Source organism: Moschus berezovskii, chromosome 1 (genome assembly GCF_049115385.1).
Source record: "Moschus berezovskii isolate FMDL1 chromosome 1, NW_MosBer_1.0, whole genome shotgun sequence".
Lineage (NCBI taxonomy): Eukaryota > Metazoa > Chordata > Mammalia > Artiodactyla > Moschidae > Moschus > Moschus berezovskii.
Window position 1 is genome coordinate 40,884,829 of NC_142460.1, and position 144,179 is coordinate 41,029,007.

The window sequence follows — 144,179 nt, forward strand, 5'->3', positions numbered from 1 at the left end:
CCAGTCTCCTTTAACTCTCATCCCTGGTTGCAAATATATATATATATAACTGCAAAGTTATATCTATTTTTGTGGTTCTCTCTACAATAAAATGGATGCATGGGTCATGCTTACAATTTGAGTCTGTCTTGAAAATATGGCGTGTTGTAGCGTAATCTTGCCTGTTGATATCCAGCCAACCATTCCCATAATCATATCCTCTCATCTTTCCATGTTTTATGATTTGAGTGTATATGTGAATGAGGGAAACCTGCTCTAGTTTCATCCTGGGGTGGCCCAAGGTAACCCAAATGTTGGCACATACTCTGTATCCTTAAGAAGAAAGCAAAAGTGTGCTAGGACCTTAAAAGATGGTTCAAATGGGTAAAGAATTTTATTAGCGGGATGAAGAATATAGAGCATATTTGGAGGAAACTGATATATTGCATTAATGGTCTAGTCCCAGATGAGCCTTAAAAAGGCATTCAGTTCAGTTCAGTTGCTCAGTCGTGTCCAACTCTTTGCGACCCCATGAACGACAGCACAGCAGGCCTCCCCGTCCATCAACAACTCCCGGAGTCCACCCAAACCCATGTCCATCGAGTCGGTGATGCCATCCAACCATCTCATCCCCTGTCGTCCACTTCTCCTCCTGCCCTCAATCTTTCCCAGCATCAGGGTCTTTTCAAATGAGTCAGCTCTTCACACCAGGTGGCCAAAGTACTGGAGTTTCAGCTTTAGCATCAGTCCTTCCAATGAACACCCAGGATTGATCTCCATTAAGATGGACTGGTTGATTCTCTTTGCAGTCCAAGGGACTCTCAAGAGTCTTCTCCAACACCACAGTTCAAAAGCATCAATTCTTCGGCGCTCAGCTTTCTTTATGGTCCAACTCTCACATCCATACATGACCACTGGAAAAACCATAGCCTTGACTAGATGGACCTTTGTTGGCAAACTAATGTCTCTGTGTTTTAATATGCTCTCTAGGTTGGTCATAACTTTCCTTCTAAGAAGCAAGCATCTTTTAATTTCATGGCTGCAATCAGCATCTGCAGTGATTTTGGAGCCCAGAAAAATAAAGTCAGCCACTGTTTCCCCATCTATTTGCCATGGAGTGATGGGACCGGATGCCATGATCTTAGTTTTCTGAATGTTGAGCTTTAAGCCAAACTTTTCACTCTTCTCTTTCACTTTCAAGAGGCTTTTTAGTTCTTCTTCACTTTCTGCCATAAGGGTGATATCATCTGCCTATCTGAGGTTATTGATATTTCTCCTGGCAATCTTGATTCCAGCTTATGCTTCATCCAGCCCAGCGTTTCTCATGATGTACTCTGCATATAAGTTAAATAAGTAGGGTGACAATATATAGCCTTGACATATTCCTTTTCCTACTTGGAACCAGTCTGTTGTTCCATGTCCAGTTTTAACTGTTGCTTCCTGACCTGCATACAGATTTCTTAAGAGGAAGGTCAGGTGGTCTGGTATTCCCATCTCTTTCAGAATTTTCCACAGAAAATTAAAAAGGGATAATGGAGCCCTTTCATGAAAGGGCTTTGCCTCTAAGACTGAGAACTTTAGAATTGATTCAAGAGACAGCAAGGAGCCACTGAAGGTTTTAGGGGAAGGTGGTTAACATAATAGTTGGTTTTAGGAAGTTATCCCTTTAACAACACAGAGGGTGGGCTGGTGAGGGTGAATCTGCATTTGCAGAGACCATCCCTGAAGCCATTACAAAAGTGGGAGGAAGCGCGGTGCCAGTCTACACAGGAGACAGATGGAAAGTATCAATAATAGGAGACAGTGCAGACCCACTGGCATGAAAATGTGATTTCTAGTCCGAGCGAATGGAGGAACGATGTGACCCCATGGATGTGTGAGAAGGGTTGCGTTCTATTTCAGACGTGTTGAGTTTGAGGTGACTTCAGGACAATCCAGGGAAGATGTTGCCTGGGAAGCATGAGGTCACTATCTCTGCTCTGGCATGTTTATAGAGAAGGCTCCCAAGGGCAGGGCCTGCAGCCCTGTGTCCTTTGCTGAATTCAGACGTCCTGAGCTGTGTTGACTGAACACACAGTGGTTACTCAGTCAATCCAAGTTAAGATCTTGACACAGCACCTTTCATCAAACACTCAGCAAAGTCATTAACAGCCCTACCTATCTATTCAGCCATAAGGCAAAAGACTTGTAGTTCTAGCATTTTTAATGGAGCAACTCCTAACCAAGATTTTCTTCTAAAATCAACTTTTTACCGAGGGAAAAGTGATGCAGGAATAGCCTCTAGTCACATGCTCCATATATTTAAGAAATGGGAGTAGATTTTGGGAGCCTGAACTCCCAGATGACTACTTTCATCGGGGCTACTTTTTTTTTTCTTTGCTATTTGATGTATTAACATTATACATTACAGAAGTTTCAAGGAACCAGTTTGAGAAGAATGACCAGAAAAAGTCTTTTTTTACCCATAAAATCGGGGAAAAAAGAGAAGGGTTGGTTAGATGCCAAAAGCGATCATGTGTTTTCGCGATGCCCTTGGTTGGTATGCTCATAAAAATAATTTACAGGGGGAAAGTTGACATGGAGCCACTTTCTGAACTTACAAGCTGTGCTTTTTGATTTCAGTTGAGAGAGACAAAAATATGAATAGGGCAGAGGTAAAGAAATAACATGACCCCTTGACATGCGGATGTGCAATGCCTAAACCAGTGATATTAACTGATTGGGGGGAGGAAAACAAAAAAAACAAAAAACTCATTTGCTTTTCCACCAACTCAGGCAGGAAGGAATTGGAGAAGGCATTCTGCAGTGGAAGCCAGGACCCCTGGGTTCTAGTTTGGACTGTGCCCCTAAAGACAAGTTCTGCTACTAACCTTGGGTAAATCACTTCACCCTCTGCAGGGTGGCAGTTTCAGCTATAATTTTCTCTCCTTCACACATCACCTTCTCTATTGATTCTGTACCCTGAAGCCTTCTTTAAGTCATCACACATGAGATGTATAAAATACCTATATATTTTTGGATGCTGTATTTCCTACTGAGAGAAGCTCCTCTTCTTGTGGCTAATAATGAAAATTACAAGGGTAGAGCCTGGCTCACTTGTGTCAAGATGATATGAGTAAACTGAAGGTCACTTTCAGCATACTTCACCGTGCCTCCCAGGCACTGCTGATAAGAAAAAGAGAAAAGGACAAAGACAAAATTAACTTCTTTTAATTTCCCATCCAAGCTACAAACTGACAGAAACAGGGAGATGGGTAGGATCTCTTCTAACATAAAATGGAGAATTATATATTAAATATCTTTTCTGATTTAACTTATCAGAGATAACCAAGCATGCAACTATTTAAATCTGTATTTATAGGTAAAGTCCCTTGCTCTGAGCACTAATAAATTTTAGAGACATATTTTCATATATAGTATCATTCCAAAAATCTTTCAGCTCTAAATTAGATGAATAACTAAACAAATTAGATACATGAACTTTCTCTTTGGAGTAGTTTTCTTTCCAAGTAATCACTAAAGTTATTTACATGTTGATATAAGACATTACTTAACATAATGAGTAATAATTTTCTCACCCTCTGAGGAATTAACCACCAACCCTTCTTCAGTAACTTATTTTTGCAATTCTGTAGGAATATTAGTAAAGAACCTGACATTTTTTTGGGTATCTGATTTATTTTATAAAACTAGATCAATTATTATGGTTGGTTAAGCATTAGACAGCCCCCTCCGGTGTTCTTGCATGGAGAATCCCAGGGACGGGGGAGCCTGGTGGGCTTCCGTCTATGGGGTCACACAGAGTCAGACACGACTGAAGTGACTTAGCAGCAGCAAGCATTAGACATATAAGCCACCTAACTAATATATGGAGAAGGCAACGGCAACCCACTCCAGTACTTTTGCCTGGAAAATCCCATGGACGGAGGAGCCTGGTAGGCTGCAATCCATGGGGTCACGAAGAGTTGGACACGACTGAGCGACTTCACTTTCACTTTTCACTTTCATGCATTGGAGAAGGAAATGGCGACCCACTCCAGTGTTCTTGCATGGAGAATCCCAGGGACGGGGGAACCTGGTGGGCTGCTGTCTATGGGGTCGCACAGAGTCAGACACGACTGAAGCGACTTAGCAGCAGCAGTAGCAACTAATATATAGATAATTTATATTAACTATCGGCAATGAATTCATGTCATAGAACACCCCACCCATAAATGAACAGTGAAGCTTACAGTCAAATGACTAGCATTTACAAACAATAGATTTCAAAACTATTTTTAAGTGTGAACTCTTCCCATTTAAACGTGGTATCTTTGTTTTGTTGTCGCTCAGTCTGTCATAACCAGCTCTTTGTGACCCCATGAACTGCAGCACACCACGATTCTCTGTCCTTCACTATCTCCCGCAGTTTACTCAAACTCATGTCTGTTGACTCAGTGATGCTATCCAACCACCTCCTCCTCTTCTCCAGTCCTCAGTCTTTCCCAGGATCAGGAGCTTTTCCAATGTGTCAACTCTTCCCATCAGCTGCCCAAAGTATTGGAGCTTCAGCTTCAGCATCAGTCCTTCCAATGAATATTCAGGGTAGATTTCCTTTAGGATTGACTGGTTTGATCTCCTTACTGTCCAAGGGACTCTCAAAAGTCTTCTCCAGCACCACTGTTTGAAAGCTACACATCTTTGTGTAGCATATTCTAAGTCCAGCGATTTTATGCTTATAAGCAAGACATACCCTTGATTTCAAAGAAGTCCAATTCAGTACACTCAGGTCTATGCACAAATTAATTATGACTTTGCTGTTTTACAAATTTGTTCTTTATTTTACAAAAAGACAAGTTATCCTATTGTATTTAAGTATAATCTGGTTTCTATAGCAGTTATGATTACTCAGAGCCTGCATGCTAAGTAGCCTCAGTCGCGTCCGACTCTTTGTGACCCTATCGACTGTAGCCTTCCAGCCTCCTCTATCCATGGGATTCTCCAGGAAAGAACACTGGAGTGGGTTACCATGTCCTCTTCCAGAGGATCTTCCCAACCCAGGGATTGAACCCAAGTCTCCCATGGTCATGCATTGCAGGCAGATTCTTTACCACTGAGCCAACTGGGGAAGCCTTGATTACTCAGAAGTGTATCTATTGTATAAAACATGTTTTAACCTCTGCTATAACTTTTTAACACAGGATTACTACTTAATAGTGATGCACACCATTCAAGAAAAATGTGCAATACTGACTTTATATTTGATAAATTCTTAAACTTTCAAGTGAGTAAGCATCCCTCCAAAATGATGCTTTACTTTGATGCTAGATAATAATTCTATTTTACCCTAAATCAACACAGTTTAGGAATTTACAGTGAAATAGAAATTCCAAAGGAAAATAATAACCTTGAACTAGGTGTCACTAGTGGTAAAGAATCCGCCTGCCAATGCAGAAGACACAAGAGATTCGAGTTTGATCCCTGGGTCGGAAGATCCCCTGGTGGAGGGCATGGCAACCCACTCCGGTATTCCTGCCTGAAAAATTCCATGGACAAAGGAGCCTGGCAGACTACGGTCCATAGAATCGCAAAGAGTCAGACATGACTGAAGTGACTTAGCACCATAGCACATACAGTATATACAGCATACATAGTTTGAATATCCAGAGTTTCAATCTCCAATCTGCATAAGAAACATTAAACATTCTTTAGAAGCTCTAGGCTTAGTCTTATGCAGTAGAAATGGAGGTGATATTAAAAATGAATAGGGAAGTGCAGAGAATTAAAAGTATTTTCATTTAAAATTTTAAATAGGGTATCTGGCTTTCTGAGGCATGGTATTTTTTTTTTTTTAAATAGCATTTTAAAATTTAATTAAGGCCAATGGTCCATCATAGAAAATAACAGGTAAGCAAAAAGAGCAAGCTAAAATGTCATATATAATTCTAGAATTACTGATACACAGGCATTCTGGGTTGACTTGTGTTCCCTCTCAAATTCAAATATTGAAGTCCTAATCCCACTTGTTCAGACTGTGCCCTTACTTGGAAATGTTTTACAGAGGTAATCAGCTTAAAGTGAGGTCATTAGTGTGGCCCTAATCCAACATGACTGACGTCCTTATAAAAAGGGAAAACATGGACACCATTATGCACAGAGGGAAGACTATATGAGGAGACACAGGGAGAAGACAGCCATCTGCAAGCAAAGGGGAGAGGCCTGGAGCTGACTCTTCCTTCAGAGCCCTCAGCAAGGACCAATCATGCTGACACTTTGATTTCAGACCTCTAGCCTCCAGAACTGTCAGACAATAAACGTCTTTTGCTTAAACCATCTGGTCTGTAGTACTTTGTCATGGCAGCTTAGTAAACTAATACACTCTCCATCTTTTTGACAAATGTGTAAATATATATATATATATATATATATATATATACACATACATACATGCATGCATGGTAGCTTAGTGATAAAGAGTCCATCAGCTAATGCAGAAGATGCAGGAGACCTGGCTTCAAATATGCAATCACAAAGAGTTGGACATGAATGAGTGACTCAGCATACATACACGTATATGTGAGTACATAAACATACATGTGTATGTATGCATGTGTGCTAAGTGATTCAGTCATGTCCAACTCTGTGTGATCCCACAGACTGTAGCCTGCCAGGTTCCTCTGTTCATGGGATTCTCTAGGCAGAATACTGCGGTGGGTTGCCATTCCCTCCTCCAGAGGATCTTCCCAACCCAATGATTGAACCCGCATCTCTTATGTCTCCATCATTGGCAGGAGGATTCTTTACCACTAGCGCCACCTGGGAAGCCTTATACATGCATATACATATATTTAATTGGTATCATAATTTACATACTGCTTTGTATTTATTTTTCATTTTACATATAGGAACATCTCACTACATCTTAAGGTATGATCATAATGATGATGATGATAAGTAAACATGGAATGAGCATTTATTAGGTTCTGGGCACTACTAAGTACTTTATGTCTATTATCTTAATCCTTATGATTTCTAGAAGAACATCATGTTTAATGGCCATATTACATTCCGTTAACTGGGTATATTATAAGATATTTAAAGTATATCCTATTATCAAACATTTACGTTTATTCCATTTGGAAGGTGGAGTATTAAAAATCATTTCTGCCATGAACATCTTTGAATCATGGTCTAGGTGCATACATGGTATCTTCTTGGGATGAGGGGTCTGTGGGCTTATAAATCTTAAAGGCAATTTGGCAAAATATTAATTATATACTGATAAAATAAGTACATATTTTTATTTTAAAATATATAAGATTTGTGTATATATATGTGTGTGTGTGTGTGTTGTGAGTTTGTACACACACACAGAAATTATCCGCATGGATATCAATTTGTAGACAAATAATGATACGGTGCATGTGTATTCAGTCACTAAATCATGTCTGACTCTGTGACCCCATGGACTGTAGCCCACCTGGCTCCACTGTCCATGGGATTGTCCAGGCAAGAATACTGCAGTGGGTAACCATTTCCTTCTCCAGGGAATCTTCCCAACCCAGGGATTGAACCCGTGCCTCCTGCATCTCCTGCACTGCAAGCAGATTCTTTACTGCTGAGCCACCAGGGAAACCCAATAATGACAGCATATTGTCTTAATTTAAATGTCCTTGACTCCAAAAAACTTGAACTTTGAAAATGTGCCCTTTAGTCCTTACTATTTTTTGTGAATATCTTGTTTGTTTACTTTTAATCTGAGATCATAATGAAAGTCCTTCTGCTCTGGATGACTTTCATGATTTCCCAAACTCTCAATGCTCCCCTTCATTTGAGAATTAACACCAGCTGATGTTTAGTGACCTCCAACACATAATGCCTCTTGTCCATCCTAGGGTCATATTTCTGACAATCTCAACCAAATAGAACACAAACACGAACCAAGAAATAAGATATAAGAGTCTCTAAGAATGAAGGAAAATGAAGGAGGTCATGAGTGTTGCTTCAAAGGAGGCTCTTAAAACATTTCGTTTGCACAAATTTTAGCTGTGTTAGACAGTAAACTAGAAGACTGAGAGAGAAAATGGTGACTGGTAGACACTGGCTTGATTAAATAAAATGTTCTTCCTTCTTGCCTAAAATACTCACTACATCCTTTTCACTCCCTTCTGCAGAATTCAAACGTTACTATAGAGATTTAATTTAAATATGAGTTTTCCTGGACTCCTTGAGAAGATTTTCTACCCACCTACTACTCAACTCCTTTGCTGCATGCTGATACTTCATGTAAATCTCCTATGTGACTTGTAACATCTCTTAATTATTTGCTCATATATCTGTTGCTGACCCTAGATTGTGAACACCCTTAGATCACCATGACTTTCGTCTTAGCAATTTCAGTGTCTGGTCCCAGACAGGCTGTCACGAAGGAACCACATAATGGGTGACATCACTCATTCTGAGGGTATTTGGATTGAGGGTGGATCCAAATATTTACTTTGATATTCAAGACTAAATCTGAGAATTTTTTTTTTTTTTTGGTCTGCAGAGTTAGCTCTTTAGAAGAAAACAAATATACTAACTTAAGAGCAACCAAATGATACACGAATCTACGTGGATCCCTAGAGGGCTTAATCACACATCCATGCAGGGATATGTGACAGTTATGGATATCACACATCTCCTTGTCTTCCTGGTTGTGAGTTTTTGCTTTTGTTGTCATTTATATATATTTATATATTAATATATATATTTATATATTTAATAAATAAATATATATATTTACTAGTTTGTCTGCACTGGCTGTTAGTTGTATCTCACAGGATCTTTAGTTACGGCATGTGGGATCTAGCTCCCTGACCAGGAATCAAACCCAGGTCCCCTGGATTGAGAGTGCAGTCTTAGCCATGGGACCACCAGGGAAGTCCCAGTTGTTGTTTTTAATCTGCAAAACAAGAGAACTGTGACACAAGCTCCAAGGGGTTTTTCAGAACTAAAAGCCTGTGATTCTCATTCTACTGGGGCAAGACTGCATATGAAGTGGTTTCACTGCTATTTTGAGGGCAGGTTGAGCCTGGGGCCACCTGTGTCACTGCCTCAGAGTCTCAGAGAGAGCATGCTGTTTACACGCGGTGGTGCCGCCTTGCCTCTGATAGCTGATCCTATCAGCCCGGGTTATTTCCAGCTGTCTTCTGGACCAGCTGCTGTGTCCAAATTTGCCCGCTTCACCACTGGAGAGTGTAGGCAGCAGACACACGTCTTGTGGGGCTCTTGAATTGCTACACAGATGCTTGGGCAAATTCGACCTCACAGAAAGCCACCCATAAAAGCTGACTTGGAACCAGGTCTGTTTCATGTTTTGACTAGGTCTGCAAATTCCTCTAGTAACCAGGTGGGCCAGAATTGAGGAAGAGCAAAGGAGCCTAAAGAAACTGAAGAAATGAGACAAATTTACCACCTGCTAATAATGATAATGATAACATTTGTTTGTAAGCATGTAAGTTTATAGATATAATAGATTTTTTTGGTAAGTATGTAGATATTGGATGTAGCGATGATTCAAAATGATGTCATAAGGAGCTGAAAAAGAAAACTGGGAAGACCCAATATTTGGTGAGTATATTTCTGTGTACGTGCTCAGTCACTTAGTTTTGTCTGACTCTTTGCAAACCCATGGACTATAGCCCACCAGCCTCTTCTGTCCATGGGATTCTCCAAGCAAGAATGCTGGAGCGGGTTGCTATTTCCTTTTCCAGGGTATCTTCCCGATCCTGGGGATTGAACCCACGTCTCCTGTGTCTCCTGCATTGGCAGGCAGATTCTTTATCACTGAGCCACCTGGGAAGCCCAACCCTGTGTACACAACTCTCTATATAGTGTTGAATAGATACTTTTATGGAGAAGGCAATGGCACCCCACTCCAGCACTCTTGCCTGGAAAATCCCATGGATGGAGGAGCCTGGTAGTTTGCAGTCCATGGGGTCGCTAAGAGTCGGACACGACTGAGTGACTTCACTTTCACTTTTCACTTCCATGCATCAGAGAAGGAAATGGCAACCAACTCCAGCATTCTTGCCTAGAGAATCCCAGGGACAGGGGAGCCTGGTGGGCTTCCATCTATGGGGTAGCACAGAGTCGGACAGGACTGAAGCGACTTAGCAGCAGCAGCAGATACTTTTAAGATTTAGGTACTTTTCTCAAGTACTAAAACTGGGGCAGAAAAATGAAAACTTAAAAGCTGTTAGAAGAGAGAGATAGCAATAGTTGGAAATGGTAAATAAGACTTCATCATATTATCAACATGACTTTTACTTACTAGAGAACTGGAGTGTGCATGTTCACTTAATCTGATACCTCTTATCTAAAAAAAAAAAAAAAAAAATCCAAACTTCTATTTTGCTCTTAGCAAGTTGTGTGACATATAGTTACAGAGCCATTGCTTCCTTTCTAACCAGATACTGAGTTTCTGGGACCAAAAGAAGCCGAGTCCATTTCTTCCTGTCTAGACAGCTCCTTACTGTGCTACACTGCAGTTGGACTTGTTTGCAAAGAGAGTGATGTGATTTGAACTGAAATGACCTTGCTTCCAAAGGAATATCAACAGCTCTCTCAGAGGAACAAATTTCCCTGATTTAAGTTGAAATCAAATGGATAAGGGATTCAAGTCTAAGTCATTTAGTCTCTTTTACCTGGTTTCTCCTTAACATAAGAATTTGAAGGACTTAGCTTCTTGCAGTTGCTCTAAGACACTAAAGAATTTCTTTATGTAAATTCTAGTTGTACAACAATTTCAGCTCTACAAATTATATTTTATTAAGGTTTGTGCTCAGTAGCTCAGCCGTGGCTGACTCTTTGTGACCCCATGGACTGTAGCCCACCAGGCTCCTCTGTCCATGGAATTTTCCAGGCAAGAATATTGGAGTGGGTTGCCATTTCCTTCTCCATTATTGAGGTATAATTGAACTATAAGATTATATTAGTTTCAGGTGTACAACGTAATGGCTTGATGTTTATATATATTGTGAATGATCTCCACCAGAAATCTAGTTAACTTCCATACACATTATTTTAAACAGCTTTTTGTGATATGCAAAGAATCAGGTTGGCATGGTAGAGGACTCAAAGGCTATGGAAGATTCTTCAATAGAGAAGTCATCTACTACTTATCTTGCTAAGGAAAAAAGACTGACTTTGGTTAAAATGCAAGCATCATTATTAAATAAAAACCTGACCACAAATATGAAACCCAAGTCTTTGGCAGTTTCTCTAAAGTTTTATTAGATAAATCTGAATAGCCTTGACTTTTCATAATAAGGTCCAGAAAGCAAAAGGATAATGATGTAGCTCTGCTGGAAAAAAAAATTTTTTTTCTTGTTTCATATTCTTGGGTAATATTTAATTTTACAAGGTCAGAAATAATGGGAAACTAATGTATTACAAAGAGATCAAGTCCTTGGTTTTCAATAAGCAGTTATGATACACACATAAGCTAATGAAGGAGTCTTACTTTGTTATAAATGACTGCAGGATATGTTGTAATAATAACCACACTATCATTTTAATATGTCTGCCAAATACCATGAAACGTCTACCAAATATATTTCCAGCCTGAATTTGTTGGAAAAATGTAGTTATTTCTGGAGATTCTTGAGACACACTTTTTAATCTGATACTAGTTTTCTAGGGTTTTGAGAAAACGTTAAGCCATTTGTTATTGGAACTTGCTAAGATGGAAGAGATGCCACAATGCCACACAGCCTGTTCTGTTTTTAAAAATCTCTCTATCTCAGTGCTGTTCACACTAGGACAAGCAAGTTTCATCACTTGAAATGTAAAGGTATTTTTTTCTCCTTGAGCATTGACCTTGACCACTCCTGGCTTTCCTATTGAAAATAAAAATGATTAATTCTTGTTAAGCACCAAGAACTGTGTTAAGTTCAATATACTCCTAATGCTCTCCTAATGCTCAAAAGGATCCCATCACATGGGTGAGATAACATTTACTCCCATTTTACAGCTGGGGAAACTGAGGCACAGGGTGTTCAGTATCTTTTTCAAGGTCACACAGGTAATAAGTGGCAGGACAAGGAAGATCCCAACCCAGGCCTTTGGCTTTAGGGTCTGAATGCATAGCCACTACATAATTCACCCTCATCTGTACAATAAGCAAAAACTACAAGGATTCACATATCTATGTGTATGTTGGGGTGTGTGGGGGTGTTTAATAGTAAAGATTCTAAGGCCATTATTTCCCAAGAAATAGACTGCTACTTTGCTACCCTTATAACTCTTTGCTAAAGCTGAAAATCCAGGAGCCATATTTCAGCTGACTTAAAGGCATTAAAGTGCTATTTCACCTGGGAAAACTGAAAAGTTGAACTATGTTTAAACTAAAGATGTAAGGTGAGCACAGCTTGAAATTTTAAAAGATAATCATCTCCAGTTGATTGTGTTTTGGGGTGCTGCTTTGTTTTGAATTTTTAAGATTACAGAAAAACTGAAAAAATATTACAGAAATAACCATAGAAACTTCAAGATTTCTCATTGCTAATACTGTATCTCATTTGATTATATGTGTTTGTAAGTGAGTCACAGCTGTCATAACATATAACCCTAAGTATTTAGCTGCTGCTGCTGCTGCTAAATCACTTCAGTTGTGTCCGACTCTGTGAGACCCCATAGACCAGGCTCCCCCGTCCCTGGGATTCTCCAGGCAAGAACACTGGAGTGGGTTGCCATTTCCTTCTCCAATGCATGAAAGCAAAAAGTGAAAGTGAAGTCGCTCAGTCGCGTCCAACTCTTAGCAACCCCGTGGACTGCAGCCCCCAAGGCTCCTCCGTCCATGGGATTTTCCAGGCAAGAGTACTGGAGTGTGGTGCCATTGCCTTCTCCAAGTATTTAGCTACACATCACTAAAAAATAAGAACAACTTCTCATTTCCCCCCATAATTTGCAATATAACTATATTATTATCACATTTAGGAAATTATAATATTGTAATTTCTTAATAACCTCTAATAGCTATCGTATTCATATCTCCTACAATTGTGAAAAATATATATTTTACAGCTGTTTTGTTCAAGCCACAGTCAAAACAAGGTCCAATCATTGCATTTACTTGTTAGGGTTTAAGTATTTTTTCTAACTTATTTTTAAAGTTGTTCCACTGGACTTCTGTAATTGTCCTTTTAAAATGTTCCTTAAAATAAGCATGTGATTTTTTTTTAATTCAAAATCAAATAATGGCATTGGAGTTGATATCTTTTTAGAAAACTAAAACAAATAAAAGATAACCGTATGTCTTTTAATGATCTTTTAGATATCCTTTCCAATTGTCTAGTACCATGACTTGCCCATCTCTTACTATGGTCTCATCTTTTCCAGCCCAGGTGTCAGAAGAAAGCCAATGAAAAAAGTTAAACTTAAAAATTCAGAGTTGAAGGATCAAAAATGCTGGAGATCAACCAGCATAACCACTTCCTTTAACACGTTAGAAAAGCAAGTTCCAACCAAGTTTGTTTCACCAAGAAGGTGAAATAAACTGCCCTTGGCTACAACTACACATTAACAGAAAATGAAACTAGAACAAAAGTCCAATCCTTTTCCAGTAATACCACAGTAGAAGAAGATCATATTACCTGGCCCTTGTCCTTCTAAAGGACTGCAGAACAAATGACTTTTCAGGTCTCATGCTCTGGCACCAAAGTCAATAAGACTATTACTGACATTCCAATTTGCATCAGTGACAGCACATTTTATCAGACAAGTCTGTAGTTTAGCCCCAAAGACCCAGCTCAAATCTGTGGACATGAGGTCAAAGGTTTGTACTGAGTCTTCCGTGCTTACCTGAATGCCTGATTGAAGCCACATACAGGATTGGATGGACTATGACTCTCAGAATAACCTTGCAGACTCAGCCAGTCACAGGCTTAAGGGGACCCAATGCAACTTCCTTTTCCCAGTGTGACTTAAACTTGGCTTTTCTTTTGTCATTGAGGTAACACTTCTTCTCTTGCCGTGTGTTTTTGTGGCTGATCCACACTAGCAATCTTGACTGACCTCACCCTAAAGGGAATTATCATCGGGCTTGGCTAGTCATGGAACCCCAAGCCCCTATTCACAAAGATTTCCAGGGCCCATGTGTGATGTAGACAGTCAAGCAAAACTCATGCAATTCAATAAATGGGAGTAAAACTGCATATATATGCACACACAATATATATATATTTAAGAGTGTTCTCTCTTTCTTTTGGCTCATACCCTGTGAGGGTATGGGCTTGACAACCTTTCCTGACATAGAGAACCTTAGGTCAGCACTGAAAGACACAGTGACTCATGCAGATCTGAGACACACAATAAGAGAGCCCTGACACCACCACATGGGCCTACTCGGCATTCTGTGAGGTGAGCTAATAAATGTTTTTTTTTTGGCTTTTGACAGATGCTGTTATGTTACTGTCATTTACATCCAAAAAGTCTTCATGATACAAAGTTCTATTCTGAAGAGGATCATGAAGCCTTGAGGTTTTCAAGACACCTAAAATAGTGATTTGTACCTTGCCGCACTATTTCTAGTTCTGAAAGCAGAAGTTACACATGCATAGGGGTCCTCTACACAGTCGTGACAATCAGAAATTACATTTGTGTTTGTCTTTTTCTTGAGAGAGAGAAGTGCCAGAGACTACATAGGCCAGGATTAAAAAAAGAAAAAATCACCAGACATCACCTTAGAGTCACAGATGGTAGCCTGATTTAGAAAGGTAGGTAGAAATATGAGGCTGTCTCTCAGTTGTGTCCAACTCTTTGTGACCTCATGGACTATAGCCCTCCAGGCTCCTCTGTCCATGGGCTTTTCCAAGCAAGCATACTGGAGTGGGCAGTCATTTCCTTCTCCTGAAGATCTTCCCACCCAACACAGGGATCAAACGCACGTCTCCTGCATCTTCTGCATTGGCAGGCAGATTCTTTACCACTGAGACACCTTGGATTTACTTCAGAACCTCCCTTGAAAGGTTATATCACCTTTCCACTTCGGTGAAAGCTGCCTCTTGTGAAAGGGAGGTGTATGACCAATTTGGATGTTGTGAGGAAAGAAGTCAAGATCAGCTACTCCTCCTTTGGGTAGGTCACTGAGGAGGAGGAGGGATGGAAGACCAAGGCCCAAGAACATCAGGACGGGATCTGTCCCAGCCCCTGGGAATGAGCTTGCACTTAGAAACTGTCTGTATTTGTATAACAGCAATTGCTGGAGCTTCAAACATGAACTGCCTTTGGCAAACCTCACAACTGAAGAAGCAGGATGGCTGCAGGATTCTGGACCAGTAAGCACTGTTCCAAATGTGTGGGGTGGTCTTCAACAGTGAGAAGCAGGTCTTTAAGAGTGTATGGCTGCAACTGAAGCCACCACTGGCTTCTCTTTGCTCGATTCTGGGCAGAACTGCTGTAATATATTTAATATATTTTTATATATAAAAAATATATATATATATATAAGTTTTTGTGTACATACGGTTATAATCCCAAGAGAGCCAATCATAGTTTATAAACCAGCAGATGGAAATAACAAATCATTTGCTCTTACCCATAGGCAGTAGATACCTCTAGTGATCTATATATGGGGAAGACACCATACCGCTTCTATAAGACATTCCTATCAACATGGGTTAATTGTATTTAGAAGCTAAGTTGTGAACCTCTCTTGACAATTGCTTCACATATATCTCTTCTCTTACCTAAGTCTCTGTCCCTTAGCCTGTGTCCTTTTCAATTTATTAGGTGTCTTTCACAATCTGTAACAAATTCCTATTGTCTAGTCTTACCCTATTGTTATTCTATCTACCAAAAATGTTTATTAGGTTGCCGCAGTGAGTGCAATCTTTCTTCAGCCATCCCTGTCAGGTTCCCTAACAGAGACTTCTGCTGTCACCCGCTGGGCTCTTGCTTCACTCTGTAATCTGAATGTTCTGGAAACATTATTTTTGGTTTCAACATAGGCAATTAATCATACACATTTATGACCTGCAATCTCCAAGAAGGCTTCAGGATGTACCCAGTGAGAAAGTTCATGGACGAGTAGGCAAAATGCCAGCTCAGACGTGGGGATACTTGATACTCCAGTATTTCTAGTTCTAAAACATATTGCCTGGATCTGTATACAGAGAGACATTTAAGTGCTCTGCTTTGGGGAGAATGTAGGAAGCAGAATAAATCACTTTAGAGCTCTTCTCGCTTTCCCCCAGCCTTTCCCCTGCCATCTTCTCGCGTTTCCCTGACACCTTCAATCTTTTTTAGTCCTGTCTCTTAAGATTGTCCATTTTCCCCTTTTGCTATCAAGTACAACCTGAAAGTTGGCTCAGCCCAGGAATATTATTGGGCAGAAAAATTTTAACGGGGTGATGGTCAGGGGTAGAAAGGTGGTTGGAAAATATATTATTGGGGTGAGTTGGGGATAGGAACTGAAACCTGGGAAAGATTTCATTATTCTAGTAACAGAAACAGGGAAGGAGAGAGAAAACCAAAATCATAATTTGTTATGAATTCAGATTCTAATTTGTTCCAATAGCTGTCTCCAAAGCCATTATAGTATAGAATTTGACCTCATGATTTTATTTTTTTCTTTCATAAATTATTAAAGTACTGCCTATTCCTTGTAACAAAATCAAATGAAACAGAAGTCTAAAAGATGTAAAGCCTCCCAAATCTGAATCTCTGGAAGAAAAAATGGATTACAATTTGGTAATTAAAAAAAATGTTGTAGACTTGAAAATTTTTATGTACATGCATTACCTTTAACAAGTAATACACATACAAATGGTTCCTTTTGGGGAAAAAAAAACATGTTTTATTATTTTGCATAAATAGGATAGCAATAAACATACTCTTCAACATATTCTTTACTCTTATTCAATCATGGACACTGTGATTGTTGGTTCTGAGGTCTGTAGATTTGGAGTTTAATGGGTAACTCTCTACAGATTATTATTTATGAGTCAATATTTATTTAATTTGTTCAACAAGCCTTGAATAAAAAGGCTGATATCTATTCTTACAGGGCTTAAACTGTATTAGAGAAATAAAGCCAAACAAATAAATATGTAAATAAGAAAAATATCCAATAGCAATAATTGCTATTCAAATAATGAAAATAATACAGCTATGATAGAGTGACTAGGTAGCTATTTTAGATTTTTATGGCATCTCTTTAAAGTTTTATCCACTAGGAAAAATAAAAGGATGAGTTATTTTTATCATAATTTCTGTACAATTAATTTCTCAGGATTCAGATATATCTTCTAAATGTTAATAATTGGAAGTATAAATTTTAGCAGGCTTGGAGCAATGGTATCCTGTAAGGCCAGTTCTTTCTGAGTCAATAACTATGAGTTTGATTGACCTTGGCAGTATTACAGGGTCATATTTTTACATGGCTGAACTGTTCTTGAACAATTTCTACAATGTACTAGGTACAAATCGTCTTTTATTCAGCACCAGGCATGCGTGTCTTATCTTCCCACCAGTTCTTCCCCTCCTCCCTACCTATTCTTTCATTACTTTTACAAAAGAAAAACTATTATAAAATAGGTAAAGAAAATCCATCCCCATCAGCTTTTTTACTTTCACGCTGCCCACTCTTTAAGCTATGCAACAGTTGAAGTATTTCATTCAGGGATATCTGTTTTATTCTTAAGATGGATTTTATTTGTGAGTTTGTCTCATTATTTTGTGGTTCCAATATCTCATAGAATAACCTCTTTTTTATTTTCATCAGAGGAAGGACAAGAACTAAGAAAGAGATGGTTCTATCAGCAATTCACCTAGGAAAAATTCCAATCTTTTTTCTGAACTGCTCTACAAAGAAATTGCAATGTCATCACAAAAGAGACTGAAATTGCAGTCAGTTCTTAACTATCAAGATATTTCCAAGAGAAGATAATTTTTGAATAAAGGAGTAAAACCCAGTCCTGTGAAAGCAATCCTTCTTTCATCTTTCTGTGGAAGCATAGTGTGGGGGGAAAGTTCTGAACTAGAAATCAAGGAAGTCAGTCAGGATACCAACAATGTCCCAGGTGGCACATTCAAGAAGAGTAATTGAGGATTTGAAAGATGGAGTAGTCCTGGTGGTCCAGTGGTTAAGACTCTGTGCTCCTAATGCAGGGAGTCTGGGTTTGATCCCTGGTCATGGGACTAGATCTTGCATGCTGTGACTATAGATTCCACATGCCACAATGAAGATCCTGTACACTGGCAACAAAGATCCTGTATGCCTCAATTAAAACCCAATGCAGCCAAATAAATAACTAACAACCACAAGAAAAAATTAAGATATAGCAACTTACAAAAATGTAAACAAGGTATAATTAAATCAGCAAGAAATACTGAAGGGGCTATCTTTGCCACCTCTATCACTAAAGGGCAAAAGAAAATGCCTAAGTCCTCAGTCTCTCACTCATGATTGACACCTTGTCACCCCATGAACAAAGAAAGGAAGGCAGCTATAAAGGTAGATATAGAAAAGGGCACTGGGCTCTAATGGGATCTTTCATTGAGGTGCCCAGACACAACCTACAGTTTACCAGAGCAGGTACTACGGGCATAAATACCTCACTTTCCCTGAAACTGGCATCTCCTGATCAGTTCAGTTCAGTCGCTCAGTCATGTCCAACTCTGCAACCCCATGGGCTGCAGCACACCTGACTTCCCTGTCCGTCACCAACTCCCGAAGCTTACTCAAACTCGTGTCCATCAAGTCAGTGATGTCATCCAACCATCTAATCCTCTGTCATCCCCTTCTCCTCACGCCTTCAACCTTTCCCAGCATCAGGGTCTTTTCCAGTGAGTCAGTTCTTCACATCAGGTGGCCAAAATAGTGGAGCTTCAGCTTCAGCATCAGTCCTTCCAATGAATATTTAGGACTGATTTCCTTTAGGATTGACTGGTTGGATCTCCTTGTAATAGAAGGGACTCTCAAGTTCAGTTCAGTTCAGTCACTCAATCGTGTCTGACTCTTTGCAACCCCATGGACTGCAGCACGCCAGGCCTCCCTGTCCATCACCAACTCCTGGAATTTACCCACGCTCATGTCCATTGAGCTGGTGATGGCATCCAACCATCTCATCTTCTGTTGTCCCCTCTCCTCCTGCCTTCAATCTTTCCCAGCATCAGGGTCTTTTCAAATGAGTCATCTTCTCCAATACCACAGTTCAAAAGTATCAATTCTTTGGTGCTCAGCTTTCTTTATAGTCTAACTCTCACATCCAAATGTGGCTACTGAAAAAACCATAGCTTTGACTAGAAGAACTTTGGTGGCAAAAGAATGTCTCTGCTTTTTAATATGGTGTCTAGGTTGGTCATAGTTTTTCTTCTAAGCATCTTCTGATAGTGATTCTTTTTGGTAGAAAGAAACCAACCAAAAGCTTGAGGACAAGAGAGCTTGTGGTCACAATCTGTAGAGGTCAGCTTCCCAGGGCAGAAAGCAGCGTGGTAAAGGATGGAGAGGAATCGCAGAACAAAGAAAGTAAAGAAGCAGCTTGGATTCTGCAGGTGAAACCTCAGGGTCCTGAGCCTTTTCTTCCCTCTCTGGGATAGATGGCAGGTAGGGCTCTTCCCGAGCTCCAAGACTCTGTGGCTTCCCTCAGCTCTAAATGCCGTATTTAAAGAGAGGGAAGTTAATGGGTAAAAAGTACAGTTGTTTACTACAACAAAAAGCTTTTTAAAAGAAGTCTCAACATCTTCTTTCTCTTTCTTGATATATTCCCATAATGATTTTTTTCCCATCATTGAAAAAAAAAAGTTGTATGGGTAATTACAATTTTTGTGTTAAATATTAATGGATTGCATAGTGGTAATCTAAATGTGCTATATTAGGAAAATGATTTCATCATCATTTAGTATTTCCTGTAACATCCATTTGAAGGTGAAATGTTTGTAACATTTCTTTGCCATTTTCAAGTTTTCCTACACTCAGGATGAATATTTATCAAAACTAAACGGCATTGACGAGTTTTGGTCTCCACTAAATTGTGAGCTCCCTGAAAGGAGTCCACATGCATCTTTACATCTCCCTACTATCTGTGAAATGGGTTTAACAGTGAGTGAAATCACAAACATAATTTGTTTTCTGAGCTTTTGTTAAGTGTTAAAGTAAAAGTCACTCAGTCGTGTCTGACTTTGCGATCCCATGGACTATACAGTCCATGGAATTCTCCAGACCAGAATATTGGAGTGGGTAGTGTTTCCTTTCTCCAGGGAAATCTTCTCAACCCAGGGACCGAACCCAGGTCTCCTACATTGTAGGCAAATTCTTTACCAGCTGAGTTACAATGGAAGCCCATTAAATGTTAACCACTGCAGTAAACACTTTTTATTTTATTTTATCCTATAATTGTTACTATTATTTGGGCCCATCACCTGGCTTGTAGGGGCTTCCCTGGTGGCTCAGAGGTTAAAGTGTCAGCCTACAATGCGGGAGACCTGAGTTTGATCCCTAGGTTGGGAAGATCCCCTGGAGAAGGAAATGGCAACCCACTCCAGTATTCTTGCCTAGAGAATCCCATGGACAGAGGAGCCTGGTGGGCTATAGTCAATGGGGTCGCAAAGAGTCGGACACGACTGAGCAACTTAACTTTCACTTTTCACTTTTCCTGGCTTGTGGGAACTTAGTTCCCTGACCAAGGATTGAACGCAGGCCACCACAGTGAAAGTGCCGAGTCCTAATCATTGGATCATCAGGGAATTCCCCCAAATGCCTTTCATTCACCTTTTATTTTTTTAAATTTATATCATCGCCTTTTAAAAAACTTTATGTATTTATTTATTTTTAACTCTCTGAGTCTTCGTTGCTGCACACAGACTTTCTCTAGTTGCGACAAGCAAGCTTCTTGTAGTGGTTTCTCTTGTTGCGGGATTTGGGCTCTAGAGCACTGGCTCAGTAGTTGTGATGTGTGGACTCAGTTGCCCCACAGCATGTGGAATCTTAATTCCCAGGCCAGGGATTGCACTGTGTCTCCTGCATTGGCAGGCAGATTCTTGATCATTGGACCACCAGGGAGTTCCCCCCTAAATGGCTTTTAAACACTAGTCTACTTCAATTATCAAAACAACCTTAAAAGTTTACAGATGAGAAAATTGAACTTCAGAGAGGCTAAATAACTTGCCTCAAGTCACACAGCCAATAAGTGTCACAGTCAGGACCTAACTTGGGTCTGGGTGACTGATATATTTTTGCTTCCAACTAGTACATTTTACTGCTACTTGGAAATAAAGATGGCAAGCATCTTTCTATAGTGTCTGGAAGGCAGAAAACACTAAAGATGTTATTCGTGGTGCTAGTATAAGCTTCCTTATTATGATACCAAGTAACATGAAAATATTTTTGCCTTCAAACATGTTAAAAGGCAGTAGGGAGGTACAAGGTAGTGACTAAATGGCTGTAATGCAAGATAGAGGAAGGCAAGGATCATAAGGCAAGTACAAATATATGTTTGAGGAGGTGGCCCGCTGAACAATGGACACAGTTTCAATGCTTAGGAGATGAAAGGATGTCACTCCAGGTGGCAAGAACATGTGAACAAAGGCAATGAGGCTAGCGCATACAGGGTGTGTTCAGGCATCAACAAAGAATTTAATGGCCGGAGTATGGGAGGTGTAGAGGAGCAAGAAAAGAAAAGACTGGAAAGGTAGGTTGCAGTCTAGAGATTAATCTACTTAATTGTGCTATCATCCAGTACCTATTTCTAGAACTTGTTGACAAGAGACCTCATCAAATGCCATGATGAAATCTAAAAGCATGTCTACAAAGAGTTGCCTGATCTAGCAATTTTCAAACTTGCCAAAAGGAAGTCAATATGGCTCACCAGCCCCGTCCTGCCATCCTCGAATATATTTGAGTCAGTGTAAAACTGACTCACATTTACACTCATGTTAGAGTCAGTGTAAAACTTTTAAAATTAAAGCCCAATTACATCACATTTTTCTTAACTCACAGGATGAGTTTCTCATTTCCTAAATTCACATGCTCGCCTCTCCAGCCACCTGTCTTACCAGATTCCATCTTTAAGAGGTTCTGGCCACACCAAACTTCTCTCCGGTTCTGAGATGTGCTTTCTTCTGGACAGAAAGCTCTTCCTCCTCACCTCTGTCCCTGGCTGAGTTGTGTCTCAGGTCCCAACCTACTGACCTTCCTCTGTGATGTCGTTCACATGGCCTCCTTCAGAGACCCCACCCTGTAGAGCTCACTTGTTGCATGCCTCTATTTGTGACCTCGCCACTTAGGAGAAGGAAATGGCAACCCACTCCAGTGTTCTTGCCTGGAGAATCCCAGGGAAGGGGGAGCCTGGTAGGCTTCCGTCTATGGGGTCACACAGAGTTGGACACGACTGAAGTGACTTAGCAGCAGCACAGTAGTTCATCATGGTAGTTTAAATTTCAGAGTATTTTTCTTATTTATTCTTACATTCCCAGTTCCTTGAGCAAAATAGACAAGCAGTAGATATTCACTGAGGAAATGAATGGAAAGATGAAGTAGTGGCATTCTCCTTGTGGACACAAGAAGCTTGCAAGTCACAGAACTTTCCTGTCATTATTTTTAGATGGTGAGGTTTTCAGTATCTATATCAGTTCAGTTCAGTTCAGTCGCTCAGTCGTGTCCGACTCTCCGCGACCCCATGAATCGCAGTATGCCAGGCCTCCCTGTCCATCACCAACTCCTGGAGTTCACTCAAACTCATGTCCATCGAGTCGGTGATGCCATCCAGCCATCTCATTCTCTGTCATCCCCTTCTCCTCCTGCCCCCAATCCTTCCCAGAATCAGAGTCTTTTCCAGTGAGCCAACTCATCGCATGAGGTGGCCAAAGTATTGGAGTTTCAGCTTTAGCATCAGTCCTTCCAATGAACGCCCAGGATTGATCTCCTTTAGAATGGACTGGTTGGATCTCCTTGCAGTCCAAGGGACTCTCAAGAGTCTTCTCCAGCACCACAGTTCAAAACCATGAATTCTTTGGCGCTCAGCTTTCTTCACAGTCCAACTCTCACATCCATACATGACCATGGGAAAAACCATAGCCTTGACTAGACGGACCTTTCTTGGTAAAGTAATGTCTCTGCTTTTTAATATACTATCAAGGTTGGTCATAACTTTCCTTCCAAGGAGTAAGCGTCTTTCAATTGCATCTGTATAGGGAGTTCAAATCTCTCCTCTATTCAGTCTCTGAGGTGGTTGTCAATATAACTTCTCTATCTTTTTCCACCCAGGCAGCCATAATATGCTCCAACAATTACATCATTTGTTTTCTTCTTTTTACTTCAGATATTCTCAAACCTTCTTTCCCCTCAGTCTGTGGATTTATAAAGAATTCTTTTTTGTAAGATATACTTTTCTGTATCTTAACTGCAAGCTATGTCCCATCCCATTATGTTTTAATATTATATTCCCTGTTCTGTTTTTCTCCCAAGAATTACCGAAAAACACCCAAAGCACTTCTTTGAAATTATCGTTGTAGTCCTTTAATAGGAATGAGTTTCCATCTCTTTCCAGATTCCATCTAAGCCAACATCTAGTTATCTTCAGACTTCAGTGTAAAATCACAAGGGGAAAGGGGCTACACAGTTCGTTCTAACCAACCTGCATGCTGTACACTCTATCATTTTGTATATTATTTATCTGCTCTGATCAAAAAATTAGGTGACACAATTACTTTCATAATTCAACTTGATTCTCACTTAAGAGTGACAATTCAGTTCTTTAGGAACTGAAATTGGTATAGTCTCTTTACAAAGATCTTTTCCTCACTAGTTAAAATTTTATCCTCATTAGATTTTATTCTCTAATATGGTTTCTCCTTGCCATTCAAGAAGTTCAGGTGAGTTTTGTTTTGTTTTTATTGAAGTATAGTTGGTTCAGATGTACAACTCAATGATTCAAGATGTTGATAGATTATACTCCATTTAAAGTTATAAAATTTTGGATATATTACCTATGCTATACAATATATCCTTGTTCAGTTCAGTCTCTCAGTCATGTCTGACTCTTTGTGACCCCATGGACCGCAGCACACCAGGCCTCCCTGTCCATCCCCACCTCCTGGAGTCCACCCAAACCCATGTCCATCGAGTCAGTGATGCCATCCACCCATCTCATCCTCTGTCCATATATCATCTAATCCCATCTTATATCCTTGCAGCTAATTTATTTTATACAGAATAGCTCGTGCCTCTTTATCCCCTTTCTCTATTTTGCCCTTTCCTGCTTCTTTCTCCCCACTGATAACCCACTACTTCATTCTCTGTCTCTGTGAGTTTGTTTCCTTTTTGTTGTTATATTAAATAGTTTGCTTTATTTTTCAGACTCCACATATAAATGATAACATACAGTATTTCTCTTTCTCTATCTGACATGTTTCCCAAAGCATCATACCCTCCAGGTCCATCCACGTTGCTACAAATGGCAAAATTTCATTTCCTTTCTATGGGTGAGTAGTATTTAATTCATACTCTTTATCTATTCTGTTGATGGATACTTAGTTTGCTTCCACATCTTGGTTACTATAAATAACGCTGCTATGAATGGTTGGGATGCATGTATCTTTTCAAGTTAGTGGTTTTTGTTTCCTCTGGACATACACCCAGGAGGAGAATTGCCAAATTATATGGCAGTTCAATTTTTAGTTTTTTGAGGCCCTTTCATACTGCTTTCCACAGTGGCTAAACCAATGTATACTCCCACCAACAGTGTACAAAGGCTCCCCTTTCTTCATATACTTGCCAACCTTTGTTATTTGTGGTATTTTTGATGATAGTCATTCTGTCAGGTATGAGGTGATACCTCACTGTAATTTTGATTTGCATTTCCCTGGTGATTAGTGATGCTGAGTATCTTTTTATGTGCCAGTTGGCCACCTGTATGTCTTCTTCGGAAAAATATCTATTCAGGTCTTCTGCCCATTTTTAAATCAGGTTGCTTTTTGATACATTTTAAGAGATGTTTATGTATTTTGGATATTAACTCCTTGTAAGTCATATCATTTGTAAATATTTTCTCCCATTTCTATAGGTTATCTTTTCATTTTGTCAATGGTTTCCTTTGCTATGTGAAAGCTTTTAAGTTTAATTAGGTACCATTTGTTTGTTTTTGCTTTTGTTTTCTTTGCCTTAGGAGACAGATCTAAAAAAATGTTGCTGATTTATATCAAAGGGTATTCTGCTTATGTTTTCTTCTAGGATTTTTATGATTTCCAGGCTTACATTTAGGCCTTTAAGCCATTTTGGGTTTATTTTTGTATGTGGTATAAGAAAGTGTTCTAATTTCATTTTTTTAAACATGTAGCTCTCCAGTTTTCTCAACACCACTTATTATAGAGACATTGTATATTCTTGCCTTCTTTGTCATAGATTAATTGATCATAAACGTGTGGCTTTATTTCTGGGTTCCCTATTTGTTCTGCTGATTTATGTGTTTGTTTTGTGCCAGTATGATACTGATTTTATTACTGTAGCTTTGTAATAGAGTCTGAAATCATGGAACATGATTCTTCCAGCTCTGTTCTGCTTTCTCAAGATTGTTTTGGCTATTCAGGGTCTTTTGCATTTGTGTATAAATTTTTTTTAAAATGTTTTTTCTAGTTCTTTGAAAATACCAATTGGTATTTTGATAGGACTTGCATCTGGAGATTGCCTTGGGTAGTCATTTTAACAATATAATTCTTTCAATTCATGAACACAGTATGACTTTCTGTTTCTGTCATCTTCAGTTTCTTTCATCAGTGTGGTATAATCTTCTGAGTACTGGTCTTTTACCTGCTTAGGTAGGTTTATTCTTGGATATTTTATTCTTTTTGATGCAACTACAAATGAAATTGCTTTCTTAATTTCTCTTTCTGACAGTTTGTTGTTAACGTATAGAAATGCAACAGATTTCTGTATATTAATTTAGTATTCTTCAGCCTTAACAAATATGCTGCTAAGCTCTAGTAGAGTTTTTGTGACATCTTTAGGATTTTCTATTGAGAAGATTGTATTATCTGCAATCAATGATAGGTTTACTTCTTTCTTTATCATTTGGATCTCTTTTACTTCTTTTTCTTGTCTGATTCCTATGCTAGAACTTCCAACACTATGTTGAATAAAAGTGGCAAGAATGGGCATCCTTGTCTTCTTTCTGATGTTTTGTTTCTGCTTTGTTGTCAGATCCTGCCTTGTGTGGGGGCTGCCAGCCACTGTTGGTGGGGTTGGGTCATGAGGCATCTGGCTGCAGAACCCCAGGGGGCCCTGGAGCTCGTCCTAGCTCATTGGTAGGCAGAGGTGGAGTCCAGAAGATCCTAGATCTGGTACCCGACTATGAGTGAGAGAAGCCAGGTCCTGGGCCTAGTGCTAGAACATTCACTGGCAGAACTGGATCCTGGAATCTCCTAGGTGTCCCAGGGCTGGTGTTGGATTGCTGGCCGGTTGGGGCAGTTCCTGTCATAGTTGGCTGTGGGGTTCAGATTGTCCTGAAATTTGTTGGCCAAGGCTGTGGCCCAGCTGGCTGCTGGCCTGCTGGTAGGTGGGACGGGTGCAGCCATGGCAGTCTGTGGGGCTGTGCTTATCCTCAGGCTGGTGACAGGTAAGGCTGGTCCTGAGGCTAGATCAGGCTTGGTAGACAGGGCTGGGGCCCGGGGTATTCTGGGGCTGGTACTTGCCCACAGATGTGTGGAGCCAGGTCTGCACTCTGGTGGGCAGGGCCATGTCCAGGGGTGACTGCAGATTCACGAGATCTTAAGACTGCCTGTCAGCTCATTGGTAGGGCTACGTCCCTGCCAACTCAGTCGCTTGTTCCTGAGGCATCTCAGTCCTGATGCCTATAGGCTGGTAGACAGGGAGGGGGCTTTGTTCTGAAGCTAATAAGCTAGAAGGAGGATTGTAAACTGGTGTTTACCAGCACCAGTGCCCACATGGTAGACAAGTTCCCCCAAATGGGCACCGCCAGAGTCTATGTCCCCAGGGAGAGCTCCAGTTGCTCCCTACCTCTCTAGGAGACTCTCTAAGGTCAACAGGGAGGTCTGGCCCAGGCTCTGTTCAAATTGCTGCTTGTATTCTGGGGTCCCAGAGTGTGTGAGATTTTGTATGTGCCTTTTATGAGCAGTCTCTATTTCCTCCAGTCCTCTGGGTCTTCCACAAGTAAGTACCACTGGGCTTCAAAAACAAACATTATGGGGGTTCATCTTCCTGGCACAGGACTGCTAGGCTGGAGAGCCCAATACTGGGCTCAGACCAATTATTTCTTGGGAAGAACCTCTGCAACTGTAATTATTCTCCCATTTGTGGGTTGCCCACTTGGGAGGGCCGAGTTCAATCCCTGGGTTGGGAAGATCTCCTGGAGAAGGAAATGGCAACCCAATCCAGTATTCTTGCCTGGAAAATCCCATGGACAGAGGAGGCTGGTAGGTTACAGTCCATGGGTTCATAAAGAGTTGACCACGAGTGAGTGACTTCACTTTCACTTTCACTTGGAGGGTATTAATCTTGACTCTACAACAACTCAACCCCCAGTTACCTATCTCACTGTGATTTCTTCCTTATATCTTTAGTTGTAGATCTTTTCTGGTAAGTTCTGTTTCATCAATAGCTATTCTGTAAATAGTTGTAAATTTGGTGTGCCCATGAAAGGAGTTGTCTTTCCACTTCGAAATCTTGGGAACTCAACCAATTTCACTTGCTTTAAAACTCTTCTTAATGTATGCCTGTAACAGGGAAGTATGCTGCTGGCCTCAGGTCCTCTTGTCAGCCAGGAAATGGGTGAGTTGGGGAAGATGCCCAGATCTAAGTGCTTTAGTTTTATATGTGACTAAGTATTTATGTAAATTGAACAGACTGCTTAAATCATATAAATATATTCCATCATCCAGACTAAATTTTATATCATTTTAATAATCAAATCTGCTAACATCTGACTACCATCTGAGATTACGGTTCTGGAAAAATGAAAAAAGATTGAAGCATGTAGATGATAAGGTAATTATAGAGAATAGGCCATTTCAGAGGAGTGAAGGTAAGTAGACTTGTGAGTAACGTCTCATGACATGGGCAGTCAGGAGTCTCTCTAAGGCATCTATCATATTCTCCTATGAGGGTCATCTAAAGGTAAGGCAGGACAACAGAGGGAGATTCTCAAAGTCCAGCAGTCGAGTTTGGAACACGGGATCCTGTAGCTATAACAGCCTGTGAATTGTGCTGCAACATTCAGAGTGACTCATCAGTCATGCTTCTCTTAGGTCACTTGTTTATTCTTGAGGCCAATTTTACTTGTTCTGAAGAAAGAAAATATTTCTGAAGATTTCAGATGATGCTCCCACACACGTGCAATGACATGCCAAGCTCAAATTAAAGTCAGTCTGTAGAATGATGGCCTGCCAGGAGACAGGCAAACCTCCTGGTGCTTTTTAAAGCACCAGGGCAGAGAAGAATGTGAATCTAAGTGGAGTGGTTGAAAATAGTTGTATTCCTAGCCATTAGCAGCTGCGGCTGCAAATCAAGGACCAATCTCATCTAGGCAGTGTAGACAGCCGTCTCTGACACACATCATTCTTCTTGGGCTACAGGTACACAGGCCTGATTGGTGATAGAATGATAAGCATTGCTTTCAAATACAAAACCAAATTATGTATGGGAATTTGACAGTGGATATTCATAAAATGACTGGACAAAAACCATATACCAAGCTATTCATTCTTTAATGTCATTCATAGAATATATTTTACATATAAGAATGATTTAAATTTTCAGAACTGATGTTTCGGGCATTATACTGTCACTTTGATACAACACAATTACTGTGGTGCCTGCTTTATGATCACTTTTTTCCTAATTGATCTCTATTGAATAGAGTCTAAAAATAAACTCAACTTTTAAAAAGTATTGAACTATGCTTAGATTCCACTGTGTTTGAATTAAGGAATCCTTGAAAATGTAAAATTTCAAGAATGTATTTTAATCCTGAAGCAATTTTGAAATTTGATGGTTCCATACTGTGGAAAACCACTGTGTAAAGTGTTCTTGTCAACTGTTACTGAAACTATTTGCATTAATATCCTTTCAGAGGAAAAGTAGGATATGAAAGGCTAATATTAAGCTTTCAAATAATTTTACTGAGGATCTGATCACTATCAGAGCTTCCAGAGAGTTATTTGAAGTGGAGATCGCCAGACCTGAAAGTGTGAAGGAGACACTCTCAGGTTAAGAAAGAGTAGAGCGGGTCCCTGTGTCCACTGGCTCCCCGAGGGCAGAGGTCAAACCTCTTCTGTTCTTCAATACACACTCAACTCCCAGGGGGTTGGGATTTGGCACAAAGCAGAGACTTGGTGTATATTTGTTAAATGGGTATGCGAGCTAATTGGCCATTGAGGAGTCAACCAGTGGCCAGACAAATAGGATCAGGAAGTGTCTGGGTCAAGTATAGTGGAAATGCATAGACATTACAGTCAGGATGACCTCTCTGAGTTTCAGATCCTATATCTCTAAACCAAGGATGGTAACTTCCTCATTGGTTTGCTATGTGATCAAGCACAATAGACACATAAAAATGTCTAGAATAATGCTTGACTCGTCCTGTCTGACTCTTTGTGACCCCATGGACCATAGCCCACCAGGGTCCTCTGTCCATGGAATTCTCTAGGCAAGAATACTGGAGTGGATAGCCGTTCCTTTCTCCTGGGGTTCTTCCCGACCCAGGGATTGAACCCATGTCTCTCACACTGCAGACAGATTCTTTACCATCTGAGCCACCTGGGAAATCTCATAAATGTTTATTAAAAGCTAGTAATCTCCATGCTTTATATGTGCTTCTCCCTCCCCCAAACCTTAGCTTACATTTTGTATATTCTTCTTATGTCCTGTTTTGGAAAATACATTGAGTGGGACATCAGACTTAGATAATGGTGCCAACCTAATCACTCAACCTCTGGGCTTTGGCTTTCTCAGTAAAATGAGGGGATTGGATTCATTCTCTTAGTCCCTTCTATCTCTAGGCTTTAGTTTTTAAGTCTCCTAATTTTCATTAAGTTCTCATAAGTTAAGCACTTTATCTAAATTAATAAACACTGTGCACAGGCTTGTTGCTGTTGTTCAGTCACTAAGTCGTGTTCAACTCTTTGCAACAACACAGACTGCAGCACACCAGTCTCCCGTGTCCTCCACTGTCTCTTGGAGCTTGCTAAATTTCATGTCCACTGAGCCAGTGATGCTATCTAATCATCTCATCCTCTGCTGCCCGCTTTGAGAGACCATACTAATATATATACTGTTATCTCCCCACCTCATTTTAGGTATCTTTTCTTTAATTCTGTGAATTTTCCTTACAGTTTTTAGATATCACCTACATATAGGGTAAATTTTGTTAGAATATTTAAGATTTGGATTCTGTTTTCTCAAATGTTTTAGCCAACTGAGATTTGGCTAAAGTGAGGCAGATAATCTATAAGGTAATGAATCCTTTGATGTTTCAGAAATTAATTCTTCCAAGGTTTTATTTTCACCTTAAGGTTGTTATTAAATATTGTATTATAACATTGTGAATACGGTGGGAGGAGAGGAGTCAATAAGTTTTGATTAATAAAGTGTGTCTTCCAATAGAACTCTGAGTAGCTGAATGCTTACCATGGCAAGAGGACAGTTACAACTGCATGGTTGTTAATGTTGTTGGTTAGTGGTTAAGTTATGTCTGACTCTTTTGTGACCCCATGGACTGTAGCCCACCAGTTTCCTCTGTCCATGGGATTTCCCAGACAAGAATACTGGAGTGGGTTGCCATTTCCTTCTCCAGAGGATATTCTTGACCCAGGAAATGAACTCTCATCTTCTACTTGGTAGGCAGATTCTTTACCACTGAACCACTAGGAAAGCTCCATAACTGCATGGTAAAACAGCAAAGTAATTCAGATTATTTATTTTATGACTCAGATTTTTTTTTTCTTTTAAGACTACATATGCACATTATGATCATCTTGAATTTCTTCAATAGTGGCAGTCTTTTTGAAAGGGCAGTTCTTAAGTGTAGGAAATATTTAAAATTCTTCAGTCTCATCATGATTCTGTTACTGGAATTTGTGTTCAGAAAAGATTGCTAGTCCTCACTCATTAGAAATGCAATGAGAAAAATAATGCTTCTATTATTAATTCATGGTCAGTAAAAGAATAATTAAATTCTCTTTATGTATTCCTTCTACCTAGTAATGTTTTATTTCTAAGATTAACTGTGTGACATTGTATGAAGAAGATTGCTGCACACAATGATTTTTAAGAAACTAAATGACTAAAAAAGACTGAGGTTGGTGTTGGTAGAATCCATTTTCTCTCTCTCTCTCGGAGAGCCTGCAAAAAGAAATCCTAGCCAAGACAAATATCTCTGTTTTTTTGGCAATATAATATCTCCTTTTTAACCTAGGAACTGAGCTTATGGATGAAAAGAGTACAGTTGATATAAAACAGAGTGACAAATTATTTGTATATAGTCCATTGAGCACAATCCAAGTGGTTCTGGTTAGAAAACTCCTTTTCAAATATAGACTAAAAGTACGATTACTTGATTGAAATCTTTTCCCCATTTGACACCAGTTTCAAAGCTTATATGTTTTGTTTAATTCCTTCACTAGATATTACTTAGTGTCCAGAAGATGAACCTTTTAAGGATGATCCTCTAATCAGGACTTTTGAAGACAACACATTTTAGCAATTCCCATGTAGAAATCGGTGCTGGAAAAAGCCAACAGAGTCATCATGCAAGTTTTATTTCCTGGATTTTCTTTTGCATTTTGAAAATTTTAAAGTTAAAATAGTTCTTAATTGCTCCCTGGAATGAATCCTTAAACTATAATGAAACACAGAGATCCATGTTACATGGTACTGTGGGAGATCCAAAATGACAGGGCCTCGTATACTTTTCCAGTAGTCATGTATGGATGTAAGAGTTGGACCATAAAGAAGGCGTCACTGAAGAAATGACGCTTTTGAGCCAGTGTTGGGGAAGACTCTTAAGAGCCCCTTGGACTGCAAGATCAAACCAATCAATCTTAAAGGTAATCAATCCTGAATAGTCATTAAAAAGACTGATACTGAAGCTGAAGCTCCAATACTTTGGCTACCTGATGCAAAGAGTCGATTCATTAGAAAAGACCCTGATACTGGGAAAGATTGAAGGCAGAAAGAAAAGGGGATGGACAGAGGATGAGATGGTTGGATGGCATCACTGACTTAATGGACATGAGTTTGAGCAAGCTCCAGGAGTTGGTGAAGGACAGGTAAGCTTGGCATGCTGCAGTTCACGGGGTCGCAAAGGGTCAGACACAACTTAGCGACAGAATAACAACAACATACACTTATTTTTTTTAATAACTGTGCTCTAAAAGCATTAGTCTGAATCCATGAATTTGCTGGGAAGTTGGGAGGGGAAACGTTGCATGTGTGTAGGATTGTGGTTTTCCATTTGGGGAGTGTTATTTGAAAATAATCATCGAGCTAACGGTTTCAGGTATTTTTGTAGTTTACTTCAGTGTTTCATATCAATATTTCTTTTCTTCAGGATGCATTATTTTAAATAAACTTTCACAAAAATGCTTTATAGAGGTAGTTTGTAGATGTTTAACTTTCACTTTTGCATAGCGATGTGTTGTGCTCCTGTCTAGAATTTGAATGTTTCTAAAATGTTAATAGACTGTCACTTTAAAAAAAATTATGAAGTGAAAGGAATTCAAAGGCTGGAGAAAGATTATAGTGCTTCTGCTTTAATTTAGGTACTAACAACTTTTTCTTCTGTTACAGGCTTTGCAGAATTTATCCATGATTTTATTCATCCATTTATTTATTGAGCAGTTATTCAGGTCTTGGAGAAACCAGACCAACCTACATGCTCATGTATTGCTGTTCATCACTTCCAAGGAAATGGTGAATGTTATTTTAATTTCACATTTGTATCTCAGTGATTTAGAGTTTGGAAAGAAGACTTGAGTCATCATACTAAAAAATTTTCTTTCTCTTTATTGAGATGAACTTTGAGGTCAAGAGTGCTAAGGTGAGTCCCAAAAGTAGCATTCAACTTAAGAGTTAACTCTAAATAGAGACATAGTATAGCAAGTTTTAAAATACTATTATCAGGAATCAGATATGTCCCCTGGCTTCTAATAATCTCTGATGGACATATTTTCTTTTTAAACTTGGATCTTCCCTAATCTCATTTTCCCCCTTAAAAAAAAAAGAGAGAGAGAGAAAAGAAAAAGAAAACAGAAGTTCTAAAAGGTTAAGTAAAGTAGTTTGACCAATGTCAAACAGCTAGTAGATGACAGAGCAAGAAAACAACTCAATTCCTCTAAGCACAGTAAAATTTCATCCATGCATTAGATTAAGACTTAGAGTTTGGAGACTGGAGCCCAGAGAAGAGATTTTCTACAATTTATTTTTTGACAGAGAAGGAATCCAGAAATGACCATCAAAAAAGTTTCCTAAGTCAAGTTCTCTCTCGTTCCAATTGTAATACCTAGCCCAGGGGTCTGGAACATCTCAGCATTTCTTCCTTTAAGGATGATTCATTTTGCTTTGACTGGTAGGAAATAATGGTTTCTTTGTTCTATCCAAGTTGTTATACAGACGTCAAAAGGGGTACTGAAGTAAGTGGAAAGTCCTTCTTCTTCTTTTTCTTCTTCTTCAGTCGCTCAGTCGTGTCCGACTCTTTGTGACCCCATGAATCACAGCATGCCAGGCCTCCCTGTCCATCACCAACTCTCTGTCTTCTAAACCCCAAACTGAAGTAATCCAGATTGATATGATATTCTCTGATGAGAAATCTTTTATGTGAACAATCTCCCAAAAGTATAACAATTAAATCAATTTACTTAACTAATTGATGAAAATAGCGAAATGTCAATAACATTGAAGTTGTCCTGAAATGTACAGTCACCAAAGGGGTGAGAGACGGTACTCAGTGGAAGTAATGTGGGGGCTTGCTACTCGCGGTGCAGTCTCTGGACTGGCAGGGTTGCTTGGGGTCTTGTTAAAAATGGAAAATCTCAGGCTACAATCCAGGCTTACAGAATCAGCATGTGTATTCTAACATGATCCTCAGGTGGTTTATATGTACATTAAAGCTTGAGAAGCAGTCATTTAGAACACTATGAGAAAGGTTGTTTAAGGGAGTCTAGCCGAAGAATCGGAGAAGGCAATGGCAAGCCACTCCAGTACTCTTGCCTGGAAAATCCCATGATGGAGGAGCCTGGTGGGCTGCAGTCCGTGGGGTCGCTAAGGGTCGGACACGACTGAGCGACTTCACTTTCACTTTCCACTTTCACACATTGGAGAAGGAAATGGCAACCCACTCCAGTGTTCTTGCCTGGAGAATCCCAGGGACAGGGGAGCCTGGTGGGCTTCCGTCTATGGGGTCACACAGAGTCGGACATGACTGAAGTGACTTAGCAGCAGCAGCAGCAGCCAAAGAATCGATGCTTTTGAACTGTGGTGTTGGAGAAGACTCTTGAGAGTCCCTTATACTGCAAGGAGATCCAACCAGTCCATTCTAAAGGAGATCAATCCTGGATGTTCATTGGAGGGACTGATGCTAAAGCTGAAACTGCAATACTTTGGCCACCTCATGCAATGAGTTGACTCACTGGAAAAGACTCTGATGCTGGGAAAGGTTGGGGGCGGGAGGAGAGGGGACGACCGAGAATGAGATGGCTGGATGGCATCACCGACTCTGTGGACATGAGTTTGAGTGTACTCCGGGAGTTGGTGATGGACAGGGAGGCCTGGCGTGCTGTGATTCATGGGGTCGCGGAGAGTCGGTCACGACTGAGCGACTGAACTGAACTGAACTGAACTGAAAGGGTGACCATCAGAGGAGGAGAGTTAGTCCTACCCTTTTATTTTTCTAGTTTCTTTTGCCCATAGTGTTTCAATCTTCAAGATAAGGGCCCCAGGGGTAGCTATTCCTGTGACTCATAACATTCATGAAACATTGAAAGGACTGTGTTCTTCAGAGTAGGGCCTCTTGCTCCATTTCTTGATTTTAAATGGTTATTTTATCGCAATTCTCTCGACAAGTGAAGCAGAAAACCACACATACTTTTTACTTTTCTCAACATTTCTTACCATCAAAAATGTCACTGCAGTCATTTCTTGATTAAAAAGTACTAAAGGAGTGCAAAATGGCATTGAAAGAGGTTTGTTTTTTTGTTTTATTTTGTTTTTTTTTTTAAAAAACCTTTTAGTCATGATTTTAACCATTCAGGTCACCCAAATTCCTCTCTGCCTTTATAAGGGTTTATTAATAATTAATAAAATTCACAGATTTTATTTTTACTCTCGCCTTCTCTCTCTCTACTATTTACATATCAAATCCATTTGTTGAAAGATGATGGAATTAATAATGATTAAGGAGGATAAGCTAGAGTATCAAAGATCCCAGGGCCGGTTAACCGAGAAGACTTGTTAAATCATTGCCACTAATATTTATCGAGTTCACCCTGTGCAGGTGCTGTGCTGAGAGCTAAGTATTTATTATTGGACTTAACCTGCATCTTTCTGATACTGCTCAGGTCTCACCAAATACTGACATTAGTTCCAACAGGTGGGCTGTAGGATAGTGCCAAGTTTTCTTTCAGTTCAAAAACTTACTATCTAAAGATTTATTTCTTTAGCACCCGTGTATCCTTCTTCATTTTGAAAACCATATATATTTGAAGTACCTTTTTTTCTAACATAAAAAGGTACAGGTTAATAGCTAATCACATCACGTCATCTAGTTGCTCAGTTGTGTCCAACTCTTTGAGACCCCATGGTCTGCCAGGCTCCTCTCTGCATGGGATTTTCCAGGCAAGAATACTGGAGTGGGTTGCCAGTTCCTTCTCCAGGAGATCTTACTGACCCAGGAATTGAACCTAGGTCTCATCGCAGGCAGATTCTTTACCATCTGAGCCACCAGGGAAGTCCAATAACTAATCAAATCCTAGAATTTAAAATTTGACAGAAAAACTTACTGTGCTAGAAATACATTATTATTTAACTGTCTTACTGCTTTTTATGATATATTCTATAAAAAGATTTGGTTTTTGAAAAGTATAAAATCTTTAATTAACATTGAATATTTTGATTGTTAATAAATATGAAATAAAGTTCCTCTTCTGGCAAAGTTAATGTTTTGTTTCTTAAAAATACAATCAGAAATGTTTAATTGATCATGTCATTTTGAAAAAAAGGTAAAAATCTGTGAAACATGAGATCTTTTAACACACAAATTGAGAGTATTAGAAACATTTTAAGTAACAACATTAAGGGATTAGCTGTTGCTGCTGCTGCTGCTGCTAAGTCACTTCAGTCGTGTCCGACTCTGCGTGACCCCATAGACGGAAGCCCACTAGGCTCCCCCGTCCCTGGGGATTAGCTGTAAACTAGATTTATTGTTATTTAGCAATCTTTTGTTTGATTACTATTAACAGTATTTCCCTCTTCTTATGAGTTAGATTTACAAATAAATAAAAACAGCTAAAGCATGCTCTGCTGCTGCTAAGTTGCTTCAGTCGTGTCCGACTCTGTGCGACCCCATAGATGGCAGCCGACCAGGCTCCACCGTCCCTGGGACTCTCCAGGCAAGAACACTGGAGTGGGTTGCCATTTCCCTCTCCACTGTGTGAAAGTGAAAAGCGAATGTGAAGTCGCTCAGTCGTGTCCAACTAGTAGCGACCCCATGGACTGCAGCCCACCAGGCTCCCCCGTCCATGCGATTTCCCAGGCAAGAGTACTGGAGTGGCTTGCCATTGCCTTCTCTAGACAGAATATATTTTGAAGGGCTTCCCTGGTGGCTCAGACAGTAAAGATTCTGCTTCCATGCAGGACACCTGGGTTCAATCCCTGGGTCAAGAAAATCCCCTGGAAAAGGGAATGGCTAACCACTCTAAACAATTTTTAAATAATTTAGATAGTACCTAATCTTGGTATCCTGAAAATAAATTTCAGTTTGGTATATGTTACATGTAATCTAGCAGCTGTGAATCTTAAAATTTATTATAAGTTTCCACAGTCACTATCTCCTTGGCTTTTTACTACCAACGAGCCTGAACTAGATGCCGAAACTGAACCAGTTTGGGGACTGAAAATTCCACATCCTGAAAAATTCCACCATCTCAGGAAAACCTGAAAAAATAGTCATCCTGTCTCAACTCTTTGTAAAGTAGCTCATGGAAGCCTCCTCCTCTTACTCTTTTTCTGTCTTTTGAACAGCCACATTCCAGAATTCAGACCTTGCCTATGCTGGCCAGAGTGAGCTTTGAGGGCTGGCCTCTAAAGGATTCCAGCTCCTCATAACTTGTCCATACCTGTTCCGTCTCTGCTATCACATCCTGCTTCAACCCCGCCCATCAGTGTTCCCTGCTCCCACCACTTCAGTCTATGCGATGGGATCAATAAATAACCCAACCAAATAGCACATGCATGCATGCTAAGTTTCTTCAGTTCAGTTCAGTTCAGTCGCTCAATCGTGTCCGACTCTCTGCGACCCCATGAATCACAGCACACCAGGTCTCTCTGTCCATCACCAACTCCCAGAGTTCACTCAAACTCATGTCCACAGAGTCGGTGATGCCATCCAGCCATCTCATTCTCTGTCGTCCCCTTCTCCTCCCACCCCCAACCTTTCGCAGCATCAGAGTCTTTTCCAGTGAGTCAACTCATCGCATGAGGTGGCCAAAGTATTGGAGTTTCAGCTTTAGCATCAGTCCTTCCAATGAACACCCAGGATTGATCTCCTTTAGAATGGACTGGTTGGATCTCCTTGCAGTCCAAGGGACTCTCAAGAGTCTTCTCCAGCACCACATTTGTGTCTAAATCTTTGCGACCCCATGGACTAAGCCCACCAGCTTCCTCTGTCCATGGGATTCTCCAGGCAAGAATACTGGAGTGGGTTGCCATTTCCTTCTCCAGGGGATATTCCTGACTCAGGGGTAGAACCTGTGTCTCTTACGTCTCCTGCATTGGCAGGAGGGTTCTTTACCACTAGCGTCACCTGGGACAACTGTGAGCTATCAGATGAAATTTCCTGTCAGAGAGGTAATGAATGAAGGTTAGACGGATTCCCTCCCACAAAAAAAAAAAAAAAAACCTCTTATTTTTAATGTAATTAACTGCTAGAGACTGTTTATACTCCCCTCAAAATTCATATGTTGAAATTCTAACCCTTAATGTGATTATATTTGGTTGGCCAAAGAGTTTGTCAGAGTTTTCCACGAACTCTGACAAACTTTTTGGCAAACCTGATACCAGGAGGTGGGGTTTTACCATGAGAGTGAAGCCCTCATGATGGTCTTATGAAAAAGACCCCAGAGAGTGCCCTTTGCCTCCTGCCATGTGAGGACACGGTGAGAAGTTGGCCACCTATTGGATAGGAAGTGGGCTCTCACCAGGCACAGAATCTGATGGAATTTTGATCTTAGACTTCTCAGCCTCCAGAGCTGTGAGAACTAGATTTATATTGGTTATAAGCCATGGAGTCTATAGTATGCCATTATAGAATCTTGTGACTAAGATACTAAGATTTTTTTTACAGAGAGGAGATTGCCCCCTCACTTTTCAGGAATGCATGCATTCTCTATATAAAGACACACTACTACTTATTCTTTAGAAATAACAGACATGCAAGTCAGGGTTGGTCATTGCCTTGTCAAGCCACTCAGTGATGAGTCCTTTCATAGGCTAGAATCATCATGTTGTTGTTGTTTAGTCGCTAAGACATGTCTGACTCCTCTGCAACCCCATCGACTGTAGCCCACCAGGCTCCTCTATCTATGGGATTCTCCAGGCAAGAATACTGAAATGGGTTCCCATTTCCTTCTCCAATAGGAGAAGGATCATTGTATAGGATTACAACTGGATCATTGTAACCATCATATATTTGGTCCCCATGTGTTCTAGTCACAACATCAGGTTTGTTATACATATGAACACACTTTGTCCTCACGTTAAGTCAGCAAGTAGGTCTTATGACATTCATGTCATAGATGAGGAAAACGAAACTCAGAAATTTGAAGTAACTTTCCCAACTTTCCAAGAAAGAGGCAGAGCCAGAATGTGATGACAGGTCTGCATGAAACTCTTGAGTGTATCTGTGATTGGGCAAGCTAGGGCAGGGCCATTTATATAACATGTGCCATTTGACCAAATTATCCTGTTAAATAGTCTGGGAAAGCCGATTAAAGCTGCTGATTGATCTGTTGAAAAGCGTGATACTTGGGGAGAACAATCAGCCAAATAAACAAGATGTTCCGATGAACAATTGCCCTCACACGTAATGATTACTCTTATTTTGAAAGGCCCATGATGATAACTCTGTAAGAAACCTCTTGGTGGTTTATTTTAAATTAACCTCCTCCTGTTTCCTATTTGGAAAACGATATCCTTATTTATCATTCTGAAGCTGTTTGCAGGCCTCTCCTTCTAATGTTTATTACCAGGAATTGCTTTGTGATGGCTGATTGCCCCAAATCAAGGGTGGCAAGATAACCTTGCCTTCAGTTAAAACCACTTGGGGGATTGACAGAAGTCAGTAGGATAAACTAAAAAGTAAACACCTCGTGCATAAATAGAGGCACCTTAGAGAAGTTCAGTTTGTCTTATTTAAACATAACAAAAATACACTTATCTGTAAAAGCCCGAATTACATTAGTGGGAAGCAACCTAGCAAAAGCATTTTTAGAACATGGAACTCCTTTTGTTAACCTAAATTCACTTAAATCATGGGTAAAATTTTAAATAATTTACTAATTTTACCTATTTGCTGTTGTTGTTTAGCCGATAAGTTGTGTTCAACACTTTTGCAACCCCATGGACTATAGCACACCTGGCTCCTCTATCCGTAGGATTTCCCAGGCCAGAATACTGGAGTGGGTTGCCACTTCCTGCTCCAAGAGATTTTCCCAACCCAGGAATTGAACCTGTGCCTCCTGCACTGCCGGGGGATTCTTTACCCCTGAGCCACCAGGGAAGCCCAGCAAATGTTCTTGTAATATTATAAACTGACAAATGTCTGAATTTGAAATATGTAATCTAGTCCTACCTGCTTATAGGAAGTGAATACAGAGACATTAAATAGCCTATAGCTCTGAAATGGAAAAACCATCATTTTAGGTAAAACTTGGGATAATATTTCATGATATGACTCTTACATATCATTATCTATCTAACCAGTCCACCCTAAAAGAAATCAGTCCTGAATGTTCATGGGAAAGACTGATGTTGAAGCTGAAACTCCAATACTTTGGCCACCTGATGTGAAGAGCTGACCCTGATGCTGGGAAAGATTGAAGACAGGAGGAGAAGGGGACTACAGAGGATGAGATGGTTGAATGGCATCACCAACTCAATGAACATGAATTTGAATAAACCCCAAGAGTTGGTGATGGACAGGGAGGCCTGGCATGCTGCAGTTCATGGGGCTGCAAAGGGTCAGACACGACGGATCGACTGAACTGAACTGATCTATCCAATAAGTGAGGAAGGTCCTTCAAAGTGAGAACTGTGTCTTATACAGTTTTGATTTCCCACAGTGATTACTTCATTTCAGTGGTGCTTTGGATATTATTGTTTTGCGGATTTTACCCAACCCCTCCTATGCCCATTAACACAGCTAAGATTGAAAAGAATATTAGTCTATGAATGAATTTTTTCTTTTTTAAGTCCAGGGAAAATATACTCCTACATACACTGGAAATTTAATCAATTTTTTGTCCCATCTGATATCAAACTAGTATTTTGTGATTGATCCTTCACTGAAAAAAAGGTGTTCTCCACTACCCCTTAATATAGAGGGTTAAAAACATTTTAAGTTGACTTAGTTCTTTGGTTGCTTGAACATCAACATGATGCACACACTGGGATGTTTTTCCAAAGTATTTTGCATCTGTAACCATAAGATCACATAAATACGATGGTTTCAAATAAAAAACATTATTTTCCTGCTTCAGAGAACTATAGAAAGGAACAGAAACCTATACTGTCTACTAATTCTTGTTCTTAAATGGCTTATGGACTTTCAAGTTAGCACATTTTCACAGCAAATGGAATTGGGGAAGGGACGACTTGACACCTTAGCTCTTACCATTCTCCTGTCAGCTGTCACTGCAGCATGAAGCGTCCCAGCAAAAGAAAGCCACTCTTTGCTGGAGTCTAGTAGCTGCCAGCCTGGGTGAGGAGGGCAGGGAAAGATTGTGTTACTCGGTGACAGCTGAATCTTTCCAAGAGAATTAGCTACCTAATTCCTCTAATGAAAATGTACCTTTTACATAAAATTGGAAGAGGCATAAAAATGGAAATAGAATTGGTGCTTTTACCAAGAGTCAGCAAGCTTCTGGGTTCTGAGGCTAGAGACATTTTTTAAAAGACACAACTCTCTGTACATTCTTTGATCCAGTGGAAGCTTTAAAATATCTGTGCAGGAGGTTTTAAATGCTCAGCCCTCCTTGTTAACTCCGTGGTAAGCATTCCTAATCCAAACCATAGAAAATTTAACTGCTATCCAATGGTGCTGCCCGAAAGTCATTTCTTACTTTATTTCTTCCCCCTTTGTCACTGGTATCTCACACTGATCTTCACAGGAATTCCTACAAAATAGGGAACCAAAGTCACCTCTAAACTAGCTGATAGGCCATCATGAAATCTCTCACTGTCTTCTCTGCTTAAGGATTTGAGAGTCAAACTAGATGTTTAAAGTCTTTCTTGCAATGGCCTGTGAGATTCAAAGTTTGACAATTAGAGTTATCAATACATATATATTCACTCTGGCACTTAAAACCAATCTGCCTCCTGCTCGTCATCTTTCTCCTTTCAACTTGAGAGATATGCCAGTCTCCTCAATATGTCTCATGGTATGGATGGATCAAGTTATCTCCAACACTTCATTCTGGCACCTACAATTAGTGTAACCATCTTGATTCATGAATGCAAACATCATACTGCCCAGCAGAAAGATTGAGCTCTTTCGTTTAAGCACTACTCCTTACCAGCAATTAAAATACAAAATCCTAACTAATCTTCCAGATAGTATATCCTTATCTGTGACTCTGAGGGACATATTCCCTGTTCCATTTCGTGATCTTGCTCTTTCATATTACCCTATAGTCTAAATAGTTGTTCCCAGACTTTGGCATCATTGGAAATTTGTTTTAAATCATATATCTTTTCCAGATGAAACCATTACCTGAGCTGGGAGTTATGTTCCATCATTTTGTATCTTCACACTTCAATACATGAACATTGAAAGGATTATAGGATTGAGTCACTAATGAGGCCTTTTCTTCTTTCTTAAAGATACTCCAGGGGGTTATAGGTTCCAATAGTGGGAATCTCTTATGAAAATTACCTGCAGTTCCCATCCTCTGAGGGAACAATTACGGGAGTAAGACACCCCATCATCTTTTTGCCTTCCCCACAGATTTGAGGATATACTGTGCTATTTATTCTGTTAACGTCAAGCTGGGGAATTCTATCAGGTTGTAGGCTGGGAGTATTGACCCTGGAGTGGGGATCCACTCTAATTACTACCTTCTTAGAACAAGAATTGAAGATAATTACTTATCTCACTTTCAATTAAAAACCTCAGTTCTCTCTAGCCCTGTAATACCGTAAGGCCTCGTATGGGGCCGGTCGAATCTAATTGCTAACTGCTCCCCTCCTCTATCTATCTGCATTTATCCTAAATGATGTGCTTATCAAAATGGGTAAAAGTTTAATCTCATGTTCCTTTATTATTGTGTATGGAAGTGTTGTGATTTACCTTCACTAAATAGTGGAACAGCAGGTTCTTAAGGCTTTTCTTCATTTTGGAAGATTGATACTTGCGCAGTTTCCTCTTTTTTTATTTTAAATTACCTTTTCTTAATTGCATGGAAAGAGTTATGCTTTCCTCTAGAGCAGAGATATCACTTTTTTTCATTTTAATATCCTCAAGTTCTCGGGGGCTGGGAGAAATCTGTAGAACCTTGGAAGTCTCTTCTGGGAATTCATGTTGGCTGTACTATACTGGGAAATCTGAGAAAATCCATGAAAACCAGTTATTAGAGAGAAATGAGATGATACTGTTTCTCAGCATTTGCGATCAAGAACCTCAAATCAAAGCAGGCATTGTCCCTGATTTCCCATAGCTATCATAACTTTCCCATAACTGTCATAATTTGTATTAAAATATAAATTTTAATATCCTACAGTTCATACAAAACACTCAATAGTAAGAATGACAAAGGAAGTGACAAAGCTGGAATTTGTCAGAATGAAAAAAATAATAATAACATATGCTGAAGAAACTTGTTCCAAGCACAGTTGGTTGCCAGTTCGACATTAATTCATCTCCCCAACTCAGACTACATCAACTTCTTCCTTTCTCCAGTTACCTACTTTTCTCTGTAGTCATATACTTAAAGGAACTCACTCCAATTTCAGGCTTTAGGGGTAAGTGTTAATTGGTCTAAAATAAACATGTTAGTCTTAATACTTTTGCCGATGAAGCATAGCCATGTGACATATGTCTGGCTTACGAGCCAGACAGCTGTGAGGAAAATTATTTTCCTTCTAAAAGTTCCCTGTGAAAAAATGGCCCCCTTTTTTGTCTTGCGGTCATTGTTCTACCTGGATATGCCATCCAGACCTGGTGCAACCATTTTGAACCCTGACAGGAGCCAGTTATAAGAGAATCCAAGGCACAGAAGAATCCAAAGCTGGGCCCTGACTATTCTATGCTTCGGGGCTTTTTTGTGACAAAAAGTAATTAATAATCTTATTGTTTAAGAAAATCAGGATTTTCTGTTATTTGAAGATATAATCATTCTGATAAAAAATTTATTCTATATTTCTTTTTTTTTTTTTTTCTGGAGAGTCTAAAAACAAGACTTTAAACAGTATATTGAGCCCTCCCTTGGGATTTTAGGTCTTGTAGAAAGCTATGAGGAAAATTAATGAAGGAGGCAGAATTAGGTTATATTTGCATAAGTATAGCAAAACAGATAACCAAAATATTTAGTTTAAAATGTTCTCATAATTCCAAAATAGTGGCTTTAAAACACAGCAACAAAAATTCCACCTTTCCCCCCTGATGTTCATAACTTCTGGTCAAAGACCCTGAGGATGTGGAATGACCATGGGAATAGGGAGTGATGGAATCTTCCAGTCCCCACTGCCCACTGCCATATATGTGCGTATTGTGTTCCAGCATGGAGAATCAGGAAGCCTAGCTATGCACACTACAAGGGTAAGCAGAACTTAAATACTTCATTTTTCCCTTTTATTATGGTGTCATTCATACAGGGAGAATGTCACTGAGAAAAATCCCTTCAGACTTCATGTGAAGAAAGGAGATCTGCACCACTTTACGTTAAAGCACAGAGCACAGAGAACTTGGTGCAATTCCACGTCTAGTTTTGCAAATCTGCTGGCACGCAAAGTCTTAGTAATGGATTTGGATGTGTCCTAGAGTTTATTGTGCCAATATCAATTGAATTAAGACTTCAAACCTTTTCAGGGAACTTCCCATCCTTCATTTCAAATGAATGCACAGACTGCTTTCAGCTACTAAAGTGCTGGCCCTGAAATGAAAAATGAATACCTCTCAGCTAAGGTGGATTGCAAAAACCCACAACATCAGATTTTGATCAGGATCCAAACTAAAAAAAAAAAAAAAAAAAAAACTTTTTAGTGTAAACAATGATTTCCACTCTTTCAAGAATCTGACAGTGGGATGTAGTGAAAGAGCACTGAATTAGGACAAGGGTCTTGGATTCGAGAATTTTGCTTTTTCCCTGTCACTTTATTCCTGTGTAACTAGGCAAACAGCTTTACCTTCATGAATTTCAGTTTTTTAATTTAAAAAAAAAGTGCTATTTTTTAATGTTGTATCTTAGTTCCCCAACCAGGGATCAAATCCCCACCTTCTGCAGTGGCAGCAGTCTTAAACACTGGACTTCCAGGGAAGTCGTTCAGTTTCTTAATTTTTAAAATGATAATAATTTGTTTTGCAAATAGTTTCTAAAATGATTGCCATAAAATTCAATATGATAAACCCCAAAATACTATACAAATACGGAGTACCATTATTTTTATTTCCTCTCTTATTTGTGAGGAGATTTAAGGACATGTCCAAAATGATTGCATTCTGAAGGGCCGAGATGTCAAGCCTTGGAGTGAAGATAACCAGGCCTCTGCAGGAACCCCCAGGCATATATTTCCCAAGCATCATTATATTCATGACCCACATTTTTCTTTTTACAGCTAAAATGGTGTTAATTTATCAAAAATCTATTAGGTTCTTATTATATCCTGATCCACCTCTAGGATACAAAGACATATACGAAGCTTACAATCCAGTAGGGGAAAGAACTCAGTAAGAAAATATAAATAAGTTTGTAAATGAAAAATTATGACAGCTATGGGAAATCAGGGACAGTGCCTGCTTCAATATCAAGTTCTTGATCTCAAATGCTGAGAAACAGTATCATCTCATTTCTCTCTAATAACTGGTTTTCATGGATCTTCTCAGATTTCCCAGTATAGTACAGCCAACATGAATTCCCAGAACAGACTTTCAAGGTTCTACAGATTTCTCCCACCCCCTGAGAAGGTTTTTAAAACAGATGCAGGAAGAAGCTCACCAAGTGATTAATTTTCATTTCAACTTTCATTATGTTGATAGCATTTTTGAGGGCAAGGGACACATCAGAGCCCTCTGAATGCCAAAAGGAGAATGAGGTTGCTGGCTAAGGGTGTGCTGTACAGGCCAGGAGGTCGTGGATGAGCTCCATCTCTTCCCCCTGAGAATTCTGCAGATAGCCTGCTTTATGGGAGTCTTTAGTTGGAAGAGAAGCTGAGACAAGGAGAAGGTGCCTCATTTGCAAAAGTTCTAATCATAGGAATAGGTGAAAGAAAAGAAGTAACAGAATTAAGAATCCTGATTTATAGTTTGCTGAATAACCACTTATAGTTTAAAAGCAATTACTCTCAATATGTCATTTAATGATTAGTAGACCTAGAATCAAAGAAGAAGCAATAGAGGGTTTCTTTTTATCATCCATTCCTGGAGTCTCCACTAACATGTGGCTTTGGAGTTGAAAGTATATACACAGATACATATCCCATCTGAGTCACTGATAACATCATTAGGACAAACCTATGCTATGATCTTGGAGGTTTATCCACCTTCTGGACCTGAGATCAGGAAATGAATATTAGATTTTAAAAACTGAACTTGAGGAAAAATTAATCAACCATTCTGGAGATCTCATAAAATTTAATCATAGAATATATAATAAATGAACTTTTATAGATGATATGACTAGTGATGCTAAACTAACCTCCTGTGGGACTCAGGCTCTTCCTTCCCACACTGGTATCTCTCCCTCTGGGTCTCAGCCCTTATCCTTAGGGCTACAATAGGAGGAAAGGAACCATATGTCTTGGAAACTTAGTGATAGCTCTCCCCTCTATGGCTTTCAGGTTACTAATGCTGTATAATCAGTTATCCCAAATTTAACAGCTTCAAACGATTGCTTTGTTTGGCTCACAATTTTGTGAGACTGGAATTTGTCAGCTCTTGATAGAGCAGTTCTTGCTGGGGGTTTCTCATGGAATTGCAGTCAGATGTTGGTGATGACTGTAGTCACTTGAAGCCTCAACGGGATTTCCTGTCCAGGATGGTGCACTCATATGTCTGGCAGTGGAAACAGACTGCTGTTTGGAGCTCAGGTGGGCTGTTAGCAGAGAATGTCTACCTGGAACTCTCTAGCACCTCAGTCTCAGGATCATTGTATCCTTACATAGCATCTCAAGACTGTAAAAAGTGAGTGTTCCATCTAAAAAAATAAAACCCACATGGTCTTTTGTGACGTATCCCCCCAAATCACACATTGCTTCTGCCATAATCTATTGGTAACAGAGAAGGAGAAAGCTCACTCAGATTCAAGGGAGGGGACTTAGACCACACCTCTTGAGGAGAGAGTAACAAGACTCTAGAAGAATATATGGAGAAGGCAATAGCACCCCACTCCAGTACTCTTGCCTGGAAAATCCCATGGATGGAGGATCCTGGTGGGCTGCAGTCCGTGGGGTCGCTAAGGGTCAGACACGACTGAGAGACTTCACTTTCACTTTTCGCTTTCACACATTGGAGAAGGAAATGGCAACCCACTCTAGTGTTCCTGCCTGGAGAATCCCAGGGACGGGGGAGCCTGGTGGGCTGCTGTCTATGGGGTCTCACAGAGTCGGACACGACTGAAGTGACTTAGCAGCAGCAGAAGAAGAATATATGGGAAAGAAAAGACTGATGTGGCCACGCTGGGAAAATACAAAGTGGTGCAACACTGCTCTGTGTGAATTTCAAGACTGCTATTTCTGCTGTTGAATGTTCTATGATATTCCCAATGTTGCTTTAGCTCATTTTAAAGATTTTTCTAGTTCTTCTGATGTTTCTTTTTCCTCCTTTTTTGGTTATGTCTAAAAGAATCACTTAGCGGAATGCAATTTGCTAGTTTCAGATATGGGTTAGTCTCCATGTGGAGCTGTATTATTCACTTGTAGCAGATACACAAGTTGCTAGAAATATTTGCTCCCTTCACTTCCCCACTCTCCAACAGGTGGCCTGCTTGTTCTCACCTGTGACTTACCTCATTTACCTCAGATCAAGTCTGGGAAGGAATTCTGAAGGCTCCTTACATTGCAGATCTCCTGACTCACCAACATGCTCCTTATTCCTTTGGTTCTGCTTGTCTGTCACTCTTAGCCTCTGTCTAGATGCAGAAATGCTGTACCTCAGACTGACCCATGATTTAGTCTTCACTCATATTTTTGAACCTAAACTTCCAGGGTTGTGCAGCAGTGGGGCTCCTTGCACATCCAGGACCCACCAGCTTCTCCCTCCCTTAATAACATCCTTGAACTTGACCTCTGGTTTCTGTCCCTATCTTGTGAAACTCCAGTCCTAGATGGATTATCTTAGAAATGGAACTAGGAAGCCTGTCTGTCCATAGTTTTTTCAGCAGACATTTTGAGAATGAATGTTACCTTAATCTGATTGCTTTGTGATAGCAAAGTATTTTGGATTTTCATTGTTCTCGAGACAGTAGCCAGTGAAGAGCTTAGTATTACAAATTAGATAATCTAAGAATTGAAGAACGGGCATGTTACTCCATGGGTCTCAGTTTTATTGTCTTTAAAATGCATACAGCATTAGAATCTACAAATTAGAGTTGTTATAAATGAGATAGTCAAGCTCTATCAATTGGTCTAGTAACTGTACTTACTGATTATTCAAATATGTCTGCTGCTATGATCATCAGCATCAAGTAGGAGTTTTACTTTTTAGTTTTGAATATCCAACACCTGCAACAATACCTCTCATATCGTAAACCCTCAACATTAAATTAATAAGTCCATGTCTGTTGAATCTCTACAAAGGACAAATTGAAAGAAAAGTCATAAGTTTTCCTAAGAACTGAAGTTATTCTGATGACACATCTAGGTATAAAAAAAATGTTATTAAATGTTATTTCCCCAAGACTGGTGTCATTGAGGTGAATGGGAACAGGTGTTATGTGGTTGATGAGGTTGAAAGGAAGAAGGTAGATTCAACAATGGTGGAAGGAAGTCCAGGAGTCCCTGAAATCCATGTATGGTGGAAGGTACCTGGTCAACTATACAACATCACCGAAGTTCAATAATACTGCAGGGCATGGCAAGAGGGAGTAACAAACGGGAGTGAGCATCCAGGAAATCTGTCCAGGACCTAAACACAATCAAGGATCAGATTCTGGAAAATCCCTGAAAAGCCAGATAAGGTCTCAGTTCAACGGATTCCATCTTAGTCTAAGTATTTAGATATAAGATTAGATGGCATGGGCCCAGAACTGCAAGGGCAGCTTGGAATTTAGACTGAAGACTAAGGCTGATAAGCAAATACTAGATCAGAACCAGGCTAGTAGAAAGGTAGAGATGCTAAGGCCTCAGAATATTGGACTTGAGTTCAATAAATGTCCCCAGATCAAAATCAAGATTGATTTTAGATCCTGGGGCAGAACTGAGTCTGCAGAGAGAGCCACGTGACCCCAGATGCCAGGAAGGAAAAAGCTGTGTTTTTGGATGAGGTTTTTCTTTCACTTCACATCTTCTGAAAATCTCTGAAAGAATATCATTTCAAACATTCTCTAAATGGGAGAATGAATGAAGGTAAAAGTTAGGAATCATTTACGTTTGCATTGGTTTGTGGTGGTCCATTCTGTGCATTCTAACAGTAACCTTCAGGTGTTTCTCTCTCTGTGTATTCAACTCCTTTTCCCTCTCCTTCTCTTGCTTTTTAATATAGAATTGATCATTCATATGCCATCCTATTCATTTATTCAAAATATACAATTCGATGATTTTTAGTAAATTCACAGTGCTGTGCAGCCATCACCACAATAAATTCAAGAATATTTTCATCACTCCCCAAAGAAACCCCATACCCAATTAGTAATCACTCCCCATCCCCAACCCCAACCCCCCAGCCTCTGACAATCACTAATCTACATTGTGTTTCTATGGATTTGTACATGTTGGACAACTAATATAGATCAAATCATACAATGAATGATCTTTTTTGACTAGCTTCTTTCACTTAACATAATGTTTTCAAGTTTCATTTATGTTGTAATATGAAGATTTCTTTCTTTTTTTATGGCTAAATCATATTCTATTATATAAATATACTACATTATATTTATCCATTCAACAACTGATGGACATTTGGATTGTTTCTACTTTTGAATTTTTATGAATAATGCTACTGTGAATATTTGTATACAAGATTTTATGTGGATATATGTTTTCAATTTTCTTTGGTGTATATATATATATGGAGTATAGTAGAAATCACTGTTTTAATTATTATTATATAAACTAAGGTCATTTATTGATAAACATTTTTTAAATGAGTATTTGATAATTGCCTCTTCAACCCTAGGTATTCCCTTTTAGTCCTTGAGTACAAAAAGAAAATTGAGTACCTGCCATCATAGAACTTACAATTCTCCACAAAGCTTTAAGTCCTTGAGACTAAGAACTGTGATTATTTTATTCCCTTTCCAATTTGCAATGAATCCCCAATTTATGTATCCACAATTTATGGGAAAAACTTGAATCAAAATAATAATGTTTAAATAGAATCTGGTTCATCTCTTACCTACAGAATTGTAGAAACTCCAGTCTCTTTCAAATTCCTCTTATTTGTTAATGAAGCTCCTATTTTATGTATGTTCCTAAATGAAACTCTCCCACCTGCCATGAAGCATCTGCTATCCTCCCCTCCATCTTAGAATGAGAACTTGATGGAACCCAGGATCCCACACTGCTCTCCTGATGCTGAAAACAGACATGGCTTCCTGCCCAGGTCTCTGAGGACCTCGCCTGATTCCCCTCTGATATGTTTGCACTTCCCTTACCTCTTTTCTTCTGAAGGCCAACTTAGTCTCAGCTATCTCTTCTGGCAGGAAAAACATCTTCCACTCCATTTAGGTTACACTATAAACACCATATTTTATTTCTGAGTATCCATGACCAGCCTTTATTCTCAACAGCTCATAGAGATGTTTCTGGTCCTGGAATTTGAGTGCTGTTTTCTTCTTTTCCTGTGAACACAGAATTGCTAAGTCATGGAGGTCCAGTTTGTAGGGCAACTTGATCACCATTCACCAGGCTACTTAAAAGTTTTCTTTCTTGTCTGAGGACAGCCAATTATAAAATCAGTTTTGTGTACTTTGAATCTCTGTCTTCTTACAATGAATTCCTCTGCTTGTTGGTCTTTAGCTTCTCACGAAGGTAGCACCTGGAAGGTCCTTCTTGCAGAGTCTATACACATCAGCAAAAGATCTGAATTATGAAGATGAACAGCAAAAAGCCTTAAACTTTGTTCCTGCTGCAGCTACATTTACTGTAAAATGTGATTTGACAACATTTTGCTCAGTGTCTCTTCTGAGCACCTTCATGTGAGTCTGTTTCAATTATGGCTTGTATTTATGATTTTGGAAATAGATTTAAGAGTAGGCCAATAGTTCAGGTAATTTCAGTATGACCTGGCAGCACTCTCAATTCAGTGATTTAATTTGTATCTTGTGCAAGTCAGTAAAATGCTCTGAAATTCAAGCTCTTCTTTTGTAAGAAGGGGATTATTTACCGTCTAGAGTGATAATAATAATAGCTAATGTTTATTGTGTGCTTCTGGGAAGAAGGCAGAATTTAACATCCTTTGTATTGGGTTGGCCAAAAAGTTCATTCTGGTTTTCCTATACAACGTTACAGAAAAACCTGAATGAAATTTTTGGTCACACCAGTATCTATCAGCTCAATGACTCTTCACACCAAACTCACGAAATAGTTGCTATTATTATAGGATAAAATCATACTAAATAATATTATTGTTGTTTAGTCATTAAGTTGGAGAAGGAAATGGCAACCCACTCCAGTGTTCTTGCCTGGAGAATCCCAGGGAAGGGGGAGCCTGGTGGGCTTCTGTCTATGGGGTCACACAGAGTCGGACATGACTGAAGTGACCTAGCAGCAGCAGCAGTCACTAAGTTATGTCTGACTCTTTTGCAACCCCATGGACAGGAGCTTGTCAAGCTCTTCTGTCCATGGATTTTCCAGGCAAGAATGCTGGAATGGGTTGCCATTTCCTCCTCTAGGGCATCTTCCCAACTCAAGGATTGAATCCATGTCTCCTACATTGCAGACAGATTCTTTATTGCTGAGCCACCAGGAAAGCCTCTAGATAATATAGTTGATCGTAAAAGAATCATGCTTATTACTTTTAAAATAAGGCATAGACAGAATTCAGTCTTCATGAAATTTTCTATGTGACTTTGTAAATCATCAATTATATAGGCAAGGCATGCTTTCACTAGAAAAAAAAATATATATCTGTTTAGCAAACTGGCCCCTCTCATGAATTATCTCCTGCATGTATGATTCAGGCGCCATGGATTATTTTTACTTCTATTCAGATCCACACTTTTCATGTTTACCCCACGTTTGAATTCCAGTTCAGGAGACAGATGTCAGAGCGAAGAGCTCTGAGAGTAGCTGAGAACTCCACAGTCTGTTAAGGCAGACTGAACTCTTATTTATTTTGAAAAGAGCAAAAACAATAACTCACTAAATCTGGCCCAGAAGCACCCAACTTGTCTCACTTTCCCACCCAAAACTGGACCAATGTGCCTGCTGTGAAGGAAGGTAAAATAGTACATGGAAATAGTGTAAGCCTTACATGGAAATAGCGTAGCCTTTTCCAGGGGATGTCTTCCTTTCTTTCTTTGCCATGACACTTCTGCAACAAGCGCTAACCTTTTCTTTTCTTTTTGTACAGCTACGTGCATCATTTTCTTCTTGATAGTAAAGAGAGAACCACTTGGTTAGTCATCAACTTGTTCTTATCTGCTTGACTGCATGCCTTGCTAGCTGTTCTAAGATATTTGGCCAGGAATTCAGTTTTGATTAACAAATTCTGTTCTATGGTTGAAGGAAAGATTAACTAATTTGGTAAGAATTATCAGCACAACATGTTTGGGGTTTTTTAGAGGGAGAGGGGGGGTCAGAAGAATTGTTGATAATCATAAATTTTTTCATTAAAATTCTAGTTCATTAAGTAATCAGCATGGGGGTGTCTGATTGGCTGATTAGATGCAGAGGCAAATCATATGTTGCTTTTTTAGGGAAATTTCCATCAAAGTGGTTCCATCTAGAGAATTTAAATTAAAGTATTATTTTAAATCCATGTATATTTATTTCAGATTGAGTTTTCCTGTAGAACAAAGGAGTTGCTTTTTCACCCAGAATTGTCATAGCTTCCGAGGTAGTGATAGGATTGGAAAAACTTTCCCTGGGCCTCTCTGGCTCTCTCTTCCTTCCTCTCCCCATCTCCCTTCCCCGACTTCCCTTTCTCTCATTCTCTCTCTCACCTGCCAACTGAAATCCTGCATTATAAGTTCCAGTTTTACCTCCACAAGTTGATTTAGGAAAAACATAGTTTGGGAGAAAACCATGGAATTATGAATCTGAGAGGAAGTCGGAACAGTGTTCAGTTCAGTTCAGTTCTGTTCAGTCGCTCAGTCGTGGCCAACTCTCCACGACCCCATGAATCGCAACACGCCAGGCCTCCCTGTCCATCACCAGCTCCCGGAGTTCACTCAAACTCACATCCGCAGCGTTAGTATTACTTAAAATCCTCTCTCATTTTTCCTGTGACTGTATTTTTTGCATTCAGTTATACTGATTCAAGGAGCCACATTTTAGCTCAGGCTTCAAAATTAAGAAGGGTTCACCCATGTGGCTCAGGCACTCCTTGGAAGGGCCTTGGTTACAACCTTGAGCATTCATGACGCTAATTTAGAAAGGTGGGCTGAGAAACAAAACGCATCCCTTGACCCCTGGCTAAGATTTCTTCAGAAGGGTTGCTGAATGACTGAATAAAATAGATAACCAATAAGGACCTACTGTATAGCACAGGGAACTCTGTAATGACCTATATGGGGAAAAAATCTAAAAACAAGTGGATATATGTATAACTGATTCACTTTGTGTACAGCAGAAACTAACACGATGTTGTAAAGCAACTATACTCAAGGGGAAAAAAGCTATTAAGTCAGATCACACCTGGCTGCTGAGAAGGTTCAGAACCCCCAAGGATGCGCACTCTTTCTTATTTGCAGATGCCCGAACTAGGATCTCTTCAGAGGCACATAAGAGCTTCCCACCAAGATTTTGTTTGGAGAGCTGAAAAAAGATGACCATTTGCTAATATCCTGAAGCTCTTGGCATCACCCCCCAGGGCCTGAGCCAACACTGCCAGGAAACCACTTGGTACCTCTGCTCCGCTTGGAGCCTAGATGGCTGTTAATCCTCCCAGACCTTACACCCCTGTTTATTTTCAGTGCCTGCCCGATTTTCAAGTCCCTTTAACCATCTCCCCTCTCCCCTACTCTCAGTCCCTAACTTGACTTCTGACCGTCCATTTCTCCCTGTCTTCCCTGGTCATGGCCTCTGCATTCCCATTCTGTGACCTGAACCCGCACACTGTAAGTCTCTTTGCAAAATGCTTCTGACCCCATCTTGCCTCAGCTGAAATGCAACAGTCCCCAAGGCCAGCATTTCTCTCTTTCTTTTTTTAAGATTTACTTTTATTCATTTATTTGGCTGTGCCGGGTCTTATTTGCGCCACTCGCAAACTTCAGTCTTTGCTGTGGCATGCATAATTGTCAGTTGCAGCATGTGGGATCTAGTTCCCTGACCAGGGATTGAACCCAAGCCTCCTGCATTGAGAGTGCAGAGACTTAGCCACTGGACCTCTAGGGAAGTCCCCCAGTGTTTCTCAAGCAGACCTTTTCAATGAAGAGAAGACGTGCTGCTACCTCCTTCCCTCACTGAAGCTTTTACACTAAACCATTATTGCTCTACATGTCAAAAGCTGCCCTTTGGGGCTGATACAAACTAGCTGCTCATTCTCTTAGTGCCTTTTATTCCCCTCCAGTTTGAGCACCTGGACTACATGTTTCCTTTTAACTTGTCAACTTCTTAACTTCTGCTATTATGCTGAGAAAGTTAAATAGCCATTTAGGTGATCTTTCCAATATAGTTTCCTCACATTGTCCTTCATTTTTAATTCCCAATCTTCCATTTTCTCTCTGCTTGAACCACCTCTCACACATGGCCATGTCATAGTTCTTGAAATCATTTTGAAATATTTCATTTCTGAAATCTTTAATGCTGGCATCCTATTCATGGATCCAGAAACCTCTCACCATTTCAGCTCCCTCCATGCGTTGCTCCCACTGTGCCAAGTTTGACTTGATATAGGCTTGTACCACCTTGATCATTCCATTCTCTGCCAACCAGCCAGCATTTTCCTGGCAAGTCAGACTTGTTAGTGCCTAGAGCTTCTGAAATGGTGCCTCTCCCCAGTAGAACCCCAACCCTAGCTCAAATCAATTATCCATCTCTATGTTCTTGCCTGGAGAATCCCAGGGACGGGGGAGCCTGGTTGGCTGCCGTCTATGGGGTCACACAGAGTCGGACACGACTGAAGTGACGCAGCAGCAGCAGAACCAGTTTGCTGAGTACTGCTAGAGAAAAGCACAGAATCACATGAAATGGTGCCACCTTGGGCTTGTGGTCTCTCTTTTCATTGGGACCTCACACTGCTGGACAGTCATTCACCGGAATCTTACTAATACCATGCACCACAAAACCTAGTTCATGCCTTCTCAGTATCCCCCCAGGCCGGATGTTTGTGCCTTTCACATCACCATACTTTCCCTCCAAAATGAAAATGAAATGGTTGAAGTGTCCCCATCATTTTCAGGAAATGATTTTCATATCATGTGGTTGCTATGATCTCCCAGGTTTTTATATATTGGCTAACTAAACTCTTACTGCAAGAGAGGACTTTCATCATCCCTTCCCTTACCAAAATATATCCTTGCAAGAAGCACACAGAGGGGAAAAAAGTGCTTTCTACACAATATTTGAGCAGTTATGAAAGTTTTGTCATGCTCCTGATACCATAATTCAGAACTTATCCCTTTTCCTGAATATATTTGTTTAATGTGCTGTGTGTGTGCTCAGTCCCTCAGTCATGTCCAACTCTTTGCAACCCTTTGGACTGTAGCCCATGAGGCTCCTCTGTCCTTGGGATTTTTCAGGCAAGAATATGGAAGTGGATTGTTATTTCCTCCCCTAGGGGATATTCTCTAGCCATGGGTTGAAGCTGCGTCTCCTGTTTCTCCTGCATTGGCAGGTGGATCTTTTACCTGCTGAGCCATTAGGGAAGCCCATATGTGTTTAATAAATGTATACACATAAATATATATATTTATATATAAAAATACAACGCTCTAAACAGATCTATTATATGTCATTCCCACTAGAAGGTAAACTCAATAAGATCTGGAACCTGTGTTTCTTTTATTGCTTTTTTAATTCCCAGTTCTAAGGGCTTGTAACTGTACACAGATCCTAAAGTTATATGAATTTTCAGGATTTTTCATGAAATACTGTAGGAGTCAGTCACAAACCATTTTTTACAACCTCAGCTATCTCAAGGGGAATAAAAGAATCAAGTAATCATAATCATAGGTTACTTTCCCTTCCTTTGTGGTCTACATCACCAAGTCAAGAAGTCAGATCTATTGGATAAACAGATCTAATTTTGGCAACCACTTCAGATATTTCTCATGCCTTAGTACTATATAGCTGAGTACTCAGAACTGCTTGATGTTGATCCAACCCTGTTCATATAGGCGACAGATCTTCTTCTAGAAGGCATTGTTCTCTCTGCCTAAAGACTTTGGATCTTTCCTCTTATCACATCCCTTGGCTCCCAGTGAGTCTGAGATTAGCAAAGTTGTCCAAGACCTTGTAGTTAATAATCACTAGCAAAATGCTCTTCGAAGACAAACTTCACTTTCAGCCTTACTCTCTAAGGCCGTGTTGTGAATCTCAAAATATCCCAGTGTCCATCACGTAGCCTTTCTGAATGCTGTGATGCTAGTTTTTACTTATGACTCAAATGTAATTTGCTAGCTAGGTGTATACTCATGGTATTGCTCTCATACCATACCAAGGACTCGATTTCTCCAGTTTCCCCATGATGGCGCATATCAGAGCATTACTAGTTCATCTGCATTAATTCATCAGATGCACAGAAATGTAACAGTACTGCTCTTCCATAGCTGACCCCAGCTTACCTCTGAATCTCTCTTTGATCACTAGTGAAAAAAAATTTTTTCATGTTACCTTTAAGGTGGTTTATCCAGTCACATCCTGTTTAAAATATTCCTTTTGAGGTAAAAAATGATTTATATTCGGGATTTAAACTTATTCGATTCATAGCTTAATCTCCTTAGGATTGCTGTTCAGACCTCTCAAAAGATTTCTTTGTCCTTCCTTCAGCCTGCAGGGTACCAGAGGGGGTCATCTAATATATTGTGCTTTATAGGGGGGATGGGAAATGTAGGGAGGGTCTGATATAACTATTCTTTTTTGTGCCACACCTTGCGGCAGGCATGTGGGATCTTAATCCCCCAACCGGGGTTCAAACCCTTGCCCCCTTGGACTGCCAAGGAAGTCCAACTATCTCCTCTTGACCTTCACCCTTACAAACTTGGCCTTCAGTCACAAGTTAAAAGGATTGTGTTCATGATCTCAACAGTTGCAGTCCACTGGCTTTCTAAAATTGTAGCACCCCCCTCACCTCACTAACTTCTGGAATAATTGGGCTCAGGCCAAGTATATTAATGAAGGCCCACATGCCACAATTCTAAATATTATTGAACAAACACATTGTTAAATAAAATATGTTCTATACTTTTCCCTTGACAAATACACTTTTACGATGACTTTAGGTCATCTGAATTTTAAAATGTTAGAGTGCTTTTAGTTCTAGGCTGAAATGTGTTCACATGAGGCCATTAAGACCCACTTTATAGCCTTCTTTCTATTCTTTTTCTTTCCCCATGGCCTTCAACACACCTGTGTGGACATCCCAACCCGTGTACTTAATACCCTGTCTATACCCCATACCAACCCCTGCACACACAAACACAAATAATCACTTCTTGACCTCCAATCAGCCCTACAGGTGAGCACACTGCTGATATAAATTGCCCTCTGCAGACTAGATCCAGGAAGAAACACGCAAAGCCTGGAGAAGGCTGAGGAGAGCCTTGACAGAATTTCCAGGATCCTGAGGGTCTAGAGTATGATGCAGAGTGGTAGGCGTGGGATGAGCTCTGGGCGGGCAAACTCCCCTTTGGTCCCCTAGTCTTGTAGGATAGAACCTGGTTGGAAAGCCCAATGTGTCCTCCTTGAAACTGGGAGGCCCAGAGCAGGGGTCTAAGGCCAGTACTGTCTCTATGCTTCAAGAACCATGACACATGATGGGGTGAAGACTATTTCATGGCCCCCTGACTGCCTCACACACCATTTCTACACTCCTGGGGATGCTCAGTGAGGTTGATGAGAGGCACTCAGTCATCAGTGGGAAATGGGACGTATCTTCCTGAGTGCTAAGATTCCTAAGCTGTCTAATGGCCTTTATCTCTCCCATGGGTTCCAAACCTCTGGCATGAGCCAGAGAATCTGCACCAAAATGACATCTCAATTCATTTCTTCTCTCCTCCCTCCATCCACCCAACCCAGAAATGGTGTCATTACCTCTCACATAGCAGGAAGCTACCCCGTGTGAGGTTATATCCTGTGTCCTTCTCTATGTATATTGATGATACTGTTTTTATGTATGTATTTGGATTTCATTTCTATATGCAAGGTAAAGGGTTATTCAGTCCTAAACACTTATAGCTATTTAGCACAGCTTCATGCGAGCTTTTCATTTTCCTTTCCCCAGAGCTAATTTCGATCTTCTAGCTTATTCTTTCTGTATTTGCCTATACAATTCTAATAGAATATTATATTATTTTCCTACTTTTCAGTTTTAGACATCAATCTGGAATGATTTACCAATTTCTCTCCGATCTTCCACCCCCGCCCCGCCCCAAATACACATTTGTGTTTATAGAATAGATTCTTGCTGGCAAAATTTCCTTCTATCATGCCCTTCCCCCATCTTCTGCTTTCTTCAAAACTAGCAACAGTGTTTATAAGAAAGAGCCAGGTAGAATCATGAAATGACAGTCCTCTTGCCTGAGACAAGCAGGTCTCCAAGTTCCAAAGACTGAAGTGATTGAAGATGTTGTCCTACAATGAAAAGAAAGTCACAGAAAGAGGAGTTCCCCAGAAGAGAAAGGATGCCACCTCTGAGTTCAAAGGGAATCACTGAATCTATTTTTACAGCAGCATTGGAGTCTCTGAATGGAAGTGCTATGGAGGACTGGGTATGTTAGGAAGTCAAACGTTTGAAACCTTGAATTCATTTTCCTAAAGTATTTGGAGGTGACAGCAAGGAAAAGAAGCAAAAATGGTAACCGATAGAAAATCAGGAAACTAACTGCATGGGAGCTAAGCAAGCTTGAAAATCCAGCGAGTAATCATAGTGTCAAATTCTCAAAGGTCAAGATCCAAAAATCCTGTGATTTAATGATTGCATCACTACTAATAGGTAACAAATGTGGTTTCAGTGGATTTAGAAACAAGCCTTCAAGGAGTGGACGCTGTTGTTGTTGTTGTAAGCTGTAGAGTTAAAATAAAGGGTGTAAGTTATAATTTGGAGAAGTCTATTGGGAGAAGGGGAGCAGGCAGAGGGAAGACAGGAGAGCAGCAGAGATTTTGAGAGAAAAGCTTGAGATAATGCAAGGCAAAGGGTGGCATAGGCAGTGATATTTACAGACAGAGGGAAATGTGGTCATAGAAAGTAAGATACTGAAGATGCAAAGGAAGTAGATAATCAGAGGCTCAAGGTCATGGGCACAGATGAAAAGGTGGACTATCTCATCCAATGAAACCAAGGGCGATAATAAAAGAAGCTGAGGGAATACATTGAGATATAATTCAGTATAGCTGAGAGTGCTGGGGAGAAAGTGAAAGTGAAAGTTGTGGCCCAGCTGGTAAAGAATCCGCCTGCAATGCGGGAGACCTGGGTTCGATCCCTGGGTTGGGAACATTCCCTGGAGAAGGAAACAGCTACCCACTCCAGTATTCTGGCCTGGAAAATTCCATGAACTATATAGTCCATGGGGTCACTGAGAGTCGGACATAACTGAGCAACTTTCACTTTCAAGAAAGATTAAAAGAGAAAGCTCACGTCAGATGTCTTGGATCTTCTCATCAATGTGCACAGTTTAAAATCAGAAAGGTTGTTACTGGCTGAAAATGAGGAGGCCAACAAGGGTGAAACTTAGAGGGTTTAGAGAAATTTATAAAGTTATGGAAAATTCATGGCATGTAATTTTTCAAAGGAAATCAATAAGAAGTTTAAGTTTCCACAAGAAGAAAAGTTTTGTGGGATATAAACTCCAGTCTTTTATTCTTCAGGGTTCCCTGGTGGCTCAGCTGGTAAAGAATTCACCTGCAATGTGGGAGACCTGGGTTTTTTCCCAATTCCTGGGTTGGGAAGATTCCCTGGAGAAGGGAAAGGCTACCCACTCCAGTATTCTGGCCTGGAAAATTCCATGGACTGTATAGTCCAGGGGGTGTCAAAGTTTTGTGGGATATAAACTCGTCTTTTATTCTTCAAGGATGTTTCAAACTAACCCCATGATACCACATTCAGATTGTTCCAGACAGTAAACTCGAAGCCCCAGCAGTCAATGGAGTCTTGATTCCCCCATCAGCTCAGTTCAGTTCAGTTCAGTCGCTCAGTTGTGTCCGACTCTCCACGACCCCATGAATCACAGCACGCCAGGCCTCCCTGTCCATCACCAACTCCCGCAGTTCATTCAAACTCATGTCCATCGAGTCGGTGATGCCATCCAGCCATCTCATTCTCTGTCGTCCCCATCTCCTCCCACCCCCAATCCTTCCCAGCATCAGAGTCTTTTCCAGTGAGTCAACTCATCGCATGAGGTGGCCAGAGTATTGCAGTTTCAGCTTTAGCATCAGTCCTTCCAGTGAACACCCAGAACTGATCTCCTCTAGAATGGACTGGTTGGATCTCCTTGCAGTCCAAGGGACTCTCAAGAGTCTTCTCCAGCACCACAGTTCAAAAGCATCAATTCTTCGGCGATCAGCTTTCTTCCCAGTCCAACTCTCACATCCATACATGACCAAGGGAAAAACCATAGCCTTGACTAGATGGACCTTGGTTGGCAAAGTAATGTCTCTGCTCTTTAATATGCTATCTAGGTTGGTCATAACTTTCCTTCCAAGGAGTAAGCGTCTTTTAATTTCATGGCTGCAATCAGCATCTGCAGTGATTTTGGAGCCCAAAAAAATAAAGTCTGACACTGTTTTTCCATCTATTTCCCATGAAGTGATGGGACCAGATGCCATGATCTTTGTTTTCTGAATGTTGAGCTTCAAGCCAACCTTTTCACTCTCCTCTTTCACTTTCATCAAGAGGCTTTTTAGTTCTTCTTCACTTTCTGTCATAAGGGTGGTGTCATCTGCTTATTCCAGCCCAGCGTTCCTCATGATGTACTCTGCATATAAGTTAAATAAGCAGGGTGACAATATACGACCTTGACGTACTCCTTTTCCTATTTGGAACCAGTCTGTTGTTCCATGTCCAATTCTAACTGTTGCTTCCTGACCTGCATACAGGTTTCTCAAGAGGCAGGTCATGTGGTCTGGTATTCCCATCTCTTTCAGAATGTTCCAGTTTATTGTGATCCACACAGAGACCCAAAAAGATAGATTTGAATTTCTTACACTTTTTCTAGCTATCTTTTTTCTACATGGCTTCATGTTTTCCCACTGAATCCTTCATTGTATGTAATTTTTGAGGTTCAAGGGAATCTGTTATGGTTCACATGGATAGTTTCATGTAACTAGAACAGATCAGTTTCAGAGTTGAGGGGAGGAGAGAAGAAGGTCTGTGGCTGAGTGGAAGTAGGTGTATATTGTTAGTGGTAGAGATAGGATTGAACATGAAGGAAGAGGAGGAAAAGGAACCATGATGTGGCAGATCCATAACTTGTAGTCTGAGGACTGCGGTTCTCAACTGAGAATGATTTTGTCTCCCAAGAGGTACTTGGCAATGGTGATCACAACTGGGGATGATGCAACTAGCATCTAGTGGGCAGAGGACAGAAATGCTACTAAACACCTTGCAATCCACAAGACAACTCTCTACCACAAAAAATTATCTGGCCCCAGACGTGAATAGTGCCAAGGTTGAGAAATCCTACTGTAGGGACCCAGAAGAAAAGCAAAACTTTGGCAATCTTTATTTTTTAATTAATTTTTATTGGAGTATAGTTGCTTTACAATGTTGAGTTAGTTTCTGCTATACAGTAAAGTGAATCAGTTACACTTTTACATATATCCCCTCTTTTTTCAGATTTCCTTCCCATTTAGGTCCCCACAGAGTGCTGAGTAGAGTTCCCTGTACTCTACAACAGGTTCTTATTAGTTGTCTATTTTATACATAGTAGTATATGTATATCAATCCCAATCTCCCAGTTCATCCTACCTTCCCCCACCTTGGTATCCATCCCCTTGTTCTTCTACATCTGTGCCTCAATTTGGCAGACAGTATTATTTATCTGATGCAAAACAACTGACAGTGAAGGGTGAGGACATTGGTTTTAACAATAATATAACACAAAACATTTTCATTATTTTTCAAGAGATATGATTACGTAAAGTTTTAGCATTTACTGACCTAATCCAAGGAAATTATGTATTTTGGGGTATGGAAAAAGCCAAATTTTGCCCTCTCTCCTAGCTGTGATGTTTCTGGTTGTACACCACACAGCTAATAGCTGGATGGTAGGTTGGAGTTTGCTCCATTTCTATATTGACAGTAGATATAACATTATGATTATGATATAGTGGCATATCATGCCTACTGGTTATGTCCTGCCCTTGTATTAAAACCTAGGTGCTAACTTAAAAATTCTTTTAATTTTTTATTGGAGTATGGCTATTAACAATGTTGTGATAGTTTCATGTGGATGGCAAAGGGACTCATCAATTCATACACATGTATCTATTCTCTCTCAAACTCCCCTCCCATCCTGGCTGCCACATAACATTGAGCAGAGTTGCCTGTGCTATACCATAGGTCCTTGTTGGTTACCCATTTTAAATATAGCAGGGTGTACTGTCCATCCCAGATTCCGTAACTATCCCTTCCTCTCATCTTTATCTCCAACAACCATAAGTTCATTCTCTAAGTCTGTGCTACTTTTAAGAGGCTAAGTCTGGAATCTGATGAAGCTTTCTCCCTGTCTATTGCATATCGTATTCCTATGTTCTATTACTATATCACATTTGCCATAGGCCAATAAAAAAAGGAAGAAAGAAAAAGTAAAAGCAACTTCAAAGGTATTACAAGTCAAAACAGTAAGAAAGGAATTATGTTTGTTGTGGACCAAAGATTCTGAGCTCAAGGGAAAAGAGCTATGAGAATAAAAAGACAAAAGAAGAATGGGAGGGAAAAAGAGGAGACTTTCCATATGGCATGAGAGAAGAGGAGGGGAATTAAGGATTGAGAAGAAAGAAGAGCCTGGGAGCTTAATAACCTTTTTCCAGCAACAGATTTTTAGAAGTTAGTGGTGCTTCAAGAAAATAAAGTAGTGTGCCTCATGCCTTTTGAAACAGGAGTCTGTTCTCAGCTTTTCATCTTCTGTTCCGCTGTTATATGTAAATTGGGTTTCATGGCATATTAGAACTGTGAAGATGATTTAATATGCCAAAATGTGCTATGGATCATTTGTGCATCGGCTCTGCAGTTTAACCAGCAGTCACTGAACTGAAACTCAAAACTTCCCTTGCCAAATCACAGAAAATGTTAGGATTAACTTGAAAGCAGCACCCCCATCTGAAGAGACAGGCTTTTCCTTACCTGTTCCAGGTACATATCACAAATATGCAGTGTGTTTGTTTGTTTTTATTGCAAAATGTGAATGAGACTAGAATATAAGAATTTTATTCATGCAGTATTGTCAGTGTAGTCCCAAGGTCTCTATACTATGTCACTTTTGCCTGATCTTCAGAAACAGAAGTTGAGATGAAATACAGCACCTAAGTACATTAACCTTTTCAGAAGCAAGCTGCCAGAAAATAATTATTCCTGGAGAGCAGACCCATCAGAATAAGAAAAGTGCCTCTGATTTCTCTGTGTTACCAGCCACACCTATTTATTGAGCACTCACACTGAGGAATAAGCAACTTGTCATTATCATCACCATCATTATCACCATCACACCATCATCATCATTGTGATTATTTTAAAGTTAATTCTTTCTTTTTAGAAATAATTGGTTTTAGTTACAAAGAAATAACCACACTTTGCCCACTCTTTTTTGCAGATGTTTTCACAAAGAGAAGGTACAGCCCCCTTCTGTGGCACTGACTCAAGTTCTCTCTCAAAGACTGGGTCAGTTATAGGAGGGGGAGCTCAAGACAGGGAGTGGTAGACTGTTTCTTTTTTGTTTTTGTTTTTTTTTAACATTAATTATCTAGAATCAAAGATGATCTAAAAAAATCCTGTGCAAATGATTGAAAAAAAAAGATTTTGGACTGAACATGGTTCTGACAACTAAGCTCATTTCATAAACATGTGATGTTTGTACATGCTCACTTATAAGGTATTGTCCCAGGAATTCTAGGCTATCTTATTATACCTTATGGTTTGCCTCTTGACACTGAACCCTGCCTTTGAGTTATCATTTTCATATGAACAATGGGACCACAGTGATGGGACGGATTTGGGTAATGCATGGACCACAAAGAACTGTTTCTCCTACACCTTCATCCACTGTACTTACTGGCTACACAGTTAGAGGAGTAGCCAATGGCTAATGTTAGATGTAGACCACATGACCACAGCTGGGAGGAAGAAGATGAATTGGATAACTGTACCCATCCAGAAGATGCCTGGATAATTGTAGGATCAGTTCAGACTTTCTCAGGCGCAGAAACTCAAGCTCCAAAATTGTACCCATCCTTATGAACTGTGGTGTTGGAGAAGACTCTTGAGAGTCCCTTGTACTGCAAGGAGATCCAACCAGTCCATTCTAAAGGAGATCAATCCTGGGTGTTCATTGGAAGGACTGATGCTAAAGCTGAAACTGCAATACTTTGGCCACCTCATGAGACGAGTTGACTCACTGGAAAAGACTCTGATGCTGGGAAAGGTTGGGGGCGGGAGGAGAAGGGGATGACAGAGAATGAGATGGCTGGATGGCATCACTGACTCTGTGGACATGAGTTTGAGTGAACTGTGGGAGATGGTGATGGACAGGGAGGCCTGGCGTGCTGTGATTCATGGGGTCGCGGAGAGTCGGACATGACTGAGCGACTGAACTGAACTGAACTGAACTATGGACTTTGGATGGGATGAGCTTTGGATGGGATTTTAAAGTTACCAAGATGATGGAGTAGAAGTATGAGCACTCATCTTCTCATGTGAGAACTCCAAAATTACAACTCACTGCTGAACAATCATCAACAGGAGACTGTAGGGTCTCACCAAAAAAAGACACACCACGTCCAAGGACAAAAGAGAAGCCCCAGCAAGTTGGTAGAAGGGGAAAATCACGTTTATAATCAAACCCCATACTGACCAGAGATGCCTGGAGGGCTCAAACAAAACCTTGCATGCACCAGGAGACCCCACAGAGATTGAGTTAGACATACCTTGGAGTGTTTGAGTGTCTCCTGTGGAGGCATGGGTCAGCAGTGGCCTGCTGCAGGGGCAGGAGTTCTGGGTGCAGCAGACCTGGGTGTGGCATAAGCCCTCTTGGAGGAGGTCATCATTAACTCCACCATAGAGCTGCCAGAATTTACACAGGACTGGGGAAACAGACTCTTGGAGGGCACAAACAAAACCTTGTGCACATCAGGACCCAGGAGAAAGGAGCAGTGACCCCACAAGAGACTGACTGACCCAAACTTGCCTGTGAGTGTTCAGGAGTCTCTGGTGGAGCTGTGGGTAAGCAGTGGCCTGCTGCAGGGTCAAGGGCACTGATTGCAGCTGTGCATGCCTGGGACTTTTTGAAGTACTTTGCATTGTCTTCATTACCTCTACCATAGTTTGGTCTCAAGTTAAGAAACAGGGAGGGAACACAGCCCCCATCCATCAACAGAAAATTGGATTAAAGATTTATTGAGCGTGGCCCCAACAAATAGAACAAGACCCTGTTTCCACCCTCAGTCAGTCTCTCTCCTCAGAAAGCTTCCATAAACTTCTTATCCTTATCCATCAGAGGGCAGACAGAATGAAAACCACAATCACAGAAAACTAACCAAACTGATCACATGGGCCACAGCCTTGTCTAACTCAATGAAAATATGAGCCATGCCATGTAGAGCCACCCAAGATGGACAGGTCATAGTGGAGAGTTCTGACAAAATGTGGTCCACTGAAGAAAGGAATGGCAAACCACTTCAATATTCTTGCCTTGAGAACCCCATGAACAGTATGAAATGGCAAAAAGACAGGACACTGAAGGATGAACTCTCCAGGTCAGTAGATGCCCAATATGCTACTAGAGAAGACTGGAGAAATAAATCCAGAAAGAATGAAGAGATGGAGCCAAAGCAATAATAAAGTTATATATGACAAACCCACAGCAAACATTATCCTCAATGGTGAAAAACTGAAAGCATTTCCCCTAAAGTCAGGAACAAGACAAGGGTGCCCACTCTCACCACTACTATTCAACATAGTTCTGGAAGTTTTGGCCACAGCAATCAGAGCAGAAAAAGACATAAAAAGGAATCCAAATTGGAAAAGAAGTAAAACTCTCACTGTTTGCAGATGACATGATCCTCTACACAGAAAACCCTAAAGACTCTACCAGAAAATTACTAGAGCTAATCAATGAATATAATAAAGTTGCAGTATATAAAATCAACACACAGAAATCCCTTGCATTCCTATACACTAATAATGAGAAAATAGAGAAATTAAGGAAACAATTCCATTCACCGTTTCAATGAAAAGAATAAAATACTTAGGAATATATCTACCTAAAGAAACAAAAGACCTATATATAGAAAACTATAAAACACTGGTGAAAGTAATCAAAGAGGACACTAATAGATGGAGAAATATACCATGTTCATGGATTGGCAGAATCAATATTGTGAAAATGAGTATACTACCCAAAGTAATCTATAGATTCAATGCAATCCCTATCAAGCTACCAACGGTATTTTTCACAGAGCTAGAACAAATAATTTCACAATTTGTATGGATATACAAAAAACCTCGAATAACCAAAGCAATTTTGAGAAAGAAGAATGGAACTGGAGGAATCAACCTGGCAGACTTCAGGCTCTACTACAAAGCCACAATCATCAAGACAGTATGGTACTGGCATAAAGACAGAAATATAGATCAATGGAATAAAATAGAAAGCCCAGAGATAAATCCACACACCTATGGACAGACCTTATCTTTGACAAAGGAGGCAAGAATATTCAATGAAGAAAAGACAGTCTCTTTAACAAGTGATGCTGGGAAAACTGGTCAACCACTTGTAAAAAAAATGAAACTAGAACACTCCCTAACACCATACACAAAAATAAACTCAAAATGGATTAAAGATCTAAACATAAGACCAGAAACTATAAAACTCCTAGAGGAGAACATAGGCAAAACACTCTACAACATAAGTTACAGCAGGATCCTCCATGACCCACTTCCCAGAATATTGGAAATAAAAGCAAAAATAAACAAATGGGATCTAATTAAAAGTAAAAGCTTCTGCACTGCAAAGGAAACTATAAGCAAATAAGCCTTCAGAATGGGAGAAAATAATAGCAAATGAAGCAACTGACAAAGAATTAATCTCAAAAATATACAAACAACTCCTGCAGTTCAATCCCAGAAAAATAAATGACCCAATCAAAAAATGGGCCAAAGAACTAAACAGACACTTCTCCAAAAAAGAAATATAAATGGCTAACACATGAAAAGATGCTCAACATGCCTCATAATCAGAGAAATGCAAATCAAAACCACAATGAGGTACCATTTCATGCCAGTCAGAATGGCTGCTATCCAAAAGTCTACAAGCAATAAATGCTGGAGAGGGTGTGGAGAAAAGGGAACCCTCTTACACTGTTGGTGGGAATGCAAACTAGTACAGCCACTATGGAGAACAGTGTGGAGATTCCTTTAAAAACTGGAAATAGAGCTGCCAAACTACCCAGCAACCCCACTGCTGGGCATACACACCGAGGAAACAGAATTGAAAGAGACACATGTACTCCAACGTTCATTCTCAGCACTGTTTATAATAGCCAGGACATGGAAGCAACCTAGATGTCCATCTGCAGACGAATGGGTAAGAAAGCAGTGGTACATATACACAATGGAGTATTACTCAGCCATTAAAAAGAATACATTTGAACCAGTTCTAGTGAGGTGGATGAAACTAGAGCCTATTATACAGAGGGAAGTAAGCCAGAAAGAAAAATACCAATACAGTATACTAACGCATATATATGGAATTTAGAAAGATGGTAACGATAACCCTGTATGCAAGACAGCAAAAGAGACACAGATGTATAGAACAGTCTTTTGGACTCTGTGGGAGAGGGCAAGGGTGGGATGATTTGGGAGAATGGCATTGAAGCATGTATATTATCATATATGAAATGAATTGAAAGTCCATTTTCGATGCTCAAGGCTGGTGCACTGGGATGACCCAGAGGGATGATATAGGGAGGGAGGTGGGAGGAGGGGTTCAGGATGGGGAACACATGTATACCCGTGGCAGATTCGTGTCAATGTATGGCAAAACCAATACAATATTGTAAACTAAAAATAAATAAATAAATGAAAATGACAGAATGATCTCTGTTCATTTCCAAGGCAAACCATTCAATATCAGAGTAAAACAAGTCTATGCTCCAACCAGCAATGATGAAGAAGCTGAAGTTGAATGGTTCTATGAGGACCTACAAGACATTCTAGAACTGACTCCCCAAAAATATGTCCTTTTCATTATGGGGGAATGGAATGCAAAAGTAGGACGTCAGGAGATACCTAGAGTAACAGGTAAATTTGGCCTTGGAGTACAAAATGAAGCAGGGCAAAGGCTAGCAGAGTTTTGCCAAGAGAATGCACTGGTCATAGCAAACACCCTCTTCCAACAACACAAAAGAATACTCTACACATGGACATCACCAGATGGTCAATACCAAAATCAGATTGATAATATTCTTTGCAGCCAAAGATGGAGAAGCTCTATACTGTCAGCAAAAACAAGACCAGGAGCTGACTCTGGCTCAGATCATGAACTCCTTATTGCCAAATTCAGACTTAAACTGAAAAAAGTGGGGAAAACCACTGGACCATTCATGTATGACACAAATCAAAACCGTTAATGATTATAAAGTGGAAGTGAGAAATAGATTCAAGGGATTAGATTTGATAGACTGCCTGAAGAACTATAGATGGAGGTTCGTGACATTGTACAGGAGGCAGTGATCAAGACTATCCCCAAGAAAAAGAAATGCAAAAAGGCAAAATGGTTGTCTGAGGAGGCCTTACAAATAGCTGAGAAAAGAAGAGAAGCAAAAGGCAAAGGAGAAAAGGAAAGATATATCCATTTGAATGCAGAGTTCCAAAGAATAGCAAGGAGAGATAAGAAAGCCTTCCTCAGTGATCAGTGCAAAGAAATAGAGGAAAACAATAGAATGGGAAAGACTAGAGATCTCTTCAAGAAAATTAGAAATACCAAGGGAACATTTTCATGCAAAGATGGGCACAATAAAGGATAGAAATGGTATGGGCCTAACAGAAGCAGAAGATATTAAGAAGAGGTGGCAAGAATACACAGAACTATACAAGAAAGAACTTCATGACCCAGATAACCATGATGGTTTGGTCACCCACCAAGAGACAGACATCTTGGAATGTGAAGTCAAGTGGGCCTTAGGAAGCATCACTACAAACAAAGCTACTGGAGGTGAGGTGATGGAATTCCAGTTGAGCTATTTCAAATCCTGAAAGATGATGCTGTGAAAGAGATTCATTCAATATGTCAGCAAATTTGGAAAACTCAGCAGTGGCCACAGGACTGGGAAAAGTCAGTTTTCATTCCAGTCCCAAAGAAAGCAACGCCAAACAATGTTCAAACTACCACACAATTGCACTCATCTCACATGCTAGCAAAGTAATGCACAAAATTCTCCAAGTGAGGCTTCCACAGTATGTGAACCAAGAACTTCCAGATTTTCAAGCTGGATTTAGAAAAGGAAGAGGAACCAGAGATCAAATTGCCAACATCTGTTGGATCATCGAAAATGCAAGAGAGATCCAGAAATACATCTACATCTGCTTTATTGACTATGCCAATGCCTTTGACTCTGTGGATCACAACAAACTGTGGAAAATTCTTAAAGAGATGGAAATACCAGACCACCTTACCTTCCTCCTGAGAAATCTGTATGCAGATCAAGAAGCAACAGTTAGAACTGAACATGGAACAATAGACTGGTTCCAAATTGGGAAAGGAGTACGCCAAGGTTGTATGTTGTCACCCCGCTTATTTAACTTCCATGCATCATGCAAAATGTTGGGCTGGATGAAGCACAACCTGGAATCAAGATTGCTGGGAGAAATATCAATAACCTCAGATATGTATATGACAATTCCCTTATGGCAGAAAACAAAGAAGCACTAAAGAACATCTTGATGAAAGTGAAAGAAGAGAGAGAAAAAGTTGGCTTAAAGCTCAACATTCAGAAAACTAAGATCATGGCATCCGGTCCCATCACTTCATGGCAAATAGATGGGGAAACAATGGAAACAGTGACAAACTTTATTTTTGGGGGCTCCAAAATCACTGCAGATGGTGACTTCACCCATGAAATTAAAAGATGCTTGCTCCTTGGAAGAAAAGCTATGACCAACCTAGACAGCATAGTAAAAAGCAGAGACATTACTTTGCTAACCAGGGTCCGTCTAGTCAAACCTATGGTTTTTCCAATAGTCATTTATGGCTGTGAGAGTTGGACTATAAGGAAAGCTGAGTGCCAAAGAATTGATGCTTTTGAACTGTGGTGTTGGAGAAGACTCTTGCGAGTCCCTTTGACAGCAAGGAGATCAAAGCCATCAATCCTAAAGCAGATCAGTCCTGGATGTTCATTGGAAGGATCAATCCTGAAGCTGAAACTCCAATAATTTGGCTACGTAACGGGAAGAATTGACTCACTAGAAAAGACACTGGAAAAGATGCCGGGAAAGACTGAAGGCAGGAGGAGAAGGGGACAACAGAGGATGAGATGGCTGGATGGCATCACTGACTCAATGGACATGAGTTTGAGCAAGTTCCAAGAGTTGGTGATGGACAGGGAAGCCTGGTGTGCTGTAGTCCGTGGGGTCGCAAAGAGTCGGACACAACTGAGCAACTGAACTGAACTTACAGGCTTTAGCTCATTAGCTGCTCAGTCATGGTGGCAACAATTTTTCCCTGGGTGTTTTTTCTGGTGTCTTCCGGAGCCATTCTGAATCTTGAAATCACAAGCCAGTATATGAAAATTATACATGCTGTTGGCTAGAATGATCAGAGGTTGGAAGGTCTTGATCAGCATGGCACAATGGAACTTTCAGTATGTACGAATATGTTCTCTGTCTGCATTCTCCAATATAGTAGCTATTAGTCACATCTCGCTAATGAGCACTTGAAATGTACTAGTGTTATGGAAGAGCTGAATTTGAAATGTCACTTAATTAATTTAAATTTACGTTGCTAAATGTGGCCTGTGGTTACTGTACTGGAAAGTCTAGTTCCAGATATCCTCCCCCCTCTTTGAATGTTTAATTCACTTGTTCACGAATGTCATCTTGCCTTATAATTCACTGAATTCTATCCATGAACAAAACAGTTAATGCTCCCAAATTTATTTTTGAAATCTATTCACTAGGGCACTTCTGCAGTATTTTAGCTGCTAGTTAATGAATGAACCATATAAATTAGTTGCATAAAGCTGTTGATAGCTATTGCAAATGGATTCCAACCTGTTTAAATAATATATCTAGTCTTATTCTCACTGCATCTAAATTCCGAGTTCTGAGTGTACTCAGCAGGTCACTTTGTTCTATGTGTCCTTAGTTACCCAGTTTGGGCTCTATTCTGTGCTGAAGGATTTGTTCACATTGTTCTCATTAGTATTGATGGGAGTTACCTGTGGAAATCTTCCAAGCCCCAATGAGAGACAAGGCCTCCCTGCCTGTCTGGCTTTTAGCTAATCTTTATTGTTAAGGAAGTTCTTGTGCATTGTATTACATATGGTACACTGGAGGTAGTTGTGAGTTCAGGAGGTAAACCAGTCAAATTCTTTGCAGTAAACTTGAGGTGGTCCCTTTGTTCCTTGACCTGACATTTGTGTCTGGTAATAGCCCTCTGTGCGTGTGTGCATGCTCAGTCACTTCAGTAGTGCAACTCTATGGACTGTAGACCGCCAGGCTCTTCTGTACATGGGTTTCTCCAGGTAAGAATACTGGAGTTGGTAGCTGTTCCCTTCTCCAGGGCATCTTCCCGACCCAGGGATCAAATCTGCAGTCTCCTGCATTGGCAGGTGGATTCTTTACCACTAATGCCACCTGGGAAGCCCAATATTGCTCTAAAAAAGTGCTAATGAATTCTTGTTCTGAGGCTTCACAGAGTTTCTTCAGTTTTTAATTAAATGTTAAGCAATGTGTCGGAGAAGGCAATGGCAAGCCACTCCAGTACTCTTGCCTAGAAAATCCCATGGATGGAGGAGCCTGGTAGGCTGCAGTCCGTGGGGTCGCTACGGGTCGGACACGACTGAGCGACTTCACTTTCACTTTTCACTTTCACACATTGGAGAAGGAAATGGCAACCCACTCCAGTGTTCTTGCCTGGAGAATCCCAGGGACGGGGGAGCCTGGTGGGCTGCCGTCTATGGGGTCACACAGAGTCGGACACGACTGAAGTGACTTAGCAGCAGCAGCAGCAGCAAGCAATGTGTTGTTGTAGCCACTGTAGTCAAAGTACATAATATTAAGCAAATGTACTTTTTTTGTGTGGTGGCAAATTCTGTCAATGCCAATTGAAATTTAAAAATTAGGAAGTGATAGAAATGAAATAACAGAAGGATTATAGACCTTTCTCCATGTGATAGATTCAATTCTTATTGACCTGATACTTTCATGTCCTAAGTGAGCCAAGAACCCCTTCCAGACAACTTTGGTGTCAAACCCGGAGTTACACAATGCCAGATCAGCACCATGTAGTGAAGGAGGCAGAGTAATAGAAACACTCAAATGGTAGGTCCAATAAAGTATTAAAAAATGCAATAGAAACATAAAAGAATTACATTTACATTCTCTGAAGGCTCGGTTTCTGCCTTGTTCCAGGCTCAGAGCAAAGAATAAAGAAGTAGACGTTTCCCTCTCCCTTCCCAAAGCAGCTCAGCTACTTAGCCTTTGATTTTAACTCTTCATCCCCTCCATCTCAGAAGCCCAATGAGATGACTCTCTAACTTCCAAGTTTTCCTTCAGACTCCTTTCCACATATCCTTTCTGGGATCAAAACACACTTGCCAAGCCTCTAGCATTTCATTGCCCCTCAAAGCTTTTCTATTATGTTCCTCTTTTTATTATTTTGACATATATCCCCTCCCTCTTGGACCTCCCTCTCACTCTCTCCCACATCTTGTCCATCTAGGTCATCACAGAGCACCAAGCTGAGCTCCCTGCGATGTGCAGCAGGTTCCCACTAGCTGTCTGCTTCACACATGGTAGTATATATATATCTATCCCAATCTCTCAGTTCACCCAACTCCAGCTCCCCCACCTACATCCACACATCCATTCTCTACATCTATGTCTCTAATTCTGCCTTGCATATAGGTTCATTTTACTTTTTTTTTTTTTTTTAGATTCCACATAAATTCATTTATATACGATATTTGTTTTTCTCTTTCTCACTTACTTCATTCCTGATCCTTTTCTGGTCAGACTGGAACAAGATCAACTCATGGCAATTTCTGAGGTTGTTTTCTGAAACCATTCCTTTGCCTGATTAAATTATTTTTCCAGATGGTAAACATTATTCCAACAGTGTTATAGGCAGAAGAAAACACAGACCCATTCATTTAGAATATTAATTCTATGAACAAATTCTTCATGTTGTTAGTCAGGCCCTGAGTCATTCTTCTTAGTGAATGTTGACCTCTAGGGGAGATCATGTCTATAGTGAAGGACAAGAGGCAAGAAGATAGAGAGATCAAAAAGTGATTCCCCTACTTCAGCCATCAGGGTTAAGGTAGAGTGAAGTAGGTAGAGTTATTTTCCTTCTAAATTCTCCTTCCTCCAAAATAAACTTCCTTTGTCTCCACTTAGCAGCTATTGTCTACAAATGTAGACCTGACTCACTGCCTTAGGCCATTTGGGCCACTGGAACAGAATACCACAGACTGGGTGGCTAACAGAAAATTACTTCTCACCATCTTTGAGGGGGAAAATCTAAGATCAAGGTGCCAACAGATTTGATGTCTGATGAGAAATCCGAGTTTCCACTAGAAATCCTACTCCCTAGCTCATAGTCACTTTCTCACTCTATCTTCCCATGGAGAAAGGATTAAGGGGACTCTTGGTCTCTTTTATATGGACACTAATTTCACTAACAGAGGTTCTGTCTTCATACCCTAATCATATTCCTAAATCCCCACTTCCTAATAGCATCACATAGCCGGTAAGATTTCCACTTAAGAATTTTGAGAAACACATTCTATCTGTAGTATTAACCTTACTGGGTTTTAGAGGGGTCCAGTGAGATTTCTTGGAGAAGGCAATGGCAAGCCACTCCAGTACTCTTGCCTAGAAAATCCCATGGACGGAGGAGCCTGGTAGGCTGCAGTCCATGGGGTCGCTACGAGTCAGACATGACTGAGCGACTTCACTTTCACACATTGGAGAAGGAAATGGCAACCCACTCCAGTGTTCTTGCCTGGAGAATCCCAGGGATGGGGGAGCCTGGTAGGCTGCCGTCTATGGGGTCGCACAGAGTTGGACACAACTGAAATGACTTAGCAGCAGCAGCAGCAGGGAGATTTCTCCCACTTATCACCAACAGGTCACAATTAGCATTTTTGCTTAGTTTACTCAGCTCTACCTACCTAAAGAGGTGGATAGGTATTACCCCATTTATCAGCTGGAAAAGATATTGACTGGAAGGGACTAACCAATCTTTGATCCCCAGGCATAATGCAAATGCTACCCTCTTAGGGCAAGCACTCCTCAATGAATTCCTTGATGTCAAAGAGTTCAGTTCATGAAATAACCTGTGAAGATGCTCTAAAGAAGAGCACAAAAGGACCTTCTGTTCCAATAATACACAAACGTTTTACCTATGCCATTTTGGAATCACACCTGCAATGAATTTCTCCATTCATCTCTCCCCTGAGAATATCAGGCCACAGAAGGGAAAATGTAGCATTGTGGTAATGTTATAGAAGAGAGATTTGGGGGCAGGCATACCTTCAGAATCTCACAAGCCATTCTGTGTGAGTAGTAAGGCACTGATTTCACTTACAGATAGGGTTGCCCCATCCAAACAGAGACTGCATCCATGCTAAGTCACTTCAGTTGGGTCCTACTCTTTGCAAGCTTATGGACTCTAACCTGCCAGGTTCCTCTGTCCATGGGATTCTCCAGGCAGGAATACTGTAGTGGGTCGCCATTTCCTCCTCTAGGGGATCTTCCTGACCCAAGGATCAAACCTGCATCTGTTTATGTCTCCTGCATCGGCAGGCGAGTTCTTTACCACTAGGGCCACCTGGGAAGCCCCAGAACTGAGACTACTGTATCAAAAATGAAAAGCAACAAAAATTGAATAAATCAAATCAGTGCAAGTTATTCAGCTTGCTAAGTCAGTTTCACCTGACTTAATTTTGCCTTTCAAATGTAATGGACAGGACTTCTCTGGTGACTCAGTGGTAAAGAATCCATCTGCCAAATCCATCTGCCAGTACAGGAGACATGGGTTTGATCCCTGATCCCGGAAGATCCCACATGCCACAGTGCAACTAAGCCCATGCACCACAACTACTGAGCCTGTGTTCCAGAGCCTGGGAGCCACAACTCTAGAGCCCATGAACTGCAACTGCTGAAGCCTGTGCACCCTAGAGCCTGTGCTCTGCAACCAAAGAAGCCTCCGCAATGAGTAGCCCATGCGCTGCAATTAGAGTAGCCTCTGTTCTCTGCAACTAGAGAAAAGCCTGTGCAGTAATGAAGACCAACACGGCCAAAAATAAATAAATAAAATTATTTTTTAAAAAAGAGGATAATGGACAGTAAGAAGAACAACCTTTCTCATATTATCTATGGATGTTGCTCCTTGTAGTTCATCCAAAAAATCTGCAAGTTTGGTGCTCATAGGCCCCAATATGAGTCCCCCAGAACAAGCATGACCTCAGCACATTGTGCTGTCAACACCTTCTCTTTCTCATTGGGCTATCCTATCCCTCTCTGAGTATAGACCAGAATATCCCTGGCTTTTCTCATTGTCTTATCTCATTACTTACAAATGGCCAGTCTAATTTGCTGTCTCCCGAACACTATGCATTCCTCAGCTATCTCATTTTGTCTGATTAATTTATCTTCGTCTTTCCCCAGATTTTATTCATTTGCATTTTCCCTAAAATTATTAATTATGTTATCTCCTTCTTTAAAGCCTCTTTGGATTGTGGGAAGCAGGAAGATGCAGAGGATAACAATGGCTTACTGATATTATTTGGAGTCTAATTCTTATTCTGTTAGTGAATCCCCAGATAACCTCTGGAAAGTCAGTGAGACACTTTCAGCCAAAATTTCTTCACCTTGAAAAAATGGGAAAAGAACAATGCACCCCTTGAGGTGACCACAGGGAATAATTAACAAAGTGAAATTAATAAAGTGAAAGTGATGTACAAATCAACATTTTTGAGGATCACAGGAATATGTTTCCTTTCCTGCAGATTAACTGCAATGTGTCTTATTTTGGAACCTGACCATTTCCATAGGTGGGATAGGACAAATCTTTGAATTTGTTGAGTTTACTTCTTAACTGCTTCATGTCAATAATAGTCATAAGTGATATTAGCACCTTGTACAAAAGTGTGTATATTCTTGTGACTTTGATTCCACTTTTATGAGTCTTTGTCCTTCAGTTTATGTCTTAATTATAGTCAGAGCTGATTTTATGATTGGAATATGCTGCAGAAGTTTCTGCTTCTACCACAAAGTATCTTCCTGATTTAGACATAACAATAACTTAAATCCTCACCAGTAGAAATGTTTTCCTTTACACCTTAAAGTCTTTTGGTTCTTTAGGAGTTCCAAAACTCTAAGATAATACACAAAATATTATCTTTCATATATATGGACAAACACATACACATATCTATTACCTTTCTTACATATGTAAGAGTACACACGCTACATGTATATGGAAGATAGTACTTTATGCATTGCTGTCGAGTCACTAATAAACACATCAAGGCTAGAGAAGCCGAAGAGTTAAAAACAGGAAAGAGGTCAATAAATATATTGCTTACATTATAGTTTTGTCACAGATTCACTTTTTTAAAAAATATTTTTAATCTAGACTAGACTAGACTAGAATAGACTTTAGACTTACAGAAAAATTGTGAATATAGTACAGAGAGTTCCTGCATTCTCAGTTTCTCCTAACATTTTACTTCGGTATAATTTTTACAATTAATAAATAAATAATGATACATTATTATTAACCTAGCCCACACCTAACATCACACTCTATGGTGAAAAGTTAAAAGCTTTTCCTCTAGGACCAGGAACAAGATAAGAATTCTCTCAATACTTTCATTTATTAATAATATAGTACTAACAGTCCTTGCCAGGGAAATCAGGCAAAAAAAAGAAATAAAATATATCCAAATCAGAAAGAAAGAAGTAAAATTGTCTCTCTTTGTAGTAGAAAAACCCTGAAAACTCCATCAAAAGGCTGTTTGAGATAATAAACTAATTCAGTAAAATTGGCAGACTATAATATCAATGTACAGAAATTGCATGTGTGTCTATATACTAAAAGCAAAGTATCAAAAGGGAAACTTAGAAAACAATTCCATTTACAATTGCATTAAAAAGAATAAAATATCAAGTAGGTAAAATTTCTGTACACTGAAAATTAGAAGACACTGATGAAAGGAATTGAAAACACAAATTAATGAAAGGATATTCTATACTCATGGATTGAAAGAATTAATATTGTTAAAATGTCCATACTACTTAAAGTTATCTGTGGATTCAATGCTGCTGCTGCTGCTGTTAAGTCACATCAGTCGTGTCCGACTCTGTGTGACCCCATAGACGGAAGCCCACCAGACTCCCCCGTCCCTGGGATTCTCCAGGCAAAAACACTGGAGTGGGTTGCCATTTTCTTCTCCAGGGGATCTTCCCAACCCAGGGATTAAACCCAGGTTTCCCACATTACAGGTAAACGCTTTACTGTCTGAGCCACCAGGGACGCACACAACACAATAAAATAAATTCAAAATGGATCAAAGACTTGAATGTAGGGCCCTTAAGCAATAAAACTCATAGAAGAAAATGCAAAGACTAAGCTCCTTATCATCAGTCTTGGCAATGATTTTTTAGATTTGACATCAAAAGCTAAGGCAACAGAAGCAAAAATAAACAAATGAGACTACATAAAACTAAAAATTTTCTGCATAGCAAAGGAATCCATCAAAAAATGAAAAGACAAACTATGGAATGAGAGAAAATATTTGCAAACCATATATCTGATAAGAGTTAAACATCCAAAATATAAAAAGAACTCATAGAACTCAATGCTGCTAAGCTGCTAAGTCACTTCAGTCATGTCCGACTCTGTGCGACCCCATAGACGGCAGCCCACCAGGCTCGCCCATCCTGGGGATTCTCCAGGCAAGAACACTGGAGTGGGTTGCCATTTCCTTCTCCAATGCATGAAAGTGAAAAGTGAAAGTGAAGTCACTCAGTCGTGTCCAACTCTTAGCGACCCCATGGACTGCAGTCTACCAGGCTCCTCTGCCCATGGGATTTTCCAGGCAAGAGTACTGCAGTGGTGCCATTGCCTTCTCTGATAGAACTCAATAGCAAAAAAAAAAAAAAAAAGCAATCAGATTAAAAAATAGGCAGAGGACAAAACCGTTTTCCAAAGAGGACATATAAATGGCCAACTGGTACTTTAAAAAGTGCTCAACACTACTAATCATCAGTTCAATTCAGTCACTCAGTCGTGTCTGATTATTTGCAATCCCATGAACCGCAGCATGCCAGACCTCTCTGTCCATCACAAACTCTCGGAGTCTACCCAAACCCATGTCCATTGAGTCGGTGATGCCATCCAACCATCTCATCCTCTGTCGTCCCCTTCTCCTCCTGCCTTCAATCTTTCCTAGCATCAGGGTCTTTTCAAATGAGTCAGTTCTTCACGTCAGGTGGCCAAAGTATTGGAGTTTCAGCTTCAACATCAGTCCTTCCAATGAACACCCAGGATTGATCTCCTTTAGAATGGACTGGTTGGATCTCCTTGCAGTCCAAGGGACTCTCAAGAGTCTTCTCCAGCACCACAGTTCAAAAGCATCAGTTCTTCAGTGATCAGCTTTCTTTACAGTCCAACTCTCACATCCATATATGACTACTGGAAAAACCATAGCCTTGACTAGACAGACCTCTGTTGACAAAGTAATGTCTCTGCTTTTTAATATACTATCTAGGTGGGTCATAACTTTCCTTACAAGGAGTAAGCATCTTTTAATTTCATGGCTGCAATCACCATCTGCAGTGATTTTGGAGCCCTAAAAACTAAAGTCTGCCACTGTTTCCCTATTTGCCATGGAGTTATGGGGCGGGGGGGATCATCTGGTCCCATCACTTCATGGGAAATAGATGGGGAAACAGTGGAAACAGTGTCAGACTTTATTTTGGGGGGCTCCAAAATCACTGCAGATGCTGATTGCAGCCACAAAATTAAAAGACGCTTACTCCTTGGAAGGAAAGTTATGACCAACCTTTATAGTATATTAAAAAGCAGAGACATTACTTTGCCAACCAAGGTCCGTCTAGTCAAGGCTATGGTTTTTCCCGTGGTCATGTATGGATGTGAGAGTTGGACTGTGAAGAAAGCTGATCGCCGAAGAATTGATGCTTTTGAACTGTGGTGCTGGAGAAGACTCTTGAGAGTCCCTTGGACTGCAAGGAGATCCAACCAGTCCATTCTAAAGAGGATCAGTCCTGGGTGTTCATTGGAAGGACTGATGCTAAAGCTGAAACTCCAATACTTTGGCCACCTCATGCGTCAAGTTGACTCACTGGAAAAGAGTCTGATGCTGGGAAGGATTGGGGGTGGGAGGAGACAGGGACGACAGAGAATGAGATGGCTGGATGGTATCACTGACTGGATGGACATGAGTTTGATTGAACTCCGGGAGTTGATGATGGACAGGGAGGCCTGGCGTGCAGTGATTCATGGGGTCGCAAAGAGTCGTACATAACTGAGCTACTGAACTGAACTGAACTGAACTATGGGAGACGATGCCATGATCTTAGTTTTCTGAATGTTGAGCTTGAAGCCAACTTTTTCACTCTCCTCTTTCACTTTCATCAAAAGGCTTTTTAGTTCTTCTTCACTTTCTGCCATAAGGGTAGTGTCATCTGCATATCTGAGGTTATTGATACTTCTCCTGGCAATCTTGATTCCAGCTTGTGCTTCCTCCAGCCCAGCGTTCCTCATGATGTACTCTGCATATAAGTTAAATAAGCAGTGTGACAATATACAGTCTTGACATAATCTTTTCCCCAACTTGGAACCAGTCTGTTCCATGTCCAGTTCTAACTGTTGCTTCTTGACCTGCATACAGGTTTCTCAAGAGGCAGGTCAGATGGTCTGGTATTCCCATCTCTTTCAGAATTTTCCACAGTTTATTGTGATCCACACAGTCAAAAGCTTTGGCATAGTCAATAAAGTAGAAATAGATGTTTTTCTGGAACTTTCTTGCTTTTTTGATGATCCAGTGGATGTTGGCAATTTGACCTCTGGTTCTTCTGCCTTTTCTAAATCCAGTTTGAACATCTGGAAGTTCACAGTTCATGTATTATTGAAGCCTGGCTTGGAAAATTTTGAGCATGACTTTACTAGCGTGTGAGATGAGTGCAATTGTGCAGTAGTTTGAGCATTCTTTGGCATTGCCTTTCTTTGGGATTGGAATGAAAACTGACCTTTTCCCGTTTTGTGGCCACTGCTGAGTTTTCCAAATTTGCTGACATATTTAGTGCAGCACTTTCACAGCATCATCTTTCAGGATTTGCATTAGCTGAACTGGAATTCCATCACTTCCACTAGCTTTGTTTGTAGTGATGTTTCCTAAGGCCCACTTGACTTCACATTCCAGGATGTCTGGCTCTAGGTGAGTGATCACACCATTGTGATTATCTGGGTTGTGAAGATCTTTTCTGTACAGTTCTGTATATTCTTGCCACCTCTTCTTAATATCTTCTGCTTCTGTTAGGTCCATAACATTTCTGTCTTTTATTGAGCCCATCTTTGCATGAAATGTTCCCTTGGTATCTCTAATTTTATTGAAGAGATCTCTTGTCTTTCCCATTCTATTGTTTTCCTCTATTTCATTTCATTGATCACTGAGGAAGGCTTTCTTATCTCTCTCTGCTATTCTTTGGAACTCTGCATTCAAATGGGTATATCTTTCCTTTTCTCCTTTGCTTTTTGCTTCCCTTTTTTCACAGCTATTTGTAAGGCCTCCTCATACAGCCATGTTGCTTTTTTGCATTTCTTTTTCTTAGGGATGGTCTTGATCCCTGTCTCCTGTACAATGTCCTGAACCTCCATCCATAGTTCATCAGGCACTCTATCTATCAGATCTAGTCCCTTAAATCTATTTCTCATTTCCACTGTATAATCATAAGGGATTTGATTTAGTTCACAATTTAAGTCTGAATTTGGCAATAAGGAGTTCATGATCTGAGCTACAGTCAGGTCCAAGTCTTATCTTTGCTGACTGTATAGAGCTTTTCCCTCTTTGGCTGCAAAGAATATAATCAACCTGATTTCGGTGTTGACCATCTGGTGATGTCCATGTGTAGAGTCTTCTCTTATGTTGTTGGAAGGGGGTGTTTGCTATGACCAGTGTGTTCTCTTGGCAGAACTCTATTAGCCTTTGCCCTGCTTCATTTTGTACCCCAAGGTCAAATTTGCCTGTTATTCCAGGTGTTTTCTTGAGTTCCTACTTTTGCATTCCAGTCCCCTGTAATGAAATGGATATCTTTTGGGGGTGTTAGTCCTAGAAGGTCTTGTAGGTCTTCATAGAACCATTCAACTTCAGCTTCTTCAGTGTTACTGGTCTGGGCATAGACTTGGATTACCGTGATATTCAATGGTATCATCAGAGAAATGCAAATCAAAACCAGAATGACATATCATTACTCACCTGTGAGACTGGCTATCATCGAGAAGACAAGAGATAATGTGTTGCCAAAGATGTGGAGAAATGGAACCCCTAAACTGTTGAAGGGAATATAAATCAGTTCAGCCATTATGGAGAACAGTATGGAGGTTCCTCAAAAAACTAAATATAAAACTGCCTTTGGTCCAGCAATTCCCCTCCTGGATATACATCCAAAGAAATGAAAGCAGAATATTGAAAAGATACCTGCACTCTGGTGTTTACTACAGCATTACTCATGATAGCCAAGTTATGGAAACAACATAAGTATCTGCCAACAGATAAATGAGAGACTAAAAACCTTATGGTGCAGGCACAGAATGGAAGATGTAGGTTGGTAGGAGGGGATGAAGGTATCTCTGAGTTTTACAGTTGGACTCAATGAATGAGCAGCTGGAAATACAAACCAATATCTGAAGACACAGATGTGGGCTAGAGATCTAGGTTAGGGTATATCTTCAAAGTACAGCTGATAGCTGCAATCATAGCAGGGAATAAGAGAATATCTAAAGCAACAGGAAAAGCACATAGTCTTTTTTTGCAGATGTGTACAGGGAAAAGGCTCCAGTAAAAGATGGTATTAAAAATGCATCGTACTCAACCCTTTCCATCATCATGGGATAAAGGCATTAGGAGTTCATACTTAGAGCTTCCACGTGTTTCCTCTACTTCTTCATCAGCCACCTACTGATGTCACTTTTTCTGACATCCATGCCTGGGTGTCTTTAAACACCCACTGTCACCCAGAGCCTCCCTTTCATCTTGCCACTCAAAATACAACAAAAGCCTTGTTCCTTCCTTCCATTCTGATCATTTACTTTCTCTTCTTGGCTCGTTATATTTTTTTCCCTGTCTTAAATGGACTTTGGACAGAAAAGTGTGTTCAAACCTGTGTCTTGTTCTTTATAAGCTGCACGGCTTTGGACAAGTATTTTCACCTCACTGAGCTTCAGTACAGTTATCTGTAAAATGGAGATAATATCTGCCACATGGTGTGATTGTGTGGATTCAAAGCTTTCATGGAGGGGCTTCCCTGGTGGTTCAGCCGTGGGGAATCTGCCTGCCAATGCAGGAGATGCAGGTTTGATTCCTGATCCAGGAGGATCCTACATGCAGCGAAGTATCTAAGCTGGTGTGCCACAACTATTGAGCCTGTGCCCTAGAGCCCGTGAACCTCAACTAGTGAGGCCCGTGTGCCCTGTGCTTCACAGCAGCAGGAGCCACCGAAATGAGTGGCCTGTGCCCCACAGCTGGAGGGTGGCCCCCATCCGCTGCAAATAGAGAAAAGTTCCCGCAGCAATGAAGACCCAGTGCTGCCAAAGATAAATAAATAATCTTTTTAAAAGACGCTTTCACGTAAGTCAAACATCCGTTCTTGTACTTGGTCCTGGGCAGGTACTGAGTAAATAAAAACTCAACTCTAACTCTTACCACTCTCTCTGATTCCTTAGCATTTTGTTCGTATCTCTCCATCCTCACGGCCGCAGGTACATTGTCACTGTTTTCTTCCTACATGCTCTTTGAGGACTAGAAATGGAAAGTATCTGAATTTATATTTATGCCTTTTCCTTCAGATGCACTGGGGCACAGTAAATAACTGTGAAAATATGTATGTATGTAAACATCTGCACATAAAATTCTCAATAAATATCTGAAACATTGTAAGCTTTGACAGATATCTACTAAAGGAATGAAACCTGCTCATGATCTCTTCAACTCGATTCTGACATAAATATGGGGAAAGAAACCTTAGCTTGCTTTTATGAATTGCAAGCAAGTAATCTCCTAAATTCTAAGCCTTTGAGGCACTAGTGTATCACTGTGGGCTGTGCTCCTTCCTAAGGTAAAATATTAATCCATGCTATCACTGGTAAGGAGCAGCACCCTAACCGATCCACTGGGTAACTAGTCTAAAATCCTGCCTCCCTGGCACTTGGGGCCAGGAAGCAGGGAAATGTGAAACACAGGTGCTTGGCACAAGGCCAACATGGACTCAAACCCTAGGTCTCTAAACCCTGACCTGAAACGCTCTTTCGAATTACATCTCCCACACTGCCTGCCCTCCTGGGTTTTATCTAGATTCTGTTCATTTCCATAAAGAAAAGAATGATAAAGAAGCATGCCCATCTAAAGAAAACTTGGGTCAGGACATAGAGGTAGCCCTGGACTAGAAGAAAAAGTGCTGAGGGGAAAGGCAGAGTGATGGACTGTGGTCTTGTTCCTGCAATATATTAGCATTGTGACCCAGGCTGAGCAGCTCACATCTCTGAGGCACAGTTTCCTCATCTGTAAAGTGGGGATGCCAATTAACATTTTGCCACCTTCCCAAGACCCTTGCTAGATCAGGTCAAACAAGGGGAACCACTTGAAAAAGTGAAACTGGTTTCCCTCTGAGTCCTTCGTAGTTTAAATAAAAAGAACTAAAAAGGGCTGCTCAATGCAGAATTGAATACCACTGGTCTCCTGCCATCCAAGGAAAGGATTTAGTCTATTCTCAAGGGTAAATCTAGTATTTATTTGATCTTTGATTGTTAGAGAGAGAATTGTTTGACCTGTCTTGAAATTGCCCTCCCAAGTACTTACAGACTACTTCAAAGGATCTTAGTTTGATGTGTCTGCCTGGACCACAGTTATTCTTTTAGAAATAGATTTCTGACCTAGTCTTTCACATGTCTTTATATCAGTTGCTTTTGGACATGCACAAATCCTCGAGAAATTAGCTTGGAACCATTTAAACTTGCCTGTAAAGCATGAGTATAAGAATCTGAGAAAATAATCTGTCAGTTGTATGTAATAATCGTCTTAAATAAGCAGTTCCAGGCTTATCTAAAGCTGGCCCCAGCTAAACAAAGAAGGCAGTGAGCAGAGAGCCTCAGACACTGAACTCTGCACCCTGGCCGGACCTTGCGCCGGGCAGCCTGGTAACAGGAAGGCAGCAAGACACACTTTGAACTGGGGGTTCTAAGGCTGCAGTGGGGTTAGAGACGGGGTGACAGCTGCACTTTGCTGCCTGAACTTTGTACCTAGACACAGGGGCATTTAATCTCCATAACAGGCACTTTGTTTCATTACTTATTAACAGCTCCTCCTTGAGTAAAGTTCTTTGTTAATGGAGCTTTAAAATACGATCCCTCTCTTCTTTATTCCTGCCGTGGGGACAGGCGTCTGGGCTGGTTCTCACTAACTGGCTGGGACAGGGCTGGTCCTTCGAAGGGGAAGCCTTTTTCGTCTGCTCACAACCGGCCCTTTTTAGAGGTGCCACTTTGCAATTACTGCCCCGGAGGCCAGTTTACACTCAGAGAAGGTCACCGGGGTCCTGGTACCATTAAAGGTCACACCAGACAATGCCTGGTGTCACTTCAGCTCTCCTGACTGCCACACCTCTTTTCTTTCTGCCCTTTCTTCTTCCTTCCCCATTTTTTTCCTCCTCCTCTCCTTATTTCTTTCTGCACATCCAGACTCTCAGTGGCGCTAGAGTTAAATAATGGTGACCCCTGTCACATACATCATTTTCCCAGCCAGTGTAGCCAAGATATGTTGTGTTGCAGCTGGAAGGCCAAGCAATTTAGGAGCACGCTCAAGCATCTTCCTACCCAAATAAACCATTTGTACTTCACTTCCATACACCAGGAGCTGATATCCAGTCAGTTTGAAGCATTAGCAATTTAAAGAGAGGGTCTAGACTCGAGAAAGAGAATGTGGGTTGTTTAAGTACTAGTTACCATCTATAAAATAAATCCTATTCCAACTGAAAATACTCAGACTTTCGAATGCTTGTGTGTGTGTCATTCATGTCGGACTCTTTGCCACTCAATGGACGGTAGCCCACCAGACTCTTCTGTCCATGGGATTTTCCAGGCAAGAATATTAGAACAGGTTGCCATTTCCTTCTCCAAGGGATCTGCCTGACTCAGGGATCAAACCCATGTCTCTTGCAACTCCTGCGGTGGTAGGTGTATTCTTTACCAGCTGAGTCACCTGAGAAGACCTCAGACTTCCATGCCCTCCACCAAAGAATAAGTAGAGAATAAACTGCTAAGTTTTGCTCACTAATGATCAATGGGAAGGCTTTGATTTCTGGGACCAGGGAGACAGGGAACACAGGGTGTTCATTTACTTCTGCTCAAGGAGCCCCCTCACTAACTGGCTGGGACAGGGCTTTGCTTGAGGGCTTGGGGGAACCCCAAATTAACCTTTCACCACTTGGCTACTTTGTCTATTTTGGGAGCAGGTAGGCTTAGCTTGGACAATAATTCACTCTCTTCTCATTCTTCTTTTTATGTTTAAAAATGCCTGTGTGTCTACTTCTCAGTCACTGAAGGGTCAGCCCTGGAGTCAACCCTGTCTGGACACCACACATCAAAAACTCACCACCGTCCCAGGCCATCTCTCACTCCCCCAACCACACACACGCCCTCGAGGGTAGTTCAGCCCCACCCACCTATCTGTTAACAGCTCTCAGGCACCACGTCCATCTGTGCTCAAGCCGCTTAACCAAAATGACTTTGAGAGTCAGAGTCCAAGTTTCCACACCCCTGCCTGCCTTTCCTCTTCTTCCTTCTAGATCTCCTTCTGCCCCTCGGTGCTTCCTCCTCCTCGTCTCAGCCTCTTTCCCCTTCTTTTTCCTCCTCTTCCCTTCACACTCTTCTTTTTCCTTAACTTGCTCAGAGGCACCGTTTCCAAACTCATCACTGGTGCACAAGTGGAAATGTACAGAAGCAGGTCTGGGCTTCTGGGTGCACATTGACCTCTCTCACCCCTACTGTATTTTCACAAGGCTGCTGGGACAAGGGACTGTGATCCAATTATTTACCCTGTTATCTAGGCTTGGATTATCTATAAAGACAGAAGGAAACTTTTAAAACAAAGTTAAATCCTTTGAAAAATGTCGTGCCACCCCTGGATGATCCAGAGACCCTGTGTATCTCATTTTCTAGACCTGGCTTTCCGGGTACCACCCTATTTCACAGCAGAGAGGTGGGAGATTCACAGTGCCCAGGTCAGCAATGTTTTGGGTTCTAAAATTCTGCTCTTTGAAAGGGCTTTTTGGTTTGCTCCCTCCTGCAGGATTCTCTGCTCACTGCTTTTCTCTTAGAGCACTCCAGTCCCCTCAAGGTCCCCAAAGGCTCATCCCAAGGCCCAGGATTAAGGTTGCACCTGTTTGAGATTTATTCAATCTGAATAATAGTAAGACTTCTCAAGAACACCTAATTACCTTTGCCCTGAAAGCAATACAGTTGGGTACTTTGACAGCACATTTAGGACAGGCAGAACTGCAGACCTGGCCTCCAAATTCAGTCCCAATCACCATAAACCAAACACCAATTACCCCAAACAGAACACAGCAATTGAACCTTGATTTATAGCCCCTCCTCGCAACTCCACCTGTCTCTCATTCCCAGAATCTCACCACCTGCTCCAGGCAGGAAGGTTTAACAAAGTACAAGCAAAGGTTATTATAGCTTACGTAGCTGACAACAGTAAGATACATGATAAAATTAATCTGATATTATATTCATTATAACAATCCAAGCTTAAAGATGACAAACATGAAGTTTATTGAATTTCTTTTCTCTTTGTGAGTGAAGATGAATTCAGGGAAATGAACATGATGAGCCCAGTTCCTGACCAAGGGTGAGAATTTACAAATTAACATGAGTTAGTGTTTCATGAAATTCCCATATAACAACTCCTGTCCAGAGCCTTCGGTCTCTTCTCCCACTGCACACACGTGCTGTACACACACGTGTGCACAGAGGCACACATGGGAGCAGGAGAGAAGAGATGAAGAAAGCACACTAATCTCAATGTAGGTTAGAAGGAGCACTGGACAGGGTCAGCTGACCAGAACGAGTTTCTGCACCAGGATCTGTACCAACTGCCTAAAGAATAGCATCATCACTTACACTTTCAATGATCGGTATTTTCATCTGGAAAATGAAACTTGGAGAATATAGTCACTGGTTCCCAGCCTGAAAAGATGAAAGAAAGCAGTGAAGAAAAGGAAAGTAGTAAGGACAAAGGCTTTTCCAGGCTGAGAGCAGGAAGGTGATGGAGAGAGGGAAGGTACATTCTCCAAATAGGATGCCATTGGTTTGCTTTCTGTGAGCCGTCATGCCAATCTCTCCTGAAATTTCAGGACAAATCCCCTTCCTTCTCATCATGTTCAAATTTCTTTGTGGGAAATACATTGAGACCGTAACAAAAAACAGGAATGAAGGCTACTGGTAAAATTAACCTATTATTAAACTATTTAGATAGAGCACAAAGTTAGAGCAACTAGTTATTACTTGACATAAGCAACTTCAGCTCCCTAATTTCCACACACGATTTCTTTTTGGTATTAATTTTGCATTTATATTTGCCTTACAGTAAGTTTACTGCCTTCAGTGACCTAAGAAGAGTTGTCCTGAGTTGAGGAAAGAATAGCATTCCCTTTTAAAGTGTACATCTGCCTCCTGGTTCTCAGTACCAGAGTTTGATGAATGCCATGTTACCGGTTATCATCTCTTATATTTCTTACCTAATTTTAAAATAGCACACCAAAATTATTTGATATGAAAAGGCCGGACCTCAAGTATGTTCTCTCAGCTCCAGCTACTTCATCCCTTTTATATTTCAGGCAGCTTTTCCCATCCTCACTTTTAAGTTATATATCCCTTCCCCAGTTGGGCTTCCCTGGGAGTTCAGTAGCAAAGAATCTGCCTGCCAATGCAGAAGACACACGTTCAATCCCTGGGTTGAGGAGATCCCCTGGAGAAGGAAATGGCAACCCACTCCAGTATTCTTACCTGGAAAATCCCATAGACAGAGGAACCTGGTGGGTTACAGTTTGTGGGGTTGCAAGAAAGTCAGACACAACTTAGTGACTAAGCAATGACAATGACAACAATCCCTTCCCCAGTTACCTCTTCCGTTTCTGAGCTCTATGAAGGTAGATTATAGTTCTCTTTTCTTCACTGCATCCCTTCCTCACACTGAGTCCTTAAAACACTTATTTACTGACTTAACTCTCAAAATGGTTTCTAATTTTTCCAAATGTAGATTTATGTTTTCTGTATATGACTGATAGACGATGCTTTGCCTGGGATCTGTCTGTCCATGGCCACAGTCTCCGTCCATGGCTCGATCTATTAAACTCAGTTAGGATGCAAAGAAGGCAATAAAAATACAAGCTTGGGTTGTTGTTTGGTGGGAAGAAAAGACTGAAGAGAAAAGCTGGACCATTGACCTACTTACTCTGCAGAAGTTTCTAGAGGGAGAGAAGAAAGAGAAGAACTCCAGGGTTGCCAGGGAGGAGGAGAGGAAATTTGCCATTTATTAAGTATATCCTGTATAGCAGGCACAATGCTAGGCTAAAACAATTTATGAATCGATTTCTACCCAAGGGACACAAAGTTGAGCCAGGAATCTGCACTGAACATCTAGTGTTTATCAGAATTTAAGCAAGAACCATAAGTTATTTCCTACTCCATTTTGGGACCTATCTAATCTTTTATGGGCTTCCCCGGTGGCTTAAAGGTAAACAATCCACCTGCAATGCAGGATATACAGGAGATGCAGGTTTGATCCCTGGGTCAGGAAGATCTCCTGAAGAGAGTGCATGGCAACCCATTTCAGTATTCTTGCCTGAGGAATCCCATGGACAGAGGAGCCTGGCCGATTATAATCCATAGGGTCACACAGAGTCAGGCATGACTGAAGCAGCTTAACATGCACGCATGCACACACTAATCTTTTTATCCTGACATTTAAATCCTTCCACAATTTAGCTCCCTACGCCCCAGCCAAACTTACTGTCCATCTTTATGTGTAATATTTCCTCTCCTCAAGTCACTTCTTCACAATATTTTTATGTCTGTGCTTCTATTCTTTTATGGTAGAAAATGTAGTTTTTGGAACCAGCTGGATCTGTGTTTGAGCCCAGTTCTGTCCTTGGCTACCTGTGACATTTTTGAGCCTTAGGTGCTTCATCTTTAAAAGGATCCTAGTGATTCTTTGCATATATAATGTAATGTAATGCTGAGGCTTAGAAATATACATAAAGATTCAGCATTATAGCTGGCATGCTGGAGACACTCAATGATCTGTTATTATGGCAGCATTATGTTTAGTATTGAATCTCTTCTCCACCCCTGTCATCTTCTAAGTCTTACTCATCAATCAACAGGATAATACTCAGGCTTCCCTAATGGCTCAGTGGTAAAGAATTTGCCTGCCAATGCAGAAGACATGGGTTCAATCTCTGATCCAATAAGATCTCACATAACATGGAGCAACTAAACCTGTGCCCTGAAACAAGAGAAGCCATTGCAATCAGAAGCTCACACACTACAACTAAAGAGTAGCTCCCACTAGTCACAAATAGAAGAAGCCCATAAAACAAGGAAGACCCAGCACAGCCAAAGATCAATCAATCAAATTTTTTTTTAAGTATAATATTCAAGTTCTCTTTGAAATCATTTTTTTTCTTTCCCGGTTCAAATCATTAATTTATTATTGTCTTCATATATTTCATACTTGATAATATACTATTTTGTTGGCACAAACCTGATCTTAAGTTCCTTAAATGCAAAGGTCAAATCTTATGGGTCTCTACTGAGCAAGCGTTTTCAAAAAATAAGCAGTTAACACATGTTGAATTTTAACCTGTTCAGAGCACTTGTATTTATTGAGCTTCTTGGGATCTGGGACCATATTTTACAACATTAAGTCACAGTCAGTGTGCTAAAAGTTCTTAGCTTTAAGTAAGTTGAAATTATATAATATATAGTTACAGAGAAAATATAACATTCAATAGAATGACTCTAATAAACTATTTTTTAAATACCTGATATATAGACACATGTCTAAGAACTTTCTAAACCCATAGAATTAAACTATGCTAGAAACACTGCATTCCTTTTAACAAAGCAAAAAGTCCAATGATTAACATAAAAAATGCTGTTTGTGTTTTGCTCTTCTCACTGAAATGAAGGAACTCAACTGAATGTTCTGAGAGCTAGCCCTCTGTATAAAAAAATTGTGGTTTGTTTTTGATTCAATGTACTGATTTACACAGCACATGTAAAGCTACTAAATTACCTTTGGTAAGATAGGTGAACAGTTTGAAGTGATGACTACATATACACTTTTAAAAAGAATCTAGAAATATTTTTATTTCCACTATGGGGAACTTGAAAAAAGTTAGAGGGCAGTAACATGTAAAGTCCAGGAGGTAGATCAGTCTTCAGCCAACTGCTCAAAGATTAGTAAACCTTCTTCCCAGAACTTTACAGGTTTGATCCACACCCAGGAGACACACCCAGCTCTGCCTCTGGGATCTGCCCCAACCAGCTTTCTTACCCAGTACAGATTCTAAGTAATTCTTTTGTTCCTCTTTGTGTGAATCAATTTGTCTCACCATTTCCTGCATTTTTCAGAAGTTACTTCAATAGCTTATTTTTAGGAGCAAGTTGGAAGTTGCCACCAGTTATTACCTTATCTACAAAGCTCAGAATCACAAACTAAACTGCAAAACTTACCTCTGGTGTCAATCAACCTTCTAATCTATATAACCAAATTCCTATTAATCATTAGGACTATTTCCTTTCTTCCACATGTTTTGAGTTTCCTCAAGTCCTTCACTAACTGTTCTAGCTACATATATTTTTTGCCACAGGTCAAATATGGAAGAGGGTGGTTAACAAGGGGAATTGAAAAGTCTCAAACTTCTCTGAAATATTTTTTTAATCATGTTAAAAAAAATCTATTGACAAGACATGAGAATCCTCAACATATATTAATATGAATACCTACTAGATTCCAAATAGTTAATGTTTAGGTAGCAAGTTTTGATTAGTAACTTTACCCAAGAGTATTAAGTAATCGGGAAAGTCTCAAATACACTGTCATGTGATTGGTTTGTCTTGACCAACTTGCACGCTATTCATTTAAAGAATTTCGCAAATGATAAAAATGCTACGTGTCTAGAGGTATCCTCTAAATCAGGAGAGGTCTGTGCCACTGTATCTGTTCTGGGTGAAAAAAAAAAAAGACAGTGGACTAATTCAGCCTTTCACTCAGCAAGGATTATTCATCACCTATTGTTTATGCATGCAAAGCAGTGCATGCTTAGCTCAGGGAGCATCCAGACTGGCCTAACTCCCGCACCCACAGAAGCAGTTGCCATTAGGAAAGGTAACACATACCTTTATAATCATGCATGAGGAGAATGGAGAGGGATGCTGCACAGTCAGTTTCTGGTCTCAGGTCCATCTTTTCAGAGAAGACATTTAACTTCTATCGATCTCAATGTCCTTTTTCATAAACATTAAGAACCCAAGGAGGCACTCTTTCAAATTTTCTGTAAAGCTGAAATTCTCTGATTTTACAAAGCAGGAAAAGATATTATATGACAAATGCTAACATTTTGTGGTATTTACAACTAGAGAATTAGACTAAGGTATTCTCATGCTGGTTTACTAAAAATCAAAGAAAGTCAGAAACCCCAAAACCTGAATGTCTTCATGCTCCCATGGGAGCACCAGATGTATGGGACATCCAACTAAATAGCAAATGTGGTGATGTCACGTGTTACTGCTACTGGAAGTCGGGACAGGACCTCGCTCCATCATTTTCTATCTCACCACTACATTCCTACCACACTGCTTCTTTCTCTCCCCAGAACACAGAAATGCTCATTTCCACCTTGGCTCCTCAAAGACACTCCCTTCAGAACCTGTTAATATGCTGTCTTACAAGGCAAAAGAGACTTTGCTGACATGATTTTTTTTTTTCTGACATGATTAAATTAAGGATTTAGATAGGGTGATTTTCCTAAATTATCTGAATGGGCCAAATGTATAATCCTCTAAGTTATTATAAGTGAAAGAGGGGATCAGAAGAGTAAAATTCATACAGATTTGAAGATATCACACTGCTGATTTTGAAGACAGAGGAGGGGACCGTAAACCAAGGAACGCAGGTGGCTAGAAAAGGCAAAGAAGCAAAATTTCCCCTACAGCTTCTGAAAGGAAAGCTGACCTGTCAGTGTCTTGATCTTAGTGCAGTGAGGCCCATATTGGACTTCTGACCTCTAGAACTATAAGAAAACAAATCTGCATGGCTTTTAGGCCACGATGTTTTTGTTCATTTGTTACAGCAGCAATCAAAAACGAATACACCCACCTTGGGGTCTTTGTACTAGCCATTCCCGGTGCCTGGAATGCCCTTTCTCTAGAATCTTTACATGACTGTCCCCTCTTTGTCACTCTTGTCTCAACCTGCCCATTGTCTTCTTTGATAATAAAGTCTAAGGAGCCACCCAGTTCAGTTCAGTTCAGTCGCTCAGTCGTGTCCGACTCTCCGCGACCCCATGAATCACAGCACACCAGGCCTCCCTGTCCATCACCAACTCCCGGAGTACACTCAAACTCATGTCCACAGAGTCGGTGATGCCATCCAGCCATCTCATTCTCCGTCGTCCCCTTCTCCTCCCTCCCCCAACCTTTCCCAGCATCAGAGTCTTTTCCAGTGAGTCAACTCGTTGCATGAGGTGGCCAAAGTATTGGAGTTTCAGCTTTAGCATCAGTCCCTCCAATGAACATCCAGGATTGATCTCCTTTAGAATGGACTGGTTGGATCTCCTTGCAGTCCAAGGGACTCTCAAGAGTCTTCTCCAACACCACAGTTCAAAAGCATCGATTCTTCGGCCATCAGCTTTCTTCACAGTCCAACTCTCACATCCATACATGACCACGGGAAAAACCATAGCCTTGACTAGACGGACCTTGGTTGGCAAAGTAATGTCTCTGCTTTTTAATATACTATCTAGGTGGGTCATAACTTTCCTTCCAAGGAGTAAGCGTCTTTTAATTTCATGGCTGCAATCAGCATCCACAGTGATTTTGGAGCCCCCCAAAATAAAGTCTGACACTGTTTCTACTGTTTTTCCATCTATTTCCCATGAAGTGATGGGACCAGATGCCATGATCTTTGTTTTCTGAATGTTGAGCTTCAAGCCAACCTCTCCACTCTCCTCTTTCACTTTTACCAAGAGGCTCCTTAGTTCCTCTTCACTTTCTGCCATAAGGGTGGTGTCATCTGCATATCTGAGGTTATTGATATTTCTCCCAGCAATCTTGATTCCAGCTTGTGCTTCTTCCAGCCCAGCGTTCCTCATGATGTACTCTGCATATAATTTAAATAAGCAAGGTGACAATATACAGCCTTGATGTACACCTTTTCCTATTTGGTACCAGTCTGTTGTTCCATGTACAGTTCTGACTGTTGCTTCCTAACCTGCATACAGGTTTCTCAAGAGGCAGGTCAGGTGGTCTGGTATTCCCTTCTCTTTCAGAATGTTCCACAGTTTATTGTGATCCACACAAGCCTTTAGCTGATTCTCTGCATTGTGTGTGTGTGACTTTTCCCAGTTAGTCTACTGACTGTCTTCCTCACCGTTAGTTTAGCTCCATGAGAATAGAAACCATGTCTGTCTCAGCTACCACCTCACTTACAGCCCTCAGAACAACATCTGGCCTTCATCAATATTTGTTGAATGTAGGATTTATGGAACCCAATCAGGGTTTGATGTGTCTGAATCTTACAGAAAGTTTCTGGGAAATACACAAAAGAGTCACAGCACATATACTTTCATCATCATTTAGCCTTTGCAAAAACTATCCGTAACCACCAAAACCCCCAGGATTTTCCCTCCACTTTCATTCTCTCTCTTTATGTCACAGAGTAAAGTTGAGAAACTATGAGAATGATCTGGATATCCCTCAAAAATGAACTTTAGGATATGGATAGTGCCTAATATGTGTAAAGGTCTCTGGGTTCTCAAGGAATAAGTGGCACTACAAAAATTTTAAAATACTAGAATTTCCTTTAATTGAAAATTCCATTTTTATGTGTCTCTTTGATAACTATACAACATTGCTGCTCCTGCAAAATACTGTTGCAGCCAAAAAACAGCACTTTCCCCCCTTCTTTTGAAATTTGTTAAAATGGCATTTCCCTTGTGCTGCATTTCCTTAGACCTGCACAAAAACATCTCCTCCCAAGATATAAAGCAATGCACAGCTGGGAAGCATAATACTATGCTCAGAATATCAGATTTTTAAATCTACCAAAGCTGGGAAAGAGATTAAGATTTAAGGCTGAATGTCTGTCTTTACTGTGCTCTGTTATGCACCAGTCATTACAGTTAATATGTCCCTTCAGACTTTCCTGACCTACTTTCTGGGCTTGCAGATGCGGCAGTACACAGTATGGACAGAGGATCAGCGATGATTGCGAATTTCCTTGCTTCCTCTGATTGACCTCCCACCCCTAATGTTGTGGTGATGTTGTGAATGTAGAGGAAGGAGATTGGTGGTGAAAGAAAGTAATTTAATTTCTATGGTCACCATAAACATTGTGACATCAAAAAAAAGAGAAGAGAGTTTTTGTAAAAACATCCAAGTATCAGTAGTGCATGCATGTTTTTCATCTTTCAATATTTTAACAATATTTTCCTTTCATTGGATTTGAAGTTTCCAGGGGACAACTTGAGGTTTTTATTTCCTTTTCCTCTTAATCAGAATCGACAAACTGGCAGTAATTGGCCAACTGATGCTTGTACATGTGTTTTATGTGGCAGATTGCTTATTATTTTTTAAATTGGAACACCTGTAGGTAGACATATCCATATCCACCTATCTAGTTCCCAATAGCTGCAAGCACTCACTATTGTCTTACATCTGATTGCTTCACACACTTACTTTCCCAATCTTCCTAGCCCCCAGTGCAGGAGACCCTATATGTTGTTAAGTCACTCAGTTGTGTCCAACTCTTTGCAATCCCATGGACTGTAGCCCACCAGGCTCCTCTGTCCATGGAATTCTCCAGGCAAGAATACTGGAATGGGTTGTCATTCCCTTCTCCAGGGAATCTTCCTGACCCAGGGACTCAATCCAGGTCTCTGCATTGCAGGCAAATTCTTTACATTCTGAGCCACTAGGGAAGCTAAGCAGGAGACCCTGGTGTAGTCTATATCTGGTTCATATTTGCATCTTGGAACATCCAACTCTAGATGCCCCCATGTATGAGTGCCAGGCTATTTACTCCGTTGTTCCCATCAAGTAAGCATATGATTTATAGATGTTACAACCCTATTTTTTACTACCCAGTTAGGATTTTTTCTGATTTATGAATTTAGGTAGTGGAAATCTTTCCTATTTAAAATTTAAATCACAATCAGATTTTTTTTTACCACTTTGACCTTTTTTCAGAAAGGATATAGGATAGCTATTAGATGTAGTTACAAAGATCCATGATGAATTGTTTTTATTTAAAAGCATCCAACAACATAAAATCTGGATAATATTAGAAAATCTTCACTGTATGGATACTGTGTACCTGGCAGAATCACAGATGACAGACAGCCGTTTTGTGGAATTTGTTAGAAATGCAGTTTTGAAGTAGAAGACAGATGTTCTATTTTCAAAGCATTTGATGCAATTGATAGGCAGAAGTTTCCACCCTGGGCCAAGGAAGACTGGGTATCCATGTAGCAGTGATCAGCATACATCTGTTTCTAGAGTGAGTCTAACTGGGCAGAGGAGCCCACAAGAGACAATTCTCAGTAGAAAGTGCAGACTGGAAGTAGGAAAACAGGTGGAGAAAGTGGAGCAGGTGTCGAGGCCTGTATGGCAACTGCCAACCAGGGCCGAGTCAGCAGTGACTCATGAATCCTAGGCAGGAGACGAGAAGGTGCTTTTATCAGACTTGGAAAATCCTGAAGAAAAAGCACATCTCCCTTTCTCTGGAGTCCAATTATCTTTTTTTCTCCTTTTCCTCCACATCTAGTTAATTCACTCCCCAGTTCAAAGGTTAGGAAATGCGGGGATATGTCTTTTATTGCAAGCAAGATCCAAGCCACCATCATCTCTCATCTGACTTTGTTTACAAAAAAAAAAAAAACTTTTTAGCAAAAGTCTATCAGCTGCTCTTCCCCAACAGCAGTCAGAGATGGTTTCTAACATAGTAAATATAATCACATAACAGATTTTCTTGCCCTCCTCCAATGGATTTCCCTAATTCTTATGATAAAGCACTGTGTTTTGAACCTGCCTTTCAAAATCCTACATGATGACTTGTCTATCCTGGTTTCTCAAGTTTGGCTCTATTGATATTTTTAGCTGAAAATTCCTGTTGAAGGATGATGTCCTCTGCCTTGTAGGATATCTAGCAGCATCTTTAGCCTCTACCTACCAGATGCCAGTAGAACTCCCTACCCCCAGACATGACAACAAAAGTATCACCCAGCATTGCCAAATATGTGCCCCAAGTTGAGAACAATTGATCTATCCAGACTGTGCCCTGACTTCCATCCTAATTCTGCACCACTCATTTCATGCCTCCAAACCACCACTGCCAGTCTCCCCTTCTCCAGCCATACCAGCTTCCTGCCACCTCTTCAGATACAACCATTTACCATGTGTTAGTCTTTTCAGGCTGCCATAACAAAAATGCCATAGACAACTCCTTATTGCCAAATGCAGACTGAAATTGAAGAAAGTAGGGAAAACCGCGAGACCATTCAGGTATGACCTAAATCAAATCCCTTATGATTATACAGTGGAAGTGAGAAATAGATTTAAGGGACTAGATCTGATAGATAGAGTACCTGATGAACTCTTGACGGAGGTTCGTGACATTGTACAGGAGACAGGGACCAAGACCATCTCCATGGAAAAGAAATGCAAAAAAGCAAAATGGCTGTCTGAGGAGGCCTTACAAATAGCTGTGAAAAGAAAAGAAGCGAAAAGCAAAGGAGAAAAGGAAAGATATAAGCATCTGAATGCAGAGTTCCAAAGAATAGCAAGGAGAGATAAGAAAGACTTCCTCAGTGATCAATGCAAAGAAATAGAGGAAAACAACAGAATGGGAAAGACAAGAGATCTCTTCAAGAAAATTAGAGATTCCAAGGGAACATTTCATGCAAAGGTGGGCACGATAAAGGACAGAAATGGTATGGACCTAACAGAAGCAGAAGATATTAAGAAAAGGTGGCAAGAATACACAGAAGAACTGTACAAAAAAGATCTTCACGACCAAGATAGTCACGATAACGTGATCACTAACCTAGAGCCAGACATCTTGGAATGTGAAGTCAAGTGGGCCTTAGAAAGCATCACTACAAACAAAGCTAATGGAGGTGATGGAATTCCAGTTGAGCTATTTCAAATCTTGAAAGATGATGCTGTGAAAGTGCTGCACTCAATATGCCAGCAAATTTGGAAAACTCAGCAGTGGCCAAAGGACTGGAAAAGGTCAGTCTTCATTCCAATCCCAAAGAAAGGCAATGCCAAAGAATGCTCAAACTACCGCACAATTGCACTCATCTCACACGCTAGTAAAGTCATGCTCAAAATTCTCCAAGCCAGGCTTCAGCAATATGTGAACCGTGAACTCCCAGATGTTCAAGCAGGTTTTAGAAAAGGCAGAGGCACCAGAGATCAAATTGCCAACATCCGCTGGACCATGGAGAAAGCAAGAGAGTTCCAGAAAAACATCTATTTCTGCTTCATTGATTATGCCAAAGCCTTTGACTGTGTGGATCACAATAAACTGTGGAACATTCTGAAAGAGATGGGAATACCAGACCACCTGACCTGCCTCTTGAGAAACCTGTATGCAGGTCAGGAAGCAACAGTCAGAACTGTACATGGAACAACAGACTGGTACCAAATAGGAAAAGGAGTACGTCAAGGCTGTATATTGTCACCTTGCTTATTTAACTTATATGCAGAGTACATTATGAGGAACGCTGGGCTGGAGGAAGCACAAGCTGAAATCAAGATTGCTGGGAGAAATATCAATAACCTCAGATATGCAGATGACACTACTCTTATGGCAGAAAGTGAAGAGGAACTAAGGAGCCTCTTGATGAAAGTGAAAGAGGAGAGTGAAAAGGTTGGCTTGAAGCTCAACATTCAGAAAACAAAGATCATGGCATCTGGTCCCATCACTTCATGGGAAATAGATGGAAAAACAGTAGAAACAGTGTCAGACTTTATTTTTTTGGGCTCCAAAATCACTGTGGATGCTGATTGCAGCCATGAAAGACGCTTACTCTTTGGAAGGAAAGTTATGACCCACCTAGATAGTATATTAAAAAGCAGAGACATTACTTTGCCAACCAAGGTCCGTCTAGTCAAGGCTATGGTTTTTCCCGTGGTCATGTATGGATGTGAGAGTTGGACTGTGAAGAAAGCTGATCGCCAAAGAATTGATGCTTTTGAACTGTGGTGTTGGAGAAGACTCTTGAGAGTCCCTTGGACTGCAAGGAGATCCAACCAGTCCATTCTAAAGAGGATCAGTCCTGGGTGTTCATTGGAAGGACTGATGCTAAAGCTGAAACTGCAATACTTTGGCCACCTCATGCGACGAGTTGACTCACTGGAAAAGAGTCTGATGCTAGGAAAGTTTGGGGGCGGGAGGAGAAGGGGATGACAGAGAATGAGATGGCTGGATGGCATCATCGACTCTGTGGACATGAGTTTGAGTGAACTCCGGGAGTTGATGATGGACAGGGAGGCCTGGCGTGCTGTGATTCATGGGGCCGCGGAGAGTCGGACACGACTGAGTGACTGAACTGAACTGAACTGAGGAGGATTAAACAACAGATATTGATTTCTCACAGTTCTGGAGACTGGCAGTCCAAGATAAAGGTACCAGGCATTTCAGTTCCTGGTGAGGGCTCACTTCCTGTCTTGCAGATGGTAGCTTCTTGCTAAGTCCTCACAGAGAGGAGAGAGAGTTCTGAGTTCTCTTTCTCTTCTTTATAAGGACCTTAATCCCATCACCAAGCTCCAATCTCAAGATCTCTTCTAATCCTTATAACCTCCTGAAGGCCCCATCTCCAAATACTATCACGTTGAGGCTTTGAATTTCAACATGAATTAGCATGGGCAGGGAACACAAATATTCAGTCCATAACACAGTGCTTTCCATCCACTTGTTTTCTACTCCTCTGTCCCCAACTCTGGACCATCTAATTCCTCCTCATCCTTCAAAATGGATTATTTTCTGATCCTGGAAGTTAGCCTTCTAGCCTCAAACCTTTCCTGCTTTCATAACGTGTGTGTGTCTGTGTGTGTGTGTGTGTGTTTTGCACAGGACTATCATCATTTAAATTGCCTTTGCAATTAGTTCTGTCTGCTATTCTTTCTGCACTGAAAGCTTCATCAGCATTGGAGCCATAGTTGTATAACTCACTACAGTTTCCAACTTCTAGCACAGTGCCTGATGAACAGCATCCACAAATAAATATCTAAAGACAGCAACAAGGCACTAAAACCAGGATGTTCAGTAAAGAATGTGACCACAGGTACATCCTGTGAAGCTGTCTACTTGGGGGTTTTCTGTTCGATGGTATTATGGTGTATAATAAAGACTTCTGCTCCAATAATAATAACTAACATTGATTGAGTACTTAATTTATGCCAGGTACTGCACTATATATTTATGATATCAATGAATCCTTAAAATCATCTGATGAGGTAATAGCTATTAGTATCCCCATTTGATGAAAAGGTTAAGTAAATGGACTAGGGTCACCCAGCTCCTAAGTGGCAGAATTCACACATCAGAAGTTGAACCTAATGGCTATTTTACTCCTGCACCATATCGTCTATCATGAGTTAGGGAACATGGAGTTAAGTTTTCAGCCATTCCTCAGACTATATGCTAGGAGATTGTTTCCAGCATAACCGAGATCTGCAGAGTCTCCATGTCAAGGTCCAGATTCTCAATTCAGAAGCAGAATAAAAATTGTCAACTAATTCTGCTCAGTATCATTTGGAAGATGGGAATTAGGCACTTGGACATTAGGGCATAAACAAGGAGACAAGAAAGTTAAAGACTGTCTCCCCAGCATATCACATCCATCTAAAGTTTCATTTTAATTAACAAACTTCTCTTAGAATTCACAAGCATATTATTCATTCATTCCTCAGTATGAACCATCTAGAGCCTAAAAGAAAAAACATTTCTTCTGATATTCTGTGTGTGTGTGTGTGCTCCTATATGTTTGACTATAACAATTACAGATTCTGTGGCCCTTCAGTGAAGGGTAGTGATGAAACGGATAACCCAGAAAAGAGTTTGGAAATCCATGGGCTTTGGTAGGGTCACTGAATACTTGGTTCCAGAAAAGTAGGTGGGATTAGGGCACTGGATATGAAGTGGGAAGATGCCAAAAATAATTGCTATCCATTTGCAATTACTTCCAGAGCCCAAAGGTTGAGAAAAATCATCCTAAGGACTACCTTTGGCACTGGAAACTTTCAATAGAGTTTTCATGAATAATTCACTTTGCCAAAGTAGAAGTCACCATGGTTTGTAGTTCACTTTCCTTCCATTAATTTAATCTATGACTTTCATTTCGTCTATCTGTAAAAACAAAAGGGATGCTAATATTTAGCTATGAGCCAGGAAATTGATTTATTAAGCAGCATTTATAAATCATTATTCATGGCACACCAATAGTTTAGCAAAAGTCTTTTAAAAATAAGATTTTTACTGAGAATGGATTCAGGAGAAAAATAAGCATTCTATACATAGTCGACTGAATTTTCAGTCTTCTACAGTTAAAATTTCATCTACCCGATTTTGATGCATGTATTCAAGTGCCAGAGAAGGCTCAAAATATAAAGTCCATCTGTCTAATGGAGGTTTGGCCTATCAATCAAATTTGTCATTACTTGGATTAAGTTGTTGAGATGAACCGCTTTTTGGAAAATAAGGAAGGTGGGAATATCGTAACAAATTATGGTGGATTAGAAGGATTTGGGTTAATAAACCTATACCAATAGAAATCCAACAGCTTGTTTCTTGGACTCCCTTCAGGGTTGATAGAAAGAAAATATGCTCTCAAAGGTAAAGCCTTCGTCCCTTTGGCATCCTCCTGAGGCATCCGCCCTGGTCATCATGATACTGTCTCAGAGCCTGGCTATCAGTGCCCTCCTGACTAATTAAAAGCTTACATAACAGCAATGTTAAAGGGCTTGGAGTCCTTTCCCTCTGAAAGCAGGACTCTGGCTCCAAGCTTGGAGCTTGATGATATCAAGCTCATTCTACCACATGGACACAGGCTATTTTTGGGCAAAGCCAACTCCAGTGCTTCACTCTCTATAGCGGAAACAGGAGCTGACCTTGGTTGACCCTGGGTAGCCTGGACATCATGGCTTCCCTTGAGAAGTTATGATGAGCAGTTTGGAAAGCAAAAGGGTGTTTGCCTGAATCATTCATGGTGCTGGATAGTCCAAACAAATCCAGAACCTCTCAAGAATGGGATTTTCAATTCACCCCAGGGGTGCAAGCGTGAGCCTCCTTTCTTCTTTTCTTATTGTTTTCTCCCTCTCACTGAAGCATGGTAGAGGGTGGTGAAATAAGTAAAATGGCAAAATTGGTCCTAAGCTTATGCATAATGTAAATCACATACTGATCTATTTAAAAATAAGTTTAGTTACTATTTTAGTTCTCTGGGTAAGTCCTCTGTGTCCCTGTTAAGTCATTGTTTTTAAGACTGAGAGCATCTCAGAGGGAAGGGAATTGTATACTCAACAGTGTATGGATAGTTCTCTGCCTGGGTCATTATTTAATATGTAATTATGAACTATTTTACACCCAGTGGGTGAAAGGAAAACTTAATTTCAATTAGGAACATTTTACATAAACACATTGCTATCAAATATCATGCAAGGTAGGTGCCTTTTTTCCAAAGAAAGAAGAAAATGAGCTATCACTCAATTCTTTTTCCTCTTTTCCTTCAGTGAGGTGGAAAAACTATCCTGCAATTCTATCTCAGACCAGTAACTGACTTTATTCCAGGGACACATGGGCAGGCAGGCTTTTCTTTTCCCAAACTGCTGCTACCTGGGAAGAACATTAAGGAGGATTTTAGCTCTCCTTCTAAATACATTCTGGATTTCCTGGGTTCTGTTCTCTCTAGTCGGACCTCTTTCTCTTAGCCCTACTATTGTAAGAGGGTTAGTGGCTGCAAAGATGACAAGGAAATATTGAAGATAGGATGATAATGTGAGTTTCTCATTTTATTTCATATGTGTGCATGTTTGCTCAGTAATGTCCAACTCTTTGCAACACTATGGACTATAGTCCAACAGGCTACTCTGTCCATGGGATTCTCCACTCAAGAATACTTGAGTGGGTTGCCATTTCCTCCTCCAGGGGATTTTCCTGACTCAGGGATCAAACTCACATCTCTTGCATCTCCTGTATTGGCAGGCAGATTCTTTACCACTGCACACCTGGGAATTCCTTGTTTTATATATCATCTGTCTATTGAAGAAAGTAAAACAAAGTTAACTTCCCATTGTTTTGAAGAATAGTGAAATAACGGTAAAGAACTTTTCGACTTTAATTTGTAACTGCTATGAAGGCATTCGAAGAATATCAGGAATAATAATTTCTTAATTATTTGGAGCCTAATGGATTTTAATTATGAATGAAAGCATGCTCAGCAATTCTGTTGCATGTGTTGTCCTTGTGCTCTAGTTAATTGTCTATATTTAAAAATCATTCCATCAGTATGTCATTCAACAAACATTGTTGACCCCTTATGTTGTTCCTCAGACCATGTGAACATGGAATGAAATTTAATGTAAAACAAAATACGGTTCTTAACTCTTGATGAGCTTCAGTTCTGATCCCTGAGTGAAGGTGTGACATAATATATGCCTATTACAAATGTTAGGAGAAACACAGGTCTAGGAGTGCTACACATTTTTTTTTTTTAAGTGACTTTCCAGTACCATAATCATGGAAAAATCTTCAGAGTTAGATAATACTTAATACTGAAATACAAAACAATATTTTGTCCACAAATTGCTTTGTTTGTCTTTTCTCCTCAATTACACCCTGATCTTCTTATGGCTAGACATTGGATATTATACTTTTTTAAAAAATTCCCTATATTTTATCCTGTTAGCAAGGATCAGCTACCTAGAAGGACCTTCATAAATATTGAATAATTGTTTTTTAATATTTGCTAAATGGTAAGAAAAAAGTCAGAGCAAATGCCAAGAATTCCATCTGTGTCTTTCAGCTGACTAAATTCCAACAGAGAGATTTTCTATGGGAACCTTGACATGGCAGACACTCCAATGGCTTCCTTCTGTGTTGTCTGTGGGGAAAACTCAATTCTAATTCTCATTTTTCTTGAATTTTTTACTATAAAGTGAATCCAGCTTCAATTATCTCACCTAGAAATCAGCCCACTAGCATCTTGAAGATTTAATAAATATAATTTGATGTCACAAAAGAGCCGTAAGTTTCTTGGGAAAGACATTACACAAATCCAAGATGCCATTATGACTACCATGATTCAGGCGTGACGTTGCTTCTTCTTGACAAGAGTGCAGCGTCTCCTTTAGAAACATGTCATTGTTTCCATTTTTTTTATTTCACTTTTACGTTTCATCTGGCTCACCTTTTTGAAGTCACTGTCCTTCTTTAAATAGTTGTGTATTGTCCCTTTTCTCTCAAACTGGTTTTATTTTGATGGGTTTACACTTCTCTGGAGGCAGCTGCATATGGAAAAAGCTAAGAACCATTGAGCTGCTAATAATAATTATCCTCTGCCCTTTTAGAGCCTCTTTTATTTGAGAATATCAAAGCATTTGTCAAACTGGTATATATAATTATCTCCATCATACAAAAGAATCACTGCTAGGGAGGCTGAATGACTTCCAGAAGGTTGACCAAAGAAAATGCAGAATCCAAATTCCCTTCCCCCTTTCTTCTTCTCTGTCTCCCAGTCTCTACAACCCCTAGGCTATAAGGAGATTTGGAGAAAAGCAGAGCAAGTCTCCATGATCTGTTACTCTAATGGAGATCTAAAGAGGGTGCTTCATTCAGGCTCATAGCCTGAGGATACATGAACTCAAAATGGCCAAACATCAATTAAGTAGCAAACCAGAGGCAGAGAGGTCACTTTGGGACAGAAAGTCAAAAAAAGGCTTTGTCAAGTGGAATTTCAGTCAACCTGTCCCAGTAAGTGGCCAATTCTCCACATGGCCTTGCCTTTGCAGTTTTCATCGTCACCTAGAAAAATCGAGTTTATATTTTATAAAGGACCAGAGTTTGCTTTTTCTTCAGCAGGCCAAGTTGAGGGCTCTGTGTGAGTGTATTTAGTCTGTCCAACTCTTTGCAACCCCATAAACTGTAGCCCACCAAGTTCCTCTGTCCATGAGATTTCCCAGGCAAGCCCACTGAAGTGGGTTGCCATTTCCTCCTCCAGGGGATCCGTCCGACCCAGGGATTGAAACCGCATTTCCTGCATTGGCAGGCAGATTCTTTACTCCTGAGCCACCAAGTTGAGGACTAGCAAGATGAATTTCTGGGTTCTCCTAAAGGGGATCATTTAGGCCTAATATTCGCTGAGTTTCAAGGTCTTTTAACAATTGACCATCTACGCCTGATAACGTTCAGATTTCCTTTCTGAGTTCTATTTGCAAATAGAATGACATATCTCAAACTGACAAAGTTCACTTAAGAATGGAAAAATGAATGACGTGAATAGAGTTTGGCAAGCCAGGCATTTCGATTAAACCTGGGGTCTGAGAACTGCTGGAAGGTCTGGGTCTGACTGATGGCAGAAAGGGCTCTCCATGCTAAATGGTGAACCAGGGACCATAAAAACGTTAAAGTTGAGAAGAGCTCAGCCATCAAGTTATTCTGTAAATGGAGGAGGGCATTTTACACCCAGAGAGAGGAGCACTGATTGGCATCTGATTATTGCTAATATGTCCCATAGAACTTACTTGGAATAATTTTTTACTATTAATTTGAAAAAGAGTGCTAAGACTCTTTATGTGTATAATAAAGCTAATTTCTGTGTTTTAATAGAGATGATTTTTTTAACTTAGTAAAATCAGAATCTTATTTTAGGAGTGAATATAACTTCTATAACTTTGGGTTCTGATTCTGGGTTCTGTTTAGTGATTAAGATGCTCTTATTTCAATCCTCTTAGATTAGATTGAACTCATGATGCTCATTATTTCTCCCTTATGCATATCACAATAGTTCTTAAAATACAGCATTTTCACAACAAGCTGTTTCATATGTTCATTTTCATATTTGGTTTCCTACCTTTAAAGAACACTAATGGTTTATATTTTTCTGACCAATAAGGAACTGATGATACTTGATTTGAGGGAGATAATGACTTATTTAAGAAGCTGCATATGTAACATCATTTCATCCCTAAAACAACAATATACAGTAGTCACTAGTGTTATTTGCATTTTATAGATGAATAAACAAAGGCTTAAAAATTGAAGTCATTTGATTGATGCCACACAGCTGTCATTAAAATGAAGGTCCTACCAACTCCAAACCCACTCTCTTAACTGCAAATTTAACCTGCTTCATAATTGATTCTTAAATTTCTAGTTCTTTGACCTTCACTGTGCCTAGCTAAGCCATCACAAACCATGTGCCACTTTACTATCCACTCAAACATCCTCGGCCAGCATGTTGGCATATATGTACATGTGTTAGATCAAGTTGGAAACACCAAAGATTGTTCCCCCTCCACCTCATGCTTCAATGGGACTTTAAAGACACTTTGGATAAGTGTTTCAACTTTAATGACTGTAATGTCTGCTGGAAAAGAGATGACCTTACTAAGGGTCATTTCTTGGTAAATAAAACTCTGCTGCTGTTGACTTTTGATTCATCATCACACTGATATTTAGTGTCAGTCCAGTGTGCTGGACGAGGCAGCAATCTTGAGCTCTTATAAAGGGAAACAGGTGGCTGGTCGCAGTGGACACATTCCTGTTGGCAGAGGTGGGGCACTGCAAGCTAGTATTTAGGATTTTAATTCAAGCTGGCATTTGCAGAACCACTTTTCTCTTTAACATTCTTTTCAAAGGAGAGGAAACCAAAATAGAAAGTATCATAACTTCTTCCCGTGTCTCGTGTACATTTTGCTCCTTCAGAAGACGAGATTTCCCTTTACTTGGACTCAAATATAGCATTCACATGCTCCCAGGTTGATATACAGTTGTCAAACCTAATACACGCAGGTGTTCAGCATACCAGGGAGAGTAAATGTTTTTGTCAACTTTTTAAACAACTTCCCCCACAATCACCGATGCTCTCCAAATAGAATCTGCTGACTTCCAAATAGAATCACTGACCACGGGCAGGGTCAGAGTCAGAGTGACTCACTGCCGGACAGAACAAACAAGCTCAACAAAGGCTACTTGAAGATGTAAATACCGTTTCCTCATAGCTAGTGAAAGCTCCATTTTCCCCCCGCACAGAATAGAACTCAAAAGCCTGTGGGTGGGGGTTCCTGCATCTCAGATATCCCCGGGTCTCAAGAAATACACACAGCCTCGAACAACTGTTCCCCCCACCCTTCCTCTCCCAACTCCTAGAGTGCACCAGATGCATTCAGCTCCTCCGTGAAAATACTGCTGAACCCAATCCAGTCCAGCCCTAACCCACGCCACTTCCCAGAAGCTAGCCTTGCCAAGGTCTCCAGTAACACACGCACTGCCAAAACGAAATGGCACATCTCCATGTTGATGCTCCTTGACCTCCGCACAGAATTTGACACTGCTGATAACCAATTACACAACTCTCTCCCCTTGGCCTCTGAGCCTCTTTCCGCATTTAGCCTGACTCTCACCCCCATCTGCTCTAGAGACCCTCCATCCCTTTCCCCTAGCTTACGCTTTCTGTGGGGTAACCCACCACTGTTTGGCAAGAGAACTATTTCATCTCAGTGGCCTCACGGAGGGCAGAGTCCATTCTTTATTCATGTTGGAACCCCCGTGCCTAGACGGTGCTTGCAAAATAACATGGGCTCAAAAAAATGTTTGCTAAATGAGTGCACATAGCTAATAAATCAAGTTCTGTATTCACCTCTGTCGTGCACATTGCAGCTGGCTGTAAGATAAGTTCTATGACCAATTCATATTAAACAGAAATTTGTCATCCATCTTTATATTTTCCCACATCCAACATCAATACGTTGATAAAGAGCACTGATAAATCAGAAAGCTCCCAAATAAAACTTCTCACTGACTTTTAGTTGTTTTTTGACTTCAACTTCTATTTTCAGTTCCGAATTAAATCTGCATTTCCAGTCATGACATTTTCTGAATCTGATTTCCTTTCAACTCTTCCGAAGGATTTTTTACAGAATAAATACAAAAGTACTCAATGTTCAATTGGCATGTTGTATAGTAACTGCTTGCTCTAATGTATTACAAAAAGCAGCCAATTAATGTTTGTTGAGTGATGGCCACACGAACAACTGGATTATGTGTGCTGTTTCTCAATTTGATCATGAATGTAGTCCAGGCACATGAATTAGTGGTTCCATTGTCTGTCTATTTTAGTCATCCTGATGACCAAATTATATTATCTCAAAAAGTGATATAGTCCAAGTAAAGCAATTTGCTACTTCAGTAAAAAACAAAAACTTGACTCTATCAATCCTTAAATTTATCCTCTGGTTTATATGTAATCCTTCATCTCCTATTGGGATAAACCATGGACTCATCTCCCCAGAACCCCAAGTTAACAATATATCTTTCCTGTAAGTTCTCAGTTTTGCCAAAGTAATCTTTTTCACCTGTCATTTTTTATAAGTGAGACTTTCCTGGGACTGTATCATTTTTTTAATTTGTCCTATAAATCATGTGCAAAATCCTTTTGCTCAATTGCAAAGTCTTCCTCTTTTTTAAATGCCTTCCTAGTAATTTTTCTCTCTTCTTGTACACCCTCTGATTGAACCACATCTTGTGTCTGCTCACTATCTATTTCATTTGACCATTTTACTTTATGTCGTCTTCCATTTGGATGGATGGATAGATATATAGATAGATTAACAAAATCACTTCTCAGAGACTCTAAAGAATCATTCAATATAATCTCCTAGCACCAAGAGCTTACTTCCTAATAATATACATTGTCTTTTTATCCCCTCCTGATGAGCACATCTCTTCCATATTTGTAATGGATCAAGACATTCAACTTTGAACATCATTGTATGTGTGGTTTACAAAGCTATCCCTCCTTTTATATATTTCTGTTTTATTATCATCGGTTTCTGGTTGTAAATTCCCAAAATGGAAGAATGTTTATTAAACATATCCTAAACAATTTCCAGCACTGTAATATGAGGATAGAGACAAGTAAAATATTGTTTATGTCTATTAACAAATTGTTATGTATGTATCTGAAACTCTGTAGGTATCTGAAACTATAAAAAAAAATCAATTAATTCTTTCATCTTTCACCAGTATATTCATTCAACCTTGCTAGAGGGAATATGTAATGAAAATGGACCCCTTCCATTATTCAATGGATCTTGTTAGATCAATAGTATTTCCCATTTAGTAAAATGTGATGTCTCATGATTTTTCATAGCAATCTGTATAATTGGAAGGGATGTGCTTTGATTAACATAGAAGAGTGGTAATTCAAAAGAGGCATCATAATGAGATATAAGAGAAGCCTTGTTGATATTTCTAACCCATGTGAGTTTCCAAAATAAATACTTTTAGGAAACTAAGGAGAACACCTTTTCAAGTTTCTTGCTGCTTATCATCCCTTCTATTTGATCCTTTTAGTTACAAACCATGTGCATTACAAATTTCTTTCTCTGCTGGTCATAGCTATACTCTTTTGCCCGACATTTTAAATCTTCAATAAAATATAAATGAGCAACAGCTTCCTGCTAACCACAAATTCCCCTTCTTGTTTTGCTTTGTCTAAATGTTCTTCTTGAATGCCCAAAGGACTTTCTCTTCCTGCTTGGCACAGTCCGAAATTAGTTTGAATCACATTATTCTTACATCCAGGGTACCTGCATTATGATTCCAAGGGTAATTTGTGTCCTTTAACCATAGAGTGCTTATCATCAATGCTTCAAGGGACTCTAATCTGGCCTTGATCTTGCTCACTTCATCAAGGCTGCTCAGGGGTAGATCTGTTCACTGGAAAAATATTGGTTTCATTCCTATGACAACTAAGAAATCTATTTCTCAACCAAGCCAGCGATTTCTAACAGCATTCTTTTTTTAAAAAAATCACATTTACAAGACAGTGCTGGTACAGAAGTGTGCACCCATTTTTTTCAACCATTAGGTTCAAGGCAAGCGATTCTTTTTGCCATCTCTCCTTGAACTTCATTCTGACCTAAATATTCAGCTCTTGAGTATCAACTAAAAATCTTGTTCTGCCTCTGCGTGAGTGTTCTATTTTTTAAGTGTGTGTATGTGTCTATCTGTGTGTTTCCTTTCCAATGTCTCATTAAAAAATTAAGACACACTATTATTACACACTATTATTAGTTGAAATAAATTGGTAGACTTTGCCTTGCTTATTGCTCATTTATGCTTTTATTAATTTTAAAATTAACTATATATATATAATTATAATTTTAAAACTCTTCCAGTTAGATCATCCTAATGGCAGGTCACTCTATCTGCCAAAAACACTTATTATAAACCTATGCTTTGTGCAAAATCCCCACTGTTCACAGGGTGTGGTGCAGAGATACTCAAGCATTCCTGAGTTGCCATAATATTATAATATTTTTTGTGAATGGATTGATCTACTTTAAGAAATGTGATCTCCAAGTTGGATTTTGTAACCAACTATTTCCCAGGTTTATTTCTGGGCACTAACCTGGTAGCTATCCTCTCCGTTCAAAGTCATTGTCACACATACACTGAAGATAGCTAACATTCTCCTAAATTCTTTGAAATTCCTGATTAAAATAATCTTGTCTTGAGTTGAATTTGTGTAAACCTCGAACTACAATGTAGAAAAACTGTTAAAGCCTTAATTTCACATCAGGTGTGAAAAAAATGTGTTGTGATAAATTCTTTTTATAGGCTCAATTCAGTCAAGACAGTATCAATGTGACATCAGACAGAAATGAAGAGATTCAAGCCCAGAATGCGTATATGACCACAGTCCTGTCACATAAGCATTGAGGTGGGGGTTATCTCAAAGCACTAATCACAGTTCTCACTCCAGATAGTTCTCAGTATGTCATCAAAAAGCTCGAATGATTGAGTTCCAGATCAAGTCCTGATACTCTCTAACGAGCTCAATGATAAGACAAGTTAGATAACCTCTTTGTGCCTCAGTTTGCTTTCTGTAAAATTGGAGGATTGAGCCCAGAACAGCAACTGACAGGTCCATCTGGCATGACTTGGGTCAGAATATGACTGAGTTCCAGTTCTGGCACCAGCTACAGTAGAGCCAAAAGTCTGGTCTACATCGTCTACCAGAAGCCCCTTTAGCCAGTGGGAATGAGTGGCAACAAAGTGTTAGTCCTCAGGTGTGCCAGGGGCGATAGAGAGGTTGATAAATCCTGATGGAGATGATCTCCAAGATATCTTCAAGGATATAAATGCCTCTACCTAAATTGAATCATTGGAATACAAAAGAATTAACCCTTTTTTAAAAGAGATTCTGAAAATTCAACCTGGAGCTACACTGTATAAAAACTAATACCGTTTTAATCAACAAGGATGTACTGTGTAGCACAGGGAACCCTACTCAACACTCTGTAGTTACCCATATGGGAAACGAATCTGAAAAAGGATAAATATATGCATATGCATAACTGAACCACTTTGTTGTACACCTGAAACTACACAACATTGTAAATCATCTGTTACTGTTTTTGTTCAGTTGCTAAGTCGTGTCCAACTCTTTGTGACCCCATGGACCACAGCATGCCAGGTTTCCCTGTCTTTCACTGTCTTCTGGAGTTTGTTCTAACTTATGTCCATTCAGTTGGTGATGCCATTCAACTTTACTCCAATATAAAATAAAAATTAAAATAATAATAATGCATCTTTAAAGGGATAAGATTACAGAGCTCAGTGAATAAAACATGTAATAAATACTGTCATGTTGACCACTTTCAAAGATAGTGAAAGAATGGGCTTCCTTGGTGGCTAAGTGGTAAGGAACCCACCTGTCAATGCAGGAGATGTACATTTGATCCCAGGATCAGGAAGATCCCCTGGAGAAGGAAATGGCAACTACTCCAGTATTTTTGCTTGGAAAATCCCATGGACAGAGGAGCTGGTGGGCTACAGTCCACAGGGTCGCAAAAGAATTGGACACAACTTAGTGGCTAAACAGTAAAATAAGTAGAATAAAATATCAAGACTGCTCTACTTTTCCAGAATGCAGCCCATGACTAGTGAAATAGCACCCGTTCTTTCAAAGGAGGCAGACATATTTTCCAACAATTAAAATGTATGTGCTTAAAGAAAATGTGGTACATATATACAAGGGAATTTTACTAAGCCATGAAAAAAAGAATGAAATAATGCCATTTTCAGTAACATGGATGGACCTAGAGATTACCATGCTAAGTGAAGTAGGTCAGATGAAGACAAATATCATATAATATCACATGTGTAGACTCTAGAAAAATGATACAAATGAACTTATTTACAAATCAGAAAGAGACTCACAGATTTTGTAAACAAATATGTTGCCAAGGGGTGGGGGGGGGGGAAGTGCAGGGGAAAAGGGATAAATTGAGTGATTGGGATTAACATAGACCCACTACTATATATAAAATGGATAATCAACAGGGACCTACTGTATAGCACAGGGAACTCTATTTAATATTCTGTAATAACCTGTATAAGTGTTAATTGCTTAGACGTGTCTGACTCTTTGAGACCCCTATGGACTGTAGCCCACCAGGATCCTTTGTCTATGGAATTCCCCTGGCAAAGACACTGGAGTGGGTTGCCATTTCCTTCTCCAGGAGATCGTCCCAACCTAGGAATTGAACCCAGATCTCTTGCATTGCAGGTAGATTCTTTATTGTTTGAGCTACCAGGGAAGCCCAATAATCTGTATATAGTCTCTAATAACCTATATGGGAAGAGAATATGAAAAAGAATGTGTGTATGTATACGTATAACTGAATCACTTTGCTGTACACTTTAACAAAATGTTGTAAATCAACGGTTCAGTTTAGTTCAGTTGCTCAGTCGTGTCCGACTCTTTGCGACCCCATGAATCACAGCACGCCAGGCCTCCCTGTCCATCACCAACTCCCGGAGTTCACTCAAACTCATGTCCATTGAGTCGGTGATGCCATCCAGCCATCTCATTCTCTGTCGTCCCCTTCTCCTCCCACCCCCAATCCTTCCTAGCATCAGACTCTTTTCCAGTGAGTCAACTCATCTTATGAGGTGGCCAAAGTATTGGAAATCAACTGTATTCTAAAATAAAATTTAAAAATTTAAATAAAATAAAGTAAACTGCATGTTCTGCCTGAGGTCGAAACTAACTTTGCACAGGGGCTAGGAGGTCACCTGAGAAGGATCCTGAAGCATGAGTAGGAGTCCATTAAGGAAAGAAAGGTAGTACGAACTTTCAGGAAAGAGAAATAGATTTCACAAAGGGTCTGTTGTATTTGAGGAAAGACGAGAAGTTTCTTGAACCTGGAGAATTAGAATTGGGGAACCATCTAAAGAAAGACTGAAAATATGGTAGAAAGTAGGTTCTCATGGAATAAAGTAAGAAGTCTGGATTTTATCAGATAAGAAATAGGACTCCTTGGTGATGTTTATTTTTATGGCATTTTTTAAAATTCACCTATTTTCTCTTTTTTTAATGACAAAAACTACCTTCTAAGAGAGGAGCAAATCAAACGACAAGCCCTTTAGTCTGTGTCTAGATGTATTTTATTGAATAAGTCTGATGGGTTTAACTTACATGAAGCTGGGAGGGGGTTAGCCAAAGTTGCTAAAAATGAAAGGAGAAGAAATTGGAGTTCTTAGTAATGAGATCAGAAACAGAGGAATGAAGGGAGAATTCAACAAGAGAAAGAAAAGTGGTGGGGGAGGAGTTCATAAACACATTAGTAAATATTCACAGCATAAGGGTAAATGAGGGATGTTTTAAGGGTAAATGATGTATATTTTAAGAATGATTATCTCTTTATTCCATGTAAAGTTATTTTTATTCATAGTGTGTAATTCACTCTCCAGTCTTTCTCCCAAATCTCCAAGTTCATTGAATTTGTAATATTTATGTAAGTAGGGATTTTAGTGTTTGTGAAAATCGAGTGGACTGAGTTAGTTGTATAAGACACATTAAGAAGTCAAGGCCCAGAGGCTGGTGACTTGAGAATTTAATTCCTACAGGCATTTTAAAAAGTCTTGGAGAAGGCTTTGGTCAAAAAGTCATGAAATCGGGGAAGAAGAAGAGTTTTTGCTAATTTTATCTGGAAGTCAAATGCAAGGGTCGGGGTGGCAGATGCCCACCTAATCTAATCTCTGCTCAGAGTAGGTTTTTCAGTAAGAGAGTGGCGTGACCAAATTCACAGAAAGATAATTTAGTAGTATAACCATGGACAGGGATTATCCCTGTGTGAAACTGAGTCAGAGATTGGCACAACATTGTAAATCAACTGTACTTCAATAAAAAAGAAATAAACAGGGACTATGAAAGTTGAGGCAGTAGAATAGAACATCAGTACTGAAGCAATAGCAAATAGCATTTGAAGCAAAGGTAGGTGTCAGTAAGCATACCAGTGTTATCTACTGGATAGATCTGGGAAATGGTACCTAGCAGGAGGGAATATAGAGGCAGAGGTAGGGGAGGGGTGGTGAATTAAATTTAGAATATAGACTTCAGAGTGGCTGTGATAGAGTTAAATAGAAGTGTCCATTAGGAACTTGTGTATAGACCTCAAGAGATTTTATATCCAATAACATTTTATTTCACTTCCAGATTATCTTACCCAGAATGTGGCTCCTATTACTAGGTACCAATATGCTATGTTCAGGCTCCCAAGTAGAGGACATTAATTCCCATTGTGTATCCTCAAGTCGTGTTGTTCTGTCCCTCTTTCCTTCCTTCTTTCCTTCCTCTTCCCTCCCTTCCTTTTTTCTACTTTGCTGTCTATTCTCTATTATCAGTTGTTAAAGAAAACAAAAACTCTCACTGTTTGCAATTTTCTCTAAATCCTGCATACAATTATTTTACACATTAATTTCATATGATATGAAAATATTTTCTCACATTTAAATTAAATGAGCTGTCACAGTTTTGATATGGTGGTATCTGTTATCTTAATTTTTTAGGTTTTTATTATTATCATTAAAAGAAAATTGTGCTGTCATATTTTATACACATCATATTTCTCGTATTCTTTCTGTTTTAAGGAGAAAGTTATTCTTAAAGCTTTTCTATTGTTATCTATTGACATCAGTTTAATTCTCTACAACTGTCTTCTCTTTTTCCTGTTGAGTATATCGTCTTTCTATGCCCTCTTCTCACATGAACATACACTTTCCCATGTCTTCTAATTTGAATTCCACAAATGTAAATGCCTGATTAGATCACATCACTAAGCATTTATGAAGTTTTACCTACTTTTTTTGGCTCTGTTATAGTCATCTTAAGGTTGGTATATAAATACTTCATTAGAATCATTTAAAATTCAATTTATTAAGCTAGCCATTTTTCCATAGAGCAAAATAGAGTAGCATATTAGAATCATTGTCATAAGGAGTTGAAATATACAACATAATCATTGTTTCTTCCTGAAAATACAGAAGAATAAGGACCTTATTAACTTGTTTCATTAGAATTTTTACTGAAAACATTTGAAATTGTTAAAACTACTGGAAATCACTTTAAATTATCCTTTTTAGAAATTAGGAGAATTTTAAAGAAGTATTTATGATATATAGTTAACAGTAAGATAATAAAAACATGGTAAGTATAAAAGTGTAATGCTTGTACAAGGTCCGTGAAAGGTGCTAAAATGCTTACAGAAATTGGTGGCAGCAGTGAGGACGGAATTGTATTAAATAAAAATAAGATAAAGTATCGTTCCATACTTATGGAATTAGTATGGAATGATAGTATATCTTATCTCTCTACCAATTATCTATCAATTTATAGATATCTATCAAGAGATGTCTATCAATTATCTTCACAGAAAGTTTACTTTTAAACACCATACTTCAATTTTTTTCCAGAAATTTCACTCCTGTAGATGCATTCCAAAGATTCATAATGTCAATGATTTTTAAAACCTAAGCGGACCTACTGCTGCTGCTGCTAGGTCACTTCAGTCATGTCTGACTCTGTGTGACCCCATAGACGGAAGCCCACCAGGCTCCTCCGTCCCTGGGATTCTCCAGGCAAGAACACTGGAGTGGGTTGCCATTTCCTTCTCCAATGCATGAAAGTGAAAAGTGAAAGTGAAGTCGCTTAGTCGTGTCTGACTCTTAGCGACCCCATGGAGGGCCTATTATAATACATTTTATCTCTTCAAATCTCTAACTTAAATGTTTCTTATTGTTTAGTTGATGTAAAAAGTATAGGACAAAGGACAATTGAAATAAATTATCATCATGTAGATTTTGAGAGATTTTTGCTGAAAAAAATTACACTTGAAAAGGGTAGTCACTACTTAGAAGTTTTCCATTTACATCTTAATATAGCTAAATTTGAATATGATTTGCTTACATTATATATTTCTTCTGTGGAACTCAATGTATTTTATTACATGCATAATATAAATCAGCAACTAGGCAACAGATACACAATAAAATAAAATAATGGATGTTAAAGAAATCTTCAAGAGATTTTCCCAAAGTCTCACAGGAATCCAGTACTAGGACTAGGAAAAAGAATATATGCAGTAGTCTAATGCAGTGATCCACTTCTAAGACTACGCTATTTCAAAAGTTTTGTCATATATGTATAAAGATATCCCAAATTCCCCCCTTTAGGAGGAGAATCCTCACCATTTGTTTAGTGGTGGACAAATTCTTCAGAATGCAGTCTAAGGTTTTAGAGCTAGTACCTCTTCCATAAACCTTTCATGAAAAGGTCACTGCCATTCAAGCTCGCCCTCCTTTCTCCCTTATATATTTATATGTGTCACTCAGCGCCCTTTCTCTGGCTTGGAAAGCCATCAAGAACTTTTATCTTAGGAGTCAGTTGCCAGTTCTGTGTAATGAACCAGTCAGCAGGATTCTCGAGAGCCATGAATATAAGCCTGTCTGTGCCCTTTTTCTCAGACTAAGAATGCCATTACCTCAAAAGCTAGCCATTGGGAAACAGTCTTAGAACTGCCTACAGGAAGTTATACAGCCTCAGAGCCGACTCCTATTCCTGGGTATGCAAGCATTCTGTTTTAACTCTATAAGCTTACTTTTTTCCTATGCATTTTTAAAATTTCTATTTTATATTGGAGACCAGCTGATTCAGCAATGTTGTGTTAGTTTCAAATGTACAACAAAGTGATTCAGATATACACATGTGTGTTGTGAAAGTGAAAGTTACTTTCACTTTCATTTTCATGGCCGACACTTTGCGACCCCATGGACTGTAACCCACTAAGCTACTCTGTCCATGGGATTCTCCATGCCAGATTACTGGAGTGGGTGCCATTTCCTCCTCCAGGCTTCCCTTGTGGATCAGCTGGTAAAGAATCTTCCCACAGTACAGGAGACCTGGATTTAATCCCTGGGTTGGGAAGATCCCCTGGAGAAGGGAAAGGCTACCCACTCCAGTATTCTGGCCTGGAGAATTCAAAAAGTCGGACACAACTGAGCTACTTTCACGTTCACTTTCCTCCTCCAGTGGATCTTCCCAATCCAGGAATCAAACCCATGTCTCTGAGTCTTGACTCCTGCATTGCAGGCAGATTCTTCACTACTGAGCTACTGAGGAAACCCCCATACAAATACATGTATCTATTCTTTTTCAAATTATTTTCCCATTTATTACAACATACTGCACAGAGCGCTTGTTGGTTATATATTTTATCTTGAAGTCTATTGACACTGATAACAGGTTTCTCAAAGGCAAGAGAAATCACTAAAAACTCTTTCTCTTCCCTTTTATATTATCTTACCCAGAATGTGGGTATTGGAGCTATTAAAATGTTCTATTTAGCCTCCCAAGTAGAGGCCATCAATTCACAGAGCCTTCAAACATCTCTGTTGTTTCATTTGTCCCCTGTCTCCCTCCCTCAGGATATTATCATATTTGGCAAGATGGAGTTCAATTCCACTTAAAATGATGGAATTAGACAGCCTGTCTAATGCTTGGAACCTATACACTCTTAGAAGCATAGCTACATTTAATCAGATATTAGGCCATAAAATTAATAGTTCTACATTTGGAACTAAAGCAGATTTTTGAGTTTCATTTGACATTTTAAGAGTTGAAATAAATATGTAGTAGAACACCAGGCCCATTAAACCAAAATATTTAGTGGTCATATTTTATAATTTATGGCTTTACAATGTTACAAATTGCTAAGCTATATTTCAATTTTAGTGCATTTGCATGTTGTATACAATATGATAGGAAACAAAGTAAAGAAAGCAGTGTGAGCCTTTGGAGTGCAGGAAGAAGTGATCATGCTGCAGATAAAGTGTACTGTTAATGAATTAAAGAAAACACATGGAGTGTGTAATTGATGCTGTGGTACATTTTTTTGGAGGTCAACCGTTCCTCAAATTATAACAGAAATTTTTAGATTTTCTGTACCATCTTTTCAGCAAATGGAATAATGCTTGTACTCAGATAAGCTATACTTCTTGATCGTTTTTATACTTAAGTTAACTATATTGTAGAATAGTATCTTCAGACTCGGAGATTGAGTGATTTATCCCAGCACTGAGCTTTCTCTTTGATTGTCATATACCTTTCGGAAGAGATATTCCTATTCTAACTTCCCTCTCCTCAGTCACCCCATCCCCAGTCCTTCCCTGAAATACAATCTTTTGCTTCCTTTCAACAGTCTCACATATTTTAGGAAAAACAACTGCAAATTTTGGAAGCAAATTGATCCCCAAATGAGATCATTAAAAGTTTCTTTTGCCAGTGTTGATAAATAAATGAAAAATTGAAGCTAATGTGTTCTTAATTTTTAGTACAAGTCTCAATTCCATGAGTCAGTATATGGCTTTCACTCTAACCTCATAAGTCATGGCTCTTCATAGAGGAAAGAGAAATTGTCTTTTCATTATCCATCAAAATGTTAGGCAGCCACATCACTGCTTTTTCTCTTCAATATGTTAGGACTGTTAACAGTCCTTTTCTTTACCTTTACAATTTTCTGGAGCAACGCAGACTATGTTACATTTTTCTGCATTCTATGGAGTAAAAAATTTCTGTTTATTTTATATTTTATTGTAGTCATGTACAGAATTACCATCTGGGGATCCACAGTCCTATCGGGCATGACTGAGATAAAGATTAGGAAGGAGATAAAGGGTACATCTTCACTTTTATTACAGAAAATTTTGGTTTTCCCAAGATACAAAAGAGGCAAAGTGTGGAATTTGTAATTTTCTATTTTATAGTAAGTGTAGAAGGGGCACTGCTCTTTATCAAGCATTGACCTTAACCTTGTACCGATAGACACTTACATAGCCTTTGTTTAATTCAATTCGAACTCTGCAAATTTTGAACAAAAGAAAAATGCTATTTTATTGAATTTCACTTTCCTTCCATTGTTTTTTCTACAAATGGTTGATTATATAGTTCTTACATAACTCCAATAACTCAGAAATTATATGCTAAGTTTTTTCATTTACTCCTTCTGCATTATTATATTGTTGGCATATACAGTTAATAACTAAATAATAACCATATCATCCCTTGGTGTAGAATGGATATACTATAATTATTTCTCATAGATTTTAAGTTGTTACCATTGTTGATATTTCTAGAATAAAAATCCTTGTCATAAAATTTCTTTGTTGTTATTGTTTGTATTTAGGATTTTTCCTTAGCATAAATTGTCAACAGTAAAATAAATGGGAAATGGGGCAGCACAAATGCTAATAGAATAAAAACAATAATTAAATTTTACATTTGCATTGCAAATTAATAGAAATAATTGTTATAGAAATAATACTAGTAAAGCTAGTACTCTTATACAGTGCTAGTAATATATTAAAATGGTACAATTCTTTGGAAAACAATATAATGTATTATTTTTTATATCCAATTACTGAGCACTACATTTCTGGGAGTCTCCCCAAATAAAATAGTGCAAAAGAGAGAAATGTATCTAGCACAAAAAAGATCATTATGACTTTGTTAATTTATTTAGTAGTTCTAATCTTATAAGTGAAAATTGCTCTTTCATTATTATAAGAACAATGCATATCCATGGTAAACAATTTAAACAATATGTAAGAACAAGACATATCTCCTCTCAGTTCCATTTCCTAGAGGCAACTGCTCCTAAGGACTCCTTTACAAAATTTTAATAGTTTTCTATTCAAATTTATGTGAATACATATTTCTTTTAGTACAAATTTACACCATACAAATTGTTCTTCAGTTTGCTATTTTCATTTACTGTCATATCTTAGACATCTTTCCATTTTGATGCATACAACTCATCCTTTTGAAGAGCCAAATAGTTTTCCATTGTATGACTGCACCGTTCTTTATGTATCCAATACTCATTTTGAGTTGTATGCATTTTTCCCTGTTAGAAAGAATGTTGCAAAGGACATCCTTTTACATAAATCTCTCTATACTTACAAGAATAATTATAGGCTACTCTTAGCTAAATATGGCTAAACAGAGGGTGTATTCATTTTAAAATCAGGTAGATTATTCCTAACTGCCTTCCAAATTCAGTCTATATTCCTACCAACAGTTTTCAACAATGCCTGTTTCCTCCTATCCTTCACAACACAAAGTATTCTCAAACTTTTAAGTCTCAGCTAGCCAACCAGTCCATTCTAGAGGAGATCCATCCTGGGTGTTCATTGAAAGGACTGATGCTAAAGCTGAAACTGCAATACTTTGGCCACCTCATGCGACGAGTTGACTCACTGGAAAAGAGTCTGATGCTAGGAGGGATTAGGGGTGGGAGGAGAAGGGGACGACAGAGGATGAGATGGCTGGATGGCATCACCGACTCGATGGACATGAGTCTGAGTGAACTCCGGGAGTTGGTGATGGACAGGGAGGCCTGGCGTGCTGTGATTCATGGGGTCGCAAAGAGTCGGACACGACTGAGCGACTGAACTGAACTGAACGGAACGGAACATAATAAGAACTTGTTTTATCCACAAGAATTTGTGTTCTTTAAGGCACCTGAAGAGAAGTCAGTAGAAGACACATCACCAGTTACAAAGAGGCAAATGACATTACAAGAGAAAAAATATATGCCATGAAATCACACAGTCAAAAAATCATGTTTTGAAGAGTTATTAGAGCTGATGTGCTTCAAATTCCTCATCTATTATTCAAAATTTACATCTCTTTAACTTTACACAAACACACCAGTGCGGGTATAAACCCAAACAAAAATATGTAAATAGCCTTGGAAATGTGACAAACCACTTATTTCACCAGAAAGGAGACTGAGATCCAGAAAGTAAAAAGATTTTCTACTGTCACACAACTACTTCCAGATAGAACAAGTTATATCGAGATTCAACTACAGGAACAAAATAATTTCCAAGGTAATATGCAAGTGTAATATGGCTTTACATACAATATAATATAGATCATGGTACAATAAAGCTGGTTAATTTGTCATTTTATTAGTGGAAATCTCTTCTAATGAGTACAGTAATAACTAACATTTACAATGGACAACTAACAAAAGATTAACTTCTGTTCTCTGTAGTTTTTTGTTGTTGTTGTTAAATACAATTTTTTTTTTTAATTGGAGGCAAATTACCTTACATTAATATATTGGTTGGTTTTGCCATACATTGATTGACACGAATCCGTCCCGGGTGTACGTGTTCCTTTTCTTGAACCTCCCTCCCACCTCCCTCTTCCCCATATCCTCCCTCCAGGTCATCCCCGTGCACCAGCCCCAAGCATCCTGTATCATGCGTCGAACCTGGACTGGTGATTCATTTCACATATGATAATGTACATGCTACAATGCCATTCTCCCAAATTATGGGTTTAGTGTTGAATGTATTTTGTTCCAATTATTTGAAATTAACCCTAGATGTGTGTTAGATTTTGAAGCCAGAATATGAGTTTCCAAAGCAATTCCCAATTTTCCCAGATGCAAAGGATATTTTTGCAAAACTGCTGAAATAAGAAAGAAAAGAGAAACAGAAAGGAGCCTGGATTGGATCTGATTTAAACAGGATACATACAGCTGTGTGTCCTCTGTAATTCTATTTTTTTTTATCACATGAGCATTTTCTCATGTCATTAAATACTCTGAAATTTAATGCCTGCAAAGAAGTTAATTTATTCAATTCTTTTTCAAATTACTTTTATTTTTCTATGTCATGAATAATATTTCAAAAAACTATCTTATAGGTAAAATTTTTGTATGTATCTTTAATGATTACCTTGGTAAAACTTCATAGAAGTGGGTATTAGGCCTAAATGTACAAAATTTTAAGAGTCCACATGCTTTTCCTGAAAGACTAGTCCCAGTGAAAATACCTACCAAGAATGTATTAGTGTGTATATTTTCCTTCATTCCTCCAATATTGAGCATTATTATTACTTTAAAATATTTTTAAAATGGAAAATCTGGGCAATGATACTATGGATATTCCCCCTATTCGCGCCTCCCTCATTTTTCAAACTTTATATTTTGTTAGTTTGCTTTTGTATTTAAGTAGATTAAATTTGTTGTGCATTCATGACTAAGAATTGTGACAATGTAACAGCCGCTAAGTCTAAACCTGCATGATCCTGTAACTATAATGGGAAGTCAATGAAAGAAATTATCACTCTGGTGGAAAGTTTCATAGAAGGACTGATAGAAGCCAGGTTGGCAAAAAGGAGGTAAGTATATGTTCTAGACACAGGAAAACACAGAAGTTCATATAAGCAGAAAACCCTTTAGGAACAACTGTTTTGATAAACTGACTTAAAATAGGGTTGGTTTGACTCTAAAATCTCCTTGGTGGTTTTCTCTTTTCATATCACTGAAAAATCTCCTCCCTCAAAATTGTTGAATTAAGTATGATCAAGAAAGTGAATGCTGAGGAAGTAGGCAAATGTTTTCAATTTTCAAACCATGCGTCCTCTGGTCAGAGATCACCTGTTCTCTGCAGACACTTGGCTTGACTGGGATTCTCATAGCCCATTTTTCCATGCCTCCTAATTTAAAGAAAACCCAATATACTCATGTTTTCCCAGTTTGCTTTTCTGCATTCTTAATCAACACACCCCTGGGCAGAATCTTCCTTAGGCTGCAGAATCTGAGCTGACAGTTTTCAATTTGGTCCTTCCAATAAAATTCTTTGGCTAAATATAAGTTTTTTTCTCAGTGAACAGAGGGAAGAAAAGTTTTTGTAAGCCTGTTTTTAGAGATTATGACTTAATTAGTTATCTCAAGTATAGAATACCCCCCCATCCATCTGTAAACTAGTATTCAAGTCTGACCACCTCATTATGTACAAACAGATAAGAAAAAAAAAAGAAAAAGAAAAGGCAACCATCTGGATATCTGATATAACGGCAAAAGTCAGAGTCCTTAAAACACTCTGTGTTTACATGCAGTTTCCTCTTATTACTTATTCATTCATCTCTGTACTTGTGTAGTCCATGTCCAGAAAAGGATTTGTGGCTTTGCATAATTGGGCTGCTAACAAGCCTCATTTTGTGCTGAACAACAATAGCCTTTTCTTCACTCCTCAAAGTGCATTAGGGTACATAAATGTTCATAGAGGCTTTATTTGTAATAGCCTGAAACTGAAAGTAACCCAGATGTCCTCCAGTGAGTTAATAAACTCTGATACACCCATACAATGGAATACTACTCTGCCATATAAAGGAATGAGCTATTGACACATTCAACCTTGGACAGGTCTCAAAGGCATCACGATTAGTGAGAAAAGCCAATCTCCAAAAGGTTGTATACTGTATGATTCCATTTATGTAATATTTTCTAAATGAGAAAATTGCAGAGACAGAATACAAATGAATGGTTCTTAGGGAACAGAGACAGGCATTGGTGAGGCCCTAAAGAACAAAGAGGAAGGTCCTTTGTGGTGATGGAATGCTTCCGTACCCTGTCTGAGGCAGGAGTTACACAGCTGTTTACACGGGGCCAAGCAGCATAAAACTACACACAAGGATGCACACACAAACGAGTGTGCATAAAAACTGGTGACAACTGTGGAATCTAGTGACCACCATCATACCATTCGGCCAATATCATTTTTTTTGGTTTTAATATTACACTACAGTTGAGAGACTACCATTGGAAGAGACTAGTGAAGGATTCACTACACATTCCTTTTGCAGTTTCTTGTGGGTCTATAATTTTAAAGTTTAAAAAAATGCACCAGGGTCCCCACCTATGGTTTCCCTTTGCTGGGACCATTAATGCCCTACATTAGATCATCGGACCCCTAACTTTTTTAAAATTAATTAATTGATTTTAATTGGAGGCTAATTACTTTACAATATTGTAGTGGTTTTTGCCATACATTGACATGAATCAGCCATGGGAAGGAGGTGGGAGGGGGGTTCAGGATGGGGGACACACAGACCCCTAACCTTTTAACTCCTACTAGGCAAGTCTTCCTAAGTTCCCCAGACTAAGTTTGCTTCCCTCTGTTATACATCCTCGTGACGCTTCCTATTTCTTCTTTGGGTCTAGCACAATAGCTCTTAAATAATTCAATTAGTGTAACATGGTGTTTGATACCTGCCTTCCCCAGACTATAAATTTTCAAAAGGCAGAAAGTTCACTACTGTATCTTTCAGTTCAGTTCAGTTCAGTCGCTCAGTCGTGTCCGACTCTCCGCGACCCCATGAATCACAGCACGCCAGGCCTCCCTGTCCATCACCAACTCCCGGAGTACACTCAAACTCATGTCCACAGAGTCAGTGATGCCATCCAGCCATCTCATTCTCCGTCGTCCCCTTCTCCTCCCGCCCCCAACCTTTCCCAGCATCAGAGTCTTTTCCAGTGAGTCAACTCGTCTCATGAGGTGGCCAAAGTATTGGAGTTTCAGCTTTAGCATCAGTCCCTCCAATGAACATCCAGGATTGATCTCCTTTAGAATGGACTGGTTGGATCTCCTTGCAGTATAAGGGACTCTCAAGAGTCTTCTCCAACACCACAGTTCAAAAGCATCGATTCTTCGGCGATCAGCTTTCTTCACAGTCCAACTCTCACATCCATACATGACCACGGGAAAAACCATTGCCTTGACTAGACGGACCTTGGTCGGCAAAGTAATGTCTCTGCTTTTTAATATACTATCAAGGTTGGTCATAACTTTCCTTCCTGTATCTTTAGTACTTGATATATTCCTTAAAATGTTGTAGGTGCTTAGTCAATATTTGTTGAAATAAGGAAGAATGACATAGCACATGAGTAAGGATTTCTGTAAGTCACAGCTGGGGAATTTCAGTCTGAATATGAAGATGAGATCATGGAGAAAGTCAGTCCATTGCTAATAAGTGGCTCATCACATTTTATACAGATGTCTGGTATAAAGAGCTGAAATATTAATGCACGCCCTGCAAAGCCCTCAGTTCATTTAGAACCAATCAAATGTGCTTATTCAATTATTTTCATCCGATCAAGAACCATTTTGACTATTTGGTTTGTCATTGGTAAAATGCAGTCTCCATCCCCATTCCCTGTCCTCTGAGGTATTTTCCCAACAAAACATGTTGGAACGAACTCTAACATCCCTGGTGTTCAGTGGCTTTCAAAGGTGTCCCCAGGGCCCAGATAAAACATCAAGGAGAGAACTGGCCATTGACACTCTAAACATTTCTTTTTCTTAGACTGTCCCTTATTTTCAGAAACCTACCTTCTCTTAACTCAAGCTATCTCATTCCTTCATACTATCTTCTACCTGTCAGCTACCTCCAGTGTGGTATGTGCACTCACAAACACACACACACCTGTCCCTCCTTCCTTTTTCTATGTCATCTCCCCCAAATCTCATTTCCTCAATGTTCACATCAGTCCGCAGGAGAAAAGGAGCTCACTGCATTGACTCGAGTAATGAACAAGCATAAATCTCGAAAACAGTGAAGAGAAGAGATTTTTGAAAGAAGAGGCTAATCCCATTCACTATCCCCAGGTCCCCCACCAGACACCAGAAGAACAGGGATTGGCTTCAGAACATGGCAGCTTATTTAAGAAAGTCTTCCAACCCTCAAGTTACAAATCACAAGAAAAGTGTAAGAGACATCTGGACATCCAAAATTTTGCAATGCTAAATTGAGTGTTTTGGAAGCAAGCACACAAAAAGACATGTATGAGATCTCAGTCTCTTTCACAAAATTAGTTCAAAGATACATAGTGAGGACAACACTGGTGGTAAAAACCAAATGCCAAACAGCACTAGAGAAATTCTGGGCAAAGAAATATATCTAAAACAAGTTCCCATGTAAGGAAACTTGGTTTTATTTCCCTGGTGATTTGGAGTAGCAAGATGACAGTGGCCATTATGTGCTATTGCTTTCTCAGACAACGTTACTTTTAACATCATAAACTGAGCATTTTTTGAAGTTTATTTGATGTATTAATGAAAACTACACAATATTTTTATTGTCAGTTACTTGAATCATCATTTTATTGTCAGTTACTTGAAACATCATCATATGGCAGAACCAGATAATATCTAGTTTTGGAATAATAACCATTGATTAATATGGAAAAGAAAAAAAATCAAAACAATTTTTATAATCTGAACTTGCCACAGAACTTTTTTTCAGAGTGTAACAAATTGTCTTTTTGTTTCTTTTCTTACTCGCCATTTTTTTTTTTAATGAGAAAAGGAACACGTGAAAGTATTGCCATTTACTGACTCATACTGGTAGCAAATTCTGGAGACAGGAATAGACTAGATTTCTCTTTTTTATTTTCTGGTTTTGTTTATGTGCAAATTTCTTCAATTTTGAAGCCATGTACTATTTGAGTAAATTAATCTCTTTTTCAAGTATAAACCATCCATCTGTCCCTTTTGTTGTTCCCTGAGTTATTTTGGAATTCACTATTGAAAATAAAGTTAATACCTTTAACCTGTGTAATAACTCCACAGGGAAAAAAAAAACTGGAAGTAGGACACATAAAGAAAATGAAAACATCAACATTTTTTCTCCTACATTCATGGCACTCACTATCAGAACCAGAAATTATCAGAACAATAATGAAAATACAGACTCCAACAGGCAAATGGATTGCACTCTCAAAACTTTATTTTCAAATAGATTGTTTAAGTCATTACCACACAAAATAGCAATAATGTTCTATGTCATCATTAGGACCCTGAGGCATTCTGTGCATGTCTATTTAGTCCAGAAGCATGGAAGTCACAGTCACAAACGGGTCCCAGGATGAGTAAGGAAGAGGACGGAAGAGGGACAGTCTATTCTCCTCTGTAATACAGACTTAAACACATTTCCAAAATGACCAAGTTCACCTTTAGCCTCCTCGCATTTCCCTTGTTGCATCCTTTCCCACCTTTTGGTACACTTAGTTTTTAACTTTTAGATACTTTCACCTTTACATTTCCCTCAAACCCCTACTATAGACATCTAGACTGACTTGGTCCCTTGAACCACATGTCATGGACCTAACATCAGATGAAAGTTTAAATTCAAATTTTATTTATTTAAATTTAAATTTATGTATCTTTTAACTGAGGGAAAATTGCTTTACAGAATTTTGTTTTTTTCTGCCAAATATCATCAACATGAATCAGCTATAGGTATACACATGTCCCCTCCCTCTTGAACTCTGATTCCCATTGGCTGTCTATTTTTCATATGGTAATGTGAGTTTCCATGTTACTTTCTCCAGTCATTCTGTCAGGTAATATTTGTTCATTATGGTATTCCAGCATCTACACTAATGCTTACCATGCATTGTCGTTGTTCAGCTGCTAAGTTGTGTTGGACTCTTTGCAACCCCGTGGACTCCAGCGCACCAGGCTTTCTTGTCCTTCACTATCTCCTGGAGTTTGCTCAAACTCGGGTCCATTGAGTCAAAGATGCCATCCAACTGTCTCATCCTCTGTTGCCCTCTTCTCCCCCTGCCGTCAATCTGTCCCAGGATAAGGGGCTTTTTCAGATGCTCTTCGCAGCAGGTGGCCAAAGTATTGGAGCTTCAGCTTCAGCATCATGCCATACATTAGGTGGTCTATAAATATTTATTGAGCAAATAAATGAGCAATGTACCGTTGATATCAAGTCCATGTGAAGGAGAAATTTATAAATTAGGGAGAATCCATATTTGCATTGGTTTGAAGTCCTTAGTTTTGCTGAAATTCATCCATAATTAATTTTCTTCTCACTGTGCTGTAGGGAGCTGGTATAAAAAGTTATTCAATTATCTATAGTTTAAAGTGAAACCTGGTGTCTTCCTCAAATTTTCTTACTATAACAACAACATATAAGGTAACAGGTGTAGCACTTCCTGTGGTTTAGAGGCTTTATTAAGTGCTTCTCATATCTTAATTTATTTAATCCTCTCATTAGCCCTAGGGACATGTACTATTTTATTCTCATTTTAGAGATGAGCAAACTAAGGCACTGTTTTATTAACTTCCCCAAATCACGCAGCTACCCTGCTTAGCAGGCAGACTCAAGCCTGAGCTCTGAGCTCCTCCACCATCTTTGGGGAAGTCTGGTCTTCTCTTCCGTTGATACGCGTGCGTGCCAAGTCGCTCAGTCGTGTCCGACTCTGTGCAACCCTATGGACTGCAGCCAGCCAGGCTCTTCTCTCCACGAGATTGTCCAGGCAAGAATACTGGAGTGGGTTGCCAAGCCCTCCTTCAGGGGATCTTCCCAACCCACGTCTCCTGAGTCTCCTGCATTCGCAGGCAGATTCGTTACCACTAGCGCCACCTAGGAAGCCCTGATATAAAAATTGCTGCGTGAGAAGGGGTCGTCCCAGATGACCCGTATTTAGGTTGGGTTCCACTTGTCAGTCAGAGGTAGTGTTACTACTGTACAGTCACAATCCCAATGACAATGGGAGGAATAAAAGAAAGTGACAGAGTAGTATGCAGAAAGAACTGTTACCATATTTACATTTCTCAACAATTTCTAGCCTGTGGGATTGATAACTGACATAGGAGGTGTTTTGGTTGTTTTGTTTTGTTTCATGGTATTTTTCAGTTTGCAGATTTTTTTCCTTACCAAAGCAGGCAGCTTGGCATGATGGCTCTAGCTAAGTTTCCTCCTTACCAGAACGTCTCCATTCCTGGACTAACGTTGAGAAAATTGGTTACTTTTGAACTTGTAGACTATTAAAATGAAATCCAAACCTGCATCTTGTATTATCATCCAATAGGGCTTTCCTGGTGGTTCAGATGGTAAAGAATCTGCCTGCAATACAAGAGATTCAGGTTCGATCCATGGGTCAGGAAGACCCCATGGAGAAGGGAATGGCAACCCACTCCAGTATTCTTGCTGGAGAATCCCATGGACAGAAAAGCCTGGTGTGATACAGTCCATGGGGTTGCAAAGGGTCGGACACGACTAAGCAATTAACATTCTCACTTTTCACACTTCCAATACATCTTCTGTCCCTTTTATTTTACTCTAGTCTCTAGTGTGCTACATGGTAAAATAGAATGATAGTTTAGAGTGAGAAGTCTTCTGAAATTGATGTGATTTGCTTCCAAAAGCTAGATGAGTGCTGCCTTCCTTTTTGTGCAATAAATTCCTTTATGTTATCTAAATCACCACATATTATCTAAGTCAACCTTTAAATAAAATTTCAATAAAAATAACCCTCTTGCTGTCAGTTTCTTTGTGTGTGTGTGTTCCACTTTCTTTATTAAAGAAAAATAGCTACTCAAGCCCAAATAGTTTTCTACTCAACATAACTTTCTCACTATTTAGAAAACATTTATCAGTTCTTTTGGAACTTGGTCTATCCATTGGTACATTAATTAGTTTTAGTGCATGCTACCTGACACTTTTACAACTGAATTTTGTATACAATTTTTCCCCTGATAATTTCATATAAAGTTGCTAATTTTCTTTTCAGAGTTTAACTTTTTTAATGTCATAAAATAAGTCAACCTATAGATTTTCCAAAAGACAACAATAGAAAAAATACAGATTCATAAGAGCAATGATAACCTTGCATAATGCTATATGAACCCAAGTTCACAGAATTAAAGAATATAAGAGATTGTGTAATTCCAGCCTGGATTCCATGCTCCCTCTTGAGTTATCCAGATACTAGAGGAATTCTCCACTTGGATTGTACAACCAAATTTTCCATTTCTTTTTGCCAGTGTAGTATGAAAAACCAAGAACTGTGAAGAAATAAAATGCAGCCTTTCTCTTTAGCTTTAGAAAATGTAATGTATAAACTGGAGAAAGTTTACAAAAACACCTTCCAGGATGAAAACAGGAAATGTGAAGCCATGTTAAGAAAAGAAAAATTGTATCGTGCTCTCTTTCCACTTTACTTTGGCCACCTGATCCAAAGAGCTGACTCACTGGAAAAGACCTTGATGCTGGGAAAGATTGAAGGCAAAAGGAGTACAGAGCAGTATAGGATGAGATGGTTAGATAGCATCACTGACTCAATGGACATGAATCTGAGCAAACTCCAGGAGATAGTGAGGGACAGGGGAGCCTGGCGTGCTGCAAATCATGGGTTCACAAAGAGCCAGACATGACATAGCAACTGAAAAACAACAACTTTTTCCACTACCTTCTCCTTCTCAAAGACCACAGAATAATAAAAGATTGCATTCTAAACCCAAAGACCAAGCCTAAGAGGACTCGTAGTACCAAATGGATATTTGGCATTGAGTTGATAAATTAAATCAGGATAGATTCTTGTTATTCAGTCATTAACTCATGTCTGGCTCTTTGTGACCCCATGGTCTGCAGCATGCCATGTTTCCCTGTCCTTTACTATCCCCTGGAGTTTGCTCAAACTCATGTCCATTGAGTCAGTGATGTCATCCAACCATCTCATTCTCTGCTGCCCACTTCTTTTCTTATCCTCAATCTTTCCCAGTATCAGGGTCTTTTCCAATGAGTTGACTCTTAGGATCAGGTGGCCAAAGTATTGCAGCTTCAGTTTCAGCAACAATCTTTCCAAAGAATATTCAGGGTTGATTTCCTTTAGGATTCACTAGTTTGATCTCCTTGCTGTCCAAGAGACCCTCAAGAGTCTTCTCCAGCACCACAATTCAAAAGTATCAATTCTTTGGCACTTAGTCTTCTTTATGGTCCAACTCTCACATCCATATACAAAGACTAGAAAAACCATAGCTTTGACTATACAGACCTTTGTCAGCAATGTGGCTTTTCAGTTCAGTTCAGTTCAGTTGCTCAGTCGTGTCCGACTCTTTGCGACCCCATGAATCGCAGCACGCCAGGCCTCCCTGTCCATCACCAACTCCCGGAATTCATTCAAACTCATGTCCATCGAGTCGGTGATGCCATCCAGCCATCTCATTCTCTGTCGTCCCCTTCTCCTCCTGCCCCCAATCCCTCCCAGCATCAGGGTCTTTTCCAGTGAGAACTCTTCATATGAGGTGGCTGAAGTATTGGATTTTCAGCTTTAGCATCAGTCCTTCCAAAGAACGCCCAGGACAGATCTCCTTTAGAATGGACTGGCTGGATCTCCTTGCAGTCCAAGGGACTCTCAAGAGTCTTCTCCAACACCACAGTTCAAAAGAATCAATTCTTCGGCGCTCAGCTTTATTTAGCTGATGAATTAAATCAGGATAGATGCATAATCTAGACAAATCCAGTGGTCTTTGGTCTATATGTCCATCATCTGGAAATCTGTACTATATTCACTTCACCTGGTCTAAAGGAAAACAATCAGAGAATTAGACCTCTTAATCAAGCGGGATGCCAATATAATGGGTTATTCTACTTTATTACTCTCTGGCTCACGGATCCTTGAGCCTTTCTTTGATGGTGCTTAGCTGACAGCACTTCTGCATCACTATTCTGTGCATCAATATTTATTGAATACCCACTGCAGCAAATGAAGAAGGTACAGAAGATGAATCTGACGATGGACTAATCACAGCATATGACTTATATGATTTCAACAGAGGGGCTTAAAAAATAAACCCATGATGACAGTTTGTTTTATTTGTCAAGTGTAAGATATAAATTCCTAGCAAATAAGGTTGGTAATTGATCAACTTTGTGCTTTTCACCCTAGAATGCTAAATTGTATGGCTTTTGTTTCAGTGAATGGATCTCTGGTATTGTTTCAACGTTGGATCTGCTTCATAATTAACCAGTGAAATAGCTTTGGCTGACAGTATCATTTATGGTGAGCACTATGGCATTTTTTTAATTACTAGTTAATCAAAAGGGAAATAATGAACCACTTGCTTCTAAATAGGAAATCCAAAATAAATAGAATTTAAAAGTCAAATTGAAAACTTTTGTGTTGCTGAAAGTTTAATTTGGAAAAAGATTTAACTCAAACAAATACATCAGGCCTTTAAATAGGTTTAAGTACTGGATGTTATGACAAGTCACTGAGTCTTTATTGCTGCCCTGTGGGCAACAGTATCAATCTGTTGGTCTGGACTTTGACCCAGGCCCCTGGGGACTCATATTCCAAATGTTTGACTGTTATATTAAAGTTTGAGATTAGAAACAAAACACTGTAAATGAAAATTACAAACTGTGAGTGTTGAGGAGATACGTTTTCTGATGCAATAACTTTCTAAGGTGATTTGGGGGGGCTTGGATTTGGGGGGGTATTTTTTTGGTCATTACTACTATGCCATAAAAGTGGAAAAAAAATTTCCTTTCAAGACAGTGAGTAATTTATCCCCTTACTTTGGAAATCCTGACACTAATGTGCTGCATTAGCACAAATGTCTTACTACTAAAGACTCAAAAGAGTGTTAAGTGAAACATGAATGGTTTATGGAATTCATAAATTCCACTTTGAATGTGAGAAAACAGCCCAACTTTTGAATGACAGTGTTTATAATTGTTGACTTGTATACACAATAAATCCTTTACTCCTGTCTTTTGGGTTTTAACTCTTGGACTAGGTTATAAATTGTAGACTGGGCAATTTAGAAATACCCAGAAGATATTTTTCTGACTTTCCTCTCCTCTCTGTGTTTCTATAGTTAAATCATAAAATAGAAAAGATTAATGTGAATCTAATCAAAGATACAGTACAAAATCTCTTTAAATTGATATCCATAAAATTCATTTCATTAGCTATAGTGTAATTTGTAGAACATTTCCATTGGTATCTTGGGCCAGTCTCCTCAGTATTTGATCTAATGGAAAGAGCTAGACAGATACTTGATCCCACACAGGCCAGTAACTTAGGCCCATAACAGCAGATTGCATAATGCACGCAGAAGCTTTGTAAATGGATGCTGCACTTTGCAAGATGGGGCTTGGAGAATGTGCCGGGCTCAGACAGGGCCTCAGCTTATGGTTACCCATGCTGTGCATGCATGGGGCAGCCTGCCAAGGGTGTGGGTTGTGGCGAAAGCCAGTCCACATTTCACTACACATGTGTCAGCCCAGAAGACAGGAAACCTTGTCTCTCTCATCGAGAGAATCCCCTTTTCTCTGAATGGTCTATCCAGAGGTCAGAAGCAGTGCGTTAATAATATACACCCAAAGATAATCTCCCAGTTGTGACCTTGTGTTAGTTGCTAAGCCATGTCCGACTCTGTCCAACTCCATGGACAGTAGCCCACCAGGCTCCTCCACCCATGGGATTTTCCAGGCAAAAATACTGGAGTGGGTTTCTACTTCCTTCACCAGGGGATCTTCCCCACCCAGGGATCAAACCCAGGTTTTCTGCATTGTGGGCAGACTCTTTACCATCTGAGCTACCAGGGAAGTCCATAAGTGTGACCTTGGCAGGGTTGAAATACCATTTCCACTAGAAACACAATGCAAAGTACATGTTATGAAAATGACAGTTAAGTCCTTTTTTGAATTTAAAATATGCACAGCACCTGTCAAGCACATAAGCACTGAATAAAATTTTGACTGGCGGAGGGGGACAGGAAGGCAGGCAGGCAGGAGGAAGAGGCAACAAGGTGGTAGGCAGAATTTCTACAATGGTCCCCAAATATGTCTTGCCTTAATCCATAATCCCCAGAAACTTTGGATTTGATTAGATATCACACCAATGATTATGTGATGTTTTATGGTACAACTGACCCAGGAAAGGGAGATTATCCACGTGGGCCTGAATGAATCATATGAGCCTTAAAAGCAGAGAACTTTCTCCAGATGGTGGCAGAAGAGGAGATCGGAAAGATTCAAAGCTTGAGAAGGACTCTTTGCCCCATTTCTGACTCTGAAATGGAGAGGTGACCAGAAGAGGAATGCAGGGTGATCTCTAGAAAATGAAAGCAGCTCCCTGCTGACAGCCAGCAAAGAAGTGGTGATCTCAGTCCTCCAACCACAGGAACGAGATTCTGCCCACAACACGAATAAGCTGGGAAGTACATCATTTCCCAGAGGTTCCACAATACAACCCAGCCAGGTAATGCCTTAATTTCAGCCTTGGGAGACCCTGAGCAGGGAGCCCAACTGAAGTGGTCTGCTGAACTTGACAACTGTGAGATAATGAGTGGATGCTGTTAGAAGCTGTTAAAATGGTGGTGATATGTGCCACAGCAATAGAATACTAATACAGGTATCCAGAGAACTGGCTTGACTTCCAGAAAAGATACCTGTTCTAATTGTTAGGGTTCATTTCAAAAAAAATAAAAGGACATTTCTGTATTTGCTTGGAGAGAAATCTTGTGGGAGAATTTTAATCAATAATTTGAAGTACTAAAGACTAATATTTTGATTCCCCTAATAGCTTACAAAAATGATTTGCTATAAAGAATCAAGTGTCAACCTTTCTGAGGGTGGATGACTTGTGCCAACAACATAAACAAAAAGAAGCTACTTCCGGAAACAATTTTTCGAAATAAGCTTCAGAGGTGAAATCTTCTCTCTAGATTTCTATGGAGAGAGTCAATCTTTTCACATTTATATATTACTTCAACAGGTCAAATATTCTAAAATACATATTGTGTCCCAGGATCACACTTGGGAAATTCTTGCATCTCAATCCAGTAAACAGTTGATACTTTGGTTTGCCTTTTTTTTTTTTTTTCATGACTGCCCATCTTTCTAATGAATCAGTACACTGGACACTTATCTGTTCCTCCAGAGGGTTGGGTCTTGCTTCATATTAGCCAATCAGAATACCCCAAATCACACATAGTACTTTCTGTGCTTTAATGATTGGTTCAGAGTCCTTCATGCCAGGAGTCAATCAGGCTATCCTTTGTGGATAAAGAGATTGATTAACCCACATCCATACATCAAGTTCTCCATGTTCCACCCGCTTTTTTATTGAAGCTGTAGTCTCTTCTTTTTGTCTATTTATAAATAAATAAGCTGGCTTTTTAGAATTTCACTAAGCAATTACCTTCTTCTGAGGTTGGGAAAGGATAACAGAAAGAGAAAATATATTATTTTTTTGTTATTTTTAGGAGGTGGATAATTTGGGAGAGCTAATTTGGGAATTATGTGTAAATATCATGTGCAAATATTGTTCCTGCATCTCTTTTCCAGGTAACTCAAACTGGCTAGGCTACACTTTCACTTGCTAAGTGAAGTCGCTTCAAATTACATATATTGCAGAAAGCAAAAGCTTGGGGTTCAGCATCTCTCTGTACGATGTGATTTGGTCACAAGTGAGGTGACTAGCTAATTTGGCAAATTGCTGTTTGAGCTTATTTTCAGTTGAACTTCTGCTGAGAGAAGAAAGAACAAGCAGGCGAGCAGAGAACATGCTATATGCATCGCTGAAACTTATTGCTTATCTTTATTGCATTTGAGTAAATGCTCTTTTTTTTGCTGTTGCCAAGTAAGTCATCATATTTTAGTTCTGCACTGAATCCCTCAGCAGGAGACGAGATTTGAATAGATCCAAGAGTGCAGGAAATAAAAAGAATGCACATTTTGGCTCAAATGCTCCTTTCTCCACATTTCTCTCCCATCGCTTAGATTGGTCACTTGCAGAATTTATGTTAATCTGTATGAAACGTTGTATAGAAACAACAGTGAGGTTTTATGTTACGGTCATTCTCTAACTGAAAACATATATTTCTTTATTGTTCTGATAAAAATAATGCATTCTCATTGTAAAAAAAGAGTATAAAAATGTGCAAAGAAAAGACTGAAATTTACCTGAAGTTCCATCTCTCAGAAGCTCATTAACATTTAAATGACCATCTTTTAACATCTTTGTTTATATATACCTACTACATGCATGGGTGTTAAGTCGCTTCAGTCGTGTCTGACTCTTTGCTACCCCATGGACTGTAGCCTGCCAGGCTCGTCTGCCCATGGGATTCTCCAGGCAAGAATACTGGAGTGGGTTGCCATTAACCTGGAAAGCCCATAAATACCTACTACATGGTATTATTTTTAAACGGTCATATAATATGACTTTTTTTTAATTTCATGAGCAACTTTCTTTTTAATACTTTCTTTACCTTTGTGGTATCCTTCATCACTTAATCAGTAAAGAATCCACCTGCAATGCAGGAGTCTGCCTGCAATGCGGGAGACCTGAGTTCCATTCCTGGGTCAGAAAGATTTCCTGGAGAAGGAAATGGCAACCCCTTTCCAGTATTCTTGGCTGGAAAATCCCATGCACAGAGGAGCCTGGTGAGCCGCAGTCCATGGGGTCCCAGGAGTTGGACACAACTTAGCAACTAAACCACCACCACTTGTTTTTTATTTTTCTTTCCTCCTTCCATCCACATCTTTCTCCTAATCAATCATATGTGAATACATTACATAATGTGCTTGCTATTTTACCCCCAAATGAATTTATATTCCTTGTACTTTTCTGCTTCTTGTTTTTCCCACCTAGCCACATGTTGTTGAAATCTTTTAAAGGCAACAGGGATAAAAATAATACATTTCTTTTTAGTGGTTATGTAATAAACCCCAATATAAACATATTTAATTATTCTCCTATTTATGAGTATTCAGATTGTTTCCAGTTTTACTGCTGTCATAGACAATGGTGCAATATGCATCTTCAAATGTTTGGTGCTTTTATTTTTATAGTGTCTCAAAGTAGGATTGCTGATCCAGAAGAGTAAATTGGTAAATACACACAGACATATATTTGATGAGACTTCCGTCCGTCTCGTCGCTCAGTCGTGTCCGACTCTTTGCGACCCCATGGACTGTAGCCTACCAGGCTTCTCCGTCCATGGGATTCTCCAGGCAAGAATACCGGGAGTGGGTTACCGTTTCCTTCTCCAGGGGATCTTCCCAACCCAGGGATCGAACCCGCGTCTCCCACATTGGAGGCAGACGCTTTAACCTCTGAGCCACCAGCGAAGTTGATGAGACCAGATATTGCCAAAGTGCTTTCCAAGCCTAAACAGTTCATATGTCTACAGCAACATATATGAATGTACTTGCCCTACAACTCAACAGGCAACTGAACATAAACCAATCATTTTTATAATTTGATGAATGAGTAGTGGTAGCTCATTGTTAGTTTCTTTTCCATGTCCCTGGTAACTACATAGGTTGACAAAATATATATTTTTCCTGTACTTACCGGCCATTTAGGTATAAAATGCCTACTCATTTCCTTTTCCTGCTTTTCTCTAAACTGTCTTTATTTTATATAACCATTAAAAAACACAGTGATGGCCATCTGAAGAGCCCAAAGGATACTGTGATCCTTGTGTTTGTCCTTCCTGACGTTATCCTATTTTCTCATCTTTCCTTACATATGGCACAGTTGCCAACTGCTGTCTCTTTAACCATGTTTACTTTTCTTCTGAGAGTCTTGAAAACCCTCCTAACGGGAGAGCTTGTTTGGGTGAAAATGATTTACAAGATCCACGGCTTTATAGAATATTGCTAGGTACCAGTTGTTATGAATAGATTATGTCTTTATGGGAAGAAAAGTATTATTTGTGATTTTTAAAAACATTTTATTCCTTATTATTCTAGTTATCTATTTACAGTACGACATTAAGAAGAAGAAAAAAAAGACATTGCTTTCCCTGAAGTCCTAGAATAAGCTGTAAATACTTCCTTGAAACATTCCCAGCCTGGGCTGGTGGTCCTCGTTGCTGCTATTTGCAACTATGCTGTGAAGAGGACATTGCATGACCTAGTTCCTTTCATTTATTCCAGGTCATTGGTAACCAGATGAATTCTGGTTGTATAGAAGGTCTAGTATTTACGTAGACATGGGTTATGCTTCAGGACTCAAGCTTTGTTTGAAAACATTAAGAGTCTCAGCAAAGTAGGTGAAGGCTTGAGGGTTGGTAGACAGCAGAAATATGTGTATATTTAGCTCTGTTTGTTCAGGCAAAATTCAGAGTGCAGACCTAGCTATCTTGGTGCCTAGCAACGGGTGGCCAACTTTTACCTATCCTTGGGATCTGTTTGCCTTTTCATTTATCTATCAGATGCCTCTTTCTCATCACTTCATCCAAGACGGGCCCCATATCCAGTTCCTTACTGACAGAACTGACAAAGTGGCTGATAAATCTTCCGTCTAAATGGCACATTCCAAACAATATAGCCAGAACAAGTACGTCAGAGCTGGAAATATTATCTGCCCCCTCATTCTCAGTGCGCTCTTATAAAAGGTGGTACACACACATGCTGACAGCGGGGCAAGTTGTCAGAAACTTGGAGCTCTGCACAAGAAATAAAATAAGACTCTGGGTTTGCTCGGAGGTGCTCAGGTCTGCCTCTGAGTCAGGGAATAGTCTGCACTCCAGGCGACTTGCAGCATGTGGCCCCCAAATTGTGGCGGCCCTCTCCTAATTTACTCGTAAATCTTGCTTTTCTTGAAGCAATTCTTTCCCTTGAAGGGATCATTTAATTACCCTCCTCTGGACTAACTAACCGAGCTGCAAAACCCTGAAAGCAGCTGAGAGAGCTCTCCTTCCACCACGGTCGTGCAGCCTCAGCGGGTTTCCCTGCCTATGGAAGCAATTTCTGTCAGCCACTTCCTGCCAAAGTGCCAAACTGAACGTAGGATGTTGTTTCAGATGCCACTTCATTATCCAGAAGAACAGAGAACTTTCAAGGGAACATGTTCAGAAGCCGAAAGCTGTCGCAAGTCTCTTCTATAAAACAGAGCAAAAGATCACACAGGCCCTTTGGGGTTAATCATATCCTTTCCTTGGGAGGGGAATTTTTTTTTTTCCCTTCCCTAGAGTGGTTTGATGTTCCTATCAAGAAAGCCACACCATGACTTGTTATGCATAAGCAACCAAGAATTGTCCTGGTTCTAACTTCGGTCTTGCTGGGCCCCTCCTAAGTCAAGGCATAATGCAATTGCTAATGGCACTGAAATAAAGTCCCTCTGCTTAGTATTATACTTATGCACATTAGCACCCTACTGCAAGCATCAGAGGGGCTTCCCTTGTAGCTCAATTGGTAAAGAATTTGCCTACAGTGCAAGAGACCTGGGTTTGATTCCTGTGTCAGGAAGATCCCCTAGAGAAGGAAATGGCAACCCACTCCAGTATTTTTGCCTGGAGAATGCCGTGTATAGGGGAGCCTGGCAGGCTATAGTTCATGGGGTGGCAAGAGTCGGACACGACTTAGCATCTGAGCAACATCTCACTGCTGCTAAACACAGATTTAAAAAAGAAAGCATTCATAAATGAATCAGGGTGATGTGTTTCTCCATGCTTTTGTCCTTACACAATGTTGATACAAAGCTGTATTGTCTACTAAGGAGAGGTGGTCATCTGGGTCTGGTCCAAGTCTCGTCTTCATTAAATAGTTGCACCACTCACTTGTAGGTTTAAGCGTGGTCAAAGGTTGTTATTACAGTTTGTAATAAGATGAGTCACGGCACCAAACTTAGTCACGAAACAGTATAGCTAGAAGAGGCTTGTAGAAGAGGTCCAACTTTTTTGTCTGTCTCTATGTTAAGTTAATGAAGACATCGAAGGCTACATTTTCCAAAGCATATTTCATAAAACACAAGCCAAGCTATACACACTGCCAAAAGAAAAAAAAAGGAGATGAAGAAAGATTCTGGAAAATGAGAGATTCACAATAAATATTATACTATTAAAAGTTAAAAGCTTTATTATGACCTTCAGTAAAAATATGATTTAACTTGGTTTAAACAAGAGTTTCTCAAATGGACTTGATCACAGAAACTTTTCCATGTAATCTCTCCCTGTTAACACCCCATGAAACCACTGTTACCCAGAAACACACTTTGGGTAATGTTGATCAAGTGATTACAAAAGCTGGAAGATCTCCAGAGAAAATTTTAAACTGTCCTTCAGAGAGCTCTGTCATTCTTTCAGAAATATTCAGCATTCTTCTCAATTTCAAGAGAAAACTGCCTTTTGATTGGTGGGTTTCTATTTAAAATTGGGGATCGCTGGGTCCTGTTGTTGAGGGGGAGTAAAGATTGTTACTCAACTCCTCATTGCTTTTAGAGTGAAGAACACTTGAGCTTGCCTCCTGGAAAAAAGCACTAGGGGAAAACACTTTTATCTCAATCTTTACAGCTTTTCTTCTTGGTGCAACTGGGGCAAAATCATCGCTCTTGTGTCGCCTGGTCTCTTGGTTCTCTCTTTCCCTTGACCTGCATGTGAAGAGAAGAGGGCAACAGAGGATGAGATGGTGGAATGGCATCACCAACTCAATGGACCTGAGCTTGAGCAAACTTTGAGAGATAATGGACAGGGAAGCCTGGCATGCTGCGGTCCAGGGGGTCACAAAGAGTCAGACACGACTTAGTGACGGAACAACAACAATATGTGAAGTAGACTATAAACATCCAGAGACCTGTGGGTAAGTGTCTTGCTTTATAGTCCCAACTCAATCCTTGACTATGTCTCGGAGCTTAGATTTGTGGAGTTCAGCCATGGAAACTGAGTGATCATCAAAGTGTTAGAACATAGTCCTTGGGTCTCAGGCCCAAGTTATATCCTCTAATACAAAACAGCAGAACAGTTCAGGGTAGTGAGGCTCATTCTGTCCTTAAATTCTCACCTTATTGCTGTGTCTGCTCTCAGTTCGGTTATGGAAATTTGAAAACCGGAAGTGAAGAAGAGCTTAATTCATTGGCACCCTCCATTCCCAACACCTATTATCCTTATAACACCGTTTCATCCATTGAAAATGATTATGAGGTCACCCTGCAGCAATTTCTTCTCCAGCTCAAATAATTCCAAGTTCTTTTTCCTTTTGTTCCCTGTAGGTCCATTTGCCAACACTAATTATTTTTGTTGCTCTTCTCTGGTTCATTTCCAGCTTTCCCAATCACTTAAAAAATATAAAACCCCAAATGGGACAAAGCCTTCTGACAAAGCCTTCTGACCAAGAGGGCCTGGCTTGGTCTGAGCTTCTAGATGGTTTGCTGGCCATCACAGCATTTGATGCTCATTGGTGTATGCCAGTGCATCCCCATGTTATGTTAGCTTTCATAACAATAGCCTGGCACTGATGACCCCAACCCTGTGTCTTGCTCTAATTTGCACTGCTGACTTGCGAGCGTATTTAGCAGCCGTGATAATATGAGGGTGGCATCACCCGAGCTTTTCTTACAAAGTACCTTATACATGATTCCTTATACATTTTTTTTCTCATGATGTACATTTTCTAGTGGATTCTCGTGGGTTTCTTTATAACTGCACCTCAAACATATCAAGTTTGTTTTGAATTTCCTTGTGGTTTAGGCTAGGAAATTTTTTCATTTGTTTTAAAACCTCCAGAATATTTAGTCAAATTGACAAATGGCCATTATAATCTCAGATTTCTTATTCACCTCCTACATATTGTATTATTTTGCTAATAGATGCTTAATGTTAAGATCTTCGTGTGTATAACGTAAGACAGACTTACTTTATAGATTTGTTGTTTGCAGATTGCTTTCACAACACATATTCTCCCTTAATCATTCATGAGACACATATTTATTGATAGTCCCTTGGACTGCAAGGAGATGCAACCAGTCCATTCTAGAGGAGATCAATCCTGGGTGTTCATTGGAAGGACTGATGCTAAAGCTGAAACTCCAATACTTTGGCCACCTCATGCGATGAGTTGACTCACTGGAAAGGACTCTGATGCTGGGAGGGATTGGGGGCGGGAGGAGACAGGGACGACAGAGAATGAGATGGATGGATGGCATCACCAGCTCGATGGACATGAGTTTGAGTTAACTCCAGGAATTGGTGATGGACAGGGAGGCCTGGCGTGCTGTGATTCATGGGATCGCGAAGAGTTGGACACGACTGAGCGACTGAACTGAACTGAACTGAATGAGACAAAGGTGAATACAGCATTAGAACTGACCTCAAGACCGTCAGGGGCTTCCCAGGTGGCATTAGTGGTAAAGAACCTGCCTGCCAATGCAGGAGACTTAAGAGATGCCGATTCAATCCCTGGGTCAGTAAGATCCCCTGGAGGAAGGCATGACAACCCTCAAGTATTCTTGCCTGGAGAATCCCATGGACAGAGGAACCTAGTAGGCTACAGACCATTGGGTTGCAAAGAATCCGACATGACTGTAGTGACTTAGCATGTGTTCATGCGAGACTATCACAGTCTATGGGGTGATGGGAACAATGGCAGCACAGGGAGAGGAAGCAGGGCTGTTTACATAGAATGAGAGGAAGGTTTGCAGGGATGGGAGCAGGTGAGCGGGGTTCACAGAAGAGTGAACTAACAGGCTTCTATGAGGGACTAAGGGAAAAGAAACTAAAAATAAAAAAAGAGGTGGATTTTAAGACCTCAAATGCTGAACTTTGACTCGGAATACAAACTTACTAGCTGAGGTTTGTATTATCATCCAGTTTTACAGATGGAAAATCTGGGGACCAGAAAGACACATGAGGCAGATGTTATAAGAAAGTCCTAGTCTTTTGAATCCTAGACCAATTTGTTTTCTCCATGAAATGTCTATCATTAAAAAAAAAAGAAAAAAAGTAACAAGGACCTTCTGTATAGCATGGGGAACTCTGCTCAATGTTATGTGGCAGCTTGGATGGGAGGGGAGACTGGATACTTGTATAATCTATGGCTGAATCACTTTGCTGTCCACCTGAAACTGTCACAACATTGTTAATCAGCTATATTACAACATAATATAAAAAGCTTAAAAAATGCTTAAAGAGTGAATTGAAGAATACAGAATGTTTATAATTTTAGTGTACAAAATTTTTTTCTAGTCTATTTCTTATTCTAGAAATTTAAATGTGCTTATTATACGAAATTTGCAAAATAGAAATGAATGAAGGATGAATTAAAATGATTAGGTAATAGCATTTTGAAATATTTCTGTGATTTATGTACATATTTTATAAAATTGGAACTAATATGTATATACTACAATGTATCCTATTCTTTTCCTTGAACAAAATATTTTGTGAATATTTTTCTCTTACAAATAAATATGCTTCCTTACTATAATTTTAAACCATTTTTAGGGGATGACTTTTATTCTATTATTTTTAAGGCTGTAGAATGTTCCATTGTATGACTTTAATGACACTATTTGTACATCTCACCATTATTGGACATTTAAGCAGTTTCTAGCAATTTGTATTATGAATAGCACTGCTCTGGACAACTTGCTCACATTTCTGATATTTTTTAGAATAAAAAATCACTAGGTCAGAAAGTATAGTGCTTTTAAGGCTCATGACACTATTTGGCAAATTGTCCCAAATTTGCCATCCAACTAGCAGTGAGAAAAACGCTCACTTCACCACCACTGCCAACACTGTGCATGAGAAAAACAACTTATTTTTGCCAACAAATAGCTTTTGTATTTGATTCTTTGCTAGCTTTGGAGGACATGTGTCTTCGTAGTAACAGGTTTAAGAAGACTAGTTATGGTGCAAAGAGAATTTAGAGAGAAATGGGGGAGATCGGGGGATGGGGCGAATGTATGCATTTTCCAACCATTCAGTGACAGCGCCCTTCTATTTCCAGCCACCCTGGGCCAATGTGGGAGTTGGCCATCTGGCATAATCATACAGAACCATACAAAGTCTGTGTGATTCACACCTGGCTTGTGACAAGTAAGGTGTCAGAGCAGAAGTTCTCTCCAGTCCTGAGAAGAAGGCAACAGGAAGTTCTCCTTCAAGGGAACGCTGCACTGAC